Below are 144,179 nucleotides of genomic sequence, written 5' to 3'. Positions count from 1 at the left end.
ATTACAAGCAAATGGGTCCATTCATGTCCTATTGTAGCTTTACAATTTTAGACATGCAACACACAAAACAACAGGAAGCATGTTTGCATGTAAAAAAGAGAATTATAATACTAGCATTTTGAGGGTGGAAATAATACACAGCACCTTCACGTCTCCACACCTCCTCATCTGTCACCTTGAAAAGAGGTGAGGCTCAGCTCAAGTTATCTCTGCTTTAATAGCTCCAGTGAGAGAATATAAATGTTAACTGAGACCTTTTAAGTCAACATTTCTCAAGGCTGTTTTCTCCTTCAGCACACTAATTGTATATTCTGTTGTTTTTTCTCCCACTTCAGGCCCTAGCTGCTCTAAATCAGCCCAGTTCAATTATACTGACCAAGGAGGCATTTAGGTCAATGTCCATTGCTTATTAATGAAATTGAGCACAAATGTCAGACTGTAAACTGAATGCAGGCTGTAACGGATCCCTGTCCTAATTGACTGGCACATCAGATTTGCACAACTCAAATTTTTTGTTGTTTTACATTTAGCTATTCTTTGCATCGTTGTCTGTATAGTGTTTCTGAATTTGTGGGGGTCCTAAGCAAAACCTCCCTAAGAACCCTCACCAAACATTCTCTGCCTGTCTTTTCATTGGCTCAGTACACTCTGAGAGCCATTCACAGTAAACCAGCAGGCAGGGGACGTTATGGTTTTCACTCGTGTGTTGTTTCTGACAGTCTATTTATGTTCATGTGCTCTCTCAGTAGGTTGTCGGAGACTCTAGACATAGAACACTAAGTGCAGGGCCAAGCTTAGACTGGAGACTACAAGACTGAAAAATCACTACTGTAACTGAATGAGCTGAGAAGTTATGCCTACTTCTGTTGATTAAAAATAAACAAAAGCTCTGTGTCTCTCACATCTACCTCCAGTGTACTCAGGCCAGGGTGCTACAGTTGCATACAATAAACAAAAAAAAGACAATTAAGTTAATTAATTGCAATTATATCATGTGTCAACTAAGCATTAGCTAAAATTTCATGATTGTAAAAAGCCTGGATATGGGAGAAAGTGTCACTTCATGGGTGGGCCAAACCTTGAACAGCAAAGTAGTAATCATTATTATTTCAGCATCAACCTCAGAGCAGGTTGAAAGTTGAAACACACACAAAAAAATGATTCATTATTATTATTTTTATTTTTTTTTACAAAGAAGCAATATGTGTTACGAGGAAACAGAATTCAGATGAATGCAGATCTGGAAATAGGTTGGGTTTAATCTTTGCCAGTCGGAAAACCAGAAACGTAGTCAATACACAGTCCAGGTAGTCAAAACATTGATCCAATAAGAGAGGTGACAGTACAAAAAGAACAAGGCAAAAACTTGAGTAACGTGAAGACAAAGCAAAAGGTCGAAAAACACAAGGAGGCAAACATCAACAAACCCCTCAGTAGATCACAATGATACAATATTTCGCAATGTTCCTATTCTAAGCCCGGGCTTAAATACTACCTAGTAAATACATATGATCTAGTCCACAGGTGATCCGCGGTAGTAGTCTGGGGATTGTGAACGCTGATAGGAGCGCTGTGCTTGGCAATCAGTCACGTGAGTCCCATGTGACAATATGTTTGTGATTTCTCTCTATTATTCGGGCATCTATAGGTTGAGATTTAAAGAGCCATATGAAGCATTAGATAAGTGTATTTATTGTATTCATGTAATGTTATATTCTGTGCTTGGTTACTTTCATGCTTTGAGTAAGCCATGTTCATGCTTCCAGACTATATGTGATGGTGAATATCTTAGAAAAGTTTTGATGTTATTTTCTATAATGTAGTTTGCTCTATTCTGAGGTCGAAACACCTCAAACACAGCAAACAACTCATTGTAGGCTAATGATTGATCATTTTGATTACTGGTGAAATTGTGATTGGACTATCCCAAAAATGACATTTTGAATATGTCATTTATTTAACAAATATATTTTTATTTGTGTTTTTGTTTAATTTTTAAAATTTCAATCTTTACTAAGATTTCAATATTAAGAGTAAATTTGAGCAGTCATTTTGAGTGGCCAGTGACAATAGTGGGCAGGCCTACGCCCACTGAGCCCAATCACACCATTGCCACCATGTGCACCAGTTAGACTGACAAGGACTTGTACCGCTACTTCGACTTGCCATTGTAACTCTGAAAAATAGAATCTGTAAAATACGTAAATATTTAACAACAGTCAAGCTAATGACATTCATCACCGACATTGATTTTGATTGAGTCTTGACATACTGATTTGTTCAATAGATAATTCTTTGTATAAAATATTTATTTTATTTATTATTCTTTTCATGAGATGACATATGCATATATTTTAATACAATTAAACTGTCTTTTCATTTTATTTCTTAAATATAAAACGTACTTAAGTTAACTAAATAATTATGTACCAGTTCAGAAACAAGTAGCCTATAAAAGCAGTTTCCATTAGTATTTAATCAATGATAGCGACAGTGAGAAAATACAAGAAAATCCTATGATGAATGAGTGGCTTAATTAGGGTCCACACTTGGACCAATAGGAGTGCAATGAGAAGAGCTGAATTTTGATCGAAATCAAACCCTTGGACTTTTCTGTAGTGACTAGTACTAGGCAGGATCTTATTTATGTGCACTTTTCATACCAGTGTATGGCTTTGCTTTACAATTTTGCTTTACAGAGAGGTGATGTTTTACAGCAATGGACAAGACAATGACAGATCTTGACTCAGACTTGAAGGCTATGTTAAAGAGATACATTTTCAAATGTTTCTTAGACACGTGGACTGAGCTTGAGTGTCTAATAGAAGGTGGAATTGAGTTCCTCAGATTCCTCTCCACATTTTCTGTATTTTACTGAAGGCATTTGCAAAAGGCCAGTATCTGCAGATTTAAGATCACATGCTGGAACATAAGCAGACAGACATTCTGTAATGTAATGGGTGCTAGGTCATTTTGAGATTTAAAATTTACAGGTATCCAGTGAAGTTCTTTCAAGATGGGAGTGATATAATCTCTCTTTTTTGTTTTTGTTAGGCACTGTGCTGCTACATTTTGTACGAGTTGTAGAGGATGTGTTGTTTTCTAAGGAAAGCTAGTAAGAAAAGCATTACAGTAGTCAAGTCTGCTTGTAACAAATGAACAAGTTTCTCTGCATCACTCTGAGACAGAAAAGGTTGAACTTTCGCAATATTTCTCAAATGATAAAAAGCTTCTTTATTGTCTGCTTTTACATGTATATTAAAACAGAGCTCAGAATCAAAGATTCCACCCAGCATTCATACTTCATATTTGGTATACAAAGCTAAAGAACTCATCTTCTCATAATGCACTTTTCTCTGAGTTTTTTCTTATTAAGTTGTAAGAACTTTTGTTATTACGTTGTAAGAGATTTTGTCCACTGATAAATATCTGACACACAGCTGGTAAGCCTGTCTACAGAGTCTTGATTGTCATCACCATAGCTATGAAAATTTATAGTAGGTTTTCTAATGACATCACCTAGAGGTAACATGTACAAAGAGAAGAGCAAGGGCCCTAAAACTGAAACCTGTGGGACTCCACAAAAATGTTAAATCTTTTCTATGATGAATTAATTCAAATAAATTAAATGATTTGTTCATAACATGGAATCAACGATATGCTTTTCAATAAGATCTCAAATCAGAAGAGTTTACTTTATTTAGTGACCTTTGAGTAAAGGTCACTAAATATGCATCATTGAGTAGATTACCACTGAGTAAATCAAGGTTTAATTTACTGCTTACTACACTGTGTTGCCCTGCGATGACCTGGCGACCTGTCCAGGGTGTATCCTACGTTTCGCCCAATGACTGCGATAGGCTGCAGTACCCCCTGCAACCCAGAAAAATAACCCATTTAGAAAAAGTATGTGTGCTTGTGTATGTGTACACTATGTGTTTTGGGTGGACCAAAAGAACAGGAATTAGATTATTGCTGATGTGTCCTTTTTTGGCATGTTTATTGTTTGCACTTTCCTTAATGACCTTATAGTCCTATTGTGGGCCTAAAATTCTTATGGATGTATATATTTCATTTTCATAAAATAAGAACAAAAATCAATTTTGTTAACGCTGTTACAAGTATAGGCCCCATCAGCCACTAATAAAGCCTAAGTGAATGAACTTTGGACAACATTCTCAGCTTCATGCCTGTTGCTTAGAGCTCCTCTTTGACTAAAGCCCCAAGCAATTGCTTTGTTTATGTGATTTCTAGCTTCACCTTGAATGTCACTGGCACTGCTATGTTGAGTTGTTTTTAGTATGTTAACCTAATCTACTGTGATGTCTGATTTATTAAGTACAAGCACATGCTCAGCTTCATAGCACAAAAGAGTTATCACAGAATATAGTCAAGGACTCTGTCGAGTCATGTTTCATTTCTGCACCAGTTTCACACTCATTTATTCTTCAAACTCCTCATTTCTTACTCTCTATAGGATTCCCTACATACTGTCACCCAACTATCTGTCGTCACACTTTTATTAGTACCTGCTGTGCAAAAGGAAGTATGCATCAAGAACATGGCTTGAAATCAATTTATTGAGCTTGCTATATTCATGAGATCCAATATAGTGTAATCATCACACTTCATTTATAATGTAATTAGACAACTTCCTGGTTCATTCAGGCTTTAGTATACACACACCCAACACTGACTGGGTCAGTTAGGCTATATTTACACTTATTTAGAGTATATTTACACTTATAAATAATCAGATCTGGGTATGTAGTAGTAGTGTTATATGGATATCCAGTACAACTGGAACAGTACATTTGTTTTGGTATATATGAGATGCAATTTGTGCACTTGGCAGAGTTCTAATCTAGGGCAAGCTTGTTTCAAGCAACTCCTATTTTCTAAATTCACTATAGATGGTAGTTAAAAAGTAGTGCATAGCCTCCGAGCCCATTCATATCACTGAGCAACACATAGTACGTAACATACAGAACTCTGCCTGCAGTGTTTATGTCTAATTAAAAAATATTAGTCTACTTAAGGCTTTCTTAACTTTCTTTAATTACAGTTTAGCCAACTATATGGTAATTTACTTACAGCTATTTTTGCTTAGGAACAATCAGGAATACAGTAAATTCATGCTAGCGCAACAAAATATTTCAGAAACAAAAATATTAGAAACAAATGTGAATACTGTAAAGTATAAATGCTAATAATTGTGAGATTATGCTGGCATTGTGATTGTTCATGATATCTCATGTTTGAAGAGAGACTCAAACACCCTCCAGCCCAAAAAAGCAATTTTAGTTTAATAATATCTTGATTCTTGTTAATTAAGTGCTCTGAATTACACAAAGAAAAATGGACACTAAGCCTGTAAGCTTCCTTTCAGACAAATCCATAAACATTGTCTTGGTGTGTCTCTTTTGAAGCATGTTTTTACCCAAAAAGCTGGTACAAAGAACATAACTGATTTAAATATTTGGATGTGCAAGACTGATGATTAGACTTATTTGAAAAGTAACGTTCTGGCATTGTAAAAATCTCACTCTCATGTGAATCTCATGTGAATCTCACTCTCAAAATCTCATGTGAAATTACATGACAAAAACAATTCCTTTCCAAACATCATTAGGCATTGTATTATTCCTGTTATTTTATCTTTGATTACTAGTTATACAACAGTTGCAGCACTTTCACAACTGCAAATTCCAAAGATCTCACATAAGCCAAGTCCTTGTCTAATACATCCACACATATCAGAGCATTACAGTTGATGTCTATTACAATGTGAGGTTTCTGTCAGTTATTACTGAATATGAGCTTCTTTATAAACTTATTCCTGCATCCCCAGAGGTGCCTAGAACATAACACCCTTTCAGTGTTACTCTCTGCTGTACCTTAGCGAGAGACACTGTTTAAAATAATGAATAAATGGTGATTAAATATGAAAGCATATGACATTAAAGGAGCTGACTCCAATTACCTTCTGAGAAAAGTGCATAGCTGGGCAAATCTTGGCATTTTACCTTTTTATCTGGCTTAAGAAGACACTGGGTGTAAGGATAATCCTAATTAAATCACATAGTGTGTTATATGGAGTGAGCTCATATGAAGCAGTTTTCACAGATCATTTTCTTGTTTATTGTCTTTTCTTTGTTTACTACTACACAAGTTACTAGGAGGTAGAAAGGGGGAAATGTAAATGTAAAAAAATGTAATTTTGCAGTTACTATTCCCAATTTCTAACTTTAATACTCACATATTTCTATTGCAGGCTGACATGGTTATGACTCTTTTTGTTGTCCAGCTATTAATGAGAATCAATCCAACATCTTAACAAATATTTACTGAGTGAATCAGCTCAATTATTTGGCTAATGAGTGTGTTGTTAATAGAAATTTGTAGCTGGATTTTGCTTGGAAAGCACAAGACTATCAAACAGTACTGTCCTTGCAACAGTGCAACTCCTGAACTTGCTTGGAGGTATTAGTGATAAGCTGATCTAGCATTTGATTCCTTACAGTGGGCCTTTCTCCATTCCAAACAAAAAGTCATCACTATGACAACCATTCCCATCAAACCAGGGGAAGTGCAAAGATGCTTGTGGTGGGCTTTGGAGCAATAATTTTTTATTACTGATGCTCTCACCTTTACCCCTTTACCATTTAGACCTATCCTGTGTAAAGCAGCTCCATGCTTTGTACACACTTAAAGTAGATTGTTCTTCATGGGTTCTTTATTAAAGGCAATGGTTCTTTTTAGAACCTATAGAACCACTGCATGCTTAAATGGTTGTTTATGGTGAATTCATTCATCAAATTGATGGAGAATGTGTTAATGGTCCTATACAGAACCTTTCTGAAAATAGTTCTATATTGCAAAAAGGAATCTTCTGTTGTTACAGGCTTGACATCACAACAAAAGAAGAACCCTTTTTGGTGCAACATAATCTCCATTGATCTGAAGAATAGTTTCATTATGCAAAGAACCATTTAAGCATAAAATGGTTCTGTGTAGACCTCATGTTTGTATATCATTGCTGTCAGAACAAAACCTTACATCTCCAAGAGAAGGAAAAAACATTCTTTACTTAATGTAAAAAAAAAAAAAGATCAAGTAATTTTGGACCATTTCTGCTGAAAATTAAATTATTACACAATGGTAGAAGTAGTTCATGATGATTATAAGTTATGTAAAAATAAAGAAACAAATAAATAAATTATGACAGGTTTTGACCTGACAGCATCAATATGATTGTCATAGTAATTGATATCTGTAATGTCTCTAAATGTATATTTAAATGTAGTAAATATATTGAATCTTTCTGAAGAACAAACACAGGCATGAAAAACTATTATGTGGAATTTTCTCCTAATCTGTGAGAAGGAGAGATCTTTCCTTCTCTGAGAGGTAAATAACCACATGGCCAAGTGGTGTGGGTTCATCAGTGTAACTTGCTATAGGACAAACTCACATGGCAGATTCTCTTGAACAGTGCCCGTCTTCATCCCATTAGAGAACTGAGGTTTCATTTTCTGTTGGTCTCTTGCTGAAGTTTTGCTCTGCAACTCACTCACACTTCAAAAAGGATGCACAACATGATGATTTTAGACAGAGGAACTAAATTCAGGGACATCAGGTACCATCACAAATCCTCCTCGAGAAAACGATTCATTAGTGAATGCACCCCTGCTGCAACTGACATGCCAGGCAAAAATGATCACATATCCTTTTCATATACGGTGAGCGCTGCCATGCTTAGATAACTCCTGTTGTTTGAAAAGGAGGAAACACTGGGTGGTGTTCTGGTGGCAGAGACTGATTAGGTGAGACCTGCCCTTAAATTGACTGCCTGAAGGTAAAAGTGCTCAAATTCTAGACACCAAGTCTGGGACAAAACACCATTTAATAGTGAGAGAAGATCTTTCTGCAGTATGATGGAGCAGAATGTCACTGCATAGAACTTTTTGCAAGCATTAGGGCATGAGGAAGTTTAATCTGGCCAAGAAATTGAACAGCATGGATTTATTTTTGCTGATAAAGTGCTACTTGTTTAAAAGTTTGTAGGAACTTATCCAACATTTCTTCTGATATCATTAGTGTTTGTCCCCACTACGGTGTGAGGATTCAGCCACAAAAGCATTAGTGAGGTCAGATACTAATGTTGGATGATATAAGTCCCCAAGGTATTAGATGGTGCTCCGTCACTCTAAAGACCACAGTTATACTGCTTCACAGCCCCATGCTATGGGGCTTTATGCACGGCTTTGGGCATGGTGATTGGTAATGGTGACGTTAGCTGCTCCAGAATGCAGAGATGATAAAACTAAGTCACACTGAATTTGATTGGTTAATCCCTCAAGGCATTATGTTAGTTTCTTATTCGAATTTCTGTTCCAGCTTAAATAGTGCAGCAGTTCCATGCTGCTGCCCTTACAGGTGCATGAGCGTAACTACAGATCATTTAAGATTGAACATGAAATGAGAATGAGAGGCTAACTTCAACTTCATCTACTCTCTATCCACTGTATGAGACTCTGCTACCAAGCCACATCGAGGATGAGCGAAGACCAAGACATTTAGTAGCCATTAAGACCAACACCAGGAGTGGCCAAAAACAAGACAAGACCAAGACCAGATTAAGATTTTACATAAAAGTAAAAAGATTATTAAATAATATATATAGTTTAAAACATTATTCATTAGTATTATATTGTCTGAATCAGACTTTGCTTTATAATGGGAAGCCATGGTAATTTTATTCTCTGTTCCTTTCTTCTGTAAAACTTACTCAAAATCACTACCTAAAGTCAAATGAACATAAACTGAACATAACATAAGCATTCATTTTTATTATTAACCAAAACATAGTAATAATAATATTTCAGTCTACCCTCAGAGAATGATAGAACTTTAGAGTCAATGAAAAACCATAAACAAATAATACTCAGTTAACCCATCATGAAAAGATCTATTGGATCCTCAGACAACAGATTTTATTTAAACATATACAGCAGTGGGTTTAAGTGTATATATATATATATATATATATATATATATATATATCAAACCACCTGTGGTCTGTGGTGGTACTACTGTGGAGGTAGAAATTCCTTACCCACTCTGGCATTGTTCAACATGGATGATTTTCCAATGCTTAATCAATAGTGAATACAACAAGCAAGATCAATGAAATTCAATATCAGAGATTTATGTTGATTCAACGGATTGGCCCAACATCAACATTGTTTCAATCAAAGTTTGATACCTGGGGAAGCAGCAGCAAGACAAATGCATAGATACAAATAATGGGGCAGGCTCAGCTGTGAGTTTGTGTGCTGAGGTACTGTGGGCACACAGAATGCTGGCAAGTCAAGCCTGAGTAGTTCTTCGCCATGTCCTTGTCATATCGTGATGAGTGTCAGGTATTAGGCCAGGCTGGATAGTGGGCTTTTCCATGGCATCTGGAAAGCTGTGCAATGCCTCTGTTTTGCTTGAATAGCTTCCTCCAAGTGATGACTTGGTGAAAGAGTAAGGTATGTTGGAAGGATTGAGTACCAAGTGACAGTGTATCACAGGTGTAAGACCCATAGGTCTAGCTGGGGAATTTGGTTCTGTATATGATGAAACTGCACATAGAAAAGTTCTGTGCTGATGACTTGTCCCACAGTCATGAAAACGCCTCTCACTTTGACTTCTGGAAAATGTACCACTTCAAAACACATATACAGTTAGTGACAACGATCAGAGATAGGGGATAAAAGTGTGGATTTCCTCTTTTAAGATTCTGGGAAGGTTGTTAGTCTGACTGTGGCGCACTGAACAAACAGTTCTGTGTACTTAATAGAACAGGCCCAGGCAGAGGTTTTTTAAGTGGGCCAGATGTCTTACCCATAGAAATTTTGCTTAAAAAATGACAAACCCAAATTATATTCTATCCCTTCAGCAACAGTTTTATCATCACACTATGATATCCTTTTCCTGTCCAGCTCTGCAGCCCTACTCTGACCTTCTCCTCAGCAACATTAACACTCTGTCACTTCATGATCTACACCCCTCAGATGCTGACCTTTTGGCAGTCGATGGCACGTATCACCATGGCCGGTTTCCGTCAGCACAAAGACGCAATGACGTATTGTTCCAGTGACGCACACTCAAAGAAGCAGGCAAATGAATGAACGGCACGTCCACAGGTACAGTCATGTGTCAAATTCCAATGAAAATAAGCGGGCACAGCAGCTAAAATGCTATTCCACTGTCATCGTGCTCTCCAATGGAGAAAAGACTGTCCAGAAAAGGCCATGAGAGGGACATATTCAAGATAAGTGCATATGATGTCTATAAAGGTCATTAGAAGAAACCTGTCTCATTTAATGGGACAATAAGCTGTCTGAAATCTTAGGTTCATGTACCGTAACTAAACAAATAGGGAAATGCCATAGACTAATCACATCACAGTGAGAGTTAAATATATGATGTCATGAAGTGCACCTAGTGCAGTAACTATACCTTTCAAAGCAGATAACAATAGATTTTCTTGCATTAGTTTAGAAGTGATTTGATTAAAAATCTTTCCCATTACTCCAAATGTAGTTGATTGTAGTTGGTGTCTGAAATTTTATTCTTTTGTTTTGTACCAGAGCTACAGGGCTAATGCAATGCAAGTCTATGTCAATGAAAAGGATTTTGGGTGATATAGAAAGTGTTCATAAAGCTACACAACACCTACATAAGCATTCCATGACAACTGACAAATCTGTATAAACATTTATAGAGGTCATTCTTCCAAACTGATTCAAAATTAGAGTTGAAAAAATCTGACTACTCAACACGTGGCCATGAATGACAGGAGTACAGTCCCACTCTCTGCTCTCAAGTGCCTGGTGTGGCTAAAATAAGACAGTAGTGACATGAAAATGTGGGACAGCTTTTTTTTTGTTGTTCTTTTAAAAATTAAACTCATGATCCATCTAAATCTACAAACTGCACTTCAAAAGAAATCCAAAAGATTGTGTAAAAAAAAAAAAAAAACACTAGAAAAAAGGGAAATTTTTAAGCTTTCACATGTAGAAATTTAGTGGTTAGGGTTTGGCCTCCTTCAATACAAAATACCATATAAAGATGAATTTGCATTTGTTTTAGTTTATTTCTACCTCTATTATTTCCTTGGGTTTAAATAGATCACAACAAATGCCTTGTAAAAATCTATGATCTAAATACTTAAGTGTTTTTAAATAGTTTTTTACTGGGGGACTTTGTACTAATTTGGTAGAATAGTCTAAGTTGTCATGACAGTGACTGAGACTAAAGAAATAAGGACTAGCGGCCTTAATGACAAATAAGCGTTGTTGGAATAAGCCTTTAAAAAAGACAAGTTATTTCTGACTCAAACAGTGCTTCTGTTTTGTATTCTTTTGAATTTTTTTTCATTACAAATTATGTTATCAACAATTTGAGTGAAATGTAGAATCTTTTAAATATTTACATGTATGTAAATTACATTTGAGAGTTGTCTGAACATGTGTTCCAATGGAAGAGATAAGAATAAAAAATGTACCTTTTTGTATAGAGGGCCTAATACAGTTGAGGGCAAAAGTTTGCTTGTATTTGAATAGTGACCTCAGAATATTTAGAATTTCTTCTTCATTTTACTTCTAACTTTTTGAGCTCCTAAAACTTTCTGTTGGTCATTTCCAGGTTTAAATGAGAAAAAGAAAAAAAAAAACACTAAGTGTGATCTCACATTTTCGGACCCCACCATACATACAAGAGGTACAGGGCAAGATATGTAAATTTAATATTTCGCTGAACCACTCCTTTAAATTATCAACCTTGCCAGTCAGTATTGTGCCTTAATGTTTGATTAATGTTGTGCCTTAAACCTTTGACTCTGTCCACTATGTTGTGTCTCAGGCATGGATTCAAACTGCACAGATGGGCTAGGTAAAACCTCTCCAGGAATGATCCTCCTCACCCTCACTCTGTCTGTGCTGGCTGTGTTGACCACTGCTATCAACTCTTTAGTCATTACTGCCATCATTGTCACTCGCAAACTCCACCACCCTGCCAACTATCTCATCTGCTCTCTGGCAGTAACGGACCTGCTGGTGGCCATTTTGGTCATGCCCTTCAGCATCGTTTACATCGTGAAGGACACTTGGGTCATGGGCCAGGTGATGTGCAACATTTGGCTCAGTGTGGACATCACCTGCTGCACATGCTCCATCCTGCACTTGGCTGCTATTGCCGTGGATCGATATCGTGCTATCACAGATGCTGTGGAATACTCCAGGAAGAGAACATCTTTTAGGGCCGCAGTCATGATCAGTGTGGTGTGGCTGCTGTCCATTCTCATTTCCCTGCCTCCACTGATCTGGAGACAACACAAAGAAAACCAGTGCCTCATAAAGCATGACCACATTGCATTCGCACTGTACTCCACTTTTGGGGCCTTCTATATCCCCCTCATACTCATCCTTATTCTTTACTACAAGATATACCGAGCAGCTAAGATTCTTTACCACAAAAGAGGGACCAGCCGCTTGACCAAGACTGAAATGAATGGACACACGATCCCTAAATGCTCTGACAGGGAACAGCAAAGCCCTGATGCTCTCAGTCCCCCAGAGAAGTCTTTGTCTGAGCCCTCAACGGAGGGCGACAGGGTACGCATCACTGCAAAGAGCCCAAACTTCCAGTCTCGCAGAGAAAAGTCGATCAGAAGACAGCGGATATCAGGCACACGTGAGAGGAAGGCGGCCACAACGCTGGGCCTCATTCTTGGGGCGTTTGTCATTTGCTGGCTGCCCTTCTTCATTCAGGAAGTGATAGTTAACACCTGCTCCAGCTGTAGCCCCTCCAGTGAGTTAGCCAACTTTCTGACCTGGCTCGGATACCTTAACTCACTCATCAACCCCCTCATTTACACCATCTTTAATGAGGACTTCAAGAAAGCCTTTCAAAAGCTGGTAAAGTGCCGGAATTATCTCTGATACAGAAAGTGGGATGTCATGGGACACATCTTCATTTTAAAATACAGTTGCATTCAGCGTGGATATAAAACATTAATATGAATATCTACACATCTGAGAGCAAGAGCAAAGAAAACTGACTTCTTTAATGGGTTTAAATCAAACATTCAAGGATTTTGCTTATTCATACTGGAACTACTACCTCTGTATAAATAAATTATATATATATATATATATATATATATATATATATATATATATATATACACACACACACACACACACACACACACAAACACACACACACACACACAAACACACACATATATATATATATATATATATATTTTTTTTTTTTTTTTAAATGCAGCCACGATCCTTGTAAATCTGGTGTATGAATACTTTAATTATCTTGTATATGTAGAAATGTACATGTCGAATATGTCGAATATTTTTAAATATTAATATTAATATTTAATGTCTGTGAAAGACGTCTGGAAAATAAACATGGTAATTTTTCCAACTGAACAAAATATACATTTTTGTAGAACGCAGTACAACATTTATAGCCCTATAACCTTCATTTTACTGTTTTTACATTACAGAGTTTAATTAGTATAAACATGTTTTCGCTGTCAAGGCACAGTCCTTTTATTTATTTATTTACTTTGAACATGCCAGTTGGTCTTTAAACTGTGTGAACATTTTATGAAGAATGGAGTAGAAATGGTCCAGAATTACTTGGAATAAAATAGTTTCTACATTTTTTTATGCTGAAAGTTACAGGTACTTTTTCCCTGTCCCTGCAAATTTACCTTTTTTGAGATACAAGATTTTGTCCTGGCTGCTCTTGTGGATGATTTTAAGATCTGTGCATCATTTGTGACCCACTGAAATTACATTTGCAAAGGTATATGTAAAGTGGCACATTTTGAACACATGTAAAGACAGGTGAAGTGTTTTTAACGAAAATGTATGTGCATAAGCCTAACCCTAGTATTTAAGATAAATTCTTTAAAACACAAAAAAACAAAATACTATAAATCAAAAAAAAAAATCAACGTCCCAATCAATGTCCCATCCCACAATGGCTACACTTTATACTGAAACACAGTCATTAAAATATGCAGTAATGTGAATCCATTAAACATCTCAGGTTTAAAACATCCTTTTACATCCATTAGATGTTGTGAAAAATGTACATTCAAGCCAACATTGTCAACCCTCTTACTTGAACATATTCTGCTCTATGTAATATCGGAAATATTTCTCAGCAAGTTGTTAGTCCTAATTTCTTGAAGATCTTGAGAAGTATTTTTTTTTTTACTTTCAGTGATATTGTGATGTTGACTGATGAAGCTACTTTGAAAGTATGATGCAAATTACAGTAAATTAATGATTGCAAATATATTTTTACTTAAATCACTAGAACATCCTCATGCCATTAGCATGAATGCTAGTTTACTACATTTGGTGTATTTGCTAATTCTTTCTTTAAAAAAAAAACAAAAAAAAACTCAACCCTGTTTCTCACTTTTTAAGAATGGGTCATGCATGTTTTCTTAGATTCAGGGCTGAAAAGTGTGAAAAGACACAACGGCCCAATCATGGAATCACCATTGTAACAGCTCAGTTTATGTTTTTTTTTTTTTTTTTTACATTTTTGCAATGGAACGGAAGCCTGAAACAGTAATTACCACAAAATATAATCATACATTTCTTTTGTTAGGATTAGTTTAAATAGTTTATATATATATATATATATATATATATATATATAGACTTCTTTCATTCCACAGGTCACATATTGCAATTGCCTAGTAAACAAATATAGTAGTTCAGCGAGATTAAACCAAAATACAACTGTCTTTCAATTTGAGCTCAACAGAGACACCATCTGTACATGACAGGAACTGCAACGCATTATTGTGTCTAATGTCAAACCTTATATTCACATTATTAGGAAAAGGATGAAATATATGATTGGTTACATTCCAAAACACATTACAGACCACTTTCAAGACTTTTTCCCTCCATGATGTCCATTACATACAAGAAATATCAATGCTGTATTAGGATTAAATCGTTTTATCAGAGAAATAAAAATGTTTTTCATCATATGTATGTTCATTATCTTTTCAAAAACCTGTTAGAAAAATGTTTACCAAATATGTTACAAATGCATATAAGGCATTTTGGAATGAAACTCTTGGTAACACCTTATTTGGAGTGGTCCCTTGTAGAAGATTAATAAACCTTTAATAGATTATCAGTAATACATCAATAACACATCAGTGAAGTAGCAGTCGTGAGGCATCTGAATACCCTGAATTAAATATCTTGTAGATGTTCTGTTGATACATGATAAGTAGATGTATTGTTAATATGTTACTTCCAGTACACAAAACCTAAGCATACCCAACCTCAACCCAAAACCTAATCCTAACCTTAACCTCAACCCAAAACCTAGTCCTAAACCTCATGTTTTGACATGTTACTGGGAGCCTGTTGAGTGTTCATTTCATCTAAACAGGACCACCTAAAACAAAGTGTCACCAAACTCTTCATATAAAAAAGGACATGGTATGTTGGCACAGCAAAATATAACTGGGGAGCAGACACAGAAATATTGTGCACAGATATGCTTTATTATTAAATCTTGCATACTCATCATATCTTCATCACACGTAATATTGCTCAAGAATCAGATAAATCAGGTTCATGCAACAAACTGAGTGCAGTATTGAGAAAGTTTGCATTGATTTAATTCCTGGTAAGCACAGAGGTCAGTCTCTTACTGGTTTATGAGTTCAACTACTTTTTAATCTCCCCCCATCTCTGTGTAATCACCGACAAAATGTTCTGTATGAACATTTCAGTTCACAGAATACTACAGAATAGAATACTTCATTACTGTATTTTCCTGAATTACATATGAAGTGAAATTGGGGTTTGGTGAGTAGGATTTAATGCCTTGCTGGGGTAAAAAGGCACTGGCCAAAATAAGAGTCACTACAGTATCTCACTCTCTGAGTCCAGTTGTTGCATAGTACATGCAAAACATCTCTCATAAACATGCTCGTTGATGTTGACGGTTATGAAATCAGGACTTCCGCCAGTATTTTCTAGCCTAAAAGCAAGTCATAAGGACAAATCACGTAATATGATGTTACATAAGCCTTGACATTGCAATTCTAATAGAAAAAAAAGTTATAGGCTTCGGTCACCTCTGAGGGTACTGCAACCTACATGAAGGCAGCAGTGGTGACTCAGTGGAAAGACTCCAGTTGCTAAATATACTTTTATCCATGCTAAGTAGTTTCAGTGGTTAAAAATGCTTTTTAGTGTAATGATGTGCAAAATGCTCATTAGTTCTCATAGCAATAGTCAATTGTGTTTGACTTTAGATGAACAAAATTACTTTTCAGACAAATGAAATAATTTAAATAAATAACAGATGACATAAATAAGCAAAATTCTGTTCACTTGCCAACATAGTACTGAACTCATTTCAACACAATTAAAGATACCTTTATCATAAAGAAGTGCAAAGTCCAGCATCATTACTAGAAAAACTACTAGTAGAAAAAACTTTTAGAAATCTTGTTTGCTATGGCTACAACTTCAACTCGCCCTTTGGGATGAGGAAGAACTATCACAAGTGATGTAGATGCATAGGTATCTTTCTGAAGAGAAGGTCAGTGTGCAGTGTTTCGTTTTTTCCCCTCTAGGGTTGACAGAAAAGCTGGCTGCAGTCTTAGCAGAGAACATCTCTGCGCTGATGTGATTGCTGAAGAATATATAAACTGACCAGAGGTTCTAAGCAGCCCAGCTCAAAGCCCTAAAGTGTCTACAAGTCAGAAAGAGATTTGTTCAGTCTGCGCTGTTGGTGGACCAGTCATAAGGCATGTAGCTCACTTTAACATTCCCTGCAGACAGAAGGGTTTTCAGGTTCAACTTCTTTTGTGATGCCCCCATGTGGTCTACAACCCAGTTCAGAAGCTGTAAGGGAGGACATCACTCATAAAGTGAGAGCATCTACAGTCTGAATCAAAAATGTCTAAATGTAATGTTATAGCAAAGCGTTTCTCGCTCAAAGAAAATAACTTTTATGAATGCAATAAGAGAAGAGTGACCCTCAAATTGGATCATGCTTTCAAAACAGCCTACCTTTTCATCAGTGCCACCGAAGTCTGCCTTGTACCACTTAAAGATCTGGCTGAGTTTCACCTCTGCTTTCACTGAATCCACCATGCAGCCATCTTCGTTTTCCAGAAAAGCCTCAGCAGCAGTGCGTAACTGACTGTCAATGCCCTGTTGAAAAACATCTAACCTCAAAGACACAAAACTGCAGACTCTTTGGAATTTGGAATTAACAAATAAACTCTGGCTATATTTTCTTCAGCAACACAGAAGTAAATATGTTGTTTACCTGTGGGGTGTATGTTTTAATCGGAGGGCAACCCTTCGCACCACAGTTCAATGCAAAATGAATCAGAGGCTCTGCATCAGGAAGCGCAACCTAATTGGATGTCAGAAAACAAAGGACTGATCTACATGGCATCCACCAACTATCAAAAAAGGTACAACACTTTAAGCAGAGGTTACTAAAGCTCCTTCTGGAGAGCTTTAGTAGGAGATAACTCCTTCTGGAGAGAACTTTCATGCAGAGTTTAGCTCCAACGAAACAATATCCAGACAATCGAGACATGTATCCAAAACACACAACATCGGTCCTGATTGGATTCATCTGTTAATTTTCAGGTTTAGTGTAAACTGTGCTGGACATCAAACCTCCAGAACTATACTCAACAGGCAGAGACATCTTCAGGGCCAGGGTGGGTAACCCCTGCCTTAAAAGTAAAACTGTTTATCATTTAACCTGCACTTTTGAGGATACTGTCATGGTGCTTTTTAAACCACTGTAAACTTTCCTACTTTATGATATTCACACTGTTTGTTAAGACAGAAGAGTAGTTTGTTACCATTCTAAAATGATGACATTTTTTATATAAATCAGAAAAAACACTTTTAGCTAATTACCAGACATTACATTATAGTAAAATATTAATCTACACCTTAAAAAGGGATTCAAGAATTCTTTAATAAAGGCATTTGTTATATACAGAATCAAAACAACTCTGAATCAGGGGTCACTAATCTCATCCACAAAGGGTCAGTGTGGCTACAGGTTTTCATTCAAATCAAGCAAAAGCACACCTGATTTCACATCTTTTATCAGTTGATTTCAGTCTACAAATAACTCATTAGTTATATGAGCTGTGCTCCTGTTTGTTAGAATGAAAATCTGCAGAAAAAATGTCTCCTTGTGGATCCTTTGTGACCCCTGGCTTAACGGGTTCTTTGCCTAGCTAAATTGTTCTTCTCTATGACAAACACTGTTGTATATGGTTCTTAAAAAAAAAAAAAAAAAAAAAAAAACACAGCAAGAAAAGGGTGTCACTATATCACATAGGAATAATGTAGCTCCACTGAGGAACTCCACCTCAAGGCATTATTCAAGAAGAAGTGGTTACTAATATGCCATATGAAGACAACAGGATTTTAACTTTCCTAGACAGGTAAGAAAAATAACTACTTGTTTCATTTCACTGCATAGACATAACCTACTCCAAATTAATAACATAATGCTTAATTTAGACAACAATCAAGCACTTGGCTTGCCTTAAAGTTTGGCAATACAAATTTGTTGTAATTCTGAAACTACTATATGGCAATGGGCCAGCACTGGAAGGTATGTGAGACAAACAAAAGTCACCTGAAGTCGAGGGTCATTCTTTGAGAAGGGCTTCAGAAGTTGTGCAACCCCTTTCCTGTTACCCCGCAACACTCCATTCTCAATATCCTGCAGCGTGAACACCTCACCTCCAATCAGGTAGCTCACATAGTTGAAAAACTGCAACAAGAGAACAGTTTATTTATTTATAAATCTGGTACATGCTGGCCTCAGGAAGAGTCTTTCAAGAGCTGCAAATGTTCAAATGAGCCTTCAAGTCGTACAATATGATATAAGCAAAGATAAAAGGATTTAGAGTGCAGTTTTCAAGCCATAGCCAGTATCCTCTCTTACCCGGTACCTCTGCCATATGTTTTTGGGGAAGCCAAGGCGCAGGTTCCCATGGATAACTAGGGCATTGTAGATGTTGATGAAGAAGGCAAGCTTTTCCTCACGGCTCAGTGACAGCAGCTCCATACATTGCAGCTGAACAGCCAGCTCACAATAATGCTTGAAACAGAGGCTCTGAGACATGGCCTTATAGTCCACTGACTGCAGTAAGGGGCAGTGAAAAATGTCAATAACAACACATGTACAGCATACAGATGATTCATAGCCCAAACCCACTCCACTTTAACAAAGTCTGAAATAATGTGGTGATGTATGGTTTAACATTACACAGGCTTAAAAACTATATGCTACAACGGCTTAGGTGAGATGGTACCTTGCCATCAGTTGAGAGGTAATCAGAGTACAATTTCAGGATCAGATTCCTCAGGGCCTCAGATAGTTCAGAAGCTGTGAGAGCCAACATCAATGAGCATAGTGATTCTCAAAATAATGTTAATAAATATTTTACATTTTGTGTAATTCATCACATCATTGTCTGTAAACAGACAACCAGTTTATAAACACACACACATCTATATCTATATCTATATATATATATATATATATATATATATATAGAGAGAGAGAGAGAGAGAGAGAGAGAGAGAGAGAAAGAGTGAGTGAGTGAGTGAGTGAGTGAGTGAGTGAGTGAGTGAGTGAGAGAGAGAGAGAGAGAGAGAGAGAGAGAGAGAGAGAGAGAGAGAGAGAGAGAGGACTCAGTATTACTGCATCTTGCTGGAATACATTCATTCACTGTACACTCTGAAAAAGAGTACAACAATAAGCCCCAAGCTTGAAAAAGAGTCCACACATGCAGATTATAAACACATGCAGGTCTAAAGGAGCATACACAGTAAAATGGAGTGGGTTTGAAGTGTCTACACAGCAAGAATAAGACAAGATTTCAAAAGGCAGTGAAACGCAAGAAAAATTGATGTGAGGGACAGGACTAAGGAAAAAGCTTGCAAAACAACAGCCTAGACTAAACACACTTACAGAGCAATCAGCTACAACTTTCTAGTCTAGCTACTTTAGCTGGTTCTACATACCCTTCACGGGGCTGCATGCTGCCATTTCTCCAGAGTTGAGTGCTGCATGGGGATCATGCTCCAGCAACCTGAGTAAGGTGTTTCTTTTGTCAAAGTACCTTTTGCCCTTCACAGCAGTAAATACAGTCTGATCACAATGTTCTGTGCAATCTTATCAGCTTTTTATTCCTGTGTACAAAACGGAGTTAGAGCACTCTAAGGCCAACAGCTAGGGACAAAGAATGTTCCTTTCTCACCACAATCTTTTAGCAAAATAGAAAACCTTCTAGAAAAAGGCTGTGATGCCCAAAACAACCAGATGACCCTTTTGGTAATCTTGGGGTAAACAATATATACTGAAATTACTTTTACAAGGCCAAACACAAATTTGTTTTTATAATTTCACAAATTAGTTTTACGTCCCTATCTGTTACAGGGGAGCTGAGATAACTTACCCAAACCCTGCTCTCTGTACAGCCAGCCCACCAGCTCTGTGCCTGTAAAGCTGTTCTTGTGTACCCTCAACCCCCTCCTGCGGCTACCAATCAGCTCGCTCCTCTTCAACTCCTCTACAGTGTCCGCAAAAGCATTCCTCTCACATTTAAACTCTGTTAGAGGGGTAGACAAAGCCGAAATTGAAATCATAGTATGCCTTTGATTCCAAGGCAATAATCCAGCAAAAAAAATGCCATTAAGCACAGGTTTTTCATTTTTCAGAGATATTTCTGAGATTAGATATACAATAATCCACTTGCATAAGAAAGAGTGGGATTCTGAACAACTGTACAAGACCTGGTAAACCACCAAAGCTGTAACCATCAGATAAACAGAATTCAAAACTTGCTTCATATCTTAAAAAAAAAAAACAGAGGAATTTCCATCCACCCTTTCACTTTGAGACGACAACTCAATGCTAAGTGTCTGAAAGATGCGTAGCTGTCAAGAAGCTGTTATTCAGAAAAGAAAAAAGACAAAAAAAGGTGCTAGTGTTCTCAGAAAATGGACTGACCACCCCAGAGTCCAGACATCAACATCACTAAATGTGTCTAGCATTATTGGATTGTGAGCAACAAAATATGCAGCAACCACTAAAACTGAACTTTGGGGCAAAAATAACAGCAGATATCTTGGAAAAATCTGAAAGCAACCCCCCACTCCCCACCAAAAAGAAAGCAGTCTGCAACATAGACAAATGGTAGACAGAGTAAACACTTGATCATTTAACATTATATTTAGTTGTTGTTTTTGCTTTTCTTCCTGGCACTGAAAAATGAATAACTTTAATGGCAGTTCTGAATATAAACAAAAGAAACAAAGGGTGGTCTCTGACTTTTGCACAGTTGTGTATATTACTTAAAAAATTTTGAATGTAAATGTAAATGTGTTACATATATTCAAAAGTCACATTTTAATAAAATATTTATTACAATAGGTAAAAAGGAATACGTTCAGGTGTTGGACTGATCCCACAACAGGTTTAGTGCATATCTCGCTCTTGGCATCACTCTATAGCGATGACCAAAGAAAGTGCTTTAGGAGAAACAGCTTGTGATAGGTAATAAAAAAGACTGCTACACATGCAACCGACACATTCCAAAGAGTAAATTCTTGTCCAGCAATTCTGCAATAACGACTTAACCAAACTGCTAGAAACAATGTATTTCTTCATTCAGGCTTGAAGTACAAGTATCAAGGCAAAATGCACAGGAATCAGGATAGTAGGTTTGACTTTGAAGGTAACAGGCAACAAGCAGTATGTACATGACACAATTACCTCCTCCACTCCACTCTTCAGATTCAGGGCTGTTTCCTGCAGGCAACGGTGGGGCAACTGTTGGCACAGACTTCTCCGTCACCATAAGCACCAGCTGTCCAAGTTTCTCAGGAGCCTAAGAGGAATGAATACAAAAGATTGCGCCTCAGTCTTGAAGTCGTCTTATTTTTAAAGTCAAGATATAGACTGGGAGAATAGTGCATTACAGTTTACCACTGATTATAGGTAGTTCTCACCCACCAAATTCTTCAGATGCTCATTTCCTCCAACATAGATGTTGTTAAAGAATATCTGGGGCACAGAGCTGCTACCAGTCAGTTCCATCAATTGGGCCTGGAGGCCTGCATCATGACTCACATCCACATCACACACTGGTAGACCCAAGGCCCCTAGAGTAGCCTTGGCTTGTATACAGTGTGGGCAACCTGGCACCGAGTACACTGTCACTCGTCCTGGTATACAACTCTGAAACGTGGCCATCAAAATACCTAGAGAAATGAGCAGAGAATGGAATGTCAGTAATTATCAAGTCCTCACCCACAAGACAAACAAGGCAATTTGATTGGGAGGTTTCAGTTAGCTTGACATCAGTACAATACTGCGAAAGTCAAAGGCAAAACTCCTCATAATTAGACTAGAAAAGTGCCTTTCCTGAAGGAAACGCAGGATAGTTGTGCGGGTCAGTAAGGCGGTGGATTTGATCTTGTGGACCTGCACTGAATGAGTACATGTACTTTGGTGGTTGTCGGGCAAAGAAGTAATAGAGTTTGAATGGTGGCCAAAATGAATGGGACTCAAAGGGAGGAAAGAAGGATGGAAAAATGACAAATAGAAGAGTGCAGGTAAGAACAACAGTGAATTCATGCTTGGGGGCCTGCCCTGAGGTAATGTATGCGAAACTGTGTCGTTCGGGCAAACAGAAATACAGTAGATTATCATGCAATTTTTCACCCCATTCATTCTCAGTGTAAACTCAGTGCTACCATAAAAGAAGCTCCACCTCAAAATTCAACGCTACCTAAGTGCAATTCCAACTTAAAAAGATCACCATGTGTGCTGGTAAGGCTGAGTATATTAGGCTGGGAGCCTGTGAGACACTGAGCTCCTTGCGTGAGTTTGCATGTGTGGTGTGAGAGAGGGACCCCCTGTGACAGTCTCCCCATTCATTTTCAATGGGACCAAATTCACAGATTTTCGGCTCCTACACGGATTCCGTGCATCCGATCAAAAAGCTGTATACAAGCACGCATCACACAAACGGGCCGGACAATCTGGAGCTGGAACGGTGTCGATATCTCAAAAACTGCGGGACTAGCTAGGCCGCAACGAAACGGCGGAAAAATAAGAATAATAATAAAAAGAAGAAGAAGAAAAAGAAAAAGACTTTAATAAATACTCTTGGGTACAATCTGGCACTCCTAAGGCAGCGAACAGCTAACAGACTTGAAGATGAATTACACCTTTTCTTTAATTTTCTGCATTATTAAATCACTAAGATGTAAACAAAGAGTGGTTTAATGTGAACTGCTCAGTTCTAGAGAAACGAGTCACGGTTGTTCAGAGAACTGGTGATAGAAACCAAACATCTGAACATCTGCCATGCAGAGTCCCATCACCACCACTACTGTAAAGAAATCTCGAGTCAGTAAATTTCTCTACCATGCACCATTTGACCATCAAAACACTCTGAGCGACTACGATTACGTCTTTAACGTATTTAGAAATGCTGAAAACTCTGTGGAGTTAACCTTTTATTTGCATTATTATCCAGGTAACCCAGGGCTTCAGCACCCTCAACCAAACATTTTGCATGAGTATTTAAATGGTTTGAGACGAGCAGGGCTGTCTAGCTAGTCGTGTCTCCAACCCTGACGAAGTGTCTAACCTGTACTGCACTGGGCCACTGAAGACAGCTATCTTAGGTTACGCTAGGTTACCTACCTCTCAATCCAAACGCTGCCTTAAATTTGCTCTCCCCATCACAACAGAGGCTGAGCCACCAATTTGTCCCAGTGACACTTCGGAGGCTACAATACAAAGCTTATCTCAGTTTATCTTAGCCAGCTAACCAAGGAAGGTTAACCTTATCCGCGCTGCTGTGCAGTAACAGTACGCTAACGCTAAGCCACAGCAAATTAGCTAGTTAGCTAAGGAAAACTAGCCAAGCTTAAAGATATCTCTGAATCTTAAATAAAACAGCTTTCGCAGAACTATTACTACTGAATGACCGGCTATCGACTGCACTACTTCATTCTTTAATACATTTGTGCCTCCTGTTTCTTTTCGTTTCAGGATGCTTTTCCTCACTGACAACGAATATGGGCTTCGGTTCTGTCCTTTTCCGCACTCGCTCACTTCCCCTTGACACCTCCACTTGGCCGTAGAACATTCCGCACCCTGCCTTTCTCGAGTGCCCTGCCGGGCTGAGACTCGCAAAGCAGACACGCTGTGCCGAGCGGTGAGAAGCTATCGGGGGATTTGGGTGGGATATGGTGCGAACAGATGCTGTGGAGATGGACAAAACTTGGGCTGGTTTGTCATTATTTTAGCGGGTTTTAAAATGTATTTACAATGAATAAGCTGCATTAATGTAGCTGAAATTGAACCACGCATATCCTCTCCCCACATCCAGTCAGTTATCATTGCTTTTACCGACGGACATTTTAGTCACCCGTCCGTCAGTATCGTTCACAATCGACATCCGCGGTTAAGCTTACAGGCCTAACAGGACACACAGTGTCCAGTTCACTCTGCATTACTGGTTGTACACAGTTCTGTAGTAGCTGTAAATTATGGCCCGTGACCTGTTCTGCACTAAAAGGACGCAAGTGTTTAAAGTGTGCATGATGAATAGTTATGCTTGCAGTTTTGGTGCTATTCATTCGCCTTTCTGACAGCATTGGTATCATGCATAACACATTTAAAACAAAGCTTCTTTAAACTTTGATTAGTTTGAGCGAGCTCTCCAAGTGTAAAATACACATAAATCAAATGATGTAATTATTTTATTAAAACTATAAATAGTTTCTTGTGGTTCTTCGAAGCAGTGATAAACAGTGCCATCTAGCGACAGACATCAGTGGATGACGTAAGAAGATTGACGTGAGGTTGGTTAAATGCCGTGTTATTTAATATAAAAATGACCTTTGACTGTTTTCGGTGTGTGAGTTACGTTTTTTGGTTCCTGCACATTTTTCTGGATCCTGTAACAGCAATCTGGCAACCCTGCTGGGTGCTGTGTGTTCACCTCCTCGACGACAGGGGGAGCTAGCACTGAATTGTGTCACGCACACGCAAGCGCTCTTCCTCAAACACCCCGCATCACTCATAATCTTCAGCGTGGTTCTGCTGCAGGTGGTGACTCCATATAAAGCGTGCGAATTCCTGCCCTCCAAAAACATGGGGAAGCGCGTGGCGGTTGTGTTGGCGGGCTGTGGCGTGTTCGATGGCAGCGAAATCCACGAGGCGTCAGCAGTGCTGGTGCATTTAAGCCGTGAGGGAGCGAGTGTAAGTTCCCCACTCAGTTAGCGCACAGAGCTGCAGCCAGAGAAAATGTAGAGAGGAGAATTACCAGAGCCGGATTATGAGGAGCCTGGGTACTCGCTATTCCCCCATTATAACAAAAACAGGAAGACTGGACAGCAGAGGGCGCCCGCGAGTAAGTCCTCGGTGAACGGGAGTGGTCGGAGCTCAACGGATAAAAACGAGAAGTTAAAATGCTTTCTAATCACTTACCCAGAACTTTCCTTTAATTTTAGAAAGTAGGAGGATTTATTTCACTGAAAAGCGAATAAAACATACCTATATATTTCTTTTTTATGCAGCAGAAGGCGGGTTTTACTGCCAGAGCCTGATGATTGACTGGCGAGCGGAGCAGCTCATTGGCTGTTCGCGTTCACCGACGTCATGGACAGACAAGGGGCGTTGTTTTAAAGTCCTATAACTCGAGTGTAAAAACTCTTAAAAATATAACAGCGGTGTTAAAATGTTTGATATTCAGTGTTCAGGAAATTATTGCATTCATTTAAATTAAAATATTTAAGCGTTTATAAACGCTTGGTTTTGGTCAATTGCTCCATGTCAACCCATTCATTGCACTCAGGAGCGCCCTCTAGTGTTTGAGGGAACCGGACGACGTCGCAGAGCGGGAATTCTCTAAGTTCTCTGGAATTACCACCGCTCGCCAGTCAATCACCCTCTAGCTGTAAAACTTCTGCTGCCCAAAAGCCGTTTGCTGTAGAAAAAGGAAAATATATAGGTGAGTTTTCTTTTTAGTGAAACACGTCCTTCTACTTTCTAAAATTAAAGGAAAGTTCTGGGTAAGTGATTAGAAAACATTTTAACTCCTCGTTTTTATCCGTTGAGCTCCATTTACTCCCGTTCATTGAGGACTCACTCGCGGGCGCCCTCTGCTGTTTAGTCTTCCTGGTTTTGATATAACGGGAGGAATAGTGAGTATCCAAAGCAAATAAATGAAAAGTTAACAAAAAATGTGTATTCCATGATCTGTTAATCGTTAATGTTAATTAATATATATTTTTATTGGCTAAAATAAGTATAGAGTTAAATGGTCCTGTTAATAATTTGTCAATGGTATTTGTTCGACACAGTCTGCATTGCTTAATTTGATTAGTGTTTTAAGTTTCATCCACCTTCATTTTTTTTAGTTATAGTAACCCTGGCTTTTTAGCCTTTTTGTAAATTAACAACTTAGATAAAATTTAGATAGAATTTTTTTTTTTTTTTTTTTTTTTTTTAAACGTATGTCAATTTCTCCACTCTTCTTCAGGTCAAAATATTTGCACCCAACATCGATCAGATGCATGTTGTAGATCATCTGAAAGGTGCACCTACAGAGGAGAAGCGCAATGTGCTTGTGGAAAGTGCTAGACTTGCCCGGGGTGACATCCAAGACTTGTCCCAGCTCAGTGTAAAGGAGGTAGATGCCATAATCTTTCCAGGTAGGAGCACCACTTCTCTTTAAAACATCGTTTTTTCATGTTAATTTAAGTATTCCCATATCATATGACTCAGCCTTCAATCTGAGAGAGCAAAGACCTCAAAACCTCAAAAGCCTACATCCATAGTCAAGTGAAAAGATGGCTATTTCTGTGGAAAAAAGAGGAAGTAGAAGTAGAGAAGGGCAAGGTCAAAAAACAGTGGAACTTCTTAGTCAGCGTAGGAAGTGTAGTTTGGCAATGTTCTTTTTTCATGTGCCTTTTGGCTGAAATTAACAGATAAACCTTAATTAAAATGTAACTAATAAATATATAATTTACTTCACCAATATAACAGTATTCTCATTGAAAATACTGACACACTTAAAGATGGTTCTTTAGCCACCTCTGTTAACCTGTGGCACCATGTAGAATTTTGCTTTCTGACAAACTGTGTATTATAGTTTGTTTTATAAAATATTGTCAGGTGGCTTTGGAGTTGCTAAGAATCTGTGCACCTGGGCAGTGCAAAGTAAAGACTGCTCTGTTAATGAGGAGGTGAAGACAGTCCTGCAGGCCTTCCACAGTGAGAAGAAACCCATCGGCTTGTGCTGCATCTCTCCTGTGCTGGCAGCTAAAGTATTCCCAGGCTGTGAAGTAACTGTTGGCCATGACAAGGATGAAAGGTACGCCCACATTTCCTAGGAGAACATTACCTAATGTATTCTTAGAAACTGTTTTGTTATTTGGAGTTTATGAAGACTTAAATAACTTGGTGCAGTTCACAACAGATTCCTGACAAGAATGCAATATCTGCTGTGTAACTTTCTGTATTGGAGTACAGAATATAAATTATGGAGAGGACAATTTCCACATGTAAAAATTATAACCTGTAAAACAGTAATATTGAGTAAGACCATAATAGATTTAGATCTATTTAGTGAGTCCAATCAGTTGGCTCAGCTCACAAATAAGACTCAACTCTCAGCTCCCAAACAACTCTTTATTCTGTAGCATTTTTTGTTTCAAAAATAGGCCAAGCCAGCTATATTATGACATTTAAATTTTGAAACCTTCATCTGTATTCTAATAACTTATGGATGTTATTTAATCAAATAAATTAGATGCTGATTACTAATTTTACTGGATGAATTTTGGGAGGCAGGTATTGGCAGACAGGCAAAACAGTCATTTACTATCAAAGCCAGAAGAACGAGTGGGACACCTTTGGAAACATGGTTAAGTACACAAAACCCTCCAAGAACAAAATCAGAGACAAACTAATACAAGCAGCAAGCTTGGGGATGAGAAGCCTGAACGTTCCAAGGTGATCCAGGAGAGGGGAAGCGTTCTGTGATTTTCAGCTACAGTGTCATAAAATCTAATTCAGTTTGTTTGAAAAACATTCTTCAGTGCGTGTATGGGTCAGCACGGAGTTGATCGATGAGTTGAGTAATTGGTGAAGAACATGTCACTAAAATGCACAAAGAAAATGTTTATATACTTATAAATTATACTTATACTCTATATAAGAGCTTGATAATTACCTGATGAGCTTGATCGGTTGTGTTGCGGCACACAGTAGTAGACACTGTGCAGTGGGTGCCTAGGACTAGAGTTAAAAACCACTGGTCTGTAAAAATTATTGAATGCCTGACTGAGAAGAGGTGAACTCCTATAATGAGGATGATGAGTTCTGTGTTTATTGCTTTTTTTTTTTATATATATGTTTATTTTTAATTCCAGGTTTCCTGATGTCCCAGACACTGCTGAGGCAATCTCTCAACTCGGCTGTAAGCACATCTGTAAGAATGTTCATGAAACCCATGTGGATGAGAAAAATAAGATCGTCACCACCTGTGCCTTCATGTGTAAGGCACCACTCCATGAAATTTTTGATGGAATCGGTGTGATGGTTCAAGATGTTCTCAAACTTGCTTGAATGCTCTCTGGCATCTCAACCCCTTTAAGTGCCTACATGTAAAATTAGGGGTGAGCATTGTCCTGTTACAAGGTGTCACTGATTTTGTTATTGCCAAAGTAGAATTTGTTAAATAAATGCCTTATTCACTGAACAGAAACACTCCAGTGCTTACACTGGTCATTCCATCATTTCTTCGGTCTGCATGCATACAATGAATCATTGGACTTCCCTTCTTTCCCACTTTTTAAAAGACATTACCACAGAGTTACACAATGTTGTGACAGCTTAGTGATGAAATACTGTGTATTTTCAGAAAATCTTCTGATATTGTCACAAGTAAGATGTTTAGATTTATTTATTAAATTGGATGCATCTTTACCAATACATTTTAAGAATGAGAGAAATCAAAAGCTTCATATCTAGTCTTTTATTTTGCATGTACAGTAAATACTCAGTAAACATGCAACTAAGTTTAGCTGGGAAATGACAACTAAGCATATATTAAACAATTTTTACATTTTGATCTTGAATTTACATCTTAATATACACTTGATATTTGGGGTTAAAAGACATGCAACACATTTACATGAAATTTACAGATTGGTAACATTTACAAATTGGTTTCAGTCTTAATCTAAGCATTAAATAGACATCATTAACCAGTATGTGCCATAACAGCTATGCAATTCTAAACATGTTAAACAATGTTTTAAATTGTTAAACTTTTCTAAAATTGTTTGTCAGCGCAATTACATAATCATGTATATAGCCCTTTTAACATAAAACATTAAGCATTAAAGTTACACAGGCAGAATTAATCTTTTTTTTACAGCCACGTCATGAACATGCACTGTTCAGCAATTAAGTCAATTATAGTAGCATAAATAAACCTTTAAAAGTTCACAATAACGCTCAAGCTGAGGCTGAATAACAGACTTCCTCTCTGTGTATGTGCTTATGAAACTGCATGTATGACCCAAGCACAGAGCAGTCATCAATTGTCTCCAGACTGTCAATGATTTGGACAATCCCATTCACAGCCTCTGTGTTCAGCACAGTTGATGCATTATCCTTGAACTTCCTCACCAAGTGCTCTTGACTGAGAGGATTTCTCCAGTGACCGTAAAAAGTGTTACAACGAGCTGTGTAGGTTTCTCCATGGTTCATCTCCACCTTAATTTCACAGTACATCTTATCAAAGCTTGCCTGGTTGTCTTGTGGGTTTTCCAGGTAGACTTTGAGGAGCAACTCCTTCAAAGCTTTTCTGTCCATCAGTTTACTGCTGAAAGAGTCTACAGTAACCTCGCCATCAAGCAGTGCACTGCAGCAGTTGAACTGGAAAGAGTGCCTAGCCTGGTGCTCTGTGGCTGGAAGGGGACAGTCTATGTATCTGGATGAGGGGACTCTGAGTGTGATCCTTTTAATTTGATTTAGATCTGCATTTGGCTCATTTGCCAGAATTTTTGCCCTTACCTTTACAGCAGCATCAGCCACCCAGTGCATGCCCAGATGGGCAGGAAAGCGTTTAAATGCAATATCTTGATCTTCCAACACCCACCTGTAGCTGGCAGTAGGGGAGACCTCAGCCAAATGATGTGGAATATAGTCCTGGTAGAAGATTCTAAAACCTGACTCCAGGTCTAGAATCTGCTTGTTTCCCTGTAGACCAAGGAGGGCAAGCTGAGATGCTTCTAGGCCCCACCTACCAGCATTACCCAAATGGAGTGGCTTGGTCTGAGTTGCAGCATTTGCCATCGGAGCACCAGCAGATGAACATGCAATAGCCAAGGCTGCTACACTCTGAGCTGGTGAGAGGCCCAAGAGTTTAGCTGTGGCTGCTGCACTGCCCATAACTCCAACAACAGTAGGTGGATGAAATCTGGGAAAAGAATACATATGTACAGTTTTCTCAAACAAGTGTAACTTCTTATTTACCAGAGAATGGCTTAAACTAATATCTAATCCCATCTAACCTGGAGTATTTTAGGGAACATATAAGCAGAAGTACCTTTTGGGGATGTTATGAGCCTCTTTTGAAAATCTCATAAGTCTTCCTTGAACTTCAAGTCCCACGTTGAAGGCCAAGAGCAGTTCCAAGCCTGAAGTTTTAGAAGGAAGAGTCTCAATGAGAGCCAGGAGAGCTGGTAGCATAGCTCCAGAGGGGTGTGTTGCAGGATGCCAAGTGTCATCAAAATCCATAGAGTGCACCTGAGAGTATGATTACCCAGATATATTAGCATAAAACTGTCACTATTCGTTATAAATAACCTAAGTCTACTAAAGCAACAGAAGGTTTATCAGACATTGAAAAGCTATTACATGGGTGATTATATGAAAAGTGACTTTTTCAATAAGTGGTGCCAGAAGGATCTTTGCAACATTATTTTCAGAAAAAAAGGTAATTTTAGTGACTTACTGCAACTCCATTGACGAATGCAGCATAGTAAGGTGGAAGAAATGACCCTGGTCTTCCCCACACGCTGCTGCTTTCCTGTGCTTGGAACCTCTAATAAAAGAAAGAAACAAAAATTACAAACATATTTATCTTTTGTCTAACACCTAATCAATTTGTGCTGTGAAAAGTTCAGTCACGGAATGTTACCTTGCTGTGCTGGAAGGCCACATTGAAGACCGGGGTCCTGGTTCCAAGTAAACCGACCCCCAGTGTGTCCAGCATCATTCTTTTGCTCCTCCTGATAACCCCATCAGTCAGGTGAGCTGCATTCAAAGACGATATAGCTGCTCCAAAACTCTCTGTAACACTCTAAAAAACAACCAAATAGGAAGAACTTTTAAACTGTGATGTCAGAGTATTAAAAAATTCTGCAAAATGGAAAAAGCAAACAAGACATGAACCGATCCACAGTGGGCAATAACAATTTCACACTAGTTTAATTCTATTAACAAAAAGCAAACAACATTACAGAGGTCCCTTAATGAACATCTGTCTGAAAAGTAAAAATACCTTTCGCAGCATGGCGTAGGGCTGTGATCCTACTGTGAAGTCTGAAAGCAAAGACAGCTTTCTGCCTTTATATACATACTTGCCCCTATCAGGACTGGCTCACAGAGTTTCCAAAGTGAACGAAACAGCAAAAAAAACAGCACCCGCAAGGAAAGTACACGATTTCACAATGCCACATTGTAAACCAGCATAATTCCCTATACACTCGTCACATGCTGCAAAATGTGACACAAAAATGAGGACAAAATGTATACCGCTGTTGTCGGAAGAAAACCTCGTATCTCCAAAACTTTACAGGCGAAGGAGAAAACCTACTTTACTTTTAATGTTTGTCAATGGAACCAGAATTTTTCATGAGTCATTTTGGGCTGTTTCTTTTAGTCCGTTCATCATGAAAATTACACACAATGTAAAGGTCAACAGGTGTGTTCAAATTTATCTGAAGGAATGTTCGGATAAAAACTGATAAAAACTGAAAAATGGCAAAAATGGAGATATGAGGTTTTCTTCCGACAGCAGCGATATTTCACAACTAATTAAACATTTTTATTTATATATTTAGGAATGTATCATGTGGCATGATTACAGAAAAACAGGAAAAGATTTTGTGAAATTGACCACACTGGGAACATCATCATATGCCACATTTTGCAATACATATTTGTCTACAGTTCACTGCCTGGTCAGTGTGAGGATGGGATCTGAACTTTTGGCAGAAGCTGAGATCATATGAAAGTGAAACAGGGCATTTCAGTGAAGGATGTGGGTGATTAGCCTACTACACATCAAACATGCCATTTTACAGAATTATCAAAATGAGGTACAGGGAGGATAGGATTGCAAAAGCTTTGAAGGTTTAGTAAAAATGAAAGTCATTTTGGTTCCTACAGGTTCCTGAATGTGAACATTTTTTGTTGATTCAAAAAGGAAGGAGCACTAACTAAGACGATGAGGCGTAATGACTTACCCCTACAGTTTTCCCATAAAACACGATATTAAAGGTGCAGTGTGTAAAATTTAGGGGGAACTATTGGCAGTAATGGGATATAGTCTACAAAAGTATGTTTTCATTAGTGCATAATCACCTGTAACTATGAATCATTGTGTTTTCGTTATCTTAGAATGAGCCCTTCAAATCTGCATAAGGAGCGGGTTCTCTTCCAACAGAGGCAGCCGTGTCGCACCACCATGATTTTATAGAATGGAGCCCAGAATGGAGAAACCAAGCACTGGCTCTAAGTGCCTTTCACATTTTCATGTTGGAGTGGCAGCTTGAGTTTGGTGGCACTAAAGCACTGGTAGGAAACCAAAGAAAGAAGAATCAGTGGTTGTTGTAAATGAATGGACCAATAGTTACTTTAAATTCAAGTAAAAATGTTTTTTTTTTCTTCTCCTGTAATGTTGCCATTTTGGAGATATGAGGTTTTGGTCTGACAGCAACAAACTGTGCTTTTTAACCTATTTAAATGGCCCAAGAACATGCATTTCTTTTCTTTTCTTTGTAAATTACAAGTATGTAGCGCTGCTGTGGCAATCACACACATCTTAACACACAGGTTTTGTGTAAAAAGCTAAATCTTATGTACTCTGAGTTAGGTTTAATTGGCTTTGGTAACTCAAACAACTTACACAGCAAAATCCCCAGTGATGAATTCACTGTTACAGTGTTTGTCTGTGTCCAGCTGAAGGTGTAGGTGTTAATACAACAATAGGGATTTTAAGTGCAAAAACAGAGACCACAGGCAAATTAAATGACTAATCAGCTATGAATAGTCAGCATAACATATTAATTAACACAATGCAGCAGATCATAAAATTTAAGTACAGAGTAACTTCTAGAACTGCAGCCAAACGTCTTAGTCCATTCAGTGTCTAACATGACAGGGACTGAAGGCTCTGTTCTTCTCTTTGTGAATGTATGTATGTATGTATGTATGTATGTATATATAAATATGTATGTATGTCATGATGTGAGGCAGTAAACACATGCAGAGTTCTTGAGATAAGTCTAGTTCAGTGTTAGAGTCACTTTAGGGGTCATTTACTTACATTTAATGACAACAGTAAAACATTTTTATCAGCATAGTCAACAAAATGGGCTTTTACGGAGCCCTGTTGGTGACATCCTGTATGAATAAAAATAATGTGTGGCTTATTAACGCGTGGGAACGAGATCCTAATGCGTGGCCACGACTTAGTAAGGCGTGGAAATGAGATCACGCCTTACTAAGTCGTGGCCACGCATTAGGATCTTGTTCTGACGCTTTACTAGGGCATGGCCATGACTTAATCATCTCGTTCCCACACTTTACTGAGTCGTGGCCACGCATTATTTTTATATATATACAGGATATCACCAGCGGGGCTCCGTAGACTTTCATTCCTTTGGTGGTCACATTAGGCGGTGAGAAGCAAGTCTGGCCTGTGAAAATGAACGAGTAAAAATTCCACAACTGTCTTCTTCATGGGCAGCAGATGGCGCTGTTGTTCTGAATTTCTTCTCCACGTGCGCGCGCTCTCTGCCAAAAGCGTGAAAGCAGAGATTCTTCAGGGATTTTAATTGAAATTAACGGAGACGAGTAAGAAAACCTTTAAACCCATGAGGACTGAACGCTGCTGCCGCGTGCTTCACTTCAGATCCCTCAGAGATGAGAGTATTTACTGCAGACAGCAGACTCTGAGCCCCCGGCCACCTGCAGGTGCTTCATGGGTCAGTAAAGTGTTAAGGTCTATCTGCCTTCACTGCCCATCAGCCGGCTGCACTCTCCTCCCCTCCACTCTGCGCTCTCTATTTAAAACAACCTCTCATCTCCACGGCGTGGATGGGGGGTGGCGGGGGGAGGGGGGGGGTGTTGCGGAGGGGGGACAAAAAGCACCTCGTAGCTCACAGTTTCGAGAGGCTCACTTGCTGGAGCTGCTGCAGTAGAAGACATGGCTTTAGCAGACCCGGAGCGTGGTGTGTCCGGCGGCGCGGACTCTCCGGCCCCGTTCACTGAGATTATCGAGCTGAACGTGGGCGGACAGGTGTACGTGACCAGGCACAGGACTTTGGTGGCCGTGCCGGACTCTCTGCTGTGGAGCATGTTCAGCAAGAAGACGCCGCGGGAGCTGGCGCGGGACAGCAAGGGGCGCTTCTTTTTGGACCGGGACGGCTTTCTCTTCCGCTACATCCTCGACTACCTGCGGGACCTGAACCTCGTCCTGCCCGACTATTTCCCGGAGAAGAGCAGACTGCAGAGGGAGGCGGACTTCTTCCAGCTGCGCGAGCTCTCCAAGCGCCTGAGCCCCAGAGTGAGTAAGGAGAACTCCATCAGCGAGGAGCTGTGCCACAGCGACTGGGACGAGGCGCCCGCGCAGGGCACGGCGGGGAACAACGGGCCGGGGGGCGCGCTGCTCGCGCCTTCGCCCTCTCAGTCCGCCTCCCCTTCGCTCTCCCAGGAGAACAAGAAGTCCGGCTACATCACGGTGGGGTACAGGGGCTCCTACACCATCGGGCGAGACATCCAGACCGACGCCAAGTTCAGGCGCGTGGCGAGGATCACCGTGTGCGGCAAGACGTCTCTGGCCAAAGAGGTGTTCGGGGAGACCCTCAACGAGAGCAGAGACCCCGACAGGCCTCCAGAGAGGTACACGTCGCGCTATTACCTCAAGTACAATTTCCTCGAGCAGGCGTTTGACAAACTGACAGAGTTCGGCTTCCGCATGGTCGCGTGCAGCTCCACCGGCACGTGCGCGTATTCCAGCAACGAGCCGAGCGAGGACAAAATCTGGACGAGCTACACGGAGTACGTGTTCTGTCGAGACTGAGCTGGACACTCGTGTCATACTGTGGAGTCACGGGCAGCAGGCTAGCTCCTCCACATCTGTCCAGATGTTGTGCTCTTTTGGCTAGACGGCTTTGCTTAAAGGGAAATTCCACCAGTCTTTCAAGATTTCTCCACAATCCAGGTGTCCTTCAGAGTGGTTTGATGTGAAATGAAGCACTTCAGAGAAACTCACTGACTTAGATTTCCTTTACAGCAGGGGGGCAAAACCCTGGTCCTGGAGTTTGGTGATCTCACACCAACTCAACTCCTCTGTTCATTGCTTGGGTTAGTGAGTGTTTTGGAGCAGGACAACCACCAAACTGTGCAGGACATCAGACATCCAGGACCTGAGATGTGCACCCCAGCTTGACAGTGATAGAGTGATGGGATTCCCTAAATATAACTGTTTTATTGGACCTGCACTTGAGTTTTTATCTGTAAGGATAATACAGTAAATCTGTTTTCTTTGGAGTTTCCCTCACTACACCCTGCATGTTCCTCTGCACCACAAATTAATTTAATAAAATACATTGTAGGCCAAAGTGTTCCACCAAAGCCATCATAAAACAATATCTCAGGCATCAGGCAATATATTCATAACAATTTCATGTAGCAACTTACTGTGATGTAGCTTTTAGAGGCATCAAACACATCAGACGTTTGGTTCTTATCACAACCACCGTGAACAATTCTGACTTTGTTGGTTTCTCCAGAATGAGGCATGTCAAATCAGACCACTCTGAATGACTTCAACATCTCAACTATGTATTTATGCAGAAATTTTGAAAAACTTGGTGGATTTTTTCTTTAAATTTAAAAGCTGAAAAGTAACTGAGTGGCCATTATGCGCACATTATTAAAAGACTTCTGACATTAAATTTTTTCTGTCTTTATTATTTCATAAGGCACTGGCTCATTGGCTGAGGAGGACTTGTTTTTACAGCTCGACTGCTTACAGCAGCTCTTCAGGGCACATACACAACAGAGCCAGTATGACAAACATTTTTATTATGAGAGTGTGACTTAACATTTGATTATGCATGTGCTGTCATACCAGTAAAGGACTAAAGTATTTAATGGTATGTAACAAAACCAAAATAAATACCTAAGACGTAGATGAATGTTCATAGCTGTGCTTGGAAGGCAAAAGGAAAGAAAATGTCTCTTGGGATAATGATGCACTGAACTGGAAACAGCTTGATAGAGCAGGATTTCAGTATCTGTGAAAGACATACTCAAATCCCTTTTGTGCTTTAGATCTGCTCTATCTGATGTTAATCAGACTGGTAGTCTTAACTCGCATGCTCTTTTCCACCATGAGGCAGTTTGGTCTTATTTCTTTATGTTTATTATTTATTTGTTCATTTATAGCTGGGATAGGCTCCAGCAAACCCCCGCAACCCTGAGGGAGAAGCGGCTTAGAAACTGTGTGTTCATTTTGCACTGTTTGCTGTGACTTGGTAGAAATTACAGGTGTCTCACACATTTTGCACATTTTTGGTATCTAAACTAAGGGATTTATTCCAACTGTCTTTTGGTTTCCATGTACAGCTGTTAAAGTTTGTGCTCTATCCTATGTAAGCTTCTTTTACCTGTTCTATGTGCAGTGTGTTTGAGATAAATTAAATAAAATTATCACCATTAACAAAATATAACTACAGTTTTCTTTTTATTTGACAATATGTCTTTGCCATCTTTTATCTGAAGTTCTTGAAGTAGTAAAAGGAGAATTTAGATTGAAACAAAAATTATACTCAAGGTTATTTTCTGTCGCTATTCCTTAATGTTAACACTAAGGTGTATACAAGCTCAAAACAACTTCTGGATGACTGATAATTGCCTTTTGTTTAATGTTTTTAACTAATGATTGAGCTTCTAGACTAAGATTTTAACTCATTCGATGAAGGAATATTGCCATGCAGAGTAAATAAGGTAACAGGGTCAGTGGTCCAATGGCACAATTCAGTTTTTACAGGTAGCACCCTTCCATTGTTTGTAATACAAATTTGGTCTGTGATGTTCAAATGCAAATGGTGCAGCTGTACTCAAATGATGATGTCATTATCATTTCAAGTGTAAATAACAAAAGGTTCCAGCTGCAGAGATAAAGAGGGGATTGCCTATGGGACAAAACGGAAGACCTCATGAGACATTGGACCTCCATTATTCGTTCACTGCTATTTCACTAGAATATTGGAAGATGTCTGATGTTCGTCACAGTAATGTAGCACATGCCTTTCTCATTCTAGGCAGCTATTACACTTAGTACTTTTAATTTTTGTTCTCCTAAAAGCCAGACAGAATTCCTTTTTGATGTGCTAGTACCATAAAAAACATTTTTAAAAATGTTGACATGCATATTCATACTAGTTCCATTCCTACTTGTGCCAGCTTCCCTAAGCAATTTATAATTATCTTAGATCAAAGTTGTTGGGTAACTTCTCTGTATTTGCACATCAGAACGCTGTCTTCAAACTCGATTGGCTGACAAAAACTTGGTTATTCTAATTAAGTTCTGAGTTAAAAATAAGTCCTCATGCATGTCTCCCAGCTGGGGATATATCTCCATGCTCTGCACATTCATTGTGCAACTCTACTCGTTCTTTCAGTGAACCCGAGACAAGAAGCTTCTCTCACTGCCTGTTTCTTTTGGGGTATAGACACAGTTTAATGTGAAACTTGAAAATCTGGACCACTGATGACAGTTTACATGAAACAGAAGTCATTCAGCTGTCAGCAATGGGCAAACTAAATCTAAATGGAATCATATGTCTGTAATATATATGCACCTGCAGAGTCTAGTCATGCTCACATCTTTGGTTGGATGTGAAAACTCCCCATCAGCAAGTTAATATCATTTTCAATCAGCATACAACAGTTCTGATTGTCTGGAAGGATGTTTGAAGGAGTTGCACAATATACAAGTAGCAGCTCTCAATGAAGAATGGAGAGCTAGGCCAAAAACAGGAGTCTTTAATTTTTTGCAATCTTGTGCAATGGGTGTGAGTACATTTTCTCACTGAGAGGTGGATTTTTTTATGGAGAAGATTCCTGCAACTCCCTATTCTGTTTTTATTTTAGAGTATATGATATTTGGTAGAAAAAATGCTTCTAATAAGCAATAAGTATCAGATGCTTTGAGTCCATTTTGTTGCTACTCACCAGAGTAAGAGAAAGAGGTGTGAAGTGCAGTGCTCTTGAACCTGGGCCAATAATACAAATGCTCTGCTCGTACAGAAGGCCTCCTCTTTCCACTTCTCACATTGGCACAGGTCGAGAATTTGACTTGCACTCTTCCAGCTCAGCAACAGTATCAGAGTTTCAAGTACACCTTTTTGGATTAGTCTGGACAACATCTCTAAATTGTGCTGCTACTGCTGAATACCCCAGATCAGCACCCCTGCTTGCAGGTCAAATAATATTATTAGCTTCACTTGTCTCAAAAAGCTCTCACTGTTCCTTCTAGAGACATTTAGATTTTGACATTAAGTGATATTGAAGAAATTGATTCTGTTACAGCCAGTCCAGCTATCCTGTAGATATAACACTGATGTTGATGATGCTAAGCTACACAAGGCCTATAAAGACTAAATCCTACTTTGCTGCCCTGATGGGTAAGGTGGACAATTTCAAATGTGGATCACACTACACAGTACAGACAACTCGGTGCAGCAGTGGTTCCTGACCTTAGTCCTGGAATACCCCTCCCCTGCACATTAGGTGTGTTTCCCTGCTCCTTACACACCTGATCCAATTGATTAGCTAGTTACTAAGCTCCTGAGTTGAAGTAGGTGTTTTAGAGCAGCCTACATGAAAATCTGAAACATGGACATATATGTACATAGATCATATAGGGTCAGGCATATATTTCAAAATATATGTACATATATGTTGTGTGCATATATGTAAGTGTACACATAATGTATGGATCACACATATATTCCTGATAGGTGTAAAATGACAGAGTGGGGTCAGATTGATGCTGAGGTGCATAGTGCACAGAGGTCACCAACTTTCTGCAGACTCAATCTCTACAGATCTCCAAACTTCATGTGGCCTTCAGATTAGCTCAAGAACAGCGTAGCGAGCTTCATGGAATGGGTTTCCATGGCTGAGCAGCTGCATTCAAGCTTTACATCACCAAGCGCAATGCAAAGCGTCAAATGCAGTGATGTAAAGCGCTGCCACTGGATTCTAGAGCAGTGGAGACGTGTTCTCTGGAGTGACGAATCACACTTCTCCATCTGGCAATCCGATTGATGATTCTGGGTTTGGTGGTTGACAGGACAACGGTAATTGCCTGACTGCATTGTGCCAAGTGTAAAGTTTGGTGGAGGGGGGATTATGGTGTGGCGTTGTTTTTCAGGAGTTGGGCTTAGCCTCTTAGTTCCAGTGAAAGGAACTCTTAATGCTTCAGCAGACCAAGAGATTTTGGACAATTTCATGCTCCCAACTTTGTGGGAACAGTTTGGGGATGGCCCCTTCCTGTTCCAACATGAATACTCACCAGTGCACAAATGAAGGCCCATAAAGACATAGATGCATGAGTTTGGTGTGGAAGAACTTGACTGGCCTGCACAGAGGCCTGACCTTAAGCCAATAGAACACCTTTGGTATTAATTAGAACGGAGACTGTGAGCCAGGCCTTCTCGTCCAACATCAGTGTCTGACCTCACAAATACGTTTCTGGAAGAATGGTCAAAAATTCCTATAAACACATTCCTAACCCTTGTGGAAAGCCTTCCCAAAAGAGTTGAAGCTTTTATAGCTGCAAAGGCTGGGCAGACATCATAGTAAACCCTATGGATTAAGAATAGGATGTCACTCAATTTCATTGCGTGTGAAGGCAGACGAGCAAATACTTTTGGCAATATAGTGTATGAAATAATTCAAATGTGTCAGAGAACAATAGTTTAATGTACTTCATATTTTAATGATTTTATTGCATTGCTTGAAACGTTCATGTTTTTAGATTTTAATTATGTAGCTGTCATACTAATTGTCACTCCATTAGGAAGTATGTGGAATAAACATAGATGATGCATGAAACCCTTATAATATAGAAAATTAAGCTATTTTATATGAGTAATACGTGACTTTCCATGACCAGGGTTGGGAAACTGTGTAGTACAGCATGGTAGTGTAACCAATCAGATTCCAGAACTATCTACACCCCAGGCAAGTATATGTACATAATGGTACTTTAGAACTTCTGAGTTCTGAGGATTTGAAGGTCTGCACCATTTCTAGCTCCATTCACATGTCCCTGTTCGGTCCCTTTGGTACCTTGGAAATACAGCTCGCTGTTAGGATCCCCAGGGCCAGCTTGGGGTCAAGTGAGAAACCCTGTGGCCACTACCCTAACCCTGTGGTCATCACTGATAGCCTATGAACCAGCAGTTTTATCTTGCATCAGGGAGCCACACTGACACAGATCATGATGATCAATATGATCAAGCGGTCCTAAGGTTCTCGCAGAGGTCATTCCCCATTTATTCTTAACGTTTATATGGATACTATTTCTATTTCACCATACACATTCACCGATTTGCCATGGGTTTTGTCATTTGTTTTTAGACTTCTGTGTTCAACACACATTTTTAAAACTGTCTAAAACAAGCCTCAAGTGCATTTCTACTGGTGATCAGATGAATATGTGAAAGAGCAGCACGCACTGTCTGTATGTTTGCTATGTGCTACAGTAGAGTCTGAATGTAATGTCAAACTGTGGTCTAATCCATCCATCAATCTGTCAAGTTTATCCAGCAGTTATTCTACAGAGTCAGGATAGCCTCATGCAGTGGGCTTAGGAGTGCTTTCTGGAGTTATCTCAGCTTTACTGAAAGTGAATCCCATTCCTCATGACTTTGCTGATATCCGTGGCTATCCATGACCCACAGAAATCCATCACTCTGCCTCTGACAGTAGGAATGAACCAGATTACTAGTTACAAATGCCACTGTGTCCCTATGAGTTCCAAATCGTCCATATGTAAGAGTCACACAAAATCTATGTGAAGATTACTGGCCACATCTTACATTGTGTCATTGTGAGACTTTGGTGGTATATAGTCTTGAGTGTGCACTGTGCAATCCACCACCTCTGTTGCTCAATCACACTTTATGTGACAGTAATTTCCATAAAAAAAAAAGATGCAGACAGAGGGCCACTTTCACTGATTTTGTCAGTCTGGATGTTCTACTTCTTGGAATTTCATGGATATTTTTTATAGGGTGAGTCAGCTACAGTCATATGCAAAAGTTTGGGCACCCCCCTCTGATCAAAAGATGTTTTTTTTAGTTAACACATCCTCTACAGAGAACACACTTCAGCACATTTTAATGTACAATTACTGTTTATTTGCTGAATTTAGCATACTGGAAAAATATGACACAAAACGTGGCCTCTGCAAAAGTTATGGTGCATTTTATATATATTTGTGTTCTCTAGAGAAGATGTTTCAACTTTTTTTCACTTTGAAAATTGTATTTTATTTATTTTTCTTATTTCAGTGTAGACTGTAATTTCTTTTCTTTTTGTTTTGTTTGTTTGTTTTAGTTGTTATTAGGGCTTAATAAATTAATATATTCTGAAACTATTACTCTCATCTGTAATAACATCTTGATTTCCACTGAAGAAAACTGCTGTACATTGTACAATTGAATCAGAAGCTTTAACAATATTTTCTAGACTTTCCTATTGTAAAATGATATGTTTTTTTTTAAATTAATTTCTTAATTCTCTTTTCATTTCATAATTATAGATGGCCTGATATGTGTAGCTGGTCTGTGGTCCGTTACCCACAGAAATTTGCAGATTACATTTTTCATAATAATTGTGCAATATTTCTGAATATATCTCAAAAATATACCCCCCCCTTCTTTATTACATCATGACCCAGTTTGGTCCTCTGTGTTTCCTCAGGTCTGAGAGAGTGAAGGCTACAAACAGGAAACCCAAATGAAGCCTGCTGCCTCATCAAAATACAGCATCACCCAGCTCCGCAACACACTTGGAGGAAAAGGTTAATTACCCTGCTTCATTAAGTGACTGTGAGAGAATGAAAGGGAGAGTGGTCCCTCTGGAAATAGCTGTCTTTTCAATTTGAATGCATCCAATTTCATTCTGTGACCTTTTTTAACTTACTGGAGGATGCATATCAGTTTCATGTGGAAAGTTTTGTTGATGCACAATTTAGGAGACTGAATACTGTAATAATGTTTACTCAAAAGAAATGTGCACAGCTGAATTTCTTGCAACTCAATTTGCCATTGGTATCAATCTAACTTCATCTAACCCGTCTGACCTCTTAGGTTACTGTTTAATATCCTAGGTGACAGCAGAAGTCTGTGTTGAGTTCACTGCAACTAGAGATGGAATTAAATTACATTTAACAATTAAACATTATCAATAATTTTCACAATACTCTTTAACTGTGGACCAATTATGCTGAAAAGAATGGGAGCACAGCAATGATGAATAAAACTAAGTAACACTATAAGGTTCAGGTTTGACCACTGGCCAATTCTTACACAATGTATTAGATAAAACATTTAATAACATGTTTCAAGTGCATGTGACATACAGGTGAGAGGTGAAGCATTCCGAATCAGGTGGTCAATAAACAATTGTAGGATGGATCATAAAGATGAAGAAGAATAAAATTCATGATTAGAATGAGAAACAAATGTTTTGGTTTTTTTTTCAGAATAGCCTGCTACACAACAAAACAAAAGCCAAAAAATTTTACTGTATTTTATAATATGCACATCTTGTGGAAGAGGAATGAAGATGAGAGGTTACACTCTGGAACAACAGCAATAACAGTGGCCAGCCCTGTGGTCCTCTAATGCGAGATCTCTGTCCCATTGTCCCTCTTGTTTTGTTTTGTTTTGTTTTGTTTTGTTTTGTTTTTGTTTTGTTTTGTTTTGTTTTGTTTTGTTTTGTTTTGTTTTGTTTTGTTTTGTTTGGTTTGGTTTTTGTTTTGTTTTGTTTTGTTTTGTTTTGTTTTGTTTTGTTTTGTTTTTGTTTTGTTTTGTTTTGTTTTGTTTTGTTTGGTTTGGTTTGGTTTTTGTTTTGTTTTGTTTTGTTTTGTTTTGTTTTGTTTTGTTTTGTTTTGTTTTGTTTTGTTTTGTTTTGTTTTGTTTTGTTTTGGTTTGGTTTGTTGTCTTCCTGTTTTCATGGATCCCCCACCTTTACTCACTCTTTGTATACGGTATATTGTTCTCTCATTAGGTGGGGAGATGAGACGTATCATCACAGCCCATTTTTCAGTCTTGATTTAAATAAATACACTGCAAAAATTGCTTAGCAACTGAAAATCTTAGCAAGTGAAAATGTATTATATATATCTAATATTGCTTATTATGAGACTGTTGTAAGAATATTATAGGATTAATGAAGATGTTTTTACTTATTTAAATAAATTTTATCTAGTGTAGTGTGTGTCACTCATTTGGCAGATCATTTACTTGTTTTGAGAAATAATGCAGATAATTTAGTTTATTTCAGAAGATAATGCATAGAAAGTAAAATGATTTGCAAATGTAATAATGCACTTTCATGAGACAAAATTACTCAAGGACAAGTACAGATTGCTCAGAAATATGTTAATCATATTTCAAGAATATTATATTATATTATATTATTACAACAGTTTCATAATTGTAAATATTAGATATCTCAGCAAGTGAAAACATCTTAAATCAAGATATAATTCTTTATAATTTTTTGCTGTGTAAAGTTTAAACATTGTAAAATACTCCTGGATGAAGGAAGGATGGATTTGAATTAGTATACAAAAATTGATGAACAAAATGCTTTCAATTTGCCTCCAGTTTCTCAAACAATGATTTCTTCACATTTTGGATATTTCCAGTAAACAAGTTCAGACATACACTTTATATACTCACAGCCTGGTTTGAGAAAAATACTGTCATGTATTTGAATATGTCAGTGCTTAACGATGCATGACATTAAAAATGAAATATTTTAAACATTTTGAGGCATGAACTTATCTTGAGATACATCTTGCATTAAAACCCAAATTGGAACAAATTACTGGCACTGCTCTCTGGCCTTGAGCATCATTTAAAAATGCATTGAACAAAACAAGAGGGCTAGATGTAATGAAGGCCATAAAGCCTTGAACACGATTGTTATGGAAGGTCATCTCTGCCTTCTGTATTCTGAACTAACACAGAGATCCAAACTCTCAACATTAACCATCCCCTCTCACAGTACACACACTTCACGGCACGAGAGAGCAGGAGTTCTGCATAATTTGAAGAGATCATGGTCTTTACTAATGCAATTACTCTGCAGTCTGTTGGTTATGTGCTCTGGCTATACAAGGCATGAACACAAGGAGACAGAAACAAACCAAAGAGGACAAAGTGTACATGTTTGCATGTTCGTATGTAAGTTTGTGTATATGTGTATGTGTTTGTGTGTTCGTGTGTGGATGTTTTCCATCTAAATGCATGACTGCTTGTGGTCCCTGTTCTGTTTGCTGTTGAGAGGGTATCAAACATTCCACTCCAGCTCACTAGCATGAAATGAGGGTTTGACAGTATGCACTCCCTGGTACACGCACTGAATATGGACAAGCAAAATCGGAGCAGTATGAATTACAAATTACACAACAGATCGTTTTCACTCTTGGCTGGCAGCATAGCTACCACATTAATGCAATACAATACAGTAACAGTGTGAATATTCACACAGTTATTTATATCTTTTCTTGGCTAATCAGTCTGACAGGTTCTTGTCAAATGTGTTGAGAATTAACATAAAATGATGCATCCAGACACAGAGACCATGCTGCCATTTTAATTCGCAGAGGCAACATCCAACATCTGTTCATCTTTATCGTACAGCCAGATGTCGTTTCCGCTCCCACTGTGTTATTTACAGATTATAGCTTGAGTAGATAATTAGGACAATAAGAGAGCCTCCCTATTTAACACAGCTGTTTCATCCAAGTACTAATCTCAATGCATGTGCCATCACTTAACTCATGGTTTTATATATAATATGATGTATAGTTTGTATAAAACAGCTAGCTACCATTTATACTGTGTTAAGATTTCAGGACAAATAGACTCAACTGAAATGTTCAAAATGACACAGAATAAAATCTTGTCAGAGTAACTTACAATGAAAGTAAATAATACTTCTTCTGTAAAATTACTTTATTGGAGATATAAGTTTTTGTAATTTTGGGCTATTTCTTTAATATGTAAACCTGTGTAATTGTTAAGGATTTTTAATTGAAATGTTACAATTAAAATGGTGAACACATTTTATGCTAAATGTACTTATGTTAAAAACTGCTGGGATAAGAGAAAACTGTAAGGGAGTTTTATTCACTCCCATACTAGGCCCACAAAACACAAAATTGGATTTGTAATAGATTAGGGAGCTGTAGGCTCAAATATAAGACATGTAGTCACATACTACTGTGTCTCAGTTCAGATATGTGTAACAAAAGAAAATAAAAACTAAATAAAACTTCAATGGTGCTGAAGTTTTGTTCAGTCACAGCCTATAGGACTTCACAGCCCTGCGCAAACAAAAATAAATTACACAAAGTGGGACTTCATTAAAGACATGTAGTGTGATCCCAGAGCGCTACAGCACTGTAAACAGCAATGTAAACACAGACACTCACTCCTCTACTCTTAATGAGAGATGCCACGCACGGTCAACAGAATTTGCGTTAACGGCACAACTTTTTTTAATTGCGTAAAATTGAGATCGCTTTAATGTGTTATTATCGCGTTAACTTCGACAGCCCTAGTGTGTGTACATATATATGTAGTGTACGTATACATTTATACAGTATCTCACAAAAGTGAGCACACCCCTCAAATTTCTGCAAATATTTATTATATTTTTTCACGGGACAACACTATAGAAATGAAACTTGGATATAACTTAAAGTAGATTTACTGTCCTAAAATAGCAGGGCTTGCCTTCTGGACCGGTTTGACCACCACTGAACTTCTTGCTTTACAGCGCTGTGCAATCCTCATCCTCAGATCTTCTCTTTTCCCACTTTACTATAATACATTGTACTAATAATTTTTGCTATCCGGTGTCGACCTTAGGAGGATGGGTTCCCCTTCTGAGTCTTGGTTCCTCTCAAGGTTTCTTCCTCTTTTAGGGAGTTTTTCCTTGCCACCGTCGCCGCTGGCTTGCTCATGGGGGCTCGGACCCGGATTTTCTTTCTTTTCTTTTCTCTTTTCTCTGTAATACTGATTGTTTTGTAAAGCTGCTTTGTGACAACACCTGTTGTAAAAAGCGCTATATAAATAAATTTTGCTTGCTTGCAGATAAATAAATAACACATAACCATTAATGTCTAAATAGCTGGCAACACAGGTGAGTACACCTCACAGTAAACATGTCCAAATTGTGCTCAAAGTGTCAATATTTTGTGTGACCAGTATTATTATCTAGCACTGCCTTAATCCTCTTGGGCATGGAATTCACCAGAGCTGCAAAAGTTGCTCCTGGAATCCTTTTCCTGACATCGCGGACCTGGTGGATGTTAGACGCCTTGCGCTCCTCCTTCTTCCACCCCACAGGTGCTCAATTGCGTTTAGGTCTGGGGATACATACTTGGCCAGTCTATCACCTTGACCTTCACCAAGGCAGTTGTCATCTTGTCATTCCGTGCCCAAGGCAGTGCTAGATAATAATGATGGTCACAAAAAATATTGACACTCTGAGCATAATTTGGACATGTTCACTGTGAGGTGGACTCAATTGTGTTGCCAGCTGTTTAGACATTAATTACTGTGTGTTGAGTTCTTTTCAGAGGACAGTAAATCTATACTGCTATACAAGCTGTACACTTAACTTTAAGTTATATCCAAGTTTCATTTCTATAGTGTTGTCCCATAAAATGATATGCTGTATATATATATATATATATATATATATAATTTTGCAAATCACCCCATAAGCAACTACTAAATAAGTTTATATTTTCATTATCTTTGAGCCTTTTTCTTCTCCAATCTCCAAGACCCACAACAGTAAGCAAGATTAAAAGAAGTATATTTAGGGTCAAGATACTATTTCTACAACTGGAACATCAGTTCTGAAACATCGTTTTGTCATTCTTCCTGGCAGCAGAAGCAATAAGAAACTGCCTTCACTGGAAATCACAAGGAAAAGTCAAAGTACATACTGTAGCTCCCATGTCCCAAGGCAAAGATTAGATTACATGTTTGTATGAGTAAGGCTAGACTCACGAAGGGGAGTACTTCATAGTTCATGCAGATATATTTAGGAGCAACTCATCCTTGCAATAGAAGAATAATTTTACAGTAATCATTTTTACAGTTCAGTAACTCTCATGTCTTTGGGCCAAACTTAGATTACATGCTGGGATGAGTTAGAGTAGACTCGAGGAGAATAATTTTCTGAGTCCAGTCATAAGAATTTTCATTTTAAATGATTAAGCTAAAACATTAATAGCTACACACTTAAAAAGTATGGTTCTTCAGTAAAGAAAATAGTTCTATGACACTCAAAGAATAATGCCACAGGAGAAGAACCCTTTTGGGGCTATATAAAACCCTGAAATGTTGTAGCTAGAACCATCTGCAGCACATTCTCCATCAATCTGAAGAACATTTCATGATGCAAAAAAAACTTTAATAATGCAGTGTACACAGTTCTATATAGACATATCTTTACTAAATAGTCCTTGAAGAAGCATCTAAGCACCTAAGTGGTGGTTGGTATAGTGTAGTGGTTAACACCTCTGCCTTCTACGCTGTAGACTGGGGTTCAAGCACCCTACACTATACCAATGAGAGTCCTTGGGCAAGACCCCTAACACCGCCTTCGCCTCCCTGTGTAAAATGATCAAAGTCGCTCTGGAGAAGAGCATCAGCCAAATGCTGTAAAAGTAAGTGTATTTACTATGAATGGATGTTTTTGGAATAATCTTAGTAGAATTACTAACTTGCTAATGTCACAATTTGTTGTAAGCCACATCTTCTGAGTTACATGACTCCTTACAAGAAACTGAGTCCAGATGTGTAGATACCTGGTTATCCAATGTCTTTTCTGAAAGGGAATTAATAGGGATAAGGATTAAGGGGATTCGATTGCATACAGTCACAGCAGCATTAGTGAGATTAGGTACTGATGTTGAATACTTAGTTCTGGATCACAAATGTCACTTTGACTCATGTCAAATGTATTGGAGGGTGCTCCATGGAGCAATTCCACTGCTCCACAGCCCAATGCTGTGGGCTTTATACACCTCCAGCCTTGGTGTTTTGACTGTAGGTTCATGTGTGGCTGCTCTGGCACATTGAATTCTATTGACAAAGCTTTATTCTGGAGATATGTGTCCAGTTACAGTGGGGAGAACAAGTATTTGATACACTGCTGATTTTTCAGGTTTTCCCACTTGCAAAGCATGTAGAAGACTGTAATTTTTATCATAGGTACTCTTTAACTGTGAGTGATGGAATCTAAAACAAAAATCCAGAAAAATACATTGTATGATTTTTAAATAATTAATTTCCATTTTATTGTGTGAAATAAGTATTTGATCATCTATCAACCAGTAAGAATTTTGGCTCTCACAGACATGTTACTTCTTCTTTAAGAAGCCCTCCTGTTCTCCACTCATTACCTGTATTAACTGCACCTGTTTGAACTCGTTACCTGTATAAAAGACACCTGTCCACACACTCAATCAGTCAGACTCCAGCATCTCCACAATGCCCAAGACCAGAGAGCTGTGTAAGGACATCAGGGATAAAATTGTAGACCTGCACAAGGCTGGGATGGGCTACAGGACAATAGGCAAGCAGCTTGGTGAGAAGGCAACAACTGTTGGTGCAATTATTAGAAAATGGAAGAAATGCAAAATAACAGAAAATCTCCCTCGGTCTGGGGCGCCATGCAAGATCTCACCTCGTGGAGCATCAATGATCTTGAGGAAGGTGAGGAATGAGCCCAGAACTACACGGCAGGACCTGGTCAATGACCTGAATAGAGCTGGGACCACAGTCTCAAAGAAAACAATCAGTAACACTCTACGCCGTCAAGGATTAAAATCCTGCAGTGCACGCAAGGTGCCCTTCCTCAAGCCAACGCATGTCAAAGCCCGTCTGAAGTTTGCAAATGACCATCTGAATGATCCAGGGGAGGAATGGGAGAAGGTCATGTGGTCTGATGAGACAAAAATAGAACTTTTTGGTTTAAACTCCACTCGTCATGTTTGGAGGAAGAAGAATGATGAGTACAACCCCAAGAACACCATTCCAACCGTGAAGTATGGCGGTGGAAACATCATTCTTTGGGGATGCTTTTCTGCAAAGGGGACAGGACAACTGCACCGTATTGTGGGAAGGATGGATGGGGCCATGTATCGTGAGATTTTGGCCAACAACCTCCTTCCCTCAGTAAGAGCACTGAAGATGGGTCGTGGCTGGGTCTTCCAGCATGATAACGACCCAAAACACACAGCCAGGGCAACTAAAGAGTGGCTCCGTAGGAAACATCTTAAGGTCCTGGAGTGGCCTAGCCAGTCTCCAGACCTGAATCCAATAGAAAATCTTTGGAGGGAGCTTAAAGTCTGTGTGGCCCAGCGACAGCCACGAAACCTGAAGGCTCTGGAGGAGATCTATATGGAGGAGTGGGCCAAAATCCCTGCTGCAGTGTGTGCAAACCTTGTCAAGAACTACAGGAAACGTCTCATCTCTGTAATTGCAAACAAAGGTTTCTGTACCAAATATTAAGTTTCTTTTTCTGGTGTATCAAATACTTATTTCACACAATAAAATGGAAATTAATTATTTAAAAATCATACAATGTATTTTTCTGGATTTTTGCTTTAGATTCCATCACTCACAGTTGAAGAGTACCTATGATAAAAATTACAGTCTTCTACATGCTTTGCAAGTGGGAAAACCTGAAAAATCAGCAGTGTATCAAATACTTGTTCTCCCCACTGTAAATGCCTGCATCAGGTGGACCTTAAAGAGGTGTCTAGATACCAGATTTCATTAAGCTGAACCCTTTTACATTCATAATGTACTAGAATCCACAGAACTTAAACTATACAGAGAAAGCCGACAGAGACATAAACCAAAACATCTGGACGTTTTAGTTTTGAGTGCATGTACTCCAGACAGCGTTACATTCAATGGTGTCCACTTTGCAATATCTTTTTGCTGGTTCACTGAAGTGATACAGTCACCGGCAAAGCAAGACAGGTCAGTAACTCTTTTCATTCCCCTCCTCAGAAAATATAAAAGAGCCAGAGTGAACAAAAGTGAATTATACAATGGTGAATTAAACCAAATTATAACCATTATTAGAAGTAAAAAAATGTTTCATGTTCATTTTAAGCCCATGTCCTTGCAAAATGCTCTCTTTCTGCTCTTTTGTGTCATGAAGAGAAATCAATACACATTTTCGACATTTCTTGTAGCTGAACCAATTGGTTCAATAAAGACGAAAGCCATGGCAGGTTTTTCTTTTCAAGATGATTCCTTTCAGAGCTGGATAATGTTGCTGGATATGCTGTGGCCTGCTCTCCTTCCTGCACGCTGCACGTATTTAGTCCAGCACTTTTCAAACCATTCTGCCTGCACCTCCTAGGACATGATTGTAGCCTTTACAGATCACAAGCATTAATCAAAAGCATGAACAAAGAATCACTCCTTTTTGACTCAAAGACTGGAGATGAATGGGGATAAACACACACTCTTTTCAAACAGGGCTATTAAGAGCAGATTCACTGGATCTCACAGATCAAATATTATTATATCTTTCACAGCAGAGATCAGCTGCAATATGTCTCTGTCATATATTTCTATGCCAAGCGGTTGGCCATGATACATCAGAATCAGTTGACAATCAGTTTATAGTTTATTATTACTCAAATGAGAGTGCTCATCATGAGTGACCTGAAATAGTGTTTCAATTGAAATATATGCAAGTATGTAACATTTCACACCATCGTTTTTTTTTCATCCATATATTAACATGACAATCATAGGAATTAAAATAAAGTATCCAATATGGGAGTATGATTGGACTAATTATAGACTATTATCACACTTTCATATTATAGACAATATTTTTTACTCAAACACACTGTGCTACCCCCCAAATTATTTTTATAACCCAAAAGATTTCGAGAAACGTCTTCAGTATACATGTTCCTTAATACAGTTCAAGGTTTTTAAAATCTATTTCTGTTGGATTTTGAAAGATGGACCTAGATCACATAGATGCACTTCATATAAAAGCAGGGCAGTGCTGGTAATCTTTCTTCTGTTTGCCTTTGATAAAGTGTCAAATACTGTGCCTTATTCTGTGCACCAAACAAGAATTTGATAGTCTCTCTTCACAGCATCGGTGCACATGAGCTGCTCTTCAAACATCATTGGAGACATTACTCACTGCTGTTTTGATGATGGACTAGCTCTCTGTCACAACAGTCAGTGAACTTGTTTACAACTGAAGTGAATTTCAAAGCAGAGATTCGTTTCTCATAACAGAACACTCCTGCCTCAGGTCATCTCAAAACGAGATACAGTGAGTCCAGACATGAGGCACAAAGCAAGAAGACAATCATCTTAATCAATTCTCAATTTCCCTGCATTTAACTGTTTGATTTCTGTTTCTTGTTTTGTGCTTCTAAACAAATGCTTGTTTATGTGAGTGCAGGAGTCAACTGAATTTGGAGGGAGATAATTACCGGTTCCTGTTTTCCTGAGGGACACAATCTTCCTTTAAAGAGTGTTACTGGTGTTAATTTGATGTATATGAAAGACCTATCATATCAAGCTTTGTTTGCTTAGTTATGGCAATGATTCTGTGTTGTGTAGGCTAATCCAACACTATAAAAGTTGTTAATACAGCTGATACAATTGGAATCATGTTTGGAACTTTGGAATATTGAATATTGAACTTTGGAATATTGAAGATAGAAATGTTTTGGTGGAATGATTTAAATTAAATGGCCCTTATTTAAACCAGTTACCCTGATGTATTTATATTCATGGACATAATTTGCATGAGGACACTACTATACTATATATACAAGGCTAAAGGAAAATGGACATCTTATGGTGGAATACTAGTTTCGACATACTAATTAGCATGGTAGTATGTAGTTTTGAATGCAGCAACTGAGATCGGGGGGCATTCTAACAATTTATCCCACCCATTAAGTGGTGCGTACATCACTACTATAGCCAGGTTTACCTTATATATAATCATTGCTATAGCATAGTAACTTAATGTTTCAAATGCTTCATTGTGTTTTAATGTTAAAGGGGACATATTATGCTCATTGTCAATGTTCATAATTAATTTTGGGGTACAATATATTAGAATTACCTGCTTCAATGTTCTAAAACATTATTTTTATCACACTGCACATTTCTATTCACTCTCTCTCTCTCTGAAACACTCTGTTAGAGCTCCTGTGTCTTTAAATCTGGCCTCCAAATAAGCCTCAGTGTGCTCTGTTTGGTCAGCTCACCTATGCTGTTCTAATTGGTCAACCACTAGAGCAGTTCGACCTCTACAGGTTCCACCACTGTCTTGAAGTCCGCTGATGGGGCCTTTCTCCTCTGAGCAGCTGTAACCACAGCTGTGACTATCATTTCAATGGTGTCAATTTGACTGTATCAGTTTGAGCCAGAGTCTGATTCTGAAAGTCAAGCATGGCTACAAAACTGAATAAACTCTTTCCGGCCTCCAGTAGTTGCTGTGCATTGTGTGAGGGCATGGCAAGCTTGCCGGAAAAAAAAACAATAACAATTGTGTTATGAGATTGCGCCATTTTATAGCAAAAGAAAAGGGCAGGAATTCCACAAAGGCATTTCAGGCAGCAGAGAAAAGTGGTTTCTGTGGGACAGTTACTCCTGCTGGTGTGTACTTTGGGCTTTGAGACTTTGCAGACTATTTGCATGCACAAAAAGCTATATAATACACTAAAAGAAAGGGAAAAACAGAACAGCAAGTACAACAAGTCCTCTTTAATTCAGGCATTAAGTCTGTACTATACAGTAGAGATGGTGATTTAGGGAATTAGGCTATCAATGATCCTAATTATAGTTTAATGCTGGTAAGATTTTCTGATAAGGTGATTTAGGCTGTCAAATTGTCCTGTCTACACTTTTATGAATACCTACGTATAAATAAGTGCTACGGTAGGACATTTTGACAAAGTAGGAACACCAGACTTTGGTAGCTTCTGGAGAGTTTTATAAGATTCAGTAAGGAAACAGCGACAAGACTAGACAATCAACAATGCCTAGTTCTCAGAATGACTGTGATTTGGACGTAGACTTAACTGCACACCATGTTTACAGCTGTACGAGACAATACACTACTCAGACTGAGTTTTACTCCTTGAGACCACTTGTAACTTGTAACATTGCTAGCTGCCCTTTAGCCAAGTCCCAGTAGCTGCTGGGAGGCCACAAGCTCCATAGTTAACTATCTGAGTGAATGTCAAATGAGAAACTAATAGTAATTCAAAGCTGCTGTATTGCGTTACGTACTCATAACATCCTACTATGATCATGAGAAAGTTACTGTTAAGCAGCATACTAAGAATGTAATCTCATGTAATAATCAATAAATCAATAGTTAGTTTATGCTGCATTATGTTTCATTACCTGTAATAATTGTACAATTTTGATCCTACTCATATCAGGTTTATATTAACAATTAGATACTCTTCAGATGTATAGGTATAATTTGAAATCATTAACTCCTGCAATACTAAAACCGAAGTGCAGATTAACTGAAGTCTTATAAAATGTATTTTTCCCCTTACCCCAGTACACTGGACAACACATCAAAACCCTTCCCCAGACAGCAGTGTAACATTTTACATTACATATTTTGATTAAGCACCATAAGAACAAGAATAAAAGCAGATTTTCACTGGTCTAAAGTGCTGTTCTCAGATAATCACAGAGAAGCACATCACGGAGGATCCTTTCAATTTAAAACAGTGATTTGCATGTTCAAGCATGAAATATTGATCATGTTCTGAGGCTAGGTAACTCTGCATTGCTTTGAAATGCAAACGTGGGTCACTATTACAGGAACTAAGCAATTAAAACCACCATTTTTAATTACTGAGCCAAGACTTTCCACATTTAACCTCTGTTTGATGAATATAGTTTACTTTCAGTAAATTTCACTGTTTGTGTTTAAAATAATTAGCTTTAATTACTTGTTTTAAGGGTTGAGAACTTTGGGTAAAGTCTTTATTTTTAGTCATCATGAAATCAGAAAGTAAAAAACTATAACTATCATTCTATACAATTCTTAAGATGAGTATTTAATAAGATCACCTCACTATTACTTGTTTTAAAACTAATGAGGCCTTTGTGTATGTGTGTGTTTTGCGCCAGTTAGCAATGTCAAAAGGATTGGAGATGGAACGATTTTTGTGTTGCTATCTTAGAAGGGGGTATAGGTTTAATCACTGCACACACTCTCTCGACACTCCTCTCCCAGCATAGGTCTACCAACTGCCTCTTCCTTCCTCATCCTCACCTTATCTCCCCTTTGCAGCTTGGGACAAACTCTGCTCCACCATATGGGGTCTGTGAATGGCAGTGTAAGTGGAGTGTGCCTGCGCCAGTACATGCAGTGATACTTATCTGACTGGGTCATCAGGCTGCGTGGTAGTGATGAGATTGCCAATCAGGGCACAAACTCACCATCGATTGTGATTATTCCCCATTCTCTTGTGGGGCGTCAACTCAATTAGCAATGGAGTCATTTTGCTTACACTCACTTTGGACTTCCAGTAATAACAAAGTGAAACACAGCAGATGCAGTAGTTTGTTGATCCTGATTAATTACTGTGACGACTATAAATACCTGGTAATGAATATTCAGTCATTAATACTTTAGGAATAGAATCCAGGAACTGTGCAAGCCAACATACAGAATGAACATAAATGAGAGACTCACCTTCATTTATTTTATTTTCAGATAAAAGAGCCATAGAGCTCACGTTACACACTTTACAACAGCAGGAAAAAAAGCGGAAAAAAGAAAATTACATCAACCCTCAACAGCTAAATATAATACATTTACAACTTCTATTCGTGACACTTTTGGTGGTTTATCAGGTCTTGCACAGTTGTGAGAAGTCCCACTTTCTCTATAATTTTAATATTTGTTAATTAGTTTAAACTTATTTTAAGTTGACTTTCCTTTTCCTTGTGCACAGGGATTATCCTGCTTCTAATCTGCTCAGAAATATCTATAATATTTTTTCCTGAAAAAAGAATATATTGTACTCAGTGACTGTTTTAAATGTAAATGAATGAAGGCTGGTTTCTGATCTTTGCGCTGTACTGTACATGTAATGACAATGAGTTTCTAACATAATTGTGTTGACAAAGTTTTATTTGTAGTCAATTGAAAACTTGCCTTCTTTAGTGACCTTTACAAAACACACCAAATATACTCTAGACACTAGCCTACATATTTGACAGGTGCTTGAACTCAAGAAAGAACAAAAACATCTTTCATACATTCAGCGCAACATCCACCTTATTTAATGACCTTTTCTGATTTCCAATAGGGTGAAAGCAAAATTGCTGGCTCAGGAGAGCATGAAATTGAATGAGTAAATGAGTAACAAGTTTGTGATGATAAACAATTAATTAAAACCATGCAGCATGGAGTAATCACACCATTACCATTACTCTAGATCCAACAATTCAACACAGAACACCTTACATATAGTGCGTACACAACCAGCAAAGTTTTATAGTTTAAACAGCACAGAAATAATAATACTTACAGGCATGAAATACAATGGATCCATTGATAAGTCAGTCACCAAATGTTGGACATTTCACAGTGAATAGTGCACAAAGATACACTGTAGAGAAAAATAAATATTATTGTGTGCAACTGATGTGAAAGTATTTTTTAAATGACAACATATTTCCTGAATTTTGAACAGAACTTTGTTGCTCTAAATAACACAAACTTTTATCACATTCGTATCACTTAAGGTGCACACAATATGACTGATGAGTTGTTTGAGTGTTTTCTCTCTCTGCAGACTTTGCTGTTTTGTGCTTGTGCAGGAGGTGGATAATGAGTGTTCATCCAAAATGAACAAGAAGCTAAATGGCCTAAAACAGAAGACTTTGTTGGAATTCCCACATGGAATGTGCCTGTGTCAGACAGTGTACGGCACAATTCCCCCAGGGAAGAGGGAGACTGCAGCAGCTGGCTTATCTTAGCACTCATTCACCAGGGACTTAAATACGGTAAAGTTTGGCATGCTTATTAGTTCTCTGTGAAGTATTATCTTTCTCACAATAGAATAGTAAGATAGATTAGAGTTATTTACTATCATCTGTACAAATACATTGGGATTCCTATTTGCACTAACTTCTTAGGCAAACACAGTAAACAAGACAAAAGACAATTTCATACAATGTAGACTGCGCACATAATTAATACATGAAAAACAACAGAAAGCAATGAATAAACAATCAATATGTGGTAATGAGCTGTTCAAATATGCAAAGACACTAAGTCATTATAGTCAGACCTTTAGAATGTGCACTGTAATGAGAGAGAGAAGCTGTTATTAAGCCTGCAGTATTGCTGTCGAGAGCACAAACCAGAGAACAGTGTGTGACTGAGGTGACTGGAATCTTGAATAATGGATTGGGCTTTATTGCAACAAGGCACGGTCTGAATCACATTTATTGAAGATAGGCCACACACTACAATCCTCTGAACCTTTGGAGTGCAGCTCTGTGTGGTAGAGCAGTGTAATGGTCAGCACAGATTTCTCACACAGTGTCCTCACTAGTGTAATAAGTGTGTGGTATAGCAGTGCTATGGTACATAACAGTGATTTCCCTGATAAGGACACTCTAAGAGGAGTTGCTTCTCAATGCTACATTTCTTTAAGCACTGCTAACTTTCAAGCATAGGTTTGAAAACAGAAAATGAATGTGCCATCATTGTTGTGGCACAACAAAACAGATACTGCAGGCCATGGAAAATGAAGCAGCTGAGAATTTACACTGCTGTAACAGTAATGCTGGGGATCTCCTGAAAAACAAACTGACGTCTTTAGTTTTGTTAATATTTAGGTCCTGAATATTGTCCCTGTATCATCTTGCATCTTGTAAGGTTCGCCACCTCATTCCTGTATGTTGAGGGGATATTTGGTTCACCACTTGGGGTTTGCCCTGCAGGAAATCCAAAATCTAGCTGCAAATGGATCTGCCTTTGCTCATATTCCTAAATTTTGGACGAGCTTGATAGGAACATTTGTGTCAAATTTGTGCTGTCATCTATAAATAGCAGCCTAAAATAGGTGCTGCTCCTGTCAAAGTGTTCCAGAGCAGTAGAGCCAGGCTTATGCATCATTGGGCAGTAAGCAGACGGAAGTGGGTGAATGAAGTCTAGGAAAGTGCCATTTTATACCTAAAGGGGCCAGGCTATTATAATTACTGCAGTTATTGAAGTGAGTGCTACAGGGCTGTAGTCATTTAGACATGCTATCAAGTTCTTCAAGGGCATTAGTTCTGTTTTAGAAGTCCACAGCGCTGGGTAATTTGTCATCTGTAATAGTATATCAGCACTGACAATCCATATATATATATATATATATGTGTGTGTGTGTGTGTGTATGTATGTATATATATATATATATATATATATATATATATATATATATATATATATATATATATACACTGCTCAAAAAAATAAAGGGAACACTTATCAACACAATATAACTCCAAGTAAATCAAACTTCTGTGAAATCAAACTGTCCACTTAGGAAGCAACACTGATTGACAATCAATTTCACAGCTGGTGTGCAAATGGAATAGACAACAGGTGGAAATTATTGGCAATTAGCAAGACACACTCAATAAAGGAGTGGTTCTGCAGGTGGGGACCACAGACCACTTCTCAGTATTTATGCTTTCTGGCTGATGTTTTGGTCACTTTTGAACGTGGGTGGTGCTTTCACACTCGTGGTAGCATGAGACGGACTCTACAACCCACACAAGTGGCTCATGTAGTGCAGCTCATGCAGGATGGCACATCAATGCGAGCTGTGGCAAGAAGGTTTGCTGTGTCTGTCAGCATAGTGTCTAGAGGCTGGAGGTGCTACCAGGAGACAGGTCAGTACACCAGGAGACGTGGAAGAGGCCGTAGGAGGGCAACAACCCAGCAGCAGGACCGCTACCTCCGCCTTTGTGCAAGGTGGAACAGGAGGAGCACTGCCAGAGCCCTGCAAAATGACCTCCAGCAGGCCACAAATGTGCATGTGTCTGCACAAACGGTTAGAAACCAACTCCATGAGGCTGGTATGAGGGCCCGATGTCCACAGATGGGGGTTGTGCTCACAGCCCAACACTGTGCAGGACGTTTGGCATTTGCCAGAGAACACCAGGATTGGCAAATTCGCCACTGGCACCCTGTGCTCTTCACAGATGAAAGCAGGTTCACAGTGAGCACACGTGACAGACGTGACAGAGTCTGGAGACGCCGTGGAGAGCGATCTGCTGCCTGCAACATCCTTCAGCATGACCGGTTTGGCAGTGGGTCAGTAATGGTGTGGGGTGGCATTTCTTTGGAGGGCCGCACAGCCCTCCATGCGCTCGCCAGAGGTAGCCTGACTGCCATTAGGTACCGAGATGAGATCCCTTGTGAGACCATATGCTGGCGTGGTTGGCCCTGGGTTCCTCCTAATGCAGGACAATGCTAGACCTCATGTGGCTGGAGTGTGTCAGCAGTTCCTGCAAGATGAAGGCATTGAAGCTATGGACTGGCCCACCCGTTCCCCAGACCTGAATCCGATTGAGCACATCTGGGACATCATGTCTCGCTCTATCCACCAACGCCACGTTGCACCACAGACTGTCCGGGAGTTGGCGGATGCTTTAGTCCAGGTCTGGGAGAAGATCCCTCAGGAAACTATCCGCCACCTCATCAGGAGCATGCCCAGGCATTGTAGGGAGGTCATACAGGCACGTCGAGGCCACACACAATACTGAGCCTCATTTTGACTTGTTTTAAGGACATTACATCAAAGTTGGATCAGCCTGTCGTGTGTTTTTCCACTTTAATTTTGTGTGTGACTCCAAATCCAGGCCTCCATTGGTTAATAAATTTGATTTCCATTGATGATTTTTGTGTGATTTTGTTGTCAGCACATTCAACTTTGTACAGAACAACTTTATTTAACTTATCTACCTTTATTTTTTTGAGCAGTGTATATATTTAAGTGTCTTTGAACATGGCATGGTTGTTGGTATCAGTTGGGCTGGTCTGAATATTTCAGAAACTGCTGATCTACTGGGATTTTCACACATAACCATCTCTAGGGTTTACAGAGAATGGTCCAAAAAAGAGAAAATATCCAGTGGGCGGCAGTTGTGTGCACGAAAATGCCTTGTTGATGTGAGAGGTCAGAGGAGAATGGGCAGACTGGTTCTAGATACTAGAAAGGCAACAGTAACTCAAATAACCACTTGTTACAACCAAGGAATGCAGAATACCATCTCTGAACGTACAACACGTCAAACCTTGAAGAAGATGGGCTACAGCAGCAGAGGACCACACCAGGTGCCACTCCTGTCAGCTAAGAACAGGAAACTGGGACTACAATTTGCATGGGCTCACCAAAATTGGACAATAGAAGATTGGAAAAATGTTGCCTGGTCTGAGGAGTCTCGATTTCAGTTGCAACATTCAGATGGTAGGGTCAGAATTTGGCGTAAACAACACGAAAGCATGGATCCATTCTGCATTGTATCAACGGTTCAGGCTCGCGGTGGTGGTGTAATGGTGTGAGGGATATTTTCTTGGCACACTTTGGGACCTTTAGTACCAATTGAGCATCGTTTAAATGCCACAGCTTACCTGAGTATCGCTGCTGACCATGTCCATCCCTTTATGACCACAGTGGTCTTTATGACCCATCTTCTGATGGCTACTTCCAGCAAGATAATGCACCATGTCACAAAGCTCATATCATCTCAAACTGGTTTCTTGAACATGACAATGAGTTCACTGTACAATGGCCTCCACAGTCACCAAATCTCAATCCAATACAGCAGCTTTGGGATGTGGTGGAACTGGAGATTCGCATTATAGATGTGCAGCCAACAAATCTGCAGCAAAATCTCTGAGGAATGTTTCCAACACCTTGTTGAAAGTATGCCATGAAGAATTAAAGCAGATCTGAAGGCAAAAGGGGGGCCAACCTTTTACTAGCATATAGTGGCCAGTGAGTGTATGTATGTATATAGCAATAGGGCTGCAGACAAGATATTGCTACAGGAACAATGTCACTTTGTGTACATTATGAACATACTTTGACTGAATTTCTGTCTGACATCTATTGGACCTAGTAATAGCTGATAATTAGCATTTAAAAACTACTTGTCACCGTTTTTCTGTGAATGCAGACACTGCAGGAGCACAATTCTGTGCTGCTATTGATTGCATTGTAGCTTCTTTTCATCTTCTAATTCATCAATGCACTGTATTCATCTTGCAGTTTTTCACTCTGTGTTTCTGTAATTGTGTCAGTGTGACAGAGGTTCTGAAGGCTTGAGACAAAAATAACACCAACACCCAGATCATAATCATCCTCATAATCACCATGAATCTGAGGATGATTGTTATTCATTCACAGTTATTAAGTGGCAAAACTTGTGTCACTCGACTGCAGTGATGCAGAAGTGTGTCCGGGGAGGTGAGATGATGCAGAACGATTAAGCTATGAATCTGCTGTTTGCTCTCTCACTAAGGACAGAGAGTTCCAGCAGCACTGAATGTTGCATTTTAGGAGAAACCAGGTCAGTTGCTCAGTGAGGGGAATATACTGCAGAAGTGAGGAAAATTAGGTTTATGACTACTCATTTGTTACTGAAGCAGTGAAAGCTGCTGTCATAATTATACACATTGTACCATATGTGAATTTCTAAAGCAAGCATCTTCTGGTGAGACAGTAGATATTTTAAGCAATCTTGTAATTAAGTGTGTGGGTTGGGATACATAACTGCAAAAAGAGAGACATTTCTCCATAAGAAGATGGTGCAGTACAGTGAATAACCTACTAGTATGAAATCCTAGTATGAAAAAACCTGATCTGAAACTCATTATTTACAGACTCAAGTGGCAACATGATTTAAGGAGTGCAGTGCAGAATCAGAAAACAATTTGAATACAATCACATCAGAAGCTCACACTTTAGCCTACAAATTACATCTTGTGCACATTGTATGTCTTGAAGCGTCTGCAAGCTGTTCAAGACAATGAAACATATTCACAGCTGTGAATGAGTGCAAACCACAAGAGGTAGTGAATTTGTCATTTGCTGTAGCCCATTTTCCTCCTGCTGTCCTGAAGTCAAAGTCATGTGAAAGGGAAATGTGTCAAATTCATGTATTTTGCTGCTGTGGGTTCTTCTTTCAATTAGAAAAGCCCAGTATTAAGTGCCTTGTGCAACTATCACTGTTAATGTTTTCATATTTGTCTTTCTTTGAAATGGCCTTATTTGAGGTCACTTTTGTGAGAGTAATGGTAGTTGCGGTGCACAAGAACTCTTGATCCTTTAATCTAGTGACACATAATACCTTGGCTCACCTTCATGGCCAGCCAAAGCATTTGTTTCTATGACAACAGCCAATGCAAGTGAGCCCATAGAAGCTGCAGTCAGTGAAGCTGCTGAAGCCTCAATCAGACAACCAGCAAGCCAGGTTTTTGTACTACAAAAATAAAGACACCTGGATAACAACATTTTTAAAACAGCAGCTGACCTTTACACTGTGTGAGAATTTCATGATGAATCGACCAATAGAAATATCACCAAGTTATTTAGAATAGCAACTCTTTACATTAAAAGTTATGTTTTTTGGCCAGCAACAATAGAAAAATATTTCTATATTAATGTGAGAACTGAAAGAAAAGAGGTACAGAAATAATTACCAATAGAATGTGACAAACATTGTTTCTGTACACTGTAAGAAGGAAGTTCTGTCCCCCAGACGCTTCTTTGTATGCCTTTTAGAAATATAATAGTATGTAATCGTCGCACAATGTGTTTCCTCAAGCCAAGAGTGCACATCTCAATAAAGTCTCTACTGGAGCTCAAAATACAAATCACACGGTTCCTACAACATGGTTTCTGAAAAAACATAGCTTAAAACATTATTGTGAACAGCGTTATGGCATATCCTCGGGATTAGGCTCCATATGGCTCATTCCAAACAGACAAAAGCTTTGGCTCTGCTTCACAGAAGCCTTGAATGGTCTGTGCTCATCGTTACTGACTGCATAAACTGAGTGGCACGCTAATGCCAGGGATAAGCCTTTCCCTCCTTTCTCTCTTCCTCAGTGCTACTGATGACTTTTATCAAGCAGACACCCTGCTGAAATCAGACGACGTAAGATCAATGCTCATATCTTTGCCCTGATAATTAACACAATCTTAAAGGATAAAAGGATAAGAACAGTCCTTTTTGTGCTGTGTCTTGCTTTAGAAACACCCATTTCAAACAAAAAAAAGAAAAAAGAAGAAATGGAACAAAAATGGCACAGCTTGGTTTTCACGGAGGGGTTGGGGAAAAATATGCTACCCCTTTAACTGAATCAGCTGATTTAAAGGATGTTGGCCCAGGACACTTTATTTCTCTCAAACATTAGGACGTATCTCCAAAGCATTACATCCAGCTGTTTCAGGAACAAAATCCTTCTCAACCCTACAAATCTACATACCGACAAAGCTACACCATATGTCCAAAGGTATTCAGACACTCATTCTAATTAGTGAATTCAGCTTATTTAAGGTGCACCAATTACTGACACAGGTGCTCAGCTGCACACAGAGGGCTTGTATAATTTTCATAGAAAAGCTGAACATCAGTGCCTGAGCTCACTAATGCTCTTGTGGCTGAATCCTCACAGCAATGTCCCAACATCTAGTGTAAAGAAGAGTAGAGGTTGTTACTGCAGCAAAGAGGGATAAACACCTTATTAATACCATTGATATCAGAAGAAACATTGGGTGAGCAAGTGTCTACAAACTTCTGTAAAATTGCTTAGTAGAAATCACACTTGTTTCACAGTCTAGTTTTAGGCCCACTACTTGACTGAACAAGACTTGGCAAACCTAGTTTCCTGAACTGTAATAGCAAGACCCTGATGCTTGATTCCCCCTTCATCGCCAAGATCTGCTTCAAGACTACACTTTGCTGTTGTGGTGCAAGGGTAGACTAATGTGTGCAGGCAGACCAGGATGCATGGTTTTAATGAAAGGCCTGGGACACCCTGCATGACATCATTCATCACTTGATTACACCTCCACATCCAGTCAAGATGTTCCTGTATTCCACTGTGCTGCTGTTGAAATATCAGAGTGTACCACCAGAGAATTCACTCTCTGTTTATAGCATGGTGAAAATGATTGTTTTGTTCATTCTTACATAAATGTAGTGACAAACACAGCTGAATGTATGCTCAACAGTGTGATAAGCCTAAGTGAGCTTGTTACCTCTGCACTCTATTTAAAACTAGCTAGCTCTAGGTGCATTTCCCTTATCTGATGAGGAGCAAAATTAGCCATGTAACCAACTAGGTTCAGCAGGTTGGATACAAAAGGTTATGAATAAGATCAATTGCCATTAACCAAATAAATCCTTAACCTTACTACAAAGCTGCATCTGTGTAAACAATGCAACTTGAATATGTGGTTTTTATTTTTCTTCTGCAATTTTTCCCCTTCCTCTGCTTCTCTGGCAATGTAACATAGCAAGTCAATTATGGCTGCTGTGAGTCTTGAACTATTTACATCAGCAAATTTGTCCTTTCAGAGATCACTTTGGCTGCAATTTTCACACTAATTTCAGCAGAATCATTTTGATTTAATGTGAGTTTTTTTATTTTAATGAGACCTAAGAACTGTTTTATATACCAAAAGGACCTGCTCATTCTTGCTAAACACAATTAACTCGATTAAGTAGGTCTTAAATATTTCCCAAAGTAATGTTGCTGATATGCCAGGTTGATCATTAGTTTCAAAGAAAAACAAGACATTTTTTACACAGACAGTTGAGTTGGGTTGAACCTCCAAATACACGTTTTTTTCTACATATTGCAATCTAAAAGAGAAAGCTACACGGCAATGATCAGATATAATATTATAATACTTAGCATTGTAAACAGAGGGTATAAGTTTAGTATCTATTTGAAAGTAGTCAATTCTTGTATAGACATTACAAACTTGTGAATATAAGGAATGTTCTCTGCCAGTAGGATTAAGGATTCTCCACACATCAAACAAGTTCAAATTATTTATAAATGTCTTTAAAAATTCACTGCAGTTTTTATAATGGAGGGCTTGAAACAACCGAAGTCAGAATTTGATCTCAATTAGAAATCAATTAGAATTTGAAATATCGGGGATCATATTTAAAACTCTTTTGAAAAAATCAGGACTGTCACAATTTGGCCCATAGATATTCAGCAATGTCTTGGGTTTAGAGTAGAGTTCTCCAATCACAATTATATAGCCTCCCTCCCTGTCCACAGTTGTTGAGTGATGTTTAAATGCAATTCGTCTGTGAATAAGAATTGCAGGATGTGGATGAGATAGCTGGTCAGTCTGATTACACATTGTCTAAAATGAAAATTGTGTCAAAATGAGTCTACAAAGCATATTGTTTAAAATCTAAAAAAATCATGCGTTTTTGCTTGTAAAACCACTGTTGTTAGATTAGATGCAAATTAGGTGTAAATTAAAAGGAAATGTACTTTAACATGTAATGGCTGGTCATATTTTATTGTCCGAGTTATCTGACTACATTTTAAAAACCCAAATTTGCTTTAAAAAAAAAAAAAAACGATTCTGTTGTACCTCTGAAGACTCAAGGGGACATTCAACATGCTGAATGTTACCCTTTTGCCATGTCAGCATTCTGCGTATTTCAAAAGCCAATCTGATAGGTCTAACATGAAAAGAAGGACAGTTTAAAACGTTCCCCCTTTGAAGCGCACTGATAAAATTCTAATTAACGAAGAACGACATGTGAAGGCTAAGGAACTCGCAGAGGCTTGTTCTCATAAGCAATGGTGGGAAATAGGGAACTTGAGAATGATGCTACTGAAATGAGGGCCAGGAAAGGAATCTGAATGAGTAAAGCTTTGACAATAACACAAAAACAATAATTTGTTTATGATCATTAAATAACCATATCCATTCATGATTTTTAAAGGATATCCCAACAACTGCACAGGCATATTTATGTGCTGTACTATATCTCACCTTCAGTAATCATCAGAATCATTTAGCATGAAAGAGGAGTGAAAACATTAACTTATGAATTATCATTCCCTTCCACGCTCAGCTCATCATTATGCCTGCTGAATTTATATTGGTCTGGGGAACATCCTCTTGGCATAATAACTTCTGAAGCGTATCTGCGTCCTCCAGCTGTGACTGCCTCAGCATTCATGAGCGTTTTACATGTCACTGAAAATGAAAGGCTAGACCATTTCGGTGCAGGTGCTGCTTTCGCCAGAGATGGCTAGACTACTGTACGATAAGTACAGCTTAGAATTCCGAAACGTCATTAAGGAAAATTAGAAATCAGCACCAGAAACGGAAAACCCTGCTCAGTTTTGAACATAAGAAAATGAACTTGATTAGAACTTGTCAACTGCAGGTTCCTTTCCATCTCTCAGATCTCCATTTGAGTGAAAAACAGTTGTTCTAACCCTGTTAAATCCCTTTGATTATCATGCCTGAATGAATAATTCCCTTGATTTAGAAAAGCTCCCTTTACAGCACCAGGAGCCACTCCAAGCCCACTCTAATGTGCTTCCTGGTGGTGCTTCAGAGCAGAGCAAGCACAATGCGTCACCTGAGCTATGATTGAAGATCATGAGAATGAGTATGCCAGGTTACTAAGTGTTGGTATAATGAGCACTCTATAAGCTTATACTCCTCAACACCGCTACAGAGGCTTGCCCACACTGTAGACCTCATCTTTGAAGTTAACAAGCCATGACAGGCATGATGTGCAGGACGGTTCACTAGAAGATCTCAATAAGACTCAATACATTATGTATTGTAACAAAATGGATTCATCAAGACCTCCATATACTCTCTATTCATTTAGGTGTGCTTATGCAATCAGCAAAAATATTCAGTACATAGAGGCTATTTTTGTGAAAATGCATTCTACCCTGCAATACTACACCTTATCTTTTTGTTTTTTTGTTTGTTTTTCACTTGAATTTTATTAGGAAAACAATCAATACTAAAGTCATTTGTATTTTGCTTAATTTGTTATAAAATCACAAGGTCTTGGAGCATCTCTTTGAGAACAGTTTAATAGTAATATATGCCTCTTTTCTAGAATTTCAAGAATTAGTGGCACTAAATGTTGTGCTTAGAATTTCTCTCTCTCTCTCATATATATATATATATATATATATACATATATACACACACACACACACACACACACACACACATATAATACCTATGCCTATATAATAACAGATATATGTATGTATACATCCAACAGCAAAGCAGATTTGACAGGTGGCATCACATTGTTCCAATGCAGGGAACTAGGCCTATACCTAAATGATTTGGGTTACTCATGGTTTGCTCAAACAGCTGATAATATGGCCACTCTGATTTGTTCTTTATATCATGTATTGTTCTTTATACCTGCATTTATGCCCAGAGAAATGTAATATAGCACACAAGACTTTCACAAAGAATAAGCACACCATGGTAATAAGACTCAAGTGACACTAGTCTTGCTGACTAAAATTAGACTGCAGGTGGAGGAGGCTGGTAGGAATGTAAGGGAAATCCTCATTTCATAAAGACATTGTCAGTAACTATTTAACAACAGCCTGAAATTTAATTAAACTTTCGAAGGTCCTGCACAGACAGAATCCATATCCATTACTGGGGACATTCACAACTCCCATATTAATAATTACAATATAATTTAAAGTGAAGAGTACTCATCTCAGAACTATATACCAGAAAGTGGAAAAACATGTCCTTCTGCTAGAAGACACCTGCCTGGTCCACATATATAATATGGTTAAACTGAGTGAGGTCACAGCATATAGACCTAAATATATCCAAGCAACAGGTCATTCAGCTATTTGGACCATTTAAACCAACAGTGCCCCCTGCTCCCATAAGCAATGGTGGGAAATAGGGAGCTTGAGAATGATTCTACTGAAATGAGGGCCAGGAAAGGAATCTGAATGAGTAAAGCTTTGACAATAACACAAAAACAAGCAGATTTGACAGGTGGCATCACATTGTTCCAATGCAGGGAACTAGGCCTATACCTAAATGATTTGGGTTACTCATGGTTTGCTCAAACAGCTGATAATATGGCCACTCTGATTTGTTCTTTATATCATGTATTGTTCTTTATACCTGCACTTTATACCTACATGAGAAATGTAATATAGCACACAAGACTTTCACAAAGAATAAGCACACCATGGTGTGTGGCATTTAAACCAACAGTGCCCCCTGCTGTTGCATCATCCAGTCAACTACAGCACTTTGGAAAAGCTTTAAAGCTACTGTCCACATGTAACAGTTTCTGATATGTAGAGTTTTCGAAAAGAATAACAACTGTTAATGGAAAACACATTTTATTTCTTTAATAAATGTGATATTAATTGTATTACAGCATTAATATGTCTTGTATGTGTAGAGCCCACTCCCGACAAGTTTTATCAGACAAAAAAATTGTGAAAGTCAACTACTATGTGTGGTCTATAAGCCTTCATGTAAAAATACATTACACTTATACATGGTATTTTTAATATGTAGATATAACAATTATGTAGATAATATGCAAATCCTTATCAATGTGCAGTATGTTAGTCAAGGGTAATCAAAAGCTGTGCATGACCACTGCATCTAATACTGTGAAAATCCAATGAAATAATAATGAAATTCAGACACAAATTCAATTTCGGTAACTTTATTTACAAATACTAGGGAATACAATTTCTTTTTGTGCTGTATGTAAGAGATTGTTTTACTCTGTGGAAAATCTTACGTAAATGCCTTAAATGCTTAAACTGGATGCCATCAACAAATAAAACCTCACCTACAAACCATGCCACTTTAAAATATATTCTTAATGTGTTTATTCTAAATCATCTTTCCCCATCATAAACAGAAAGGCACAAAAATAAACAGGACAGGATATCTTTGACAGCAGACCAAATATAACAAAAGACTCATAAAGACAGCCAGATAGCCTCAACAAGCAGTGACGAAAAAGCAGATTCTACCTCTCTTTTATATTATATATATACATATATATATAAACTTTAGTGATATCTGTTCAGCCAGGCAGAAATCATCCATGTTTCATTTGTGAAGAACACAGCATGCAATAATTCTTTCATTGCTAGGTTCCAATTAAATGTATGTCCCTCATACTCTGTACAATCAATCTCTAATACTTTTATGGAAACGCACACATTTGTTAATCTCACCCTTTCTAAAGTGAAACAAAAGAAAAAAAGATGACTGTGTAATCTCAACGGCCAGCTCGACAAAATCGTTCGCACGTGTGGCGATGCTTGCAGTGTTCGTGGTTACTTGAATGGGGTAGGTTCTTCCTCAATCTGCTGTAACCCTGTGAGATCACATGTCATTGGGCTGCCCATCTGCGGAGAGGAGAGCTTTTATGTCAGAACACCTGCACACTTTCCCAAGTCAAATCATGAATCACTGATTCGTGTATTATGTGCCAGGTGAACTATGGCTTACTTTTGACTCGCGTATAGCAGGAGTTACAATAGAGCTGTTTGTTTCGTATTCTGACTTCAGCTCCAGCTTCTGAGCCTCCAAGATCAGCTTTGCACTCAATACACTAAAACATGAAGCACAGGGACACAAAGTAAGAGACTGGGTCATGTATACGCATAAGCATATACTCACCTACATATGAACGGAGATTTGATCTTTGATCTCTGACTCACTGCTGCAGTGAGTCGTCGCTTTAATAAGATAAACTTTAATCTCCGGGGAAACCATTCACCAGCATGTCAAAGACCCAACCCAGCAAGAAAATTGGATAGAAACGTGAAATGCTAAGGCACTATAAAAAGTGTGATGATGGAAGCCCCAGCAGTGATTAAGCACTAAATCAGGCATGCTACTATAATTGCACTGGTGACTGAATGCACCAGGATATGTTCTAAATTCAGAGACTAGACTGTTTGGCACAGATGCTCTGAGAATCCTCACAATAGAGACGTTCCAACCAAAACCGGAGACGTTCCAACCAAATAAATGAGGGCTGTTAATTTGTGCTGGCTGTTTGTAACAGTTCATCAAAACATTCAAAGACATGTGCTAGATGATTTAAACACTGAACATTTAAAAATAGGGAAGTGCCTCTGTGGTTAAAGGATGCTGGCAGGGTAAGCATTAAAGCAAGAAGGGCAGAGTAAGGCAGGTTAGCCATCAGGGCAGCAAGGTTGACTTGACCCCCCAGAAAAGGAGGATTTCTCACCTTAAAGCAAGGTAAATGATAACAGAGCCCCAGGGACTCGATGATCATGGCCGCTCCTTTGCCCAGGGGCATTTCACAGAAAGTACAGATTTTCTTGCCACTGACTGACCTAGATTACAGAATGTAAAAATGACCTGAGAGACCAAGACAGACTACCACATCACTCAATGGGGTGAGGCCTTGAAGACAGTATACATAGCTTGGGGACTGGCGGAATGTGCAAGACTTACAACTACAAATCCTCACAGTTTATTAGGTACACTCACCTTGTACCTGCACTGTTTTATGCAGTCTAACTACCATGTACATGTGGGTTTGCAATTGCTTAATGCGCCACTGGCTATACTAGCTAGTAGTCTAAGAGTTTGATAAAATACAAGACAGGATCTTTTCATTGCACCCAAGTTTAAGGATTAAAGACTTAAATCTGAGCAAGTGAAGCACAGTTACTGGTGGTGCAGTAGCATGTAACCCGTTCTGTGGTGTGTGGGGCTATTAGCCACAGTTACTGGCTTGCACAACCAGCTCCACTCTGCAGTTTAGCATTTAACTGTTGTTAGATTGATAATTTAACATATTTGCATTGAAAATCAAGAAAGAAAATATATAAATCACAATTTAAATCACAATTTGCCAAAAAATAGCAACTAGATATTTTCCCCAAATCTTTCAATCATATCAAATGAAGCCCTTTTCATACAATACATAATTGTTCAGCACCTTTCAACCTAATTTATTAGTGGAAAAGTAGCACCTGCGGACCACCGCTGAATAGATATTTTTTGAATGGTGGATCATTCTCAGCACAGCAGTGACACTAACATTGAAGTGGCATGTTTCCGTGGTTTGCACTGGTACTGATAAGTGTACCTGATAAACTATGTATGTATGTGAGTGTATGTACACTCACATCACTAGAGGTTTTTGACACATAATGTCACATAGAGGGAGTACCTGTTCCGTGACTGAGGGTCTGTTTGTCTGTTATGGACCTGGGCAGGAGTGGAGGATGTGGACCACGACTGCCTGAGGGAGCTCAGGGATTGGGATGCAGGCAGTGTGGCAGAGGCTGGATGGTGGGAGGAGGAGCTGGAATAAGGCCGGCTATAATCTGGGATGGAGGAAGTGCTGCCTGGTGTCCATGATGACCTCCATGAGGGGAGGGTTGAATCAAGATTATCCAAAGACTCACCTCTGTCAAGCCAGCATAGTAGCATTAGCTGTCAATGCTCACAAGTAACAATAGTTATTTTTAATAGTTAAAGCATTTTAGGCCATTTATATGCTACTGCAAGCATATTTGCGGTTAACAAAAGCATTTATTAAAATGGTTAATGCATCAATTTACTACAAAATACATATTAAATGAAGACAAGTTCAAGTTCAAAGAATGTCACAGATGGACTGGTCACCAACTAGTTCTTCTGTTTCAACAATTTTTGGCCACAAGTGGACCCTCTATGTTGGCTATGATTATTATATGCACTGACCTCCTCATGGGCAGACTGATAGGTTCTTTACTGGTGTTGCTGGTGGTGTTTTGCTGGCGGATCCAGCTGCTGTCTGTCAGCAACGGAGTCTTCTTCTTCATCTCCTGAATGATCTGCTGCCTCTCCAACTCAGCTTGAGATAATGACTCTTTCTTCTCACCCAGACCAGTACTTATAGCTAAAGATATTAAAGTAGGCAAAAATATTATAAAAGCAAAAACACGCATATTGAGCATCACTCTGTTTGCAATCTACAGCGGACTATGTGATCACATTTATCCTGAATCAAGTTCTGGTGCACACTGATTGAGTGGTGAGGACTCATGCTTAATTGGATTTTGTATTGGGTTGCATTGATCATCATAGATTTTTGTTAATCAGTCCAAGGTGATTGGCTGGGCTTCTTGATTGGCATGGTCTTGTGCCACGGCCCACCTCTTTCTGGGTTTCTGTATTTCATAGCATTAAGGATGCTTCTTCTCTCTAGTTCCAGCTCGGATGCTGCCTGCTGTCTTAGGATATGAGGATCTTTCTTTCTTCTTAATTCTTCCTCCAAGAACCAGTCAGCCAAGCCCCTGTGCTTTTTATACACACCTGCATACAATCGAACTTACACTCCAACAAGGCTCTGAACTGATTAAAGCAGACTGTTCTGTAAATAAGCTTCATTAAACCAGGCTGTGTAAACTTTCAGCATGACCTCCCAAATACAGCAGCTCCAGCAGATCCTTATCAGGTCGAATGGGCAATGAATAAAGAAGAAATACAAACATGCTAACCTTTAGTGTCTGCTTTTCCCATTTCATCAAGCTCTGGCGTAGATTTTGACTTCAACCTTAAAAAAAAACCATAAAAAAACAATTTAAATGTTAATTTAAAAAAAAATACTAATTAGGCTGTAAATATTCTTGAGGGGGAACTCCACCATTTATTTCAAAATTTTGGCATAATTCAATCATTAACATGTAAAGCCATGTGTGTGAATGCGTAGAGCTGTAATTAACATGGTTTGTTGTCAAAGCTTTGAGGATTCATTTCTCTAATCTTAGCTAAGCTTACACTGCACTAGCTTCATGACCGACAGCTTTGGCAGGGACTCAAAATAAAAATAAGACACAGAACTACAAAACGACTGTAGTTATTTATTTTTTTTATCATATAATTAAAAATCTATCTGTGAAACACGATGACTGCTTTGTTTCCTTAGCTGCGTCAGTTGCACAGACTATGGTTATTTCAATGGTTATGCTAGCCTGAGGCGAGATAATGTAACTGCTGCACCATTTCGGATAGAAGAGGAAAATCTGAACAAGAAGCTGGCAAAAAAAAAAAAACACTGACATAGCTCCATCACGAGTTGAAAGGCATTAAAAGGTCAGAAGAGGTTTGCTCTGTTTCTGCTTGACAGGTGGTTTCTATCAATTCCACTGTGAGCAATTCTGATGCTTTAATCTAGAATGGCGTAATTCTCATCAAACCACTCTAAATTACTTTCTTTACCTCTTAATGATTTAAAGTATGCAGAAATGTTGAAAAATTGGAGGAATCCCCCTATAAGGGCATGGTATATAGTCTTGTATTTTTAAGCGGATTGTGTTTAAGTAATTTATTAGTTGTGTTAAAACAAGTCAAATGCAGCATGTACATATTAAACGAATGATTATTTTACCTGTCTGAGTAGGATAGCTCAGGAAAAATTGTGGTTTTGCCATAGTCCACATCACTGTGATCAAACAGCAGAAGCGGTACATAGAAGCACAGGTTTAAGCATTCACAAACAGATGGGCACAGAACACCACACGTGAGTGGTCTGGTTATTAATGCATGAGTTATGACACAATGGACAGTGTTAGTTTGATCAGTTTATCATTCAGTGCAAAACCATGCAGCAATGGTGAAAGTCCTACACTGCAATACTGCCTGTGCTACAGTACTGCAGTGCAGTGGCATATTATTTTCAATTATTATACACATGAAATATGAGTATATATGAGTATGCTTACACTGCAAGTGCAGCAAACATGCAGAGCCTCAATGCAAACCTCAAACCTACGTCTTGCCCTAAACATTCAACTGTAAGGAACCTGCTGCTTACTTTTCCTGCTGCCTCTCCTGGGCCTCCTGGCGCCTCCTCTCCTCCTCCTCTCTCCTCCTTCTTTCCTCCTCCTTACGCTGACGCTCCTGCTCCTCCCTCTTTTTCTTCTCCTCCTCTAGTCGTTTCTGCTGTTCCCTTCTTCTCCTCTCCTCCTCTAGGCGCTCCTGTTCCTCCCTTCTTCTCCTCTCCTCCTCTAGGCGCTGTTTTTCCGCCCTTCTTCTCTTTTCCTCCTCTAAGCGCTCCTGTTCCGCCCTTCTTCTCTTTTCCTCCTCTAAGTGCTCCTGCTCCGCCCTTCTTCTTTTTTCCTCCTCCAAGCGCTCCTGTTCCTCTTTTCTTCTCATCTGCTCCTCTTGACGCTGGTTCTCCTCTCTCTGCCTTCTTTCCTCCTCCTCCTGGAGGGCCAGTTTAAAGGCCTCATGCTCCTCTGATGAAGGAGTGGCCTGGCTGAGAGGAGATGGAGGAGAGTAGGTGTTGATACTGAGCCGCTCCAGCTCTAGGCTCCTCATCTCCTGTTGAGTGGCATCACAAAGAAGAACATTAAGTTAGTACTAATCCTGTTATAACAGTTTATTCTCAAATATATGATTCTCACAGTAAGATGACATTCTCACCTCTTCATACAGTTTTGTGCCCTCATTCAGAGCCTCTTGCTGAGCTTTTCTAAACTCCTCCTCCAGTTTCTCTTGATCCCGACGATACTTCTCCTGTAGAAAATTTCAGATTTCAGAGCTCTCATTATTACTGTATTTAGATGTCACTTTTAATTTTGCTGTAGAACTGTAGAAGTCAAACAAAGTGGGATGCAAATAAATACTATTATCCTTGCTCATGTAATTTCATATACACTGTACATTCAAAAGTATGAAGACACCCCTTATAATCAGTGGATTTAGCTACTTTTAGGTGCAGTGATTCCTGACACTGGCATTCAGTGACCTAACTAATGCCTGTGGCTGAATGCAATCAAATCCTGACAGCAATGTTTTAAAACCTAATGTAAAGCCTTCCAAGAAGAGTAAAGGCTGTTACTGCAGCAAAGAGGAGATAAACTCAGCATTGTTACCTTTGATTTTAGAAAAAAGAAAAAAAAGAAAAATCTGAGGAGCAGGAGTCTACATTTACTTTAGTTCAGATCCAAAAGTGAATGCCCTTTATTTACTAAGCTTGTGTTTGGCACATAATAAAGTACATCCTCCTAATAATGAGAAGATGTTACATAAGCTTCAGGAACGCCATAAGCTCGGCCATCTGTTCAACAGAACTTTTATCTCTTCACAAACACAGATAAAATGAGAGTAATTTAGGGTTAGGTTACCTGCAGCAAACGCTCCTGCTCTTTTTGCCATTTCTCCTGCCGCCTGCGTTCTTCCTCGGGATCCCAGGACCATCGGTTGGAGGATGCAGAGAGCGAAGGAACAGGCAACTAGAGATCACAGAGAAATATTTCAGTCATTCAGTCTGTAAATGTATGCAGCTTACACCAGATAACTATCAGCTAAAGTCATTACTGTTATGCGGAGTCTCTATCATGGATAACGAGTTCATAAGTTTACATTTGAAAAATACTGTAGGATGTAAAATAAACATCTGAAATAACTTAAATCTAAAATTGGCCAACAAAGCAAAGTATTCTTAGACTCATTATTTTCATTATCCAAAGACATGTTTTCAACTGCATGTACAGCCATTGAAAATGATAGGCCAGGGCTTGTAAAAATAGTATGAGCAAGCAACTTTGCTTACATCTGATATTGCAGTTTCAGATCCCCCTAGAAAAGAAAGACAAATTTGAAACCTTTGCGTTGTAGCACTTAATATAGTTATTTCAGCAAATTTGAATTCTATTGAACATCATGGAAATATGTAAAAACATCATGCAATTCCTTTACATCTACAGATTATATTACATGGTAGGGGTGTAACAATTCAGACTGTACATTTTTCAGTCCAGTAAAATGAGGGGTCCCGGAAAAACAAGTTTCCATTTTCAATTAACGAAACCATTCAACATAATAAAATAACTTAAGACTTTAGAATGGCAGAGTGAAGTACTCATCAAATCAAAAAAGTGGTCCAAGATAATGCACAAGCCATGAGCGAATGTTAGCCCTGAGCCAATAGCTAGTAGCTAACACACTAGCAAAAACAATACTTTACAATACACCACTATGCAATGATTCATATTGTTACACCCCTAATAATACATAATGCAATTATGATATGATTATTTGTAAACTACTAAAAACTTTTCAGTCACATGCAGCAAGTTGGCAAAAGCTAACCCCCCCCCCCAAAAAAAAAACAAACAAACAAACAAACAAACAAAAAAGCCCACACTTCCCAATGATAAACAGTCACATGCCACATGCAGAAACACTGGCCATTAGAAGGTCAGGATGCCAGATCCATGCACAGAAGCACAGCAGCATGCAAAAGGGCAGAGAAGCACTGTGCGTAACCTGAACACCATACCAACACAGACCACAATACAGATTACTGAATATTTTCCTTATTGGCTGATCTGATTTTTGGAAAAAGAAGGGATGATATTCTGAGGAATAACAGATGTAGGCCAAGAGGGAATGCTGAATGCTAACCATTTTCTCAATATATCTACTACATCATTTATAGACGAGGAGGATCTCTGACACTGCCATAGCACTGATCTGCAGAAAGACCGCAGCGGAATCTAATATTCCTCTGATGTGGAGTCTAAGACAGTCTTGGGTGTTGATATGTCAGTATGGGACTTGACATGCAGTCTTGTGGAGCCCATATAGTAGTTTTAAAGCACATTCTGACCGCACCAGAAACTTGTGAGCCTCTGAAAAAAGTATATTCATGTCAAAGGTTTCTTTGTTGCTCTGAACAGAAACTGCAGCGCCTCTGAAAAATGTATATCAAATCATGTTAGCAGTTTGATTGTTGCTCTGAAACATATAGAGTGTGTAATCTCTCTCTCTGTCCACCTTATTCTTTTCTTATTCATGTGCTCTGGGGCTTTTACAGACAGCATGTCAGTATGTTGACGTGTAGGTGAACACTGCACACTGAACTCTGTTTACCACAGAGATAGACCAGAGCATTGACTGTGTTCCCTGCTGAGCCTGAGGGAAGAGCACATGGGTTATGAAGACTTTAGCTACAAAGAGGAAGAAGACGATGACAGGATGAAGGCCTAGCAGTGCCCAGCACCAAAAACCACACAGCCAGCTTTCGGCTGCTCTTTTACCTTGTTCAAAAAACTCTGATCTCCTTTTTAAGTTTTTCAATGAAATGGGTTCTGATTCTATGCAAGGGATAAAACAGATCAGAGGAGGACAGAAAATGAGAAAAAGTAATAAGATTCGGCTCACCTGAAAAGACAGATTCATTAGTATACATTTAAAAAAAACAATGTAAGTACAGAATGTGATGCAGGTTTGCAAATGTAAACATTTTAACGACATAAATTTTAAACTTCTCAAAAATGCCCAACAATACAAACCACACGCTATAATGAAACAGCATCCTATACAACAAGCAAAACACTCAAGAAAAGCTTGCATTTTCCACTTGTATTAGTGTAGGCCAGTCATAAACTGAGTAAATGTGAGAAATGTGCTTTACCTTTGTTCCTCAGAGTCACCGGCTGCTCACGGATCCCACCATTTATGCTACTGGAAGCCAGATTCTGCAAACGAGAACCGGTGAGTCATGTGTTTACTGATATAAAATGACAGCTTCAGAAATCCACTGACTTGTACTAATTGTAAAGGAATGAAATTAAAATTAATGTTTAGCACACTATATGCTTACATTGGCATTTTGGGAAGTGACATTCAGAGTTTTCACGGCGGTGTCCACGGCCGGGTGGGAGGTGAAGCTGACGTTGGAGCTGAGATATGTCTCAGGGGAACCTAGAGGATCCGCACTGGTCAGATTGATCGTCTTATGGCTTTTAAATGGAAGGGAAGGTAGGTCTCTGCCCCAGTCTGATAATGACGCATGGTCAGAATCATCCATTTTAAAAACACAGAATTAGCGACTACAATAAGAGACACATGGTTACACAGAGGCGTCTGATGGAAAAGGCCTTAGCTACCAGGTTAGCGCTACCAGATAGTGGGGTTGACAGACAGACCACCTTCTCCTGCCATGCAGCCTTTGGAGCTCCACACACCAGTTTTACCAACAAGCTTATACCTCCCAATAATGCAGTTCATGAAAGGATAGGTATAATTGCAAAAGTATTAACATTAATGTCAATCAAAACTACAGGATAGCAAATGGTATAAGCTTGTTGATAAACACCACAAAAAACATTGCTAAAGAGCACCATGAACCTTCACAAGCTGGGTTAAAATTGCACTGTTCACACAGAATATGCAGACCACACACCAAACAAGACATACATAGCGTGGGAGAGGTTGACAACAGGACAGTTGTGAGACAGTGAGAAACAAAGTGAGAAACTGGAAGTCTGACAGATAGTTGAGCACATATACACACAGACAATGAGAAAGGAGACAGACATTCTTCTGTGTCAGCTAATAATCTTGTACACAAACTAACCAAGTTACCCACTCAGAGTGAAACAGGGCTTAGGGAACTGAAAACTGGTGTGAAATAAGTTTATTGCACTATGGTTTCTCAACTTGTCTTCTCTGAACTATAGTCATCTTTAAATCTGTTAATGTTTAAATCTTCTGACTAAATGCTTACATTTACATGCTTACAAAATTACAGCCTAAACAGCTGAGTATATGACAACCACTTGCACTATTTTAAAACATTTTACTACATCACGCTTTATGGATTTCAACTAATTAGTAGGAAGCTATAGTTAATCTGAACCGAGCTGTACACTACAATTACTATAAACATATAATTACAGTAAATAATTTATCATTTAATAATTTTTGGTTACCCCAATGAAACATCTCAAAATAATTTTTGCCATACAGCATTTAAATTCTACATAACAATGTAAATGCAAATAAAATTACATATGAGGGCAATCATTAATAAGAGAAGCTGTTAATTCTTGACTAATCAGGGTTGGCTGAGTTATTAAAATCTGCCTAGACTCGGCTGATAATAAAGTCATGAGGCCCAATACAGAATGACGCACAACTGCAGCAGTCTATTGCAGTCACTCAGTTTGGGTGTTATTTGCTTGCATTACTAGGTTAGAGAGGAATTCTGCCATTCTTCCCAACCAATGAAAGCGTGGCTCACCTCTGCACTTTGTAAACACTGTCATAGCTAGATAACATATCTTAAGATGAAGTCAAAGACCGAGAGGGCTGGTGGAGGCCCAATTATAGAGTCTTAAGGTGTGGGTGTATGTGGAAGCTTACTGTTCTTGCCGTGTCTGCGGATGTCCATTAGTAGGCTGCCCTGCTGTAGGGCCTGATCCATACTGCTCTTCCATTGCTCATAGCCCATGTCTGCCACCTTGTGTCCATTTACTGTTAAGATCTCATCCCCCACCTGCAGGTGGCTCAGCTGTGCTGGACTGCCTACACATTCATTGAAACACACAGAAAGTGTCGGATCATTAAAAATGTGCCGTCTTCCTGTTTATTAAGCACTTTTTGTCTTTTGTTAAGTATTTCACCTAGATTTCAGCATGTTGCACCATCAACTACAATGAGTCCTCCTACTGAGGAGTAGCAGGAGCACATGTCAAGCATGTATCAGTCATTTTCTTGGAACATGAGATCTATGGCTTTGAATCAATAATTTCCAAAACTATTCCACTCAATTACTAAAAATCCAGGTCAAAGCATCATTGCAGAACCACAAGAAAGGACTATTTTAGCAAATGATTTAATTCTCTTTGACAAGTTCCTACCAGCAGGTCCAAATAGATATCATAAATGTAAAATACACAATTCTGAATCCATATAGTAACTGCACATCCTTCGCTTTAATATTATGTACCCTGTACAGTTTTACAGCAGCAAGTAATTTGTGTATGTATTATACACTATCCTTTAGCCTTTATTCTCTTGCTCCTCAGCAAACAATGTTATACAAGATGAGCAGCTCATCTCATTTGACCTAGAAAAATTCTGCCCTATATAGCTTTAGAAAAGACTGCAGAGACATTTTCTATTAACATTTGCATTAAACTCAAGTACAAAGCTGACAGCAACATATGCTCAGTCAATTCATATGTGCATTTTCGTATTAAGTTAATGGAAGATAATCTTGTGTGTTGCTTTTGACCTCTGGAGGATGCTCTAAGGATCATTAGGAAAGCCATAATTAACTATTAACATTATTTATTCTATTTATTTGTTTCTCTATATACCTGGTTGTATTGATTTGACATGAGCCCCTGTGGAGTCCCAGGTGCTCTGGAAGCCAAAGTCACGACTGGTGCCGGGTTTCTGATTCAAGCTGATTCTCATGTCACTGTAGCTTTCCTGGAAGACAAACATTATGCATGAAACTAAAATCATTTAAATGCCTAACAATCTGTGGCATAATGAGAGACGAAAAGGGAGCTCCTAGTGCATCACACTGTGGCAGATACGGCAAGTATGGAGAGTAAAGCTGGTGGCTCACTGCATCTAAAAATACAGCAATGCAATAAACAGTGCTTGTGCACACACAGAGTTGCCGGTCACCTACACTCACTGACTACTTTATCAGGAAGATCTATGTTAATGGAAGTTGTGCTGGCACAGCAGCATTGCTGGAGGTTTTTACATAATCTGTGCACTTGCTGGCCAGTTAGATACACCTACCTTGTTGGTACACCTTGAATACAGTTACAGACTACCTCATCTCTTTCTATGCCCAATTTGTGTCAGTCATCCTCTAGCTGCTCATCAGTCACCATACTTCTGACCACAGGATTACTGGGTAATGGATTTGTTTCGTTGACAAGGTTAACCGCTCACAGAACAGGTAGGACAGACATTGTGCATTTGAGTAATAATAAAATTTTGCCTTCACAAATGCTATATAAAAAGTGGCACAACAAGCATCTCTGAGTATTTCATATCAGTTCAGTTTCAGATGCAAGGGTAAAACGTATTAGATCCTAGGCAAACCTACCTGCTGTGCATTGTTGACAGGGGACACAGCTTTGGGCTGTGGAGACACTCTGCTGACTGGAGTGACAGAGGAGAGGGTGTGTGTAGATGGAGCCACTTGTTCCTCCACTTCCTCCACTTCCTCCTCCTCCTCCTCATCACTGCTATGAGCAGAGCTCGTCTGGGAGTGAGCCTCATCTTCTTTCATGAATGGTGCATATCGGCTAGGAACTGTTGTTTTCTCTGATCTCTCTGCATCACCATTGAAACGCTTGTGAGAGTCATCCATCTGGGAGCAGTTCAGAAATGAAACACATTATTTTGTGTGGAAGTGTTAAAGGATATCACTACAATTAATTTTTCAAAGAATGTAGATTATACTGTAGGCGAGTCTGTAATGTGCTTGAGCTAGACCACTATGGTATATAATACAGATGACAGCATCAGGTGACCACTAGCATTGCAGACATGTCTAGGTTAAGTCTAAGTTATGTAACTATTATATTCCCACACTTAACAAAATTACTAGCATTTTACACAGCAGCTTTACTCCAGCAGTGTAACTGAATTAGCATGCTGCATAATTCATCAGAGTTGTAAACAGATCAGGCACTGACTGTAAATAGATCATGCACTGTAACAGTTGGGTATTTCTCAGTCTCCCAGAGTATTTCAAATTAATATATGTATAAGCCACTGAACATCAGGTTTTGCATGTTAGTATTTTTATAAGTGAGTAAGGCCTCTCACCGTGTAAGCTCGGGGCATAGAGGCGACCCTGTTAGATTGGGTGCCGAAAGGTCTGGGCGTGACAACGGAGGTGAGTCGTGCGCTATCTGATCTCCGATAGCTCCTGGGGAGTGAGGCGGAAACTTGAGCCACCTCTGGCTGCTTTCTCTGCACTGAATCGAGTTTATACAAAGAAGCCTGGCTTTGATCCTCCTCCACCCTTCCATAGGGACGCCTGGGTTCAGGCACAGGGCGAATGGAGCTTGAGTAGCTGGAGTTGTCGACTGGCTTGGTGGTGCTGCTGAATTTGCTGTTGGGCTCCAGTGGAGGACTGCTGGCGCTGCTGGACCGACTGCTGCTGGTGGGCTCTACTAAACTGGGCTTGCTGGTAATGTTTGCTGGAATTGGGTCATCTAGGAGGTTGCGACTGCTGTATATGCTGGTTTGATTTTCTTTACTGCTACTCATCTTTGACTGGTTCCCTGGGCTGGTATTAAGAGGACTCTGCGGAGAAACTGCTTCGTCTGATGCCATGCTGCCAGCCACAGGCTCATCATCACTCAGGCTAGACAGAGAGGGCACCATGGGTTTGTCTCTGAAAGCATAGGGGTTATCGATAGTGTAGCTGCGTGATGGTAATGTCTTGCTCCTGGGCGCTGGTTCCTCAAAGACATCCTGGTCGTCAGAAGTGCTGAAGCGGCTCCTGTAGCTACCTGGCCCTCTGTTTTCCCTGAGTCGTGAAAGGGAGAGGAGTAGAGAGACGATTAGATTACACTCTCACCACATGCTCAGCCCAGAAATGGTTAGAGAGCAGCAGAGACTACATTTTCCCTTTCAACTAGTGGGGAAATCTGAGTTTGTGCAAAACTAACAATGTAGAACTTGAAATTGTTGGGTACCAGAAAGGCTTAGGTGCTTAACGGATGCTAATAAAGATTTAATATTTCAACCGACATTGCTTGCACCATTTTATTAACTTTTTTTGTTATATTTAATATAATTTTAAAAATATTCTGATTCTGATTATCATATTAATTTCAAACAAAGATTTTAAATTGACTTGTTGCACAATTTCAAAAATCAAATTCAATGCTTTTTAATAACTGCTTATAATAAATGCTTTTTTAAGACCTCAACAAAAGAAAAATAAAACCATTTCAGCCACACAATGATGCACACAGACCCAAATACGTATTAATGTTTTATTCAAACAGAATGACTGAATGTTAAACAATAAGGTATGCTTTGAGATACAATATGTTATCAATTTTCCTATCTAGTTCAATTAACTGCTCTCTTGTTCCCTTACATGGTCTTTCAGTGTGTTTGACACTGATTCTGATTCATTTAATGCATCAGTTCAGTTGTCCTCCAGCCTTTTATCATCTGTCAGTGTCTGATCACAGGACCCCTTTGGGGTAGATATTTTTGTGTGGTGAACCACACAAAATTTTTAGGCTTCTCAGAATTGTAAAATAAGACATTTTCTGACATTTCATCGTCTTACATTTTTTAAATCTATCACAAGAGTTTTTAAGCATCCACAAGAAGCCTGTGTAACAATCATTACAGAATGACTGCCCATGCATTCTGTTTCCACAAACTATAAAAACACATGATTGTTATTACTGACACATAGTTTTTAGTGTTAAGATTTGTATATGCATTCATCTATATGTGCCTCTCAGGTGCACCTTACCTCTCCTCTGCCATCTCTTTAAAGGTTTTGGATTTCCTGGTACTGCTGCTTGAAGTGAGGCTCTCTATCTGCTCCCTCTCTTCTTTCTTCTTCATTATATCAGAGTTAACACTCTTGCGCCTGTTCTTCCATTTGGTGAGATCCTGAAGGAGACAAGGCAGCAACACTCACTCTCCATAACCTGCACTCAGGTGCTCATTCATAGACATATCCAGAGTAGGCAGAAGGGAGAGAGAGAAACAGAGAGGACAGGATGGGGGGAGGGGGGGTTTGGGGAAAGAGAGAGAAAGGGTGGGGGTGTGGACTAGATTTAAAGGTGTCCTATTTGTGGGCTTGGCTCTACTTGTCTTGTGTCCCACGTGAATTTGGAGCCCGTATGTGACCTAATTGCTGCGTTGAGGAAAAAGTCCTCTACAACTTATTTGCCCTTACAATACAGCATCATAGCCAAGAAGGAAGAGAATAAACTCTTCATTATAGGGTCTGATGTTCACAATTATAAGCAACTATTATATAGTTTACAGTTCCTTAAAGTAAGGACCTATAAGGACCTTTGGGTGATCCTGTATCATTAACAGCCCTCCTTCAGTACTACCAACAAGAAAAGACTGCCTTTCATTTAATGCATCAGAAACACTCCTACCCCTGTGAACATTAACTCTAAACTACAAAATACAAATTATGAAAGTCCACAAGAAATCTGCAGGGATATTCGTCCACACTTTCAAATTTCAGTCTCAACAGTTGTTTTCATTTTCTGCTTCTTACAATTCAAGTAATCCCACTGTATTCAGTGATGTTGACATCTGGATTCTAGGGTGGTCTGTCCATTGTTCTGAGAATACTGGCAGCTTCTATGTTTGATTTGTACATTTTCTTTTTCATTGTCTATTTTTTTCCCCTCAGTTATGGTTTCTTGACTGCTACAGACTACTCAGACAGGTTGTTTCAGATCTGAAACAAGAATGGAGCTTGATTTTCTCCTCTAACTCGAAGATAAAAGCTTTATGCGCTGTTTATGTAAATGTGACAGTTATGTTGGGAGTCACATTTTCTAAAAACTCTTACATTTTTTTCCCACAGTTTTGAAAACTTATTTTTCCAAATAAGTGTATGTATATATATATATATATATATATATGTTATTTTCATTTATTCTCCTTTGACTTTCCCATTTCCCATTCCTTGTTCATGTGGATCTTATCTCATCAAAAATATCGTAAATTATCTACATAAAATAAATAAGTTGTAGTTAATGGGCACTTTGGAAAGTAAATAAATGAAGGAGGGTCTCTAACTTTTTTTTACAGTGCTGTAAATGGATGTAAAGCATACCAAAGGAAATGTGAAAATTCGGACATGGACAACAACATGATAAGTATGTAACTTACCAAATACTTTACTGTAGTTGCTGGATAAGAATTCTTAAAATTAACATCTGAATAATAAGCCTGCAGTTTTAGCAATTAAATAATACCAGTTTTGATGGGCGTCTGCAGTGAAGCATAACATAAGGTAATTATCTAAATTATCTAAAGTGCAGCCGTGCTTAACTAAAAAAACTGTTAGGATCAAGAAAGTACAAAAGAAGGGAATGACAGTGTTTGCAGAAGAAAGCAGCATAATTAAAGTAAAGCCCCTGCAGCAGCGCACCCAGGGCTCATACTCACATCCTGCCATTTGTCCTCACTGTCCCTCATCTGATCACGGATCTTCTGCAGCTGCTCATATTGGATCTGCTTTGTTACAGCCTGCTCAACAGCAATATCACTCATTGACTTGCTCCTGCCAACACACGTATACAAAGTCAACATTGGATTATCCACCAATGACATTTCATGATGGAAAGAAATGCATTTTATCCAGTATCATACTGTATGAAAACACAAATCACAGCATCAATTATATTCAGACCTGTATGTGAAAATGCAATAAACAAAAACAGCCATTTTAAAGCCTTTTACATGCATTTACTCATGATGTCAATTATGCTTTAGTGTTAGTAAAACAGCTGTTGCTTGCTGAATACAAGTTAGTGCAATAGTGCTCAAAAGGTACAATGACATTATGCACATCCACCTCAGCCTGAAGAATAGACCTGCAATAATGCCCTAGCTCTGAATAACTGAAATTTCAGGGTCTACCAGCTATAGATGTTTCCCAAATCACCGAGGCACAACTCCTCAATACAGTGCAAACTGAATGTTTGGTTTTATTAGCTAGCACTGTACGCATCTGGTAATTCCACTTTGTGTGGCAATGAAAAGAACTGGCTTGCAGCCCATGGGGACCAAAGCAATGTGAGTGTCAGCGTTTAGTGTCGGTGCAAAGCAGGACAACATAAAGGCAGCAGGCCATGACAACACAGCTGAGCAAAACGTGCCACATTCCTGGCTTCAGATGTCTACTCACCCATCACTATCCGAGCCCTTTTGCAACAGTCTGGGGAACCAAAGAAAACCACACACAAGCTAGGTCAAACTTTTAATTATACTCAGCAAACATGTCTGGCCATCAGTGAAGCACAGAAATTCACCCAAAGGCACTCAAAAGCAGATTTAGATTCATATTTAGAGCGCACATCAATCTTGGTCAGTAAAACTCAGTTTGTTGCCAGGCAACCAGAACATTGTCAGATTCATGCCTAGTGTTGACTTTGCTTTCAGAGAGAACATATGTTCAGCAACACAAATCACATTACTACCTCATGGAGTGCGGCTGCAAAAGTGTGCGAACATAGATTTTAAGCAGTAACTCATTTTTGGAAAAGCAAGAAGTACACTAACGTCACTGGAAACAGGAGTTCCCCACATGTCAAGGTGATAACTCCTTGTAATTTGTTAAAGGTGTGCAGCCACCCCACTAGTTGAACTGTTTTACTTGGCAATCACAGGGCAAATGTGTTTTGGAAGTGCGTTTCCATAGACACAAATGGGTAACTTCCAGCTTTCACCGGCTCTGGTGGCTATGGGGAATTTCTAGCTAGGGAGGCTTGCAGGCAGCCTCGTAAAGGGCGGCTGTGTCTGGCTGTGTTATTTATAGATATTACTCAGGTTTTCACATTCCTCCACAGCTTTGGTCATTACACTCCCACCTCAACATGTCTGTGTAAAGCTCATGATTTAAAGCAACATCAAGCTGCTTGACTAAACTGTAAGCAGAACTTTGTCTCATTTTGCACAGATGCATTCATCACAAAAGCGTTCAGCAAGGTTCTTTATTTATTAGACAAACAAACAAAATACAGGCACTCTCAATCCTTCAGCAAAAAGAAAAAACTGCATGGCAACTCAAGAATAATAAAATAAGAAAACACTTTTTTGGTGTTATGGTGGCAAACTTAAGTTCATGCATTCTTAATACATATTTGTATATGAAAATATCTTAACCATATTAGCAATACATATAAATGAATACCGTTTCCTGACCTATTCGTTATCCCTGTCATATCACATTACTGAGCAATTGTAACAGTAATTTATTCTGAAAGTCTGAATATAGAGAAGAACTTTCTACTCAGCAAATTCATAAAGGCTGTTATAGCAATCAATGGCATATTTGAACAAACCTTACTAGGCTACACATGTAGCAGTGGCTGAAAACAGACAGGGACTGGGGACATGCCTGCACACTCAGAAGCCTAACCTCTCCACCATCAGCCTCTTCTTATATCTCAGACGGCTGGCCTCTCTGATGGCCCGCCATTTTTGCAGGTCCTCCTCGCTGCAGGATGAAGGTACGCTGGGAGTACTCTGACTTCGCATGCCTTGGATGTGCACCATCCTCAGCTTTCTGACTAGCATATCATCTGCTTTCAGGTGATCCTCCTCGCTCCGTATGTCCACTGGCTTTGGCTGCTCCGGTGGTGGAGGGCATGGGGCACACAGAAGCTTGGCCTGAAGCTTTGGAGGCAGTGTCCATGGCTCTGGAAGGGGCACAGGATGGTAGTTATCAGGCGCCCCTGAAGGGGGACGCTGTGCAGACTGAAACAGGACTCTTCGGTACAGCACATCATCTCTCTCGATGTCTGGGTATGTTGGTTGGCCGCTACGGGGCTGGACGACTACTCGGATGTACGGCTCTGACCGGCGATGTGAGGTGAGGAAGTCTCCGTATTTCAGCCAGGCCAGCTCGGTGCTGGAGTGGAAAGCACAGGTACGGCGAGTGAACATGTCATCGTTTTCCAAATCAGGTAGGATGTCCTCAGACACATTATAGGGGTCCTTGGAGTTCTCGCGTCCCCGGAGGGGATGTCGCTCGCACTTAAAGAGACTTGGGCCTGAGGTGGGGTCTGGCCTGGGCCAGAAATCAGGGAGCTCTAATCTGGGGGGTCCAGTGCTTTGCTGAGCAGCTGTGAGTAGCTGCATGGGAGGGCTATGGTGAAGCGGAAGGGAAGAAAGAGCAGGTTTCAGAGCATGCAAGCTGACAGGGATAAAATGCAAGTGAGGTGAAACCAAGTGAAAAGGAGATGGAGTATAATAGCACCTAATAAATGCACAATAAGGCACACATAAATGTGATGCTTCAGGAAAGAGCTGCTACAGGGATAGTTGAGATTAATTCACTTTGAAATCTGAAGCAGTTGTGCAAAAATACTTTAGAGGGCCCATCAGCTATATTTTCCTTGCATTTTATTTTTGCCCACAAGGTCCATATATTATGTTTTATATGTGTTTATGTACAAAAAACAGCCATAATTTAATCTCCATCCCTCTCCTGGGGAATGCCTCACAAAAAATTTATTCAGAAAGGGGCTGTTTTGAAGCTCAATTTCCAGAGATGGACCATATGGACTGCGAAATGAATGGTAAATTTTAAAATGTTTATATAGTAAATCAAATTCCTATATAAAAAACTGACATGGACTCTTAAGTATTGTAAATTGCTGACAGGTGTATGTGAAAATCCATTCTGTATGACATATTACTACAGATGGATACATTTTTACTTACATGCAGTTTTTAATGACAATTGTCCGCAAAGAGCAATGATGATCAGTGTTCATAATGTAGGTTAGTAAACAGCACAGTATACTGCATTCATTTGTGTGAGCAGAAGCCATAGTAAGGCCAGTCCTACTGTATATGGGACTGTGATAAGGACCTGGGGGATGTGGGGAGGCAGGGCTGAGCCGAGGCTTCAGGTGTGTGGGGGTAAGAGGGAGGGGGTTCAGAGTGTGAGCGAAAGGGAGAGCGCGCACACAGCCAGGGATTCACATCAGAGTCGGAGTCGTCCGGGGATGAGCCAGACTTCTTCCGGCTGGACACAAGGAGGTCAGGGAGTGAAGGGACAGAAAGAAGGAAGAAAAAGACAATAGGGAAAGACAAAAACAAGAACCCATGAGCCAGGAGAAAGCAGAAAAGAAGTGTAAACAGATTAAATTACATGCATAGAGTGAAATAAAAGAGGAAAACCCAAGAACCCATAAAATACTGACTGTGAAATAATGTAAATAGTACAGATGCATAACTGTTGAGTACACTACCATTAAAAAGCTTGGAGTGTGTAAAAGATTTGGTATTAGGACTTCTTAGGAACTTCAAAGGTTTCAATAAAGTAATATGAAGCTGTAAAAGCCATTTTTAAATGTGTCCATAAGTATGAACACACTTTATAATAATGATTTATAATAATGAAGAAAGCTGTATAATATTGAGAAAGTTATTTTAAAAAAATCAGTGTCCAGAATGTTTTGTATTTGCAAAGTGGTGTTCAAAAGTTTGAGGAAAATAATGAAAATAAATCAATATAAATATATAATTCTTAAAGCAAATAACTACTTGTTCCACAAAAATGTGAAATATTGAATAAAAGGTCTAAAAACACTATTAACAGTAATATTTTAAACGACACCAAGCTTTGACAGAATAAAAAAATGAATGAATAAATTAATTATATATATATATATATATATATATATATATATATATATATATATATATATGTGTGTGTGTGTGTGTGTGTGTGTGTGTGTGTGTGTGTGTGTGTGTGTGTTAGTAATTACACAAATTATTTTGATCCAAAATGATCCAAACTTTTGAACAGCAGTGTTCATATGAACTTAAATTTGTATTTGAAACGTGGTTAGCAGTCACCCCTGCAACACTAGACACACCTGAAGCCCTGGATCTTTCTGTACCAAGGCCGACGCTGAGATCCTAGTTTGATCTTCTGCACATGTACATCCTCCTCAGGTGTCCAATATTTGGGCAGAAATTTATCATAGGGCATAGTAGCAGAGGGCTGGGCCATCAGGCCCACTTTACGTGCATAAAGATCATCTTGAATGGGGTCAGCATAACCAATCTCATCATCCTCATCATCCTCATCCTCGGAGTCCTCATGCATGTACACGTCTGCAGACACAGGCCTCCTAGCAGCCTTCTGAGGAGACCCAGACTCACTGCTGCTCAAGAGACAGCCAAGCGGAAGAGTCACTGCACAGACATTTCTTACCACAAGTCGTCAACCAACATAAGTGCAAAAATCAAACAGAAAACCAAACCAAACCAAACTCCTGCAGGAAAGGATGCAACTTGTTTGTGGATACCCAAAACAAACATGACAAAAATCAGGACCAAAAAAAAAGAAACCACATTCAAACTCAAAACAGAGAGGAAGCAGATGTTAGAGCCATGTTATTAGACATCAATGGTAAACGGAAGCGTGCTGGCCGCGGGGCATTGTCTGACCTGAGATAGGTCAGCGTCTGTTGGGGGACGTTAGTGACAGTGACTTGTGGCCATGAAGCTCGGGACATAGCCGGGGACTCCACTGAGGTCATGGGTAAGGCAAAGTTGGTGGGTGTGACCGGAGAAGGGCTGTGAAATCTACGGCTAGCCAAGTCATCCAGGACCAGGTCGGGGTCGGGGCGATCAGCATCTGAATCGCTGCTCTCGTACTCGTATGCCCAAGCAACGCGAGTGGTTGGTACAGAACTCTGGGTGTTTGCTTCACTCGCAGTGGAGGGACCTGTACCTGTTCTGTCAACACTGTGGCCAGGAGGAGTCACACGCACACAATACCAACACAGGGGTGAGACGGCACCAAAATTCTGACATTCATCACGACCAACTGCATTGTCACCTTTGAATGACCAGCATGCCATCTTTCAATGACCTGTGCGTTCATGAACAACTTTCAGTATTACTCCTTCAAGAAAGGCTTGAAAGCTAGCTCACTGTTAGACCTCAGGGTCCATATTCAGCAAGCACTTCAGAGTAAGACCACTGATCTTGGATAAAGTCCATCAGTCCATATGTTGTCTAATTCAGTGCCGTACAAAAGGCATAAACAGAGCTCAGATCAACATTCTTGCTCTTGGATGTTTGATAAATATGGACACAGGTCTTGTAAATTCATGTATCCCTATTCATGGTTAAGAAAAATGCATAAAGCCCAGACCAACATGAGCTCTAGAAAGACTGGCATTACCTAGAAAAGGTTCCATCCTCTTCTGTAAACATGGGACTGGCCCAGCTGCGCCTGCTGTCATCATGGCGCTCGGCGCGTCTCTTGCGCAGGGGTGCTGGTACATAACCCGACTGCTTGTCTTTGGAGGGCAGGAACTGGTTGAACTGAGTGGTGGTCTTAGGAGTAACAGTGAGCGAACGGCGATAGCTGACTGAGCCCTTGTCTACTGACATTCTGAAGCCCACCTCTGCTTCAGGGTCACTGCCACAACCTGGAACAGAACAGAGAAAGACAAGGGTAAGAACTCTCCGTCTCACTCTCTCTTATTTGTGGTAAACAAGAAATAGCATAATAGTGGGAATGGTGGGAGGCTCATTTACAAGCTGCTGTGCAGTATGGAAGAATGTCTCACTGAGGTGAACACCTAGCAAGTTCATAGATCGCCCTAATTACAGCCCTGCTTTTTCATGAGCTCAGTGACATGAGCAAGGAGAAAAACAGAATCTAAAAGAAGGGCATTTTTAATGTTTATCAACATAGTGAGTGTCTTGAATATCACACTCAACTCACAGTACAGGAATGTGGAAAAAAAGGACAACTACAGTGTTGTGGCCTTCAGTGTGTTTAAGAGACAAACAACAGCCAAAACATACCACTAGAGGGTGCCAAGCATTTTCAAAACTGAAAGTAAGTTGCTAAATAGATCACATTTTAACTGAATAAAGAAACATGCTCGTAATCCTCTGTAAAGTTTCTTTAGCCTTTCTGACATCAAAAGCTTTAGATAAGTGCACTTTGTCTTTTTCATTCATAAAGCATAGATATTTAGTAAAATTAGTGTTGAGTGTGTATTTTAAACGTTGCTGTTATCAACCACAAATATTAGGAAAGCAAATATGTAACGTCCCCTGGCACGCTCACCACAGAACACCTTTACATATTGGAAGCATCAAAGGGAAACAATATCCTAAAGAAAGCATGAGCTGTAGAAATAAAAAAGCTGTAGCTTATGGCTCAGTGTCTTACCCTCACTGCTGCCTTTGAGTGTGGTATCTGAGGATGTACTGGTAGTCCTGGAGCTGAGCGAGTCTAAACTGCCCAGAGAGTCTTCTCGTCTGTGTCCGGCTTGCAGTGGAAAAATTGCCTTTCGCTCCAAGTACCAGCTGTCTCCAAACTCACACTCTCTCACACTGTCCCGTGGAGACGTGCAATCTTCTAGTGCCTGTCGAGCATGAGGGGAAAGACTTGAACACGCGCGCACACACACAATCACAAAAACTTGACTCAGCCCTTCAGGATAAATGGTTAAAGAGCAGTCTTTCTCCAGTTCTACTTGCCTCATAGAATATAGTCTCAGTCAGTCTAAAGACACTGATGTCTTATAAAAAAAGTCTGTTTCTTTCCCTTCTGAGTCATATCAATGAAGTGGAACACGTATACAAAAGTCTTCAGCCATGTTTTGTTATGGCTGTACTGTGCTCATTGTGACAGACATGGCATAAAGAAAGAAAAAAAAAAAAAGACCTGCTATTCACTCTGACCACCATGTTACGACTTACTGTGTGCTTTAAGATTCGCCTTCAGCCCTGCTGTGTAACCACTTGGTTCCATTCTTAGAAGCATTTGTTTGAAATACCACAGAGGATAGAAATGCAGTGGCTTTTGAGCATAAAAAAGAATTTAAAGCAACAGCTAGTTTATAGTTTATAAGGCTGAAAGTGCCATAATTCATCATGAGACAAAAAAATATGTATGTCATATTTTACCTTATATAGTCTTGTGTCTAGCAATCCCTCAAAAGCCTTCAGGTTTAGGTAAGGTCCATTATACAAAGGATCAACTTGTGCCTTTCTGCCCAGCCAGTATATCGTAATCAGAACCTAGGGTACATAATGAAAGTCACATATACAGCTGGGCAAAAATGTATTATCACAACACTTCAGGACGTTTTTAGGATATATGAAGTGTTGCCATGTTTATTTATTTATTTTTTGACATGTGATCAATTATCAAAAGACAAAATAGTGATTTGTGTTCAGCATTTCACATATTGCAGTGCACCAAATCCAATGAAACAGGACTAATTATGCTCACTTTAATCAAACATTTAGTTGCTCAACAAAGCATATTCAGACATAATTTAACACAATAATGATTAATATTGTCACATTGCCCAGTCCTAGTTACATATTACTGTTAGCATAGTACCCTGAGGGAGAAGCGGCTTAGAAAATGTGTATGTGTGAGTGTAGTGGTCAGCGGTTAGAGGAAGCTGGATATAAATGCCATCTATCTTAGATTTACTCTACATACAGGTGGCTGGACATCACTGGCAATCTTAATTTCTAGTTTTATCCAGATCACTGCAGGTGATGCACCCTTTCATCATATACGACCCCAATATACACAATTAGCCAACAAGGAAACCACAAAAACACTACTTGTAATTATTAAGAGCTTTATTTTGACACTATATATATATATATATATATATATATATATATATATATATATATATATATATATATATATATATATATATATATATATATATATATATATATTCAACAACAACACTAAATATCTCCATAGCACTTTATAATAGTTGCGCATTGTATGTGAAACCACACAATCTAAGAATATGTTACAATGGCATCTGCCACTGCATCTCATTGCATAAGCCAAACGCTCAAATCATAAACATATAAAATTAACAGAAATGAAGCATCATTAGCACTTACATTTTTGATCCTTCTGCTGGCCTCCTGATGCCTGCAGGAGAGAAGAGGTGTGTGTGTGGTTAATCACTCTCAAACTGGGAAAAGGACAATAAGACAATAGTGGGCATGTTTTGGGACCCAGTGATCCCCAGTGAACGAGCTAGAAAGTGAGAGCACAATCACTGGTGCCAGATTCCCCTCACAACACATCACAAAAGGTATACACTCAGTGCAGGACAGCAGAGAGCACAGTCACTCTCACAAGGGCACATCCACAAACCAACACTGACAGCAAAAACAACAACATCAACAACAACAACAACAACAACAACAACAACAACAACCACCACTTGACTTGCAATAATGAATACAAAAGTATTTAAAGTCAAGAGCTAGAAACTGAAACTGTATTGATTCATTACCTTTTGCTCTCCTATTTTAAATAGGCTGAGAAATTACAGCCATACCAATGATGCCTACAGTGAATAGTATGAAAACAAAAGTGAAAGAAGAATGTCTCTTAAGGTCCCTTAAACTACATTTATTAAACCATTATTGAACATAATTCCTAATTAATGGAACTTACATTAAGGCAGGGGCCTAGTTAAGATTACAATTACTACAATTACAATTTCTGTTAAGGAAACATGTGTGAGTGAAGACACACACAACTGTTTTTGTTTTTTATATCTGCAGTCTCACAGGCCTCCATAAGAGAACCTGCTCAAATACAGGATTCATGGGGAGTCAAATAGTGAAATTTATCGCATAGGTTCAAAAGTATCAAAAACGCATTCCACAGATCTGATATGTGCTGCTGTTAACCAGCCCTCTGACCTGTAAGTTATATTAAGTGGAGACATTAACAGTGATAAATGACCATCTGTTTAGTTTAAGAGAAATTATGTCAATGCAATGATTTTCAAGCATTGTTCTATATATACACATTATTCAATGCTTATGAATATGTTATGACGTTTATATGCAGCAAGCCAAAAATTAAGCATTACTTAATTGTCTTGAAGGTAAAAAGACCAAATCTCAAACATAACCATTGAGACCCTGACACTGTAGCCTCTCCAGTGTAATCACACTCTCAGCCTCCAATGGACCTCAAATAACCAGCCAGACACCCAGCAGAATATCTGCCATCTGAACAGATCAACAAGTATGCCACTTTTAAGGTGATTTTTCAAACATAACAGAAGAATCGATGTAAGGGCCTAAATAACTAACATAACTCCATAGCATAAATTCCTATAGACATAGCATATGCCTGCAGCCCCAGGCCCTTTGGTGTCATGATAGTGATGTAGCTGGGAGCACCTGCTGGAAGTGTGTGAACTTCATGTCCTGACAACTGCATCACAGAGACATCAGTAACGCTACACCTGAAACACTTTCACTGTAACTGATTTAAAATGAAAAAATGTAAACACTTTTCAACCAGGCCTCAATATAAGGGGGATGTAAAGCCACTGGGGGGAAAAAAGGTGTGACTGTGCCTGTCTGTACCCTTTGGAGTAATGTCCAGACATCGCCCAAGATGTCTAGGGGTATACTTTCTGGAATACGAAAAATACTCCAAATATTCAACTGAAACATCAGTCAAATCTGAACATCTGTCTGATCTCAATATTTCTTTAAAGCATTATCTGCTGAGGCCAATATGAATCTGATCTCATTGTCTACTCCTTAAGATGTCTACTTACAAGGTTCTGATTCCATCCAAATTAGAGATTTACACACAGAGTTGCCTTTTCATACCATGGAAAATAAACTAAACAAAACTATTTGCAAGATCCTCATGAGCAGCTGATATTCAAAGTCAGCTAGAGCTGATACCACTAATTATCTTATTATTGCAGCCCAGGCACTCATTCACAATATACGATGACATCTGAAAAGTAAAAAAAAAAAAAAAAAAGTAAACAATTATACCAACAGTTCATAACCCAACCCCAGCCCAAGATTAGTTTTCAGTTCAACCACAAACTGTAACAGTCAAATTTTGTCACGACACCTGACAACAGACGTCCAGCATTAACATCAGTCAGAGAACGGAGAATAATGATGGCATTCAGTAGCATGTGTCTTTTCACAAGTGAACCAGTACAACAGGTGCACTGATGTGAATTCAACAAGGGTGTTCACCCAACCAGATCATATAGCTTTATTGCTGCAATAAAAGTGGTGAAAGGGAAAAAAATCCTCTCAGGTCAGAACAAAGTCCACATTTATGGTGGCACTGGAGTGGGAATTTCAGGAACAAACTACATCAACACTGATTACCTAATGCTAATTTAAGAGTTCTGCAAAAGCCAAAGGATTCCTCAGGGCAGTGAGCGCAGGATAAAGGAGAGCATTCTGCTCACAGATCCTAGGGGCTAGTCTGCGGCCTCACACGGTCAGCTGTTTGCTCATGTGAAAGAGAGATATGAAAAGACAATAAATATCTATGGGCCTGATTCACCAATATCAATATCAAGTTGTTTTTTTTTTCTTGAGAAAGGTACTAAGATAAAGTGTATGTCAGATTAATGACATGTTTTTAGACTACAGAATTGTTTGCACTTCTGTGCAAAACATTGATAGAAGTTAGAATCTTCACAAAAAAAGTGTAAGTGGGTTTTAAGAAGAAATCTCTTGTTAAAAACTATTGGGGAATTAGGCCCAATGTTCTGCTGTTTCACACAGTAACTTTTTTTTAAGTATTCATTTTAAAATCCCAATCCAATACAGTACAGATTTTTCCACAGCAGAATCACAGAATGATTTAGGTCAACTCCCATAACAAAACCATACAGCTCACACTGAAACCACCACCCTTGACAATAACAATCTTCCACTTCATGTTTTCATTTCAGATGTGATCTGATAAAACTGGTATCGTTGGTACTCTTATGAACCAGTGAGTTTCAACCATGGCTAGACACACAGGTATGCGTATTCTATAATATATGGTCAAAGCCATGTCTATTACAATGTACAAGTAAGGCACAAGTACAGACAGACAAATATCCTTCCACTCTAAAAAAAAAAAAAACCCTCTGGATTTGACAGCCAAAGCTGGTATGGAGATTATTCGTATTCACTTGCACTAGTACCTATGTATTAACTATTAAGCTGCAATACTTTCATGTGTCCTGCCAACCAAAACCATGAAAAAGATTCTCTTCTCTTGTGAAGAAAACCTAGGGAAAGTCAGAAGTAGTGTTTGCCAGGTTTTGTAAACTGATTTCATAAGTTAAACAAACTAAAAAACACCGAGTTTTTTTGCAAAATACAACCATCCTTAGACGCTTTCTTAATAGCAGATTTCTTAAGTGCCTGAAACAGAGCTTGCTTTAGTTGTACAGTCTAAACCTATAGTTGTTTCTACATCGACTTCAGATGTTTGGTCAGAACAAAGGCAAATGTGAATGCAAATGGAGTGGCTGTTCCAAATGTTTTTTTTTTAAAGAAATACATCAGCTATTTTATTATTTATACACATAATAGCAGGGCTACTATTATATACACTGATAACTGATAACTGTTTTTTTATTGATTTATATGTACATTAGGATGAAATTAACTGACTCAAACCCCACACAAAAACATTAATAGGTAATTTTATGATATTATAATCTTATGACTATAAGTTTATAACAATAAACTTGGAAAAGTCACGTATGCACACTATGGGAACAAACATGATCATATCACCACTGTCGGAAATGATAACTATAAAAGAGAAGAAAAAAAAAAAACATACTTAACTTATAATGAAATTTATTGTAACAAAATTTTATTCTAAGTATGATCGATATATTCAGAAGCTGCACTGGTGAATACAGTGGTCTAAACCATTTACATACATGAAACCAGTGGTGAAAGCTTGCTAATATTATTAAAAATTATAAAATGGCATGATTCATTTTACTTTGTTTAGAAGAAAGTGGTTCTTCTATAGGGTCGCTTCAAAGAACCCATTCAGTGCCTTTATTTCGAAGAGTACACTCTACAGGTAAAACAGACCATCCACTTGGGCAGAATAGAAAATACATTCCGTACTAATGCTTCCTCTTACACAATACTTTCTGTGTTGTCTGTATTTCAAGTGTAACACCCATTCTCAGTATCTATATGTCAGTCCTCTATATAAAGACCAGCCAAACCTTACCAAGCCCTTTCTGACAACGCATCAATGACATCCTGTCAATAGATGGGAAGGACTGTGTGTGAAACGTCCACACCTCCATCTAGAATAAATCTCTATGTAGTCATTTATTCATGAACTCTGAACACAGGAGGGTGTGTATGAACATGCATACCTGAGCAATTCAAACCTCCCAGCTCAGCTCAATAACATTCAGCTGCTAAAGAATGTTCCTTGATTAGCACAAACAAATGCTGATCAAGGCATTTGTCCCCAGTATAAATCATTTTTAACTAAATGTGAACCAAACTCACCTCACAGCTTGGCCTGATACGAAAGACAGGTTTTAAAGGGAAAATCAGCTCTGAAGTGACTGATATATCCCAAAGAGTAATTCCTCTCAGCTTCTTCAGCCCAAGTAAAGGGAGACTGACTTCAGTTCAGAAGCACAAACACCACCCTTGTGTCTCTGTTTATGGTACGGCCCATTCGCACAGTAGAGCTTACTGATATGCTGTTCACCATAATCGTGCCTTTCACAATTGTGTAGCAGATAATTACATCAGTACTTGTGATAGTGACTGTCATCCAGCACCACACACCCAAAGAGCAAACAGAGCTTTCACGGTGGTAACTGTTCTTTTTTTAGATCTAGCATGCATTTTCAATCATTTAAACGCCTCTGAAGTAACAGAACTCATTAAAAATCATTTAAAAATGAAATTAATGCAAATTCAAGCCTAGCGCAGACAAACCGTGGACCTTAGACAAACACTAACTTTGAGTGAAGTAAAAGCTTTAAGTGGTGAACATGTGGCTAACTGTAATGCGAGTGTGTTCTGTTAAACCATTGCTGAAAACTAATTGTAGGTGTGAAGCAGTGATGTAAACCTTAACTTTTGTACTTTTCCAACTTTCAGAAAAAAAATGAAAACTAAAGTAGAACTTTCTTTTAAATATCTAACTTTGAGATTAACTGATAACAGCTAGTCTTAAATGACTTAAATTCCTCATTTTTAAAGTAATTAAAAAAACATTTTTTTATAATAGGCAACAACTGATTGAAACTGCCACTTCATCACACAGGTACTGCACATGATGAAGCTTCATGAAATCAACTTTACTCAAGAAGACACAACAGAGAATGGGTTGTTCTAAAGTACATGCTGACTGAGGTTTCTCTATAGAACAATCCTGAATTACAAGAGGTTATGGCTGTAGATCAGTACAATGGAGCTGCTACTTCCTGGTGTAATCCTGAAATCCATTGATCCTTCATAACTCTGGGTAACAGGGCACACTTTGGATTGTAGAGTTACATAAAATGATGCAGTAAGAATAATGGTAAATTTCAAATGGTATATATGAGACAACATATTACTTATATAAAGAAAGCCTATATCTACTTGGCTCTCATGTATAATTACTTTTATTACTGATTTTGACAAAGCTTTTAAAACAAACTGCAGAGCCATGAACATGAAGAAATAATAAATGGAAAAGTATGCGGAAAAAGTAGAGTTTCATCCTGACTCACTGGATGAAATATTTAACTGTCTGACTTATTGCGGAAGATATTTTTATTAGAATGAAGCACGAGAACATTCTTTATCAATATTACGCAACGTCAGGTAACAAGACAATATGCACAGTGGTCAATGACTGCAATACTACAGCACTGAGCCAAGTGCAAAGTTCACACAGGATGGCTTACTTATACACCATTGCTATGACAACCAACAATTATGTCTGAACTATGATTTTGTATGAGTGTGATCAGACATTCCATCAAGATATGTACAGTCCATAGTCCAGGTAATGTCAATTTCTCAAATCCAAAACTGGATTTATCATGCGAGAGGACACCATTACCAATGCATCCTGAACATAAGAGATTCCTTTTGGTCATGATTATCAACTATCACTGCTCAAACACAACAACAACAACAACAACCACAGCAACAGCATCCATAAGGTACTGAGGGTGAATACTTTCAAAAGATACTCAGTTTATTCAGCCAAACAGGTCAAACAAAAAGTACTAATATACTAAAGAAAACTAATAATCAGAACTAATACATGTATATTTTGTCCATTAGTCTGTCTTTAAAGCATTTTATCCTGTATCCTACATGAATCAGTTCACTAACAGCACATACGCACATTTTCAGCTCTTTTCTTATTTACCTCTAACAAGTTTGCTTGAGTTCACACCCAGTATAGGGTCACCCTTTTTATAGAACTCATATAAAACAAATATCAAGCTGAACAGCTGTAGGGCTTTGTTGAGGACAACCCAATAAGCTGAAGCTTAGGAGCTATTGGTCTCCCTGAGACACTTGCTTTTCATGGTCTGATGAGTAATAATGAAGGAGTCATTGCTTATCTCAGGCCACTTAACAGCTCCTCATGTTGCCGTCTGTGTGACAGCAGGCACTAAATGTGAAGCACCAAAAAGGCCTGTAAAACTCTCATTTCACTGGCTGACTGAGAACTGGAGTGAGCTGAGGTATTACAGAAATTACTTTTGTGTGCTCTAGCTAAAGTCAAAAGTGCAAAGCATATTGCCATGCACATGAAAGAGCACTTATTCAAACAGTTTCTGAATACATTACACGTGTAAATTTTCAACATAATACAAAATATTTATGTGGTTGTTTAAAGTTATATCATCCAAACAGCAGCAGCACACTTAAAAGCATCCCTGATAATCACATACATGATATTTTCCAAACTTCCAGTTTCTAAAATATTCAGCCCAAAGCACAATAAAGAAGTTGTCAACTAGGTGAAAACATAAGCATGCTCTTGGAAGTCATGTAGAGTTACACCAGAAGCATATGGAAGAAAAAAAGACTAGCTATAAAAAACCTGCCAGTAATGAAGTCTCAATCCCAACCAATCCACTATCAAAAAACTGACCTTTCCATTCTATATTTAGAATAAACTGTGTGCACTGACGAATGCCTGACAGTGGACAGACCACCCACGCATGCGCGCACACACACACCACAGGGATCAAACTCTGGCTGATCAGTAAGGTTGCTAGGGCAAGGAGGGTGTGGCATGGTTACAGTCATGCAGCAAAGCTGGCTGTGTTAAACCTCAGCTCACAGTTGTGACTGCACTCTCACTTATGTTAAAGAAATGAAGACACAGTGAACAAATAAGTGAGCCTGTTGACCCAAATAGCAAAATGCTGTTATTCTTACCTCTACGATACAAAAAAGCCTATAAATGTATATATAAACACACACATACTTTTTATCAAGTAACATTGGGTTGTTTTGGTCCTTTCATCATGAGATTTGCACACAATGTTTTTCATATTATGTCAAAAACTACTGTGTTTTTTGTTTGTTTTGTTTTCAATTTTATTTTGAACAACTTACAACGTTTACACTAAAAAGCTAAACTATGCTTTAGGTTTTTCCTTGCAAGGCTTCAAAGGGCACTGTGCTGAATCAAATTTAAGTTGACAGATCTAATTATGCTCTCTTTGTAATAAACATTCAGCTATCCAGTGTTTGAGTATTTTACATTTTCACAATATGCTCAGAAAGGCATAGTGTTGTACTGTAATGCTATTTATCATGATACAATTAAATATATTTACACTGACCATTTTGATATATTTCTATAGCTGCAAATTCATAATACAGTAGCAATGCAACCTGCTGATGATACAGGAATATTTCAGACATGTAATACTGCTAAGACTGATACCGGGAATTGCGTGCCAGGGCTTTACACAACTTTGTCCAGAACACATCATATCACGAAAGACAGACTAATTTTAAAAATGTGAACAAAAGATAATCTGGCACATTCTTCAAACTGCTGATAGTGCTTGTGCTGCTTTTGATTTGCTGTTACAGTGAACATGTCAGAGCGGGACTGACGAAGCTCAAAACCGCAGCCTCCCAAAGACACACCTGTGAAAAAACTGAACAGGTTGTTCAACATGCCGCGTCCGTTTCACCCTAGTCTCGGGTGAGGAGCAAATCAAAAACACTGAAGCTGGAGTAGCGTGAGGTAATGCGCACATGCAGAACGATCAGATATTTGAGTCTTTAAATTCATCGTGTCATCTCTCTAAATTCTAGTCAGTAACAACGCAGAGTTACATTTGAATGGGATTCTAACTGCTGCAGTTTTATTAGAGCTTCATGGCCAGTGTAAGAAAGCTCATTTCTGTTACATTAAATGATCATTTTCCTTTTCAAACAAAACGAGGCTTATTACACAACTAGGGATGGATTTAAAAAGCTCAAATGACAAACACTGCAACACCTCCTACTCAGCTTTCAAAACTGATCTGTTCCACACAAGGACTCACGCTGTGGGGTCATAGATTTGATAATGGGTTCAGTTAAATTTAAACCAAGGGTCAGTAACACTGGATCATTTTACACAGGCATGTGGGCAGCTCGGACCATCTGTCAAAAACAACATACCCTGAACCATAAACAAGTACTCTTCTACACAGTGCCAGTGGTTTTCACCTGGGCAGAGGGTCAAACTCATTACATACACTGAACAGAACAATATTTCAAGGAAATCAAAACCTACTTGACAGTTACACGTGTGGATAGGTCCTGCAGGTCTCCTGGATGGAAGAGTTGAGCTTCTTTAAGGCCTAGCCTGGCACAAGCCTTCAGGAAGATGTTGACGTTGTCCTGTCGACAGAGAATATGTACCCAGCTTTAGAGTCAGACTGTAATCATACAAGACTTCTTTGGGCACACAGTTCACAAATCATTGCAACCAAAGTTCAGACCTCCTTTGAGCTCAGAGGGGGTGGAGAGGAAGTGCTTCAGGTGGCAAATAAAGTGACACTATACCAAGAAGGCAGGGCCTTCTGTGACTGATCTGTCCCTCTACCGGTGACAAAACAAGTTTGCTGGGGCAGAGCTAAGCATAAGCAGCAAGTCCCCTCCCCCAGACATGCAAAGCAATCACACAGCCTCCGTCACCCGCCCTGCCCCCTCTCATACACACACAAACTCAACTGTACTCTCCCTTCTCACACCCAGAAACTGTCACTTGCTGTAGCATACCTGCGGCAACAGCAGGGGGTGGATTATTTTGGAGACGTGGTTGCTATGACACAGAGGACAGATGACTGAAACTTCAAACTATTTCCCCCCCTCAAGCAATTGTTCTAAAGGAGTGGAGGGATTCCATACATTAAAGAAATTTCCATTTCAGTAGCATGCACACATTAGGTACACTTAAACACACTTAATACATTTTTTAGCGCATTAAGATACATGCACAATTTTACACAGAAAGCATGTTAAATCTCTTTTTAGTTTATTTTGACCATCTGCATATCACATTAAACCTGTGCAAACCAACTCTTCCCTGCCTGTGTGTATGGTTTTAACATGGTCTGAAATAATCATGGGGTGCTTTGGTCTATATTTATGCATCAACATGCTTATTAGCAGACGGCAATGCAGAGTTAACTTCTCAAATCAGACTCTACTTGCTTATAAAGTCAAGTAAATCTACCGTCTGTTATGCTCTGTCAAAGTCCTGCCCTGCCACAGTGGGCAAGGGTCACAGTCTTTCATTAAGGTTTAAGGGAAAGAGTTGTATTTTGCGAGCAGGACATACAGACCTAGTATCAACAATGTTTACAGTAAACCATTATGCTCCATTCCTCAGATACTTTATTCTAATTAGTGTTGATAGCTTTAAACAAAGTAAAATATCTAAGGAAGTTCATGCCTTAACACTTTTTGTCACCTGCTTGCAGAGCATGTAACTGACTGCATGCTGTCTAAAGACACGAGTGTACAAATTGTTACGTCCTGGGCAATAATACTAACGTATTACCTGGACCATGCATGTTTTATGCATTCCTCTGTTTTCTAATAAGCACAGTTACACACTTTAGTCATTGCTTACAAAGATTATGCTTAAGTTTCTTACTAGGAATTTTTCTGGCACACTCCACCATGCCACTCCTAAACTGGACGAGCAAGTAGAAATGGAATGATTTAATTAGTACAGATGAGGCATCTGTTAAAAAATTTGCATAGATGAATGCCTCGTTTAACACACAGAGTGATCCTTTTTAATAAATTCAGCAGTTCTAACATCTGAAGCCAAGACTGGTTTTGCCATGTTCAGAATTAATACTCAGCCCCAAATCATGCAGAGATAATGATACTGAAAGTATCTCACGCTGACTTTGTAGCCGGTGCACATAATCCTGTCAAAAATGCTGAGCCCATCCAATAATTATAATCCCCCACAAAACTATCAAGACTCCCCCAAGGAATGTCAACCACTTGAAAGTAATTATTCAGTGGCCATCCGGTTAAGCCAAACATACATAACTTTAGCCTGCTTAAGACTGAATGACAGAGTAGCCAGGTGGGATTGATTTTGTGTGATTTTTCAAAATATCTGCATAATAAAATCATAAAGACGTAACCAAAGTCATTCAGAGTTGTTTGATGTGTAATTCGGCATTCTAGAGAAATTTACCAAGCCCGAACTGTTCATAGTTGTGGCAACAAGAACTAAACATCTCAAAGTCTAAAAGCCCCACCATACTGCTGTTGTTGGAACAAAACCTAGTATCTCCTTTTTTTTTTTTTTTATAATTTTCAGTTTTTAACCTAATTTGAAAATACGTGTGGTCATTTAAATTGTGTGTAAATTTCAGGATGAATGGACCAAAAGAAACAGTCCAAAATTACTTAGACAAAACTCTGGTTCCCTTGACTTACATTAAAAGTAAAGTAAGTTTTTTCCTTCTCCTGTAAAGTTAACATTTTGGAGATACAAGGTTTTGATCCGACAACAGTGATATTATATGTATAATATAATGGTCAATACAGGGTGAAAAGCAAAACAGTAGCCAAAGAAAACACATTTTTAAAACTGAAAACAGATTTATCCCTATTTTACCACCAGTAGTATTACATAAGCATTGCTGACATCATGATCCCTGGTAACCACCACTGTAAAGAAACTGAGCCAGTAAATTTCTCTACAATGTTGTTTAAATGTCAACAATTAAATTATGCTGAATCAGAACAATTCTCTATATGGTATACAGTGTACAGCTTATCTATCTATTAATCTGTGTCTGTCAATTTTGTTTTATTTTGAAATAAAGACATTTGTTGGTCTATAGAAAAAGTCTAATAAAATTCAGTTCAGATATAGCCACCCCGCTCAATCATAGCTTGTTTACAGAGCTTCGAGCCCCAGGAGTCATCCCTCAGCATAACCTCAATGCATAGACCAAATTTTCTAATGTGGCCAAGCAGTACACCACACAAGTGTAGGTTTCCTCTCCAGATTGTTAAAAAGAGGATCAGCTATCCAGTGGGACAGAGAGGAAAACCACAGCTCTGAGGTTTGATGGAACATGGAGCACTCTGCTATGGAAAACTGATCCATTGACAAACTGAAACTAAACAGAGGATAGAATGAAGGAGCTCCAAGCCAAAGTCAGTAAATAGTCCACTAAACCACAGAATTCCACTCCTGCCCTAATGAGCCTTGGTTTTACCAGATTTAAAGCCTTCATATTTTAATGAAATAGTGTACAACAGTGGTAAACAGACATGACAATAATGGTGCTCATATGGTTTCAGGAAAAAAACAGACTTTACTGTTCATAAATAAAGCTGTATAGATGTCACTGTGTACTTGTTGCATGTCTCTGTTTTAGTACAGCACTCAACACAGAGCCATTCAACAGCACCTTTACTACAGCAAAAATCTCTACCAAACTGGTAATGTTTTGAAATGTTTTCTTTAGCATGCCTTTGCAAGGACACTGCCATTTCAATTCTCTGCTGAAAGTTTATACTCAGTAAATTTCAAGTTTGGAACCATCACACGGAAATACCACTGTAATGCTTGTTGGACATGCAGATGCTTATCCAGATTTACCTTGGTAAATATCCCGCTGTTTTAAAGGGTAATGGGCACTAAATGAGCTTGCATGCTTTGCTGCAGTTAAGGCCAAGAAACTCAGTACATGCAGGGCTTGACTCAAGAGGCTGGATTACATTAATGTAAAATGTGAGTGTAAAGTGTTTAACTGAAGTGACAGCAACAGTGACAGGTAACTATGTTGCTCCTCATTGTTTCTCTGCACCACCTTGCAATTCTGCACACCAGCTATGTCTCTTTCTAAGAGGCAGGCAAACTGTGTAACCTCCCTTTTCTGAAATATATCAAGGAGGTTTTTTGCTTATGGCTACTGATTCATGTCTGGGGAGGCCAGAATTCAATTATCAAATTAGAGAATTCTGCTGTTTACACCAAGGGAGGTACATAATATTTCCACATTTTTGTCCAGTTAGTTACTGCAGGTGGTTCAAAACTATTTGGCTATACCTCACTGGATGAAACAGGGTGTGCCTGGAGAGACATATAATGCATTCCATATTTAAAACACAATAAAAAAAACAGGAACTTACAAGGCCAGCAATAGGTGTGGAAAGCCTGTTAACTCTCTTGATAATGCCAGGCTTGATCTTGTTAACTAGACTGGAGGGAGAGAAAGAATGAATACAGTGAATCTCATCGTGAACACAAACAGTAGTAAGGTGCATCTGCAAACTGTTTATGACTTTTAATGCTTAACACATGTCTTTGGTTTACAAGGTAATCATGTTGTCTTGAAAGGAAAGAAATGAGCTTCTGTTGAAACATGCTGTAGCCAAGAAGAGCTTGGAAAAGAAGCTCTTTAATTGTTGGAAATTGTAAACTGTATATTGGACGACGAGCAATATTCATGAGTGTTCTGTAATCCTGCACCTGGGGACCTCCTGCCCTGTATTGTTTTAGCTTTCCTTCCTCAAATCATCTGACTCAACTTGATAGACAACCCAAACAGTCAGCATCAGACAAACAGTACTTAAAGTTTCCGTCTTTGAGAAAGGGGGAAAAAAAAAAAAAAAAAAAAAAAAAAAAAAAAAAATCAAGCTCCTCTCTTGCTTAAGATCTGAAGAAAAATCCACAATGTGTTTAAGTTCATCCTTCCAGTGTGAGAAGATAACTCAGCACTGAGTCTAAAAGGATGTATGGCTGTCAAGAAGCTGTAACCGAAAAAAAAAAAGAACACTGGAAAGTCAAACAAAGTAGCTGCTGCTGTTCTCAGAACAACTGGACTGTCCAGCCTAGAGTCCAGACCATAACATTACTGAATGTGTTTGGAATTACTTGGGATGAGAAGCAGAAAATGCTAAACCAAATTCTAAAACTGAACTTTGGTGGTATAGAAAGAAATCCTTGCAGATTTCTATGGAAAACTAAAAGCTAACCTCCTGAAAAGAATGACCATTGTAATAAAGGCGAAGGATGGACATACTAAATACTAAAAATAAAATATTATATTTACTTATTAAGGCTTCCATGTAACTTCTTTTTAAATACATGTTTTCTGCTTTTCTTCCTGACACTAAAAAAATAATAATTTGTAGTTTTGACTGGACTTCAAATAAAATGAAGGGTTATGTGATTTTTTTTTATTGTTTGTTTCCGTTTTGTAATTTTATATGGATAAAAGTGGCTAATGTTAGATCCAGAATGGTAGTGTCTTTGTGCAGTACACCCATTCTGTTATTCTGCAGTATGGAAACAGCAGAGTTACTGGCTCAGTGCAGACTATAATTAAGCAGCAGGCTTTGTGCAGCACAGGGTTCAAGAAAGGGTGCAGTGAGACTCTGTAATGGACAGAGCTCATCATTAGGCTGCTGAGTCACTCATTTGACACCAGTCTGTCAATCCAGAGGTGCTGCTGCCCATGCGTCAGCTCAGAACCATCCAGTCAGGTTCATAAATGGAGCCAAAAGCCCTGAGCTTGCACTAGCCCTGAGTAACCCCCCCCTACACATAGACTCACCCAGCTTCCACATCTTCCACACTTACAGCATGTCTGTGTATAACACATATAAACACAGCTGTCCATTAAACACTTTCCCTGTCTTATTTTTTTTATTTGCTGGCATGGATTTTTGCTAAAGCTTTGTTCTAATGTATGCCTAAATGCTAAGAGAAAAAAACATGATGCTTTTCAAGCCACAGTCAAGAATTACTGGAAGGGCTAGGACAGTGCTTGGTACAACAGAAGAAAAGCCATTGAAACAACAACACCACCACCACCACTACCAGCACTAAAACACCACACCCACTAAAGCATGCATGTTTATCATACTATGAAAGCAAGAGGTTCTACAGCAATTTCAGGAATTCCTCATTTAAATGCTAATTTAAAGAAGAAAAAAAAACTATGTTGCCTTTGACTGAGTCGAATAATGCATGTTAAAAGTACTATTAGGGGAATGACTTACTGAAGTATGCCATACGAGGCACAGTATTATCTGCACCATCCTTTCCATGCATTATACCAAAATAACTTTTTCTCTTTATAATAACTGCTGAAGCATGCAATAAACTGTGTGATATCAGCCTTATTCACCAGTTCTAAAAACAAAGGGAATGGTTTCTATGTGGTTAACAACAGTGGACAAAACCAACAAACCCTCCACTGCTTTTTCAACAGCTCTGGAGAAACTCTGGAAAGAAAATAGCTACAACAAGGAAAATAATTCAAAAGCTACCATTTCCAAAGGATTGCACTAATAAAAATAGAATTACTTACTCACACAAAAGAACTCCATTCTCTAGAGAACTCCGGAAGTTGCTGTTCCCAAACTTCTTCTTAGTGACTGCCTGAATGGAGAGAACAAACACAGGAAGCAACAACCACTGAGTGAGAAGGCATGATGTGCAATTAGAGGAACGTTCCAGACTTCAAGTCCCTATCTTAAAATGGCCAGCCCACCAGTGGAGCACAAGCTCTCGAGTGAGATTTTGGGTTTGCCTCACTTTGTTCAAAGTCTTTCAGCAAACAGGGCTGGAGCTCAGCAGCCAAACCACAAAAAACAAGAGCATCTGGAAGAATGTGACAATACAGCATACAGTGCTAGCCTCATGCCTTTCCAATGATCCCAAGCAACCGCTCCAGGATATAGAGGAAAGGCACCCCATTGTTGTTGCTTACCCACACAGGGAAGCATGTACCCATTGTGTTTACACCCTGGTTAAAACCCATGCTCTCATTGGTGAATGCAATCAGATAACAAATACTGCTCCTTTTACAGTCCCCAAAAAAATAAAAGCTCTTTTCGAATGTAGACAAATTTTGTCTCATGATGAACAGTGATGCACCAAATCCATACACTGGACCACACCAGCGTTGACACTAAAGGACAAGGTATCAGACAGACATAATTAACTTTATGTTGCTTTTTTTTTGGAGTCACGTAAAACTGAAACAGTGCATTATACAGTGGCCTATTTTGTCAAAAGATATTAAGTTGTTATGTTCTTATTTCACTGTTTTTTGTGTTTTCTTTTCCTCTCATGTTTTCGTCCACTCTTTTGAAGTTAAGTCGTATTTGGTTACAGCATTTTGTTACCTTGCACAAAGCATGACCCCAATTGCTAAGAGTGAGATATATAGACTTTAAATTAAAGAAGTAAAAGAACAAGAGTGCTGGTATCAGATTGTTGTATTTTTTTGTTTGTTTTAGATTTGATTTGTATTGTTTTGTAAATGGGACAGGATTGTTATATCTCAAAAACTACTTAAGGCAAAACTCAACTGGCAGAAATGACAGTACTCAACATAAATACATTTTATTTCAGCATCTTTTGTCAATTTGCAACCAACTGTATTTTACAAAGGTAAGCAACTTTATTGCATGTTTAGGTTTACCCACACTTATTTGACTGAAAAGCTTATTTCCTGTTGACGTTTCCTACATCACGCACATATGTATATTTCTTTAGTAATAACACCATTCAAACAACTGGTTCATGTTTTCATGTTCAGAGTCTGATTTAGGACCATTCATGACTGATTTATTGCCATAATGGTCAAAATTATAAATTTTTATATACAAATTTAGAAATAAGCATTTCTTTACATTCAGAAGCAAATATCAGCTTCTAAAAATCTATTCTGATGAGAAATACAGAAGGATTTACTACTATAAGTCACCTAAAAACATTTTAAAATAACAGTGTATAGTTTTCCTCTGGAACATGTATTCACAATGAACAACAATCCATTTCATAATTCTAATCATTATCCAAAAGCTAGATTTTTTTAAATACGCAAATGTACAGACACCATTTTGCATATCTAAATGTATGTTTTTCCATAAAACTTCCCATACAAAAACAAATACTTGTAAGAATATCAGTGGTCAAGTGGAAAACATTCATTGTGATAACTATTGTGTTAAAAATTGCTCTATTAACTTAGTGTCACAACTTAAAAGATTAAACTTTCAGCTTCAGTTATAATTTAAATAATTTCCCTACACAATAGAGAAAAAAAAACAAGGAGCACACAAATTAAAAACAATGCCTAAAAAATGACCATTGTTAAATGTAATTTTTTGTTAAAAGTTGCCTATTTTTAGGTGCACAGGCCAATAGCAGTTTCAGAAGGCCTGAGTGAGTGGAACAGGTAAAACTGGCTAAGCTGGGATCAACAGACATTAGCTAACAATCCTCTGAGCGTGGCACGCTTCCTTTGTTGTCTTCTATTAGATGCACAGCTTCACAGGACACACTCCTCAAGTATGGCCCCTGCTGCTGCTCTCACTAGATCTAGTTACACTGCAAATTCCAAACCTAGGACAGAAAATGTGAAGAGAATCTGGGTTTTTTGTCCATGGTTAGTTTTAGCATTATTAAGAACTAAACTATCCAATACGATATATGCTCACATTTGGAGCATGCACTGTTTTAACTGTAGACTGAAGCCTAAAATAGCCTTGATTCCATTTAAATCCACTGTGTAACAGGTATACACAGCTACCATGCTAATATATGTTATGCATCCATCAACCAGAAAAATTAGTTCATGCTCCTTTTATAAATCAAAGTAAATGTGACAAAGTTAAAACAGACTCTCTGCATTCTGTAGTTTTATTATTTTTATGAAATCCTGACCCCTACTGTCTGTTTTCGGTATCAGTCATTCCAGAAACAATGACTATGTAATACACATTCAGTCTTGAGTTGACTGTTTTTTGTGAGACTCACTCTAAGAACCTGACAGTCACACTGGACAAATGGTTCAAAGGAAAACACCTTGCACTTCACAGTGCTTTATTAGGCCCTTAAATACCTAGGACTTGCTAGCGAGTCATGGTTTCCATTCTTCACTCCTATAACGTTAGAATAACACTAATTTCCTTTGTGTTCAACAACTTTAATAATTCATTTTAGTTTATTATCAGAGTTGACTGTGAGCAACATACATTCCTCGTGATAAGCTTCTTAGCACCCCTGAAAGGCATTAAAGGCATTTTAGTCAATTACGTGGTCGCCTGCTCGATCACAGACTTACCATATATTACTTCTAATCTGTGCTAAAATCTTTTTTTCAGCAGTAAACTAAGATTTAAATATGAAAAGTTTACTGTTACATCTACAGCAACAGCACATCACACAGTGTGTATTGGCACATTCAACAATTCTTTTAACAAATTCAGTCAGTCATGAAAAGACAAATCACAATATGGTAAGCTTTCATTAAACGTGAACTTAGGGGTCCTGATGCATTTTGACTATACTGGTTTGCTGCTGAAGCCAATTATATAATCTATGAGCAATGCAAATAAAGGCTCAAGGTGACAAGTTTGTGTGACAGTAGTAAAGAGCTGTTATGTGATGCAAGGCCCGAATCTCAAACAGTTACATAGTAGCACCAGACAACCCCAACACAGAGCTTCTGTTCAAACTAACAGAAGCAGCCAGGCTTTCTGAACTGAATACATGCAAAGCAGCCCACCATTAAGTGGGCCAAAGTATTTTAATCCTTATGCGATCACAGGCTACAGTGAACGCTAACAAGAGCTGATGCCAAGTATAAAACATTTTCTAGCAATCTTAAACGTGACATTGGAAGTATAACGTTAAACGTACATGTCAAAGAACAATGTCAGATTATGTAAAGAACTAATAAGGTTATAGAGAACTGAACAACGTAGTATTCACACTCATACAACTGCTGTCATGCAAAATAAGTTAAGCTGTCAGTATAGTGTGGCTTGCAGTTAATAAGACATTAAATTAAAAACACACAAACAGAAACGCCTTCTCCCAAAAGTCACTGTTAAGTTGTTCAAATATGGCTGTTACATTTACAACTAAAACAAAAATCCATGTAAATGGCTCGCAGTTACTGAGAGAGCATGATGAATATGTTTACCACTAGCAAATGTCATCTGATGGGCTTATCAATACACACATTATTCTACCTATTTTTTCGTCTTAATCATAACACTAATCATGCTTGTTTCATGTCAAATCAGTCACTTAAATAGTTTCTGGCAGCATAATTAATTGCCAGTCCTAACCTTCAAATTAAAGCCATCACTGAGGCAAAACAGGAATGTTTAAAGCCACAACCATGGAGTTTGGGGAAGGAATGTGTGCATGTGACAGACTCCAGACCATTCAGCCCACTTTTAACAACCTACCCTTTCCTCCAGCACACATACCCACACTTACAGCTCTTTTAAGGGTGCCCTCACGCCTGGCAACCTGTTAATCATTCAAATGAGGGAACCATACCTTTCTATGCAGGAGAGCAATCAGCACCAGGCTACTCTCAAATAGCCCTGCCAAGGCCCACTGCCCATGACAATGAAGCAGTGTGTAAGTGTGAAGGGCTGATGTCACAGTGAAAGCATTCAGATTCACCCCTCACGAAATAAGAACAATATTTGTTTAGTTACAGCCGGTGCTCTGGCCTGCCATCCCCTGCTGAGAAAAGAATTCACAAGGCCAGGAAAACCCACAGTATTTGTGTTTATAAAGTGAATAAAGGAGGATCACATGATTTGATGGAATAAAACATGCAAAGAGTGTAACGTTAATCAGAAAGTAGTTCCACTTTCTATACTGGGGATTAAGCATGAAAGAACTGTTTTGAGAAACCATTGCGTAGTTTGAGAGATGAGAGCTAAATCACAGGTCTGTAAAATCAACCATTATGCAGACTTCAAATACCTTTTCTTGACTAAAAGTAAATTGGTCTCAAAATGACAATGTTGTCTGTGCTATAAATGAAATGATTACATACAAGTGAACTGCGGCAATGTGACAATATTTTACTGTACGGCAAAAACGTATGCCACAATATGAACTCTGGGAATATTACAGACAACATCAGTGTTTAAAAAGGGCACTGACCAGCTCCATGCTGCATTACAGAGAGAGCATACTTAGTCATGAGAGCATTCACTCTACTTTTAGTTTTTGATACTAATTTTAAAAATGGCGCATTCTGTTCCAACGTGCATTCCGACACCAGCTTTTTGGACCTCAAAAGACTGAAATATCCTGACACATATTGTTAGTCTGTAAAATTTCTTCACATATTGTGATATTTTCACGTTGTCCACCTCTACAGTCAAGAGTCTTGTACCAAGTATCTAAATCAGAGTAAGTCTAGAAGTGAAGAGAAAGATGGTAGGATGATAGGAGGTGAGTTCAAAGATGCCTACAGGGCATTCGTTGCACTCTGTTTCTTATAGAAGTCTACATAACAAAATGATTTTACAAAATTCTGACTTGATCTGTATCTGACCAACTGTACCAATGACTTTCCTGAAAATACAAGGCAGTGAGGACTGCTCTGTCACTCTGCACACATACTAGAGAGTTCTGTATGATCTCAAGGCCTTCTTAAGGTAATCTTTTTTAACCTAGGTGAAGCCGTTGTGTGAGAAGCTCTTACCTCCAGCCATCTCTGTGCTTCTAAACGAGCAGCATCACAGTCAGCTGAGGGCTCCCTCCACTCCATCTCTCCACATTAACGGCTGCAGCCTCTCGTGTTTCTGGGTGAAGGATTTGCTCGTTCTGAAAGGCAATTTCCTTTACTTCTACAGTTTTACAACCTATGAAAGCAAAACATCAGCCAGTTAGTCTGGGCCTCCGTTTAAATGCTTAATTCATGATTTAACTCTCAGAAAACGGCCTTGTAGGTGTTTGGTCAGCTTTATTTTTCCTCCCACCGAACTGCTGTACAGCCCTCAGTCATTAAAGGCATTTGTCAGTGAGGGGGCTGCCTTGCTTATTCGTAGACTTAGCCATATTATATTACCTCTAATCTGGGCTGAAATGTAGAACAGTACACGTCACTAGTGCTAGTAGTAATTCCTTTAACACATCAGCACACAGTAGTGTTTTCTTTGTCGAGAAATGCTGCAAGCCACGTCGCCTCAGTGCAGAGGTAAACAAAACGTTCACTCACTCCGGTGCAATCTTACCTGGTTTCTGCAGTGTCTCCGTCACACACACACCTGGAAAAGTTAATGAAGACGCACCTAAGAACACTCCCACCTGTATGTATCGGCAGGTCCTGACGAAGGTCTGATTTGTAGGCTTCTGCTCAAATGTTCTCCAAAAAAGTTCAGAACTTATCTACAAGTGTAAGCCGCTTTAGTGAGCTGTCGCTCAGATTTTTCAGAGCAGCCTGTGCTGCAGACCCATCCTGCGCCCCCCTGTGGCTTTATGTAGTCATTACACCCCCACCAAAAAACCCTGCACTAAACTAACAGCCTACAGAGGGGCGCACATCACAGGTTTACTATAAACTGTGAATGTCACTTAAAAACGAGTTGTATTCCTCACAAAAAACGCAATTTACTCTCATTCAGTTCCATTTATCAAAACCGCTCAAAAGGTTTCATCAACAGCCAAGACAATGATGGGAAAAATCACATGTCAATGTTTGTAAAGAGTGTGACCTTTAATATTATTTAAACCCATATAATTTAATCAAATTTGGAGCATCTGTATTTTCAACAACATATCAAGTCTTTTTGATGTTTGGTGAAACAATTACCGTCTAATTAGAGTGCCGGTATGTGGGACACAAGCAAGTTACAATGCACATAGTCATTGAAGTCATCTGATATGATTTTTACTTCAAGTTTTACTTGAACACTGATTCAGTCAGTTATATTATTGTACAACTGCATTTCAGTCTTATGACTGAGGTCATGGGAATCTGTAGTTATAATAGTGAAAACATTTAGCAAACATCCATTTTATCAAAATCTATTCTGTAAAAATGCAAACATTCTGATGTGTTCAGCACTTGAGAATGATTGGCAGTTGTCTTCTTGAAGAAAAAAAAAAAACACAATAGGTGGACAAGTGGTTTATGCTTTGGAGAGAGCCACTACAGTGAAGCGTAGCTCCTGCGGATCACGTGCCATGAACTTCTTGCAGACCTCTGCAGCGTCCTGGAAACAAACGGACAAAACAAACAAACAAACAAAAAAAAAACTTGAATCCATCATTGTGAATTATGAAATTCAGAAAACCCCATTTTTCTTGTCACCACTGAAATATTAAAAATACACTGTATCCAAAAGTTTATAGACACTTCTACTGACATTAAGTGTATTTAGAAGGCGTTTGTCTGCTCTTTGTTGCAGTAACAGTCTTTACTATTCTGGGAAGGCTTTACACTAAATGTTGGAACATTGCTGTGAGGATTTGATTGCACTGAGCCACGAGAACATTAATGAGGTCAGCTACTGATGTTGGAACGATTAGTTCTGGATCACAAACATCATTCCAACTCATCCCAAAGTTATTTGATGGAGCTCCATCACTCCAGAGAACAGTTCTACTGATGCTGGGGAGTTTTATACCCTCCTAAATGATGTCTAGCATTATGCATGATGACCCCAGGCTCATTGGGGCTTGCTGCAGTGCATCTCACTCTACTGGCAATGTTTTTCTGTGGAACTTATACAACCCCAATTCCAATGAAGTTGGGATGTTGTGTAAAACATAAATAAAAACAAAATACAATGAATTGCAAATCCTTTTCAACCTATATTGAACCGAATACACTACAAAGACAAGATATTTAATGTTCAAATTGATAAACTTTGTTTTTTGCAAATATTCACTCACTTTGATATTCAATATTCAAACATCATGCCTGCAACACATTCCAAAGAAGTTGGGACAGGGGCATGTTTACCACTGTGTTACATCACCTTTCCTTTTAACAACACTCAATAAGTGTTTGGGAACTGAACACACTAATTGTTGAAGCTTTGTAGGTGGAATTCTTTCCCATTCTTACTTGATGTACAACTTCAGTTGCTCAACAGTCCGGGGTCTCTGTTGTCGTATTTTGTGCTTTATAATGCGCCACACATTTTCACTGGGAGACAGGTCTGGACTGCAGGCAGGCCAGTCTAGTACCTGCACTCTTACTACGAAGCCACGCTGTTGTAATACGTGCAGAATGCGGCTTGACATTGTCTTGCTGAAATAAGCAGGATGTCCCTGAAAAAGACGTTGCTTGGATGGCAGCATATGTTGCTCCAAAACCTGTATGTACCTTTCAGCATTAATGGTGCCTTCAGAGATGTGCAGGTTACCCATGCCATGGGCACTAACACACCCCCACACCATCAGAGATGCTGGCTTTTGAATTTTGCACTGATAACAATCCAGACAGTCCTTTTCCTCTTTGGCCTGGAGGACACAACGTCCATGATTTCCAAAAACAATTTGAAATGTGGACTCGTCAGACCACAGGACACTTTTCCACTTTGCGTCAGTCCATCTCAAATGAGCTCGGGCCCAGAGAAGCTGGCAGCGTTTCTGGGTGTTGTTGATATATGGCTTTCGCTTTGAATGGCAGAGTTTTAACTTGCACTTGTAGATGGAGCGACGAACTGAGTTCACTGACAGTGGTTTTCTGAAGTGTTCCTGAGCCCATGTGGTAATATCCGTTACAGAATGATGTCGGTTTTTAATGCAGTGCCGCCTGGGGGATCAAAGGTCACGGGCATTCAATGCTGGTTTTCTGCCTTGCCGCTTACTTGCAGAGATTTCTCCAGATTCTCTGAATCTTTTGATGATATTATGGACTGTAGATGATGAAATCCCTAAATTCCTTGCAATTGCACGTTGAGAAACGTTGTTCTTAAACTGTTGGACTATTTACTCACGCAGTTGTTCACAAAGTGGTGAACCTCCTTGCTTGTGAACGACTGAGCCTTTCAGGGATGCTCCCTTTACACCCAATCATGACACTCACCTGCTTCCAATTAACCTGTTCACCTGTGGAATGTTCCAAACAGGTGTTTTTTGAGCATTCCTCAACTTTCCCTGTCTTTTGTTGCCCCTGTCCCAACTTCTTTGGAACGTGTTGCAGGCATCAAATTCAAAATGAGTGAATATTTGCAAAAAACAAAGTTTATCCATTTGAACATTAAATATCTTGTCTTTGTAGTGTATTCAATTGAATATAGGTTGAAAAGGATTTGCAAATCATTGTATTCTGTTTTCATTTATGATTTACACAACGTCTCAACTTCATTGGAATTGGGGTTGTACAAGCAGTGTGGGCAGTTTATAATTAGCAATGACTGCACCTTAAAGTACCTAAATTCACTAATTAGAGGGAGTGTCTGGATACTTCTGGACATGTTGAGTCTACATAAACATACTAACTGCAACAGTTATGCATGTAGCCCATTTAATGCTCTGAATGTCAATATTAAGGTAGATGACTTTATAATACAAACTGATGTGGATCTATGATGCTACAGAGTCTTCAGCTGGAAGTACTGCTGATGTAGGACGATAGTCACCTCAAGAAAACTGTCCTCTGCGGTTTTCCCATGAGCAATTGGAAAAGGTTTTCGTCCATCTGCAAGGTCATAGCAACACCACATAAAACATTTCATATTTACTTCATGCACTGTGCACTGATTGTTTTTTTGTTTTCCAAGAAAAAAGAAATCTTTTCATGGAGTGACGAGCTGTGAATGTGGTGTGGCAGAATCACCTTTAAGGAAGTCAACGGCACTTAAATATTCAGTTACTTACCCAACTCATATAAATGTCCTTCAACATTCACAAAGGCAATAAAATGCAAGTCCACCTTTTCATCTAAACCTGGAGCCTGTAAAACAGGATTCAAATAAAAATTCATAAAATTAAGCTAAACAAAGAAACACTACTGCTAAACTGTTTTGACAGCTGAGCCCCACAACAAAAGTACACACTGATAAAGATGAGTCAATAAAGGGGCAATGAAAAATGTCTGCAATTAATTAGCTTAATATAACATTGAACAAATGAGGGGAGAGTGATCTTTAACTGAAGCAAATTTAGACTAAGAAAAAACAAAAAAAAAATACCTTTATCAAAAAAGCTTAAAAATATTTGTGACAAGACCATGTCACAATTATTGGCATGCCTATAAATGATTATGAACAAAATGTAACAAAGCATTTTCCTATGTATATTTCACTTTTTTAAGGCAGTCTTAAATGGTCATCCTTGACTCCCTATTACACTGGGGTATAAATATGAGACCAAATTTCCTCATTCATCAACACAGAGAAGATTAAAGAATACATACATGAATTGGGACAAAAGTGTGTTGACCTTCAGAAATCAGGCAGTGGCAATAAAAGAAAACAACTACATAAGTGAAAATGCCCATATCGGAACGATAATGAAGTTTAAAACAACCAGAGCTGTGGTGAACATGCCCGGAAAAGCAAGCCTGGTTATTTTATTCCACACACAGTGAGGAAGATGGTTACAGAGAGGCAATGATCCTGTAAGAATCACTGTTAGAGAAAGATGGTAGTATTTTGAGGTCACCAATAACAAGTTGCACCAACTCAATTTAAGTTCAGCTGTAACCTAGTCTGAAACAGCTCCACATTCAAGTTTGAGCTTGAGTCACACAAAGCAATCGAGACTGTTCTCATACTTGATTCCCCAATGGTGGAACAAGCTACCTTCCACTGTCAGAGCAGGGGCGTCCCTCGCTATTTTTAAGAAACTCCTGAAGACAGAGCTCTTCAGGGAGCACTTACTCTGATCGCCTCTTGCAAATCTAACCACTACCAACCTCATCTCCTTCTTGCCCTCCTTCCCTTCTCTACCCGCTATTACCCTTTGGCCTCCTTTAAGGCCTGACTATGTTTGTTCTATGTACCACATTATTTGTAAGTCGCTTTGGATAAAACCGTCTGCTAAATGTAATGTAATGTAATGTAATGTAATGTTGAGCTACTAAAATTGATCAGATTTTCAAATTTACCCATACCCACCATAGCCCAGCAAAATCCACCATAAATGTTCATAAGGCTGTTGAATTTGAGCCACTATTTAGTAATTTCCAATAAGTACACGAGATAACATTACTAATAATAACTCAGGCACGTCATAAATTTTGAGAACACCAACCTCTGTTTGGCCCTCTTGAGCACTTGACTCATGTGTTACACGGATACTCTGCAATTGATAAAAATATGAAATGTTTTAAACAAGAAACACAACGAACAGCACGCTTCACACTGCAGATGATAAAGAACTACATCAAACATCAAATCAAGAAAATAGCACAAAATGTTTAAACCACCTCGTCTTTTTCAAGGAAAGTCGCTTTTTCCTCAGCGCTTAGCTTAGAGGATTGCACTATAAATGCCTTCAATGGTGAGTCGGGCTCTGCAAAGTAATTTGCAAAAGTTTGTTTAAGTATCTCACAGGACAAATGTATCATAGAGCAAAATTAAATATACATATAGAATGTTACAATTAGACAACTTTAGAATTTCCATTTTTTCATGAAGCTGGGAGTTGTCTTTACACATACAACAAATATCAATGTGATATTATTAATACTGTGTTTTCCATTAAATGTCAGCTGTTATTCTTTTCAAAATCTTATATCTAAAATTGTTACAAATTGATATAAAGCATTTTGGAACGCAACGCTTCATATATTAGTATACATAAACACAGAAATTTTAACCTACTATTGATATTCAAACCATTCACTACAAAAAAGTTGCCTGAAAGCTCTAAAGAATGAGACTTACCAAACTCCAGATGCCTTTGATTATTTGCCACCGCATGAATCAACCCTATTGTGCCACATGCATTGCCAATGGTTTGTTTCATGAAGTACACCTCTGATGACACTTCTTGCCCCTGGGCCTTAATCTTTGCTTCTTCCTCCAGTCTAAATGACTCATACTGTAAAAAACAGGAAAAAAAGTGATTTTTTTTAAATCAATTGAGCAAGATTACTCTTCTTTAACACAAGGACCCTACATTACTCCCTGCTGCAAAGAAAAAAGTAAACTTTGTTTCCTTGATCAAAACTGCCATGAGTGCAAAGGTCAGAACTTCCTCCATAGGCAGAGTTAACTGCAACAGGCTCTGGGGTTAGTTGTAACATTTGCAAGGAAATTCTGGTACAATAACAGCAACAATTATGTTTGAACTAGATGGTCCAAACTAAATACACAAAATATATACATTAAAATAAAAATAAAAATGATTATTTACAAAGATGCTGTGGAAAAACACTAGCAAGTTTATTTTTGAGTATAAAGAACAACAAATATCAGCACAATAAATCTGCAATTTATTCACTGAATAGATTTGATTTTATTCTTGAAAACAGTTTTTAAAAAATGAACTTTGTGAGTTTAGCAACACAGTGATAAAACTAATAATTCAGCCTCTCACTATGAGATGGTTATATGCATATTTTTTTCCATGGTGATTTTTTTAACCCTTTTTAGTCATTATCTTACATCCTGGCAAACAAAATAATAATAATAATAATAATAATAATAATAATAATAATAATAATTCTATGGCTTCAGGTTTAAATTATCCTCTGCAAACCTTTTTTTTAGCAGGGTCTTTGGAAAGGGTCTTCCAGGCTATATGGCTCCTCTAAGCTCACCGATACCCTGGCAGGGTATGGGTCAGCTGATACTCATGTTGGCTTGTGCTCTCCACACACTGCTGTAGTACTGGCATTCCAGTTAAGCATTGGCAGAGGTGAACATTTTAACATGGTCTGCCAGCTGTATGCAACAGGAGATTTTGGTATGGAGGCATAAAGAGTCCTCATTTAACTGTGGACTCTGTGTAATAAGGGTGATATGATAAAATAAACAGCAGAGCCCAGTTCCTTTCTTTAGGCTTTCTTTAACCTAAGAAACATTGCCAAAGACACACCCTAACATGTACAGCAGGAGACATAAGCTGACCCCAGTCAGATACCAGTCACAGCAAATTGCTACAGATGCCAAGTGCCTTAATAAGCTGATGAGAAAAGCCAGTGCCACCAAAGTACTGATTCTGAAATCACTAGAGGCAGTGATTTAGGAAATCAACATCTGCAGAACTTCAGTACAGAGTTGAGTATATATTTTGTCCCTCACATTTTCACTGCAAGATCATCCAAAAATATTGTACATGAAATGTTAATTAAAAAAAACTCTACTTCTCTGTTTTTGTAAATATACTCTTATTTGGAAACTGATGGCTGCCATAGGCCTTGTATAGTTGCACAGCTGAAAACTTGTATAACAGATGGCAAAAAAAAATACAATTTTAAAACTGAATCAGTTTGTGTCTTTAGTCCCCATATGATTAAGTGCTGTTAAAAGAAATGGTGATGTAAGACAGTGGTAAACATGCTCCTGTCCCAGCTTTTTGCAGGCATCAAATTTGAAATGAGCACCTATTTTCAAAAAACAATCAAGTTCACAAGGTAAAACATCAAATATTGTGGTTTGGGAACATTTTCAATGTACAGCTCAAACAGAATTTACTAAATCACTGCTTTGTATTTTAATTAGCATTTCACATAGTGTGCCATCTTTTTAGAATTGGGTTAATAACTATTCCATGACATTTATTCCTAGTTTTACGAAGACTTCCAGTATTACAGGGATTACAGGTAATTCTGATGTACTACACAAAGCTTCTAGAGAATCAGGTGGAAGACAGAAGTTCCCTATGGGGAGCCATCAGAGGTCAAATACACAAATACTTGTAGGCGCACACACTACTTGCACAGACCTACGAACTTGTACACAAGTGTTACTGATTGTGACTGCAATTATTGGTGTGGCATGCAACCCTTTTCATCGTGACGAAGTCATTTCACTGTAACGGAAAGTTGCAGTATTAAAAAATAAAAGCATGCTCAGCAGCACAAAGAAAAATAATTCCTAGAAGAACTCCTTTCAAACTCTTAATGTAGAACAAAGAACTGCTCTATCAGTTTAATCAGCCTTTGAGTAATGTTGTTGACAGAACATATTTTAAATTCTTTCTACTATGTCCTACACTGTGCAGAAACCATATTGCTGCCTGATTTATTTAGTCCCCCTGTATTAATTAACTTGGTTCTAAATTAAACTAAGAGAAGTGTTTTGACACCTGAATGTTCATGCAACCTCACTTCAAGTATTTTATACAGACTTTATACACTGTTTCATAACTGTGCGCAAGTAGTGTGTGTGTACGTGTGAGTGTTTCATAGGTGTGTGCAAGTGTTTGTGCATTTCACCCTAAACGGCCCCCCATAAGTTCCACATCAGCTGTGCATGCCAAGTGATATGATGAACCAGAAGATATTCACATTTCAAGCATCAACATATTTACACTTTAGGACATTTTCACTCGAAAGAGGCCCTGAATATTCTATAATAACTCTCGCTATGATGAAGCAATCTGAACGAAACAACATGCAATGTGCTCCTCAGTATATGAAGCTTTGAACAAGCTGGGATGCCCCTGCGTCAGAGTGCCGGACAGCCATCGGTCGTTTAACCTCCATTTGCAACTTCTGGGTGCATACCCACGTACCCCTTCATGTGTTTGGAAAAAAAGGAGATCACTTTCAGCATCGCACGTAATGCAATCGATTACACATACATCCAGGTAGGTAGCATATTTTTTTTGGTTCAGACTGCTTCATCCTAATGGGAGTTACAACAGAAAATAAAGGGGCCTGTGAATCGGAGTGAATTTATGTCCTATCTTTCATCCAGTGCTGTGCTAGATGAACACCTAAACAACCTGGAATTAGCCAGAAATTAACTGAATACCATTCACCAAATGTGCTGTCTCATCTTCAGAGTTTGACCAAATCGGGCTGAGCTCGTTGCTGTGACGGAGCAACAAGCTGCTTATTAAGGAACTATAATTTGGTGGAAAGAATTGCATTAAAATATATTAAATGGCACATTCACAGCCCAATTTATTAATTTCTTGCTTTAACTGATGTATAAAAGCAACAGAACACTTGAACTAGCGTGTGGTATTGCTATCACTGTTCTATTGCTTAAATGAATAGATAATAATAATAATAATAATAATAATAATAATAATAAATAATAATAGATAATGAATATTATCTAATAAAATAATAAATGAATAGATAATAATAGCTGCAATAGAAATAGGCTAAAAATAATAAACTGGTTAATTGCTATAAGATGGCACATGTCAATATAATTTTGTGAAACTGTTGCCATGAATACAACTAAATGGTTCCACTAAAAGGTTAGGAGTGAATACATACAAAACCTCTGTCAAAAGGCTGTTTCCCTTTACTGAAATATCACAACACACTCAGATACAGTGATGGGTCATCAAGTATATAAATGATGCAGAAATGGAAGCAGTTTGGAAAGTGAAGAAGTTATCAAAGGTCATTGTGGCTTGGTCCAAAATCTCAAACTAGACACCGATAGCTGGAAAGTAAATATCTGATAAACACAACTATCTATATATATATATATATATATATATATATATATATATATATATATATATATATATATATATATATATATATATATATATATATATATTTTTTTTTTTTTTTTTTTTTTTTTAAATATTGTTTTTTGCAAATATTCACTCATTTTGAATTTGATGCCTGCAACACGTTCCAAAGAAGTTGGGACAGGGGCAACAAAAGACTGGGAAAGTTGAGGAATGCTCAAAAACACCTGTTTGGAACATTCCACAGGTGAACAGGTTAATTGGAAACGGGCGAGTGTCCTGATTGGGTATAAAGGGAGCATCCCTTTACAAGCACTCCATCTACAAGTGCAAGTTAAAACTTTGCCATGCAAAGTAAAAGCCATATATCAACAACACCCAGAAACGCCGTCAGCTTCTCTGGGCCTGAGCTCATCTGAGATGGACTGACGCAAAGTGGAAAAGTGTCCTGTGGTCTGACGAGTCCACATTTCAAATTGTTTTTGGAAATCATGCCAAATCGGGCCAAAGAGGAAAAGACTGTCCGGATTGTTCAGTGCAAAATTCAAAAGCCAGCATCTCTGATGGTGTGGGGGTGTGTTAGTGCCCATGGCATGGGTAACCTGCACATCTGTGAAGGCACCATTAATGCTGAAAAGTACATACAGGTTTTGTAGCAACATTTGCTGCCATCCAAGCAACGTCTTTTTCAGGGACGTCCCTGCTTATTTCAGCAAGACAATGCCAAGCCACATTCTGCACGTGTTACAACAGCGTGGCTTCGTAGTAAAAGAGTGCGGCTACTAGACTGGCCTGCCTGCAGTCCAGACCTGTCTCCCATTGAAAATGTGTGGCGCATTATAAAGCACAAAATACAACAACAGAGATGTTGAGCAACAGTGTTGAGCAACTGAAGTTGTACATCAAGTAAGTATGGGAAAGAATTCCACCTACAAAGCTTCAACAATTAGTGTCCTCAGTTGGTAAACAGTGGTAAACATGCCCCTGTCCCAACTTCTTTGGAACGTGTTGCAGGCATCAAATTCAAAATGAGTGAATATTTGCAAAAAACAAAGTTTATCCGTTGGAACATTAAATATCTTGTCTTTGTAGTGTATTCAGTTGAATATAGGTTGAAAAGGATTTGTAAGTCATCGTATTCTGTTTTTATTTATGTTTTACACAACGACCCAACTTCACTTAATATAATAATATATATATAAAATATATATTCTACACACACACACACACACTGCGCGTGTATATATATATATATATATATATATATATATATATATATAGTGTGTGTACATTTATACATTTATTTACTTTTTATATATAACGCAAATAAAATAAACAGGTTTCAAGATGACCAAGTATTGTCTTAGCTATGTGATGTACTGTTATCTATAAAATGGTACATCATAAACCCCTTAAGCAGCTCAGTTTAAGATTACTGGAAGTCAGAAATAGTGCATTTGCCTGCTGTTTCTGAGCAGACTGTGGCTGACAATAGGTGGGGATGGAAAAAGGAAAACGGTGAAACATTACATAATTAGTCATTGAATACAGTTGTTTTAGTTTCAGTCCTACCTTCTCTGTCACAGGGAAGAGGAGAAGAAGAGCACACACAGGCCTTGGCACTAACGTGAGGAGCTCTGGGTCTAAACCATAAACATCTCCAAACTGCCAGGTCGGAACCAAGCCCAACTGTCGTAAAAACTACAAGACATAATGGTTCATAGAAGACAAATCAATGGTTGACAGTAAGGCAGAATTTCAGCAGAGGTTTAACAGAACACTAAGGAGTCTGAGTCCTAGACTGCCAGGGATGTGCATTTTGGAAATATGTATTCAGAATACAGAAATCAGGTATCTGTATTCAGTTCTATGTTGTAAAAGGAGCATTTAGAATACATTTTAACATTTCCAAGACAATACAAGACAAAACAAATCTTCAAAAGAAACACCACCAATGTGTGTTTACTTTAAAAACAGCACATGGCATGTAGTAAACATGTTCCTTAGATGAACGATGAAGAAGACTTCAATTAATGGCTTATTTACAAACACTGACAGTCTTAGAGCCTGAGTAGACTGATAAACAGCATTGGCTTATCTCAGGGTTAATGAACTCCTTTGATGGTGGATCAAACTAAGAATCTCATATTTGTGAGGGATAATTTTAGCATCTGTTTTGTACTGAATTGTCAGAGCAGCAGTAGACTGAAGCAGGTGATGACACAGAAAAGAAAAAAGTCAACATTTGTAGAACTTAATTAAGAAGAACACATTTTCTGTGACACATATTACCAAAAGAACTAGATAAAGAAAACCAACCACAAAAAGCAAGGAACAGGGTTAAGTAAAAATGACAACAGAGTTGTTCCCAGTCTGCTTAATCAGACTGAGAGTATTCAATATTCAGCCATGACTACTCTTCCAAAGCATTCTGCTCAACCTGACAATCACTACAGTGAGATATCACACATACAGTGAGAGACAAAACACAGATACCATGGGAGACTTAATTTCAAACATTACAAACACCTTTGGCTTAATTCGTTTGGTTAGGCTTAATTCCGGGGTGGGAGAACTCCAAAACCTAGTCAAGACACCATCTACTCACTTGGTTCATAACCTGAAAGGCAGAGACAGAAAAACAAATCAGTCAGTGTAGATACGTTAGCAAGTGTAGAGACAGGCGTGAACTAGCATGCAGTGGTTTGTTTAGCCGAACAGCTATTAGCTAAATGACTCGTGAAGAGAGAATGATGCTGCACGATTAAACGAACAGCGAGCCCACTGAATGGGAGAAAAAGCATGCCTACTTCTGGATTAGCCTCCAGTGGCAGCCAGCGCTGGCCCTCCATTTCACACCAGCTACAGGTCTGTGACTAGTTTAATAAGACAGAAGGGAGCGTCTCCCTCGATGTGTAACGAGGATCTACGAGCCGATGGCTAAGACAAATCATATGGGTGATAAAAAAAGTGAATCCAACAGCACGTTTCCGCTTCAAAGTAAAAGTCTAAAAGCGCTGCAAATTAAAATCAATCTTATTTGTAAATGCAAAATTTCCAAATGTTAGGTTAATTCTAACTTACCTTTTCAGAAATATTTATAAAATATTTATTTGGGTAATTTATGTTGAAATTGGACAGGTAATCACAGTATAAACAAGGCGTCTTCTTCTCGCTCTTCGGATTTAGTATGACTTCTGTTTGTCCAGCAGGAGACACCAGTTCATTCGGACGCCGATGGTGAAGCTGAGGGAGAGCGGCCGAGGAAGCGCTTGGAGATTCCGCGGGTTTGTTTGGGTTTGAAACTGAGAAGAGCGATTTCACTAATAGGTGAGCACAACTTTAGTCATGGCCGTGTTTACAGAGCTACCGTGAGCTGTACCACCCAGAAACCATTTAGCCAACTTGCGTGCTAGCAAGTTAAAGAAACTTGGCTTTAGCTAGAGCTAAGTTCTCCTTTAATTTTACATTTATTCATCGTATCACTGGTAAGTAGTTACTAACGTGAGTAACCTAGCGTTAGCGTTAGTTAGCTAGCTGACTAAGATGTATATAAAATAGACGAGCTAGCTATAGTCACAGTTAAGTGTAGCTAGCTAGCCAGTTAGTACTGTCGTTAGATGTGGTAGTTATATGAACGAGTGAAAGAGAACAAGTAAAAAGTAGCGTTAGTTAACTTTAACTAGCGCTATCCGCTTGGTTGGATCAATCGCGTGAATGTAAGAGGTCGCTTTGTGAGAAAGACTGCTTACGTTACCAAGACAACCAGTTAAACGTTTGTGTCAGGTAGCTAATAATATAAACGTTAACAACCTGGTTAACCTTAATATGTGATGTAAATTTGTGAAAGCACCCTCTCAAACGGTATCGTTTTTGCAGCCTGTGCAAAAATGACGCTTACAGTGATGATGGAGAAGAAACAGAGCACGATCAAACAGACTGCATCCAAGATAAAGACAAAAATTCACAGTAAGCTTTTAACTGTCACTAATAAAACTAGAAAAGTTTAACCGTTATAGCTACAGTACTGTGCAGAAGTCGACCCTTCATCTATTTCATTTCCAGGCAAAACTACCATTAGGTTATTGATAACCATAAAAGCAGAAAACATGTTTAATAATTAGCTACACAGAAGACTCAAAAACTAAACATAATAATATAGCATCAACTATAGTATTATTTTTTTGTTGTTGTTTTTAGTGTGTCCGCCTTTATTACAGCTTCCATTTTTTTTCAAATTATTTGCTTTTAGATTTTCAAAGAAGTCTGACGGAATATGTTTCTCCGTCTCCAAAGGTTATTCATAAACGTTGATTGCATTTTCTGCTTCTCGTGGTAATAATCAGTTGTCCCAAATAATCAAATAATCTCAAATACATAGAGTGATGTCGAGGTCTAGAGTTGTTTTGAGTACTAATTTTTACTTTAGTTTTAGATTGTCCTTTTTGGTTTTCACCTATTTTCCTTTGAATTATCCCCTTTCTAATGCAAGTAGATTGTTTTTTATTTTGTTTCCTCAGAAATACCAATTGAAAAATGAATGACATGTACTTGCCCTATATGATTGGAAATTAAATAAATGAAGGGTGTCCTCTGACTTTTGTACAGTACTGTCCATTCATATATTCGATCTTTTAATATAATTCGTTATGTCTACAGTTGTTATCATTTGTTTTCTTCTGTCCCAGACACATCATCTTTCTTCAAGCTGTCTTTGAAAACTAACAACAAGGCGCTTGCCCTCGCTCTGGTGGCTCAGAAGCAGAGAGCCAGGCAACTGGAGATGGAGACTGTGTGTTTGCAGAAAAATGTGCAGGCCTTGAGATTTGAGCTTGCGATCCAGCGTCATAAAAACAAACAAATGGTGAGTCTTTGAAGGTAACAAATAAAGAGCAGGCAGAGTGATGCTGTGTTTTTGTGTTACAAGAAGTTGGACAGGGTCATGTTTACGACTGTGTTACATCACCTTTCCTTTTGACAACACTCAATAAGCGTTTGGTAACTGAACACACTAATTGTTGAAGCTTTGTAGGTGGAATTCTTTCCCATTGTTGCTTGATGTACAATTTCAGTTGCTCAACAGTCCAGGGTCTCTGTTGTCGTATTTTGCGCTTGATAATGCGCCACACATTTTCACTGGGAGACAGGTCTGGACTGCAGACAGGCCAGTCTAGTACCCGCACTGTTTTACTACAAAGCCATGCTGTTGTAACACATGCAGAATGTGGCTTGGCATTGTCTTGCTGAAATAAGCAGGGACGTCCCTGAAAAAGACGTTGCTTGGATGGCAGCATATGTTGCTCCAAAACCTGTATGTACCTTTCAACATTAATGGTGCCTTCAGAGATGTGCAAGTTACTCATGCCATGGGCACTAACACACCCCCACACCATCAGAGATGCTGGCTTTTGAATTTTGCACTGATAACAATCCGGACAGTCCTTTTCCTCTTTGGCCCAGAGGACACAACGTCCATGATTTCCAAAAACAATTTGAAATGTGGACTCATCAGACCACAGGACACTTTTCCACTTTGTGTCAGTCCATCTCAGATGAGCTTGGGCCCAGAGAAGCCGGCGGCGTTTCTGGGTGTTGTTGATATCTGGCTTTTGCTTTGCGTGGCAGAGTTTTAACTTGAACTTGTAGATGGAGCGACGAACTGTGTTCACTGACAATGGTTTTCTGAAGTGTTCCTGAGCCGATGTGGTAATATCCATTACAGAATGATGTCGGTTTTTAATGCAGTGCCGCCTGGGGGATCGAAGGTCACGGGCATTCAATGTTGGTTTTCTGCCTTGCCACTTACTTGCAGTGATTTCTCCAGATTCTCTGAATCTTTTGATGATATTATGGACTGTAGATGATGAAATCCCTAAATTCCTTGCAATTGCACGTTGAGAAACATTGTTCTTAAACTGTTGGACTATTTGCTCACGCAGTTGTTCACAAAGTGGTGAACCTCCTTGTTTGTGAATGACTGAGCCTTTCAGGGATGCTCCCTTTACACCCAATCATGACACTCACCTGCTTCCAATTAACCTGTTCACCTGTGGAATGTTCCAAACAGGTGTTTTTTGAGCATTCCTCAACTTTCCCAGTCTTTTGTTGCCCCTGTCCCAACTTCTTTGAAATGTGTTGCAGGCATCAAATTCAAAATGAGTGAATATTTGCAAAAAACAATAAAGTTTATCTGTTTGAACATTAAATATCTTGTCTTTGTAGTGTATTCAATTGAATATAGGTTGAAACGGATTTGCAAATCATCGTATTCTGTTTTTATTTATGTTTTACACAACGTCCCAACTTCATTGGAATTGGGGTTGTATTTCTATTGATGTTTTTATTGCTTTATTTTATAACCTTTAGATTAGTGGTTGTCAGCCCAATTCCCACAACCATCATCAGTGAATGTGGTTCCCATTAATGTGAATTCTTCGCCAATCAATCTGCTTTATTTGCTTTTAGTGATTTCATGCTCTGCCTCTAAATTAGTTGCTTTATAGGCTGTTTGTTTAAAGTTAAATATATTTATTCATTATTTATATTAGCATGTATCTTTTCTTAACTTTGTAGTTTACCATTCTACGTGAGTTTTATAACAACTCCATCAATTGCATGGCAAAGGCAGTCGACCTTATTTCCATAGAAGAGGTAAGACATCATTTATTGTTCAGTATTTTGCCCATGTACAATTTGTATGTACATCTTTTGTAGTACTACTTGTTAAAAGCTACAGTTACTCATAATAATGCGTTTCATTTTAGGCATCTGTGAGCCTGGATACACAGATCGCTGAAGGTATGGACATTTATTGTGTACATATAAAGCAAAACAGATACTTTTTGAAATACTAACTGATAAACATACAGTAATACACCTAATGGACATACACTATGTTAAAACTAATGTTAGAAATATTGTTTATAACAGATCTACTTAGATTGAAATAGTTCTTCTATGCTTACATGTAATAAACACTTTGGCTTTTACATTACAATTAATATCTTGCCGATTTCAAATTTTGTTGTTTGCTTTTCATTTGTTATTTCTTTGTTCATAGATGCTAGTCAGTCTGAGAAAGACGTGAATGAATTGTTACCTGAGCTAAGGAGCACAACCAGACCATCCAAATGTATGGAGCAGGAGCCTGTACTTATGACAGCTGTTAATGTATCTGAACCGAATGATGATCTACTTTGTCACTCTATAGTCAAAAGCTTGGATAAGCTTTCTAGTCCAAACAGAAACCATGCCACCCCTCAGAATACTCTGTATGACTCAGAAATGGAAATGACTGTAGTTGACAATGTTGCTGAAATAGTCACAGTTCAGACAAAGCCGAAGCAGCGCTGTGATGATGATCAGGGAAGATGTGGGAAAGGCAATGAGTCTTGTTTACTAAATAATAGGGAACGCACTATGTCATCTAATGGAGAAACACCAGTAGAATCAACTCCTTTTAACAATATGTCTGTGATTCCACCTGTGGAAGCATCCTCTGGATCTCAAGACCAAACGCGCATCAGTGCAGGCAGCCACACTGTCAGCAATGAAGAGGAGAGTTTGCAGGAGCAAGTAGAGACCCTGTACGAGGCAACAGAATTAGTCACTGCACGCAGGAAGACTCATGTCACCTCTCGTAATACTAAAAGTAACAAACGCACATATAATTCTCAGAAGCACACAGGTGGAAGCCTAGATACTAGGAAAACATACGTTGTCTCTTCATACTCTTCAAACTGTGTTTCTGGCAATAATGATTTAAATGACTATTTTAGTGACCTGGCAGTTTCACATAATGAGAAAGGAAGAAAGCAAAGTTCTTGTGATGATATTTTCTCTAATGGCAAACACACTGAAGGTGAAAATGTGACATGTGCTGTAAAGGAACCTCAGACAGCCACAACCCACAGCAAAACATTTACAATGGCATGTAAGTCAAGACCTCAAATGAGCAGGAAGACCAGAGATCCTTCTCTCGGTATGGATCAAAATGCATCTCATGTGATGGAAAGCGCTCACATTGTTCACAGTGATGCTAATGTCATGGAAATCTTAGTTCAAGCAGAAAAACATCAAACTAGAATGTCAGCACAGCCATTTTCCCAGGCCAAAGAACCCAGTACTTTGAAAAACAGAGGAACATATGTGATCCATGCACGTAAGACGTCTGTCCACAGTGACATTCTGAATGATGCAATAGACATTGAAGAAGATGCCAGCTGTGGAGAATTGGCAAACACAACGGCATTGGAGCACAATAATTCACAGTATGCTCCTTCAGTGCTCAGTCCACAAAAAGAGCAAGAGCATGAGGGTTCTCCTGTGCTGGCAGACAGATCACTTTCACAACTTGTAAAAGCTAGCAATGACACACATTTTGTAGAAAAATCATCTGAACTTTCTTCAATAGAGCAACCTAAACCCAAGAACCCCAGAACCGAGGTGAACACAAAAGTAAGAAAGAAGAACCCTGCAGCAAGAGAAAAAAGGAATGCTTTAGGAAAGAAAAAAAGACAGAATTGTAGCTCTACCCAGAAGGTTGACATTTTGACAACTGAATTATCAGGTCCAGTTGCCAGTTACAATGAACAGGAAAATGTCACATCCGGTACTAAATTACAGCAGTCAGTAACATCACAGTATTCTGCATGTGGGGAGTGCTTCAGGGATGCACCTAAAAGAAAAACAGGAAATGCAAATAGCATTCACTCAGTTAACTTTGACAGTTGTGGTGGTATGCGTACTGTGGATGACCTTGCCATAGGTCTGAACAGTATGAGCTCAAGACCTCAAAAGGATGAAGGCCTCAAGAGCAAGTGCAGAGAAACATATGTTGTTTCTTCCAGTTGCAATTTATTAAAGGGTAAGGAGAATAGTATGGTTAGCAACAGAAGCTCTGAAGATAATCAGCTTACAAATGGAGAGAGCGACATGTCTCCTGTTGCTAACGAAAGGACATTTATTCCTCTGCGTAGCAGCGACAACCAGTCAACCCCAAGAAAAACTGAGCATCTCAGACAGAAACAAAGTGAATTGTTTTCTCAGGAGAGGCCCCCCTGGGAATCCCTAGAGTTTGGCTCTGCTGATATTTTTCCTTGTGACAGTCCTGGCACTAACCATAGTCCCTCATCAGAGATCTCTTCTCGAACTGTGGACATTTATGAGGAACCTGGGTGGAGCATGATGCATCAGTCACCAGGTAATCCGTTATTTTTCTAAAACATCAGTATATCTGGCATGTACATTGTGCCTGGGGTTCTGTCTTTTACTTGCAATTTAAGTGTTTATTTCTTGCAATTACAGATGAAAGGGCAATGAAGAGCTTAACAAGCACAGACTTGACATGTGAGACATCAGGCCGAACCCGCCGAAAGGCAGCCACTGTGTCCTACAAGGAGCCTACTCTCAACTGGTGAGCGCTATGTTGTGTGTCATGTTGTCCATTTTTGAAAAGGATTACCCCAACCAGCTGGTTAAGTTTGTGACTTCTAAATTTGTGATTTCTCGTTTGTTCATTTCACAGTAAAATGAGGCGTGGGGACAAGTTCTCTGATACCAGATTTTTAAGTTCTCCAGTGTTCAAGGACAAAAGGAAGAAACGGATTAAGACAAGTGTAAAGCCCGCTCCTTAGCTGCTGATGTTACAATGCTTATTTATACTTTCCAATAAAATTATATTTTGCTTTTATTTTAAATTCGCTTGATTGATTGGTCACCTTCACCACCTTTTCAAGTGAACAATGAAAGAAAATCCCATCTCTGTGTTGGTTGCTATGTTATTGAAGTGACCATTGAGTTCAGGCTCTGAATGAATAATTCAGAATAGGCAGTTTACCTGATATGTCTCCTGTTGCTGGGGAGTAGGAGTGTCTCATCTGTACTCTACACCGTTCACAGCAAGTGTTCACTGTCTGAATGCCTTTTTATGGGTTTTTTTTTTGTATGTGCTAATTTACTTCAGAAGCCTTTGGTGAGTTTAAATATTTGTCTTTTTTCCCTCTTGACTATATATTTTTATTTTGCCTTTGCTGCCAATCTGCCTAGGTTGTTATATTAAGAAGGAACTGTGACTATTGGTTTATTGGTTTTGAAAGATCTGAAGCATTGTGCACTTTTAACTGTGTAACTTGGGTAAAGGCAGGTTAGTGATGGTCTCAGTACTTGTCTTTTATGACCCAATGCTTGTCTTGTTAAAAGCTTTTATTGTTTTTATTTCCTTGGTGAGACAAAATAGATCTTCATGTTTACCTTGTGTATATTGTTGCCCTGGTAGCAGATTAACCAAGCAAACAAAGGTAGACAAATGTAGAATTTTGTTTTAATGTACTGTGAAGTATTTTTTTATGTGATTTCAGATATTGTTATATCCTGTATGTTTGGAAATAAAAGCCACTCAGGACTCTGATTGTGTTTTTGTGTATCTGAAATATGGAAATCAGACGATTAAAGCGAGACCTTGAAGCCCTGATGTAAGTCCCTCACAAGTGTCTGAGTACTTAGTGTGATTGTATTTATAACTTATGCATGAAAAGATCTTGATCTCTCAACTTGAGTTTAATACAGTCCGCTGTTTATATGAATAGTTTGAGTAGAATTTAAAAATTAACCACATGAATTGTGGTGTCACTTTAATAGCTATGTGTGTTTATTTCTTAAGTGGTGAATACATTGGACAAAAACTCAAGGAAAATGGTTTTGATCCTAAGGGCAGAGGTACATCAATGTTGGATGATCTGGTAAGGTAGTAGTAGCATTTCATTTAAAATGAAATAAGCTTATTTTAAGCTTTTTATCATGAAATATAAAAAATGAACAATAGTATGGAATGTTAAACTGTATAGTTACAAGATGTGCAGGCTCAACCATTCTAAATCACCAAGTTTTACTTTGTTTTACTTCTTGGTTTTTCTTTGGCCAAATTTGAACTTGACCAGTCAGCATATACACTGATTTAGGTAATGAGGAAACCATAATAATGCTGGAACGTCTAGAGATGCTTTTATAGCAGAACTTGAAGTCATAATTAAGCAGCATATATCTACTTTGAATTATTCTTTGCCAACAAGCTCACAGATCTTATATGCACAAATGTTTTCAACAAATATTTTGACCAGTGCCACACTTTCTTAATGAGGCAAAATGAAGGTGAAAATCTGCTAAATTTAGTGTAGCTTTAGATTAAAATCTGCAGGAATCCAAATACGAAAGTGTGCTGAAGCAGCTTCAGAAATATTTTGTGGTATTGGCCGCTGTAGAGACTTTGTAGATTCTCACTTTGCATTTAACTTATGTACAACTGATTATCTATTAAATTCAACTAACTCTAATCTATAGTGGGCTATCCAAGTAAAGTGGAATGATTCTTTTTTCTAAATATGTGTCTTTGTATATCTGTACAGGCTCATTATGATTTAGCTGTCGGTGTGGCTTTATGGTGGCTGGAAAAAGAAGATGTAAAAAGTCCAGTTGCGAATGAACTTATGTGAGTAAGATGTGTAGTTTGGCGAGTTTTGCACTAAATTCTTCAAATCAAATTCTTCTAGTCAACTTCATTGTTTTTGCTATTGTATCCTGACAGTAAACTGTGTTTACAGAGGCGTCATTACTCCTGGACTTAGTCAGTATCCTAATCGACAGGAAAGAGAGGCTATGATCCTTTCTTCCTTTGCAGGGATGCTTTTGGTAAGCTTGTTAGATAGATCTTTATGTAATGTTCAATGTACAAGTGCGTTATACAAGTATAAATGCATACATTTATATCTTTCCTGTTTTTATTTCAGAAAAGTTTACCTGTAGAAGATATCCTGTCTCTGTATAGCTGCAAACCATCTGCTTCACGCCATCATCAAGACACTAAAGTAAATAATTTTGTATTGGTGGTAAACTAGATCTTACATTCATATTGTGAAGCATCGTAATAAGTATTGTCTATCGTTTAAAGTATTTCTGGGCAGTTTTTTATGTTGTAGGAATCTTATATCCCGTTCCCTCTTTCTTTTTCTCCCCACTTATTTCCACAGAGCAACATTGTTCACCCATTCTCCTTATCCTATCACCCATTTGCCATGCTCAGTTCATATAAGGCAGTAGATCATTCAAAAAAGCACAGTAAGAACTGTTTTTAGTCATTATTTAATATGTACACATGTTACATATTATCACAAACATCAAAGCAAAATGGTTTTCTTTTTCCTCTGTTGCATGTTTTCTTTATCAGCACAAACACTGAAACGCTGGAACACTGAACGTAATAAAGGAGCATCTACACGACTGGAGAAGAAGAAGGAACCCTCTGTCACCCCTTCCTCTTCATCGTCCTCTTACAGTGTGAGTCTTTAAGAAACTGATATCTTCATATCAAGCAAATTAAACTTGCTTTTCCTTTTTATTATGTTTTCAGCACATACTGGTCTTTAAGCCAAACAGTAACTTGCGCAGTTTAGGCCCTTGAATAATTTTTGAAGTAATAGTTGTATACATCAAATACATCATATCAGTGATGTCTTTAATGAAGTAATGGTTCTCTATGTGGTGTACAGGACAGTGAAGATTCCCTGAAAGAACAATCAAAACACTATGAAGGTTCTCAGGAATCTCTGCAGGACTGAAGGCTATCCAACAAGCGGCCGACAACTGACCTCACGCCTTTCTGTTATCACCTTTTAAAGCTGAAGTCAGACTCTGTGTAGTAATTGTAAATGCTTTGCCTCTAATTCTGTACTATGAAGACAAATCATGAGTACTAGTTCTACTACTAGTTTATCTACGAGTACTATGAGTTCTACTAGTATCAAATCATGATACTAGTTCTGCTCTGATACATTCAGTGTTGAATGATCCTTTGTTAGTATGTGGTCAGTGGAGGAATCCGTTCATTTTTATACCATTTACAACCAAGGAAAGAACTGGATAGAAATAAATCCAACATTTATGCTGACATGGCTGGGTGGAATTCACTCTGAATTATGACAAAAAGCAGAAATGTAAATGAAGAAGATTGTTAAATATCAGTTTTATTAAAAGCCTTATCTAAAGTTCATGTCAACTTGTTGCTGTGATACACTATATTTTCAAAAGTATTCACTCACACATCCAAATCATTAAATTCATGTGTTCTGATCACTTCCATGGCTACAGGTGTATAAAACCAAGCACCTAGGCATGCAGACTGCTTCTACAAACATTAGTGAAAGAATGGGCCGCTCTCAAGAGCTCAGTGAATTCCAGCGTGGTACTGTGATAGGATGCCACCTGTGCAAGTCCAGTTGTAAAATTTCCTCACTACTAAATATTGCACAGTAAACCGTCAGTGGTATTGTAAGTGGAAGCGATTGGGAACGACAGCAACTTGTAAAATGACTGAGTGGGGCCAGCGGGTGTTGAGGTGCATAGTGCGCAGAGGTCACCAACTTTCTGCAGAGTCAATCATTACAGACCTCCAAACTTCATGTGGCCTTCAGATTAGCTCAAGAACAGCGTAGAGAGCTTCATGGAATGGGTTTCCGTGGCCAAGGAGCTACATCCAAGCCTTACATCACCAAGCATAATGCAAAGCGTCGAATGCAGTGGTGTAAAGCACCACCACTGGACTCTAGAGCAGTGAAGACATGTTCTCTGGAGTAATGAATCATGCTTCTCCATCTGCCAATCTGATGGACCAGTCTGGGTTTGGTGGTTGCCAGGAGAACGGTACTGCATTGTGCCAAGTGTAAAGTTTGATGGAGGGGGGATTACGGTGCAGTGTTATTTTTCAGGAATTGGCCCCTTAGTTCCAGTGAAAGGAACTCTAAACGCTTTAGCAGACCAAGAGATTTTGGACAATTTCATGCTCCCAACTTTATGGGGACAGTTTGTGAATGGCCCCTTCCTGTTCCAACATGACTGCACACCAGTGCACAAAGCAAGGTCCATAAAGACATGGATGAACGAGTTTGGTGTGGAAGAACTTGACTGGCCTATACAGAGTCCTGACCTCAACCTGATAGAACACCTTTGGGATGAATTATAGCAGAGACTGTGAGCCAGGCCTTCTCGTCCAATATCAGTGTCTGACCTCACAAATACGCTTCTGGAAGAATGGTCAAAAATTCCCATAAACACACTCCTAAACCTTGTGGAAAACCTTCCCAGAAGAGTTGAAGCTGTTATAGCTGCAAAGGGTGGGCCGACATCACATTAAACCCTATGGATTAAGAATGGGATATCACTCAATTTCATATGTGTGTGAAGGCAGACGAGCGAATACTCGTAGGTGTGGTATAGTGTAGTGTCATTGCACATAGGGCTGGGTGATATAGCAAACATACATCATGATAGTTATCACAATATTTTGACACAGACACAATTCAACATTTTGTGCATTTTTACAAACTACCATTAAGAACTCAGGGTACAATGATTTTTTTTTTCTCAACATGTTCACATGCTATACTGCCCTAAATCCAATTAAACAGCACTGCTAAGGCTCTTTTTACAATGAACCAGTTTTTAAACTTGGAGCTTTTAAACACCTTGGTGTCACTGGTGGACTGAGAATAGTCCATCAACCAAAATTATCCAGCCAACATTGACCTGTGATCACTGATAAAGGACTATGGGATTGCTAACACAAACTGTGCAGCAATACGTGAGCTACAGTCTTTGACTTTGCATCTACAAGAGTGAACATAGAGTTGACATATAATGTTTAGAAATTCCAGCAGCACTGCTTTATCTGATCCACCCGTACCAGAGCAGCAGACACTAACACACCATCACCATGCCAGTGTCACTGCATTGCTGAGAATGATCCACCACCCCAATAATGTCTGCTCTGTTGCGGTCCTGTAGGAGTCCTGACCATTGAGGAACAGGTTGAAAGGGGGCTAACAAGCTATATTTGTAAGTGTAGAACTACAAAGTGCACTTGTGTAGTAAGAGGAGTTGATAAAATGGACAATGAGTGTAGAAAAAAGGTGGTTTTAATGACATAGATTATCTGTGTATTGTTGTACTTCTTGTTTTTGGGACATCTATAATGCACAGAATCTCTTGCAGAGGCACTCAGAATGTACCCTGTCTTTCAGGCCATCAGCAATAATTTTGTACATTCAGAAGTTTATTTTGATGGATATCCAAGACAGGATATTGGGTGCTTTTGCAAAAGATTCATTGCATTATAGATGTTCTTACAGGAAATGCAACAATATATCACCACTCAGAAGAGGACACATTTTTAAAGATGCAGAATTCCTGAGCATTAAAAAGTTATAAATGTTATAGATAAACATTACATGTACAAATGAATAATTCACAGTCAAGTCAAGTTTATTTGTATAGCGCTTTTTACAACAATTTTGTCACAAAGCAGTTTTACAGAAGTTTGAAAACACACAGTTACAATATATATCCCCCAGTGAGCAAGCCAGAGGTGACGGTGGCAAGGAAAAACTCCCTCAGTCTGGAGGAAGAAACATTGGGAGGAACCAAGACTCACAAGGGGAGACCCGTCCCCCTCTGGTCAAACAGAATTTACAATTTAATAAGCTGAATACCAAATAAAAGCTAAGAGGATCTCTGTTTGAAGACTGGGTGGAAAAGCTTTAGAAACTGCACAGCTCTGACAGACAGACTACATAAAGCCTACATTTTAGAAAGAAATGTTTTAACAACTAATTAAAAAATGCATTTTAAAGAGGAGTTCTGACATAAAAAGTACATTTTCATACATTCATACATTTCTATCAGACCTATGAATTATTCATTTATGCATGCAACATTTGAAGCTACATCATGAGTTCAAATGGCTTATGGGAATGTCTTAGTGTTGTATAATTATCCAGTTAATATTGAAGCTCAGTTCAGTCATTCTGTAAATGGTTAAAGTCAATATTTCAGAGGTGATTTAGAACCTGATGGGGAACTCTTTAAAAATTCATAACTAAAAAAATAAATGGAACACAGCTTTCACAATTTGCATCATTGCATGAAAAAAAAACTGTTGCATAATTGCATGAAAAAAAATGAAGTGACTGGAAAGGCCCAGAGTATTTGATGTGAACTTACTTTTATGCAAAGAAAAGGGACTTTGTCAATATTGCACATGCATATTTGCCTTAAAGTAATCAAAGGAGGTAAGAAAAGGGGGAAAGAGGGGCAGCAGGGGCAGTCAGTTACCAAACTGAGTTCTTAAGTCTGCATGACACATAGAGCACCATTATGCACAAATGGCATTCTATATGATAGTATAAACTTATGCATTTTAATGGAACTCTGGCACATGGCAACATGAAGTGTTTCTCTAGCTGCTGTCAGAATAGAATGGGGCAATAGAGGTCAGTAATGTGCCAACTAGGAGTTTTGCATTGATGAATCAGGGCTTTTTACTCTATGCACTGGATCAAGACTTTTGGCAGCAACATCAGTGCGCCAAATCCTAGTCATTACAATAACAAATAAAGTCTATCCACCTATCATTGATAGAGGTTTATAAAGGAGACCTCATGCCCTTGTTTGTATGTTCCCCTTGTTTAGGACTGTTTCCAGAACTTACAGCAAAATGAGTAAGGTAAGAGCAAAGATGTTTTCATAACTTTTAACTGTATATGCAGGAATGTGTGCTAACATGATTGTTATAGGTAGTGATAGTAATAGACTAATTAACTATATCACTATGCATGTTTTTATTCTTCAGTGTATACAATATATAATATATTAAACAAAACAATTAAAAACTGTATATAAAAAAGCTTTTGTGTTTGTGTAAATATAGTGTGGATTCTGAAGTGGTCATTTAATGTACTGATATCATAGAACATAGTATTAAGTAATATCTATTGCAAGAGATGACTCCACAGTATGTAGGACCTTATATTCTGATGCCTCTTTTTTGCAGATAATCTTTTATGAAGACAAGAACTTCCAGGGTCGATTCTTTGAATGCGACACAGACTGCTCAGACATGCATCCCCACTTTAATCGATGTAATTCCATCAGAGTGGAGAGTGGCTGCTGGGTTCTATATGAGAGACCTAATTACTCTGGTTATCAGTACGTGCTAACCAGAGGAGAGTATCCTGACTACCAGCACTGGATGGGCTACAATGATACCATCCGCTCTTGCCGTACATTTTCATATGTGAGTATGAGATATATATATATATATATTCCCTTTAATGTTTTGTGCATTGCTCAGCTACTGCTCAACTATACCTTGTAAAAGTTTACTGTGCTAGATACTAGTATCCTACATATTCACATTTAGCACACTTACATAACTCTCTATGTCCTCAAAATTCTGTGCTTGGTCAGTTAAATTCACAACCCAGATTTATACTGTAGAGTTTCTAATTTCTCTTTTTGAAAATGCTCACTTTGCAGACTGGTGAGGGGCCTTACCGTATGCGCATCTATGAGCGCCCAGACTTCCAGGGTCGGATGATGGAATTCTCAGATGACTGCGAGTCACTTCAGGACAGGTTCCGCAGCCGCAACATCTATTCCTGTAACGTTTTAGAGGGCTACTGGACATTCTACGAGCACCCAAGCTATCAGGGCCGCCAGTACTTCATGAGACCTGGCGAGTACCGCAACTTCAGCGACTGGGGCGCCACCTGTGCCATCATAGGCTCCTTCCGCAGGATCACAGATTTTTAAAATCCCAGCTGCTTAAATCATTTTATGGTTTTGGCACTGGATTATCAATAAAGTTGTACAACAAACTGCAAAGTTTTTTGTGTGACTTAATATCAGACTGTGTATATAGACAGAACATTCACATACATGATATATTCGCATAGTCATCTGTCTTTCAATTCATGTCTTTCAGTTCATCATGGCAGAGAAAATGCGTTTTATTTCCTTACAAATGGTTACAAAATCTTTTAATAAGTATAAGCACTGAATAGTTTACATTCTATCCATTTCTAATCCTCTATTTTAAGGCACTAGTCTTAATGAAAGTCACACAAAAACACAGTAACATTGACAAATAGAAAACAGGTTGTAGTCAGTACCTTGAAGAATAAAGAAACCTAACAGAGAAAGCTAAAACACCTGACCATGCTGTAGCTTTCATTGGAACAGTTTTTGCTGGAAAGACTAATTATTCACTGGTGCTCTTTGTGGTCACTGGAATCATGGTTGCAATACACTTGTAAAGTTTCTGCTGAGTGAGTCTGTTCTATTTTGAATAACAACAAAACAGTAAAGCTTTTCCTCTCTGGAAAAAGTATATAAAGTTAAACTGCATTTTTGACATCACTAAGCAGCTCGAGTATATGCAAACACAGAAAAGGTCTATTGGATGGGTTTGTCCTCGTTATGTATTTGTAGAATTGAAATATCTGATGATACATTCTATATGATTATATAAGTTGTTTTTGATTGTTCACTAGGTTCACTAGATGTTCTCTGACGTCAGAGATTTCCACAGCTGTCTCCATGAATGAATGAGTGATTGCCGCAAGCTACATAATGGTGGACAGTGGTTGGTCAAGCAGTTTGGTGATTTCAACAGTCTAACAGCTGGTAACTAAATAATGAGCCCAATCAGGTCTGTTTGAACAGAGCAGTCACCAAACTATGCTGGTCCGGCCATTGCCACATACCTCCATACCAAATAGTATGTCAGAAATAGCACACCACCATTAGCAGTGCATTCATTAATGTGGTACATATGGTACAGTAGTATGTGGCTTTGTGGTTATTTTTTCATTATCAGTATCATTGTACTGTTCATCTTCGAACATTCCAACTACAAAAGCAAACACTTGAGGCCCTAGTGACTACAGGAAGTGCTGGGGTCAAAAGAGGTCAGGCATTCTGGTCATTCTTTTACTTTGCATAGCTAAAGAGCATTTATTTAAAATAATTTATTTGTTTAAAAACAGATTAATATTGCTAGTGGGGTTATCATCTGTATTTTAGATTGTTATCTAAATTATAGACTTTATAGCTGTTGTTATTATTGTTAAGATATTAACTAATTTTAAAAATAAATACAGATAATTATGAAATATTCTAACTCAAAAAGACCACTATAATACTGTACTACATACAGTACAGAACAGAAATTCTAATATTAAAACACACATATTAGAACAAGTGCAGAGAATTCTCAGCAATTATAATATGAATAGCACATGCAGAGTCTGCACTTCATGTCCTCTATATAGGCCAAGTAATGTCTTCAAAACAACAAACAGAGGCACACTAGCACAGCACAACAGCACAATGGCAAAGGTAAACACAACCATTAAAGCTATTTTTTATTGTATTGCATTAAATATGATGCTACTATACATTATAAATCACACTACAGTTATTTTGTTGTTCAATGTTAAATCCATCAACACATACATAATATTGTATACTAACTGAATCTTTTTTCCTGTTTTTTATGATGTTCTAGATCATTTTCTATGAAGATAAGAACTTTGGCGGCTGTTATTATGAGTGCGGCAATGACTGTGCAGATATGCTGTGTTACCTGAGCCGCTGTAACTCTATCAAGGTGGAGAGCGGTTGCTTTATGATATATGAGCAGCCACACTACATGGGCCAGCAATACTTCCTGGGTAAAGGAGAATATCCTGAATACCAGCAGTGGACAGGCATGAATGATTCAATAGCCTCTTGTCGGGTTATCCCCAAGGTGAACTGTTATCATTATTTAGCAAATTTAGGGGAACTGAATTTGTTACATCTGTTAAAGTTGAGTGATATTATGTATAAAGTCACTGGCTGAATTGTATTTAGTATGTATGTATAAATGGACAAACGTGGCCATGTATATGAAATCATATCTTTAAGATTATGTTCATATGTTTACATAAGTATGCATGCATTTTCTTTCACTAAATAGACACAGGAGTCCTCCTTCGAAATGCAGCTGTTTGAGAGAATGGAGTATGGAGGACAGATGATGGATTTGATGGATGATTGCCCCAGTCTAATGGAATCTTTCCATACAAACACCATCTTTTCCTGTAAAGTAATGGGTGGGAATTGGCTCTTCTTTGAGCAGCCCTACTATGCTGGAAGAATGTACCTCATAAGGCCTGGAGAGTACACAAGATTCAGTGACTGGGGAGGCATGAGTGCACGTGTGGGTTCCATCAAACGCATTGTGAACACATATTAAATTTAAATGAAATATTTCAAGATAAGTTTAAAGCAATATTGTTGTTACAAAGTTTATAGCATTTACAAACTGTCAAATAGATTACATTTTATATGAGCTATGCTACTTTTATCAAGCTCTGGGGTTCTGTTGTTGCCATTAGTGCATTGTAAAATTCCTGTACCAATTTAAATTCAAAACATTATTTTTCACAGTCCTTTTCTTGTTTTAAATGATTTAATATGCCTGACTTTCAGGGGCCATTCAGTATTTATGTACTTGTCATATTTCCTTTTACCTCATTAGTAAATTTGTGCTGCTACGCTTTGCCGTTCTGCTGTAAGTTTGTTCTGCTATGAATCTTGATACAAAGAAAAATGTTTATAAGCACATTTACTACTTCAGCTGAATAAATGTTACATTAGTTACATCCATAGCTCTGGATTGTATTGTTTGATTGTGAGGGTGATGTAACAGGTGGACATGTGAGTTTTCTGTGTGCTTTGATGAATAGTAGAACAACCTGTTACTCTATAAATACACGACCTGAACCAGAGAGTTTCACTGATACTTCCAAGAACAGTTTTACATTTTTTTTTTAAAGTTTTGATATTAAAATATAACAAAAATATCATGGAGAAGGGGCAAGGTTAGGGTAACTTTGTGGCAGATGACATTAAATGCCCTCATAGACCAACTTTGGCTCACAGGCCACGCTTTGGGTAGACCAGTTCTACATCTCTTTGCATAACACAGGCCACAGACAGATAGTAACTACTTACATTTACTAAGTTACATGTACTCAAGTATTTTTAAATACTTTTTATAATTTTGATGGATGTACTTTCCTGAGGATTTTCAAATAACTTCTGCTTATATATAGTTCTGTGCGAAAGCTTTTGGCATCTAAGCAAATTTTTAAACAATTTACCTCAGCTGTGAGTTTATCACAA

General features: G+C 38.6%; 11 protein-coding genes across 13 annotated transcripts in view; 7 read left to right on the top strand and 4 right to left on the bottom strand.

Moving 5' to 3' along the window:
* The window catches only part of htr1fa (5-hydroxytryptamine (serotonin) receptor 1Fa), a 17,459-nt gene extending 4,291 nt beyond the window's left edge, over nt 1-13,168 (top strand). Inside the window, exons 2-3 of the mRNA XM_017692450.2 lie at nt 10,062-10,193; nt 11,914-13,168. Coding sequence (XP_017547939.1) covers nt 10,175-10,193; nt 11,914-12,992 — 1,098 coding nt within the window. The 5' untranslated portion in view covers nt 10,062-10,174 and the 3' untranslated portion in view covers nt 12,993-13,168. The remainder of the gene's footprint in view (nt 1-10,061; nt 10,194-11,913) is intronic.
* A 2,430-nt stretch (nt 13,169-15,598) lies between these two features.
* Nucleotides 15,599-25,488, bottom strand: zgc:152951 (uncharacterized protein LOC569013 homolog). Of its 2 annotated transcripts, none has more exons than XM_037539382.1 (10): nt 25,472-25,488; nt 22,141-22,388; nt 21,901-22,015; nt 20,582-20,734; nt 19,433-19,506; nt 19,063-19,260; nt 18,751-18,888; nt 17,404-17,493; nt 17,142-17,285; nt 15,599-16,973 (listed from the first exon to the last, which is right to left on the bottom strand). In XM_037539382.1, exons 2-10 carry the CDS (start codon nt 22,378-22,380, stop codon nt 16,845-16,847), a joined length of 1,281 nt encoding a protein of 426 aa, XP_037395279.1. In that variant the 5' UTR covers nt 22,381-22,388; nt 25,472-25,488; the 3' UTR covers nt 15,599-16,844. The 2 variants fall into 2 exon arrangements, with proteins under 2 accessions (XP_037395279.1, XP_037395278.1); XM_037539381.1 differs by lacking the exon at nt 25,472-25,488 and adding an exon at nt 23,842-24,266.
* zgc:162944 (uncharacterized protein LOC569993 homolog) lies at nt 25,193-28,918 on the top strand. Its single transcript, XM_017692449.2, has 4 exons — nt 25,193-25,407; nt 26,690-26,861; nt 27,325-27,523; nt 28,584-28,918. Exons 1-4 carry the CDS (start codon nt 25,300-25,302, stop codon nt 28,777-28,779), a joined length of 675 nt encoding a protein of 224 aa, XP_017547938.1. The 5' UTR covers nt 25,193-25,299; the 3' UTR covers nt 28,780-28,918.
* Nucleotides 28,919-29,173: 255 nt separating this feature from the next.
* acod1 (aconitate decarboxylase 1) lies at nt 29,174-32,011 on the bottom strand. Its single transcript, XM_017692447.2, has 5 exons — nt 31,727-32,011; nt 31,364-31,525; nt 31,178-31,267; nt 30,770-30,969; nt 29,174-30,640 (listed from the first exon to the last, which is right to left on the bottom strand). Exons 1-5 carry the CDS (start codon nt 31,736-31,738, stop codon nt 29,674-29,676), a joined length of 1,431 nt encoding a protein of 476 aa, XP_017547936.1. The 5' UTR covers nt 31,739-32,011; the 3' UTR covers nt 29,174-29,673.
* A 2,582-nt stretch (nt 32,012-34,593) lies between these two features.
* Nucleotides 34,594-37,167, top strand: kctd12.1 (potassium channel tetramerisation domain containing 12.1). Its single transcript, XM_017692210.2, has one exon. The coding sequence runs from the start codon at nt 34,658-34,660 to the stop codon at nt 35,531-35,533; it is 876 nt and encodes a 291-aa protein (XP_017547699.1). The 5' UTR covers nt 34,594-34,657; the 3' UTR covers nt 35,534-37,167.
* A 31,405-nt stretch (nt 37,168-68,572) lies between these two features.
* On the bottom strand, nt 68,573-113,968 carry lmo7a (LIM domain 7a). Its single transcript, XM_037539138.1, has 35 exons — nt 113,792-113,968; nt 113,260-113,419; nt 108,097-108,167; nt 105,911-105,980; nt 102,027-102,133; nt 93,335-93,365; nt 92,360-92,473; nt 91,620-91,815; nt 90,615-90,864; nt 89,873-90,172; nt 89,296-89,586; nt 88,284-88,439; nt 86,826-87,554; nt 85,593-85,622; nt 84,851-84,965; nt 83,181-83,323; nt 81,503-82,211; nt 80,775-81,041; nt 80,023-80,137; nt 79,064-79,225; nt 77,520-77,695; nt 77,331-77,394; nt 76,787-76,828; nt 75,465-75,490; nt 75,037-75,144; nt 74,333-74,425; nt 73,722-74,230; nt 73,296-73,349; nt 72,406-72,461; nt 72,062-72,220; nt 71,627-71,804; nt 71,091-71,330; nt 70,137-70,245; nt 69,389-69,491; nt 68,573-69,285 (listed from the first exon to the last, which is right to left on the bottom strand). Exons 2-35 carry the CDS (start codon nt 113,323-113,325, stop codon nt 69,263-69,265), a joined length of 5,862 nt encoding a protein of 1,953 aa, XP_037395035.1. The 5' UTR covers nt 113,326-113,419; nt 113,792-113,968; the 3' UTR covers nt 68,573-69,262.
* A 280-nt stretch (nt 113,969-114,248) lies between these two features.
* uchl3 (ubiquitin carboxyl-terminal esterase L3 (ubiquitin thiolesterase)) lies at nt 114,249-126,089 on the bottom strand. Its single transcript, XM_017692444.2, has 9 exons — nt 125,933-126,089; nt 125,731-125,742; nt 124,695-124,823; nt 119,402-119,558; nt 118,942-119,027; nt 118,767-118,814; nt 117,390-117,465; nt 117,152-117,210; nt 114,249-114,772 (listed from the first exon to the last, which is right to left on the bottom strand). The coding sequence occupies exons 1-9, from the start codon at nt 125,972-125,974 to the stop codon at nt 114,689-114,691; spliced, it is 693 nt and encodes a 230-aa protein (XP_017547933.1). The 5' UTR covers nt 125,975-126,089; the 3' UTR covers nt 114,249-114,688.
* A 245-nt stretch (nt 126,090-126,334) lies between these two features.
* Nucleotides 126,335-133,530, top strand: si:dkey-57a22.11 (uncharacterized protein LOC569865 homolog). 2 transcript variants are annotated; one of them, XM_017692442.1, is made up of 8 exons: nt 126,335-126,452; nt 127,002-127,091; nt 127,811-127,986; nt 129,696-129,773; nt 129,887-129,920; nt 130,183-132,324; nt 132,429-132,537; nt 132,649-133,530. In XM_017692442.1, the coding sequence occupies exons 2-8, from the start codon at nt 127,013-127,015 to the stop codon at nt 132,755-132,757; spliced, it is 2,727 nt and encodes a 908-aa protein (XP_017547931.1). In that variant the 5' UTR covers nt 126,335-126,452; nt 127,002-127,012; the 3' UTR covers nt 132,758-133,530. The 2 variants fall into 2 exon arrangements, with proteins under 2 accessions (XP_017547931.1, XP_017547932.1); XM_017692443.2 differs by lacking the exon at nt 126,335-126,452 and adding an exon at nt 126,464-126,610.
* A 23-nt stretch (nt 133,531-133,553) lies between these two features.
* On the top strand, nt 133,554-135,752 carry LOC108424298 (uncharacterized protein C2orf80). The gene is made up of 8 exons (XM_017692211.1): nt 133,554-133,594; nt 133,783-133,861; nt 134,525-134,607; nt 134,720-134,807; nt 134,906-134,983; nt 135,146-135,233; nt 135,343-135,452; nt 135,665-135,752. Exons 1-8 carry the CDS (start codon nt 133,554-133,556, stop codon nt 135,731-135,733), a joined length of 636 nt encoding a protein of 211 aa, XP_017547700.1. The 3' UTR covers nt 135,734-135,752.
* A 3,851-nt stretch (nt 135,753-139,603) lies between these two features.
* Nucleotides 139,604-140,759, top strand: LOC108424296 (gamma-crystallin M2-like). Its single transcript, XM_017692208.1, has 3 exons — nt 139,604-139,671; nt 139,999-140,241; nt 140,484-140,759. Exons 1-3 carry the CDS (start codon nt 139,621-139,623, stop codon nt 140,757-140,759), a joined length of 570 nt encoding a protein of 189 aa, XP_017547697.1. The 5' UTR covers nt 139,604-139,620.
* Nucleotides 140,760-142,506: 1,747 nt separating this feature from the next.
* On the top strand, nt 142,507-143,247 carry si:dkey-57a22.14 (gamma-crystallin M2). The gene is given in 2 exon segments (XM_037539642.1): nt 142,507-142,758; nt 142,975-143,247. Coding segments are annotated over 2 exon segments (525 nt in total).
* The last annotated feature ends 932 nt before the right edge of the window (nt 143,248-144,179 follow it).

Source organism: Pygocentrus nattereri, chromosome 6 (assembly GCF_015220715.1).
Source record: "Pygocentrus nattereri isolate fPygNat1 chromosome 6, fPygNat1.pri, whole genome shotgun sequence".
Classification (NCBI taxonomy): domain Eukaryota; kingdom Metazoa; phylum Chordata; class Actinopteri; order Characiformes; family Serrasalmidae; genus Pygocentrus; species Pygocentrus nattereri.
Note: the sequence above shows the minus strand (reverse complement) of the source record. Positions and strands in the feature narration are given on the sequence as shown.

Excerpts from the sequence above, each read along its gene's own strand:
- LOC108424298 (XM_017692211.1), top strand. The coding sequence starts at position 133,554 with ATGGAAATCAGACGATTAAAGCGAGACCTTGAAGCCCTGAT. Across the intron at positions 133,595-133,782 it reads CGAGACCTTGAAGCCCTGAT|TGGTGAATACATTGGACAAA; the intron begins GTAAGTCCCTCA and ends TTATTTCTTAAG. Across the intron at positions 135,453-135,664 it reads CTTCATCGTCCTCTTACAGT|GACAGTGAAGATTCCCTGAA; the intron begins GTGAGTCTTTAA and ends TGTGGTGTACAG.
- zgc:162944 (XM_017692449.2), top strand. The coding sequence starts at position 25,300 with ATGGGGAAGCGCGTGGCGGTTGTGTTGGCGGGCTGTGGCGTGTTCGAT. Across the intron at positions 25,408-26,689 it reads TAAGCCGTGAGGGAGCGAGT|GTCAAAATATTTGCACCCAA; the intron begins GTAAGTTCCCCA and ends ACTCTTCTTCAG. Across the intron at positions 27,524-28,583 it reads GGCCATGACAAGGATGAAAG|GTTTCCTGATGTCCCAGACA; the intron begins GTACGCCCACAT and ends TTTTAATTCCAG.
- LOC108424296 (XM_017692208.1), top strand. The coding sequence starts at position 139,621 with ATGTTCCCCTTGTTTAGGACTGTTTCCAGAACTTACAGCAAAATGAGT. Across the intron at positions 139,672-139,998 it reads CTTACAGCAAAATGAGTAAG|ATAATCTTTTATGAAGACAA; the intron begins GTAAGAGCAAAG and ends TCTTTTTTGCAG. Across the intron at positions 140,242-140,483 it reads CTTGCCGTACATTTTCATAT|ACTGGTGAGGGGCCTTACCG; the intron begins GTGAGTATGAGA and ends CTCACTTTGCAG.
- kctd12.1 (XM_017692210.2), top strand. The coding sequence starts at position 34,658 with ATGGCTTTAGCAGACCCGGAGCGTGGTGTGTCCGGCGGCGCGGACTCT.
- uchl3 (XM_017692444.2), bottom strand. The coding sequence starts at position 125,974 with ATGGAGGGCCAGCGCTGGCTGCCACTGGAGGCTAATCCAGAA. Across the intron at positions 118,815-118,941 it reads CTTTCCTTGAAAAAGACGAG|AGTATCCGTGTAACACATGA; the intron begins GTGGTTTAAACA and ends TATCAATTGCAG. Across the intron at positions 117,466-118,766 it reads CTCAAGAGGGCCAAACAGAG|GCTCCAGGTTTAGATGAAAA; the intron begins GTTGGTGTTCTC and ends CCTGTTTTACAG.
- acod1 (XM_017692447.2), bottom strand. Across the intron at positions 31,268-31,363 it reads TGGCCTTCCAGCACAGCAAG|AGGTTCCAAGCACAGGAAAG; the intron begins GTAACATTCCGT and ends TTCTTTTATTAG. Across the intron at positions 30,641-30,769 it reads GCTCATAACATCCCCAAAAG|ATTTCATCCACCTACTGTTG; the intron begins GTACTTCTGCTT and ends TTCTTTTCCCAG.
- si:dkey-57a22.11 (XM_017692442.1), top strand. The coding sequence starts at position 127,013 with ATGACGCTTACAGTGATGATGGAGAAGAAACAGAGCACGATCAAACAG. Across the intron at positions 127,092-127,810 it reads GATAAAGACAAAAATTCACA|ACACATCATCTTTCTTCAAG; the intron begins GTAAGCTTTTAA and ends CTTCTGTCCCAG. Across the intron at positions 132,538-132,648 it reads AAGGAGCCTACTCTCAACTG|TAAAATGAGGCGTGGGGACA; the intron begins GTGAGCGCTATG and ends TTCATTTCACAG.
- zgc:152951 (XM_037539382.1), bottom strand. The coding sequence starts at position 22,380 with ATGGCCACGTTTCAGAGTTGTATACCAGGACGAGTGACAGTGTACTCG. Across the intron at positions 20,735-21,900 it reads TGAAGAGTGGAGTGGAGGAG|AGTTTAAATGTGAGAGGAAT; the intron begins GTAATTGTGTCA and ends CCCCTCTAACAG. Across the intron at positions 17,494-18,750 it reads AGAATGACCCTCGACTTCAG|GTTGCGCTTCCTGATGCAGA; the intron begins GTGACTTTTGTT and ends ACATCCAATTAG.
- lmo7a (XM_037539138.1), bottom strand. The coding sequence starts at position 113,325 with ATGGAGTGGAGGGAGCCCTCAGCTGACTGTGATGCTGCTCGTTTAGAA. Across the intron at positions 105,981-108,096 it reads AATGGAGTTCTTTTGTGTGA|TCTAGTTAACAAGATCAAGC; the intron begins GTAAGTAATTCT and ends CTCTCCCTCCAG. Across the intron at positions 87,555-88,283 it reads TGCCTCCCCACATCCCCCAG|CCCTCCCATGCAGCTACTCA; the intron begins GTCCTTATCACA and ends GCTTCACCATAG.